Consider the following 124757-nt stretch of genomic DNA (forward strand, 5'->3'; position numbering starts at 1 on the left):
GATTGAACATGAGGTATGAGGTTTCATTGGTCACGGGATATGAGGTTTGATAATTGGTCTTGTGAAACTAGGTTTTATTGACCATGGGATATGAGGTTTGATTGGCAATGTGATATTAGGTTTATTTGACCATGGAATATAAGGACTCATTGGCCATCAGATACTGTAAAACCATTCAATTTCGTGTGGTATGAATTTTCGTGGATTTCGTTGTTCCGCTGAACCACGAATTCAAGTACCAACGATTATTTTTACATTTTAAATCCGAAATTGGTCCTTTCCGAATGTCATTGCCGACATTCTCTATTGTTTTCGGTTATCTGAGATATTTTATTGAGATATGCTAGGTAATACAATATGCTGTTTTCTTGATAAGTGTTTGGGTAATAATACTTTTTAAATCAAGCACGGAATTTAAACTGTACATCAACGATTATTCTCTTTTACGTGACGTCGTCAAATTAACAGTTTGCAGATTTATCACATATGTCAATTAGTGCCAATTAAAGTTAAAAGAGACATAACGGTTTTCACACTTGTATTTTGGGGACCTTAGTACTCAATTGTTACTACAAGGGGACCGATTGAGCAGAGAATTGCATATATTGTCAAAACAACATTGATGACAATTAGCGAGCGGGGACCCCAAGATCGCCGCTTATTCGCTCTTATCGACAATTATCGGCAACACTATCATGCTTCAGTGCACATTAATCACATGCCTTGCTGTCAACACACATAAGCAGATTATTCTTCGTTATTACTCTGGTTGTTTTAAGAAAAGTTTACTTATTATGACTGTCAATGTTGCCCGAAAATTTGAAATCCAAGAAATTACGTGTCAACGAATTCGTTGTTTTTTTATTAAACCACGAAATTTCATACCGACCAATTTCTATACGTTTACAGATTTCATTGGCCATAGAATATTATGTTTGATTGACAAAGAGATATATGGTTTGATTGGCTATTTGATATAAGGTTTGATTTGCATATGATATTAGGTTTGGTTGACCATGGGGTATTAGGTTTCATTAGCCATGGGATATAAGGTTTGATTGACCATGGGATATGAGGTTTGATTGACCAATGGCTATTATGTTTCATTGGCCATAGGATATAGGGTTTGATTGGCCATGGTATATAGGGTTAGACTGGCTATGGGATATAGGGTTCGATTGACCATGGGATATTAGGTTTCATTGGCCATTATATATTAGGTTTGAATGATCATGTGAAATAGGGTTTGATTGATCGTGAGATATAAGGTTTGATTGACCATGGGATATAGGGATTTATTGACCATGGGATATAGGCTTTGAATCGCCATGGGATATAAGGTTTGATTGACCATGGTGTAAAGGGTTTGATTGGCCATGGGATACAAGGTTTTATTGACCATGGGATATAAGGTTTGATTAGCCATATGATATAGTGTTTGATTGGCCATTGGATATAGGGTTTGAAAGGCCATGTGATATTAGGTTAGATTGACCATTGTTTATTAGGTTTCATTGGCCATGGGATATAAGGTTCAATTGACCATGGGATTTAGGGTTTGATTGGCCGTGGTATATAGAGTTTGATTGGCTCTGGGATAAAATGTTTGATTGACCATGGGATATAAGGTTTGATTGACTATGGGATGATTAAGGGTTGGATTGGCCATGGGATATAAGGTTTTATTGACCATGGGATATAGGGTTTTATTAGCCATGTGATACAGTGTTGATTGGCCATTGGATAGTGTTTGATTAGCCGTGTGATATAGGGTTTGACAGGCTTTGTGACATTAGTTTGATGGACCATGGAAATTTAGGTTTACTAGTAATTGGCCATGGGATATAAGGTTTGATTTGCCATGGGTGACTTACTTCAGATTATGATAGACTTGGAAAAATATAAAAATCCAAGGTTACAAACAAAGATGACACATTTAAAATCCTTTAAAAATCACATAGCACATCCACCATTTCTATTTGAAAGGATAAATCTTTGATGGTATCATGGTTGATACAATGAAAAGAAGTTATTTGTGCTGGGAGATTTTTTTAAATGATGAACATCTGGACTTCAACCAATAATGTGCCATCTCATTGGTTTTGTATCTAATTTTGCAAGGCCATACAACACGTAATGTTGTCAGCTTATTCTCCTGTGGTTTATTATGTTGTGATAAAGTCATGCATACTGTGGGACTCAAGATGAACCAAACTACATGTTCTCTATGAGTCATGCTTTGGGAAAAGGGGGCCCTTGTCCCAGATTAGCCTATGCAGACTGCACAGGCTGATTAGGGATGACACTCTCTGCACAGACATGAAGTCCCCTTTCCAGAGCAACACTCATGTTCACATAAATATGCTCACATGTATAATCCTTATACCTTATTTTCACAAAAGCTTTGTCACAGAGGTGATGTATACCCCCACGTGCCGCATTTACACAGACTATTTTGCATGCTGTCTTAAAAAAACAAGAGAATCTAATTTATGGCGATTTTTTAGAATTATTATGCCATTATCATTTATGGCCATTTTTGACCTTTGAACTCAAAGTATGACCTAGACCTTGGAGATATCGACATTATTCTTTTGTGCGATACACTGTCCAATGATGGTGAACAAATGATTTTAAAATCTCACAATGAACAACATAGTTTTGGCCCGGACAAGCTCATTTATGGCAATTTTTTACCTTTAAACTCAGTGTGACCTTGACCTTGAATATAGCGACAAAATTCTTTCGCGCGACACACCGTCAAATGATGATGAACAAATGTGCCAAATGATTTTGAAATCTCACTATGAACGACATAGTTATGGCCCAGAAAAGCTCATTTATGGCCATTTTTGACCTTTGAACTTAAAGTGTGACCTTGACCTTGGAGATATCAACGTAATTCTTTCGCTCAGCACACTGTCCAGTGATGGTGAAAAAATGTGCCAAACGATTTTAAAATCTCACAATGAGCGACATAGTTATGGCCTGGACAAGCTCATTTATGGCCTTTTTTGACCTTTGAACTCAAAGTGTGACTTTGACCTTGGAGATATCAACGTAATTCTTTCGCGCGACACACCGTCCAATTATGGTGAACAAATGTGCCAAATGATTTTAAAATCTCACAATAAATGACAAAGTTATGGCCCAGACAAGCTACTTTATGGCCATTATAGACCTTTGAACTCAAAGAGTGACCTTTGAGATATCGACGCAATTCTTTCGCGTGACACATCATCCAATAATGGTGAACAAAGGTGCCAAATGATTTTAAAATCCCACAATGAACGACATAGTTATTACCCGGACAAGATTTCGGGACAGACTGACAGACCGACTGACAAAGTGACTCCTTTAATACCCCCATTACCAATGGTAATGGGGGTATAAATATTCATAGCAAACTGTCAAGACACATATAATTAAGATCAGGAACAAATGTCTAAATATATTTTCATTCTCAATGTTAAAAGCCGTAAAATTAGCTACTAATTTTCCAATAAAAAAACACAATTTTATTATTTATTCATAACTATACAAAATACAACAAAATAGTTCTTAAAATTACATATTTTATAAAGAAAAGTAAAGGGTTTCATAATTGCATGAGATAAAACCTGATGATAATGATCAACTTAGCGATACTTTAGGCTACATTAACATGAACTGGTGACATAGCAGCAATACAAATTGTAATTATCATTATAACTGTAGCAATAAACCTAAAAATTGAATATTAAAATATACATAATATCAGATCACCATCAGATAATGATGAATATCCTTGTTAAGTCTGGCTTAATTGGTGAGCAAAGAACTTAACCCTTTTCCACTCAGAAGCAAAGTGATAATGTCTATATGCAACCACCATAAAACCAGAACAGCCTACGAGTAAATCAGTCTGATAAGGTTGAATGCTGTTTGCTTGTTATCACTATCTTGGAAATCAAGCCTAAAAAACTTGAATCTATAAAGAAAAGTTCTCAATTGCATTTATTCTTCTAAGGGACTGCAAACGTGTCAAAATGCACATAGAAGTAGGAAAGCAATAACTTCATTTAATGGCATTTACCATCAATTAACTAAAATTAGTAATAAGAATAGTTACAACGTTTATAATACTAAGAAGTAACAGTTGACCTTAGGACAGAACAACATACATTTTGTACATGTATTCACAGATAAACCTTAGAAATGCTATTCATGGTAAAAAAACATATGAAGCCCTTAATAACCTTCTGGTGTCCTGATGTAGTTTTTTAATAAATTTTTTGCTGTCTGAAAAACTTATAATGTCAATCAGGGCATTGCAAGTACAGTTCTTATATATCTGTGCGCTAATTAAATTTTCAGCACATTTTTCACATTGCTAAAGACTAGTAGAATCTAGATTTTCAGCGATGATATAAGAACACGTGAAATATTCATGATCAATCCAGTTTCAACTGGCATAACCTCACATTTGTCGCAGTTTGGCCAGTCTCTGTGAAAGTTCATCCTGAAACAAAGATTTATCAAACTTTATATTTTCGTTTTGAGGTCAACTTGGTTTAATGTATGAGTGTAAAGTGTTGCCTCAGATATGTCTTCGCAGTCGGGCAACAAACAAAAGGTGATCACAAAAGCTCACCATGAGCACATTGTGCGAAGGTAGGCTAAAAAGTCGAAAGTATCGCCACTGAATAGCCTGTGAGGACTGCACAGGCTAACATGGGATGAGACTACACAAATGCATTTAGCCCCATTTTCCTAGAACTTTGAAATATTTACTTGCAAAGTGTTTTCCCAAATCATCAATAGTATCGCAAGCAATAAGATAAATCCAGCCAAATAACCCTTTCCCCCAGAAGAAGCAAAGTGAAAATGGCTTTTTGCAAACAGCATAAAACCCGAACATCCTGCGAGTAACTCGCAGTCTGTTCAGGTTTAATGCTGTTTGCTGCTCATCAGTATCTAAGGATTGGAAATGAAGTCTTTAAAACTTGAATCTAGTAAATAAAAGTATTTTATTAAATGTAACTTTTTAAGGGACTACAAATGCGTCAAAATACATATCTAAGTGGTAAAGGGCTAGCCCCTGTCAGTGCACATTGTTACCTGTTCCCCGGACGCAGACGCCGTTGACTGCCCGACTGCTGAATGCTGAGCTGACGGTAGATCAAGGTTCAAATCCAGGCTTAAACAAAAACAAAATCAGCATTGAGACTGGTGCTCAAGTAAGAAAGTATGAAGAAAGTAATAAACACCAAACTGAATGTCCCTATTGCCCTACTAGTGCTAAAGTAAGAAACTGTGAAGAAAGTAATAAACACCAAACTGAATGTCCCTATTGCCCTACTAGTGCTCAAGTTAGAAACTGTGAAGAAAGTAATAAACACAAAACTGAATGTCCCTAATGCCCTACTAGTGCTGAAGTAAGAAACTGTGAAGAAAGTAATAAACACCAAAGTGAATGTTCCTATTGCCCTACTAACACTAAAGTTAGAAACTGTGAAGAAAGTAATAAACACCAAACTGAATGTTCCTATTGCCCTACTAGTGCTCAAGTTAGAAACTGTGAAGAAAGTAATAAACACCAAAGTGAATGTTCCTATTGCCCTACTAGTGCTCAAGTAAGAAACTGTGAAGAAAGTAATAAACACAAAACTGAATGTTCCTATTGCCCTACTAGTGCTCAAGTTAGAAACAGTGAAGAAAGTTTTAAACACCTAAGTGAATGTTCCTGTTGCCCTACTAGTGCTCAAGTAAGAAAATGTAAAGAAAGTAATAAACACCAAAGTGAATGATCCTATTGGCCTACTAGCACTGAAATTAGAAACTGTGAAGAACGTAATAAACACCAACATGAATGTCCCTATTTCCCTACTAGCACTCAAGTAAGAAACTTTGAAGAAAAAAATAAACACTAATCTGAATGTTCCTATTGCCCTACACCATATATAGTTGCCCCTAGACATTTTTCATGGTTATCTTTTTTGTGATAACTTGAGGAGTGTTCAGCAAATTGAAAATATATTTTTGCTTCTTAACCACAGCTGCTGTAACAGAAACCTTTCTACATATGGCAGAGATTTTTCAATGTTTATAGCAGTTTAATCACTTCAACTATATATGAGTGTTGAACCATGTGACTTTCGGAAGAAACCAAGCAGGGCTAAGAAGGAAATAATGTTGTTTTTTTTTACATTGTAAGCCAGTAGGGCCCATGATTCAAACAGTCGGACACCACAGCAGCCCACTGCCGAGAGATCTCGTTCTGAGAAAACAGCGCTTAATGCACGTGCACAGTGTTGTCCCCCATTAGCCTGTGCATTCCACTTTTACAGAATGTTTCGTTTAAAGAAAGTCTTTTTCTCAACAAAAATTCAATTCAGGCGAAAAGTGTCATCCCTGATTAGCCTGTTAGGACTGCACAGGCTAATCTGTCAGGAAACTTTATGCACATGCATTATGCCTTCTTTTCCTAGAACGAGGCCCAAATGTAGTGTCTACTCACCCAGCCTCGTCTGCCACCTCCTGCATGAGGCTGTCCACCTGACTCTGTGGGGTGGTCAGTGTAGAGGAGTTGCACATGGTGTTCTCCATCACCTGGGACTGAACATCCAGATTCTCAAACTGCGTCTCAAACCGGTCCATCAGCTGTGAGACCTGCAATAGAGAAAGGAAATTCCATCAGGTGATACTTGAAATACACAGGAAAAAGTCTATCTACAGTGATGACTGCAATTTATAGATTAGAGACCATCAGCTGTTATACATTCATACTTGTAAGACACAGATTAAAATCAATAAGCTGTTATACATTTGAACTGGCAATTCACAGCAATAATTAAGCAATCCAATTCCAAAAGTATATGCATCAGCAGTTGAAAATGGAAACACATAACTGATTTGGGTATGTGAGATTCACAACAACCCTATCCTGTAAAATTTAACTTAAAAAAATATTTTTTTGGGGGGTAGGGGGGGTAGGGGTGTCAACATAATTACAATTTCATTGAATTGGTATGCTTTCTTTAAAAAGAAATTTTCATTGTAGGCCTAGTATTGACTTCAACAATAAACTGTATTGTACACAGTAAGGTCAGAAATGTGAAGGTTTTCTTTTAAAACAACAAGGGTAAAAACTAAAAGATCCACTTACCAGACAAGCACAAACATGGCTTATTTCCTTGTTCAGGAAAAAATAATTAACAACTTTCCATTTATTAATAACCTTTTCAACAGTGAAGGCCAGAGATAAATATGGTGCACTTCCTTGTTAGTGCAACAAGACAAAGAACTTTGAATTTGAGCCTGACTCTGTAAAAATAGGGCTTAATGCATGTGTGTGTGAAATGCCGTCCCAGATTAGCCTGTACAGTCAGCACAGGCTAATCACCGACAACACTTTTTGCCTTGACTGGATTTCATTTAAAAGAGACTTCCTTTAAACAAAAAGAATTATGTCTGATAAGCCTGTGCTGACTGCACAGGCTTATCAGGGATGACACTATATGCACATGAATTAAACCCCCTTTTCCCCAGATTGCTGCTCATTTATTAATTACCTTTTCCAGATTCATGGATTTCATTGCAGACTCCATTGACTTCACTACACCCGCCATAGAACCTGTCACCTGGAAACCAGATAATGATAATCAAATTGTGCTCACAACAGCAGTTGATGCTTTCATAATTTATCTATTTAAATAAATTGTTCATACACTTACATTTTCAGCTCCATGTTAAAGTGATCATCATTTGTGGACATCACATTATAGATAGAAAATCATTGCAGCATCGCGAGATATGCAAATTATATCTATATTTAGCTTTCGCTAAACATTATTAGCATATGGAAGATAAATACATTGATAAGGCAAAAACGTAGCGTTGTAACTCAGTTTCCATCTGTAACAGATGTTTTTGCATTTATTCTTACCTTCTCTCCGCTAAATTCACCAGTATCCGCAATTTTGTTTGTTAAGGTTTGAATTAACATGTTGAATCATGAATATTAATTAGGTCATTTTTGTACATTACCGTACTCGACCCCAAAATAAAAATTGCTATATTGTTTGTTTTCAACCGATTTCAACCAGATTTTCAGTGATATCCTCAATAAAAACACGTTTTCTTACGATTCTGCCCATATAAATCTCTGCAAACCGGGACTTTAAGCAGTTGATTCATTTTTAATGGTGTGGTAAAAGTCATTTTTTACCACTTTGATCCATGATTTATGTTTTCCTAAGATTTGAATGGTGAGCTAGTTTTTTGAGGCATCGACACAGATTTGGACTCAGCCGAGATATTTTCAATATAAACATGAGGAGCAAGTTTCATCGACTATGGATTAAAATGTTTTATTTCATGCTTTCCGGTGGTTTATAGAGAAATATTAGTGAATTTAAACTGATAATTTCACTGTTTCAAACAATGAAAATTATCAGTGAAAATTATCGATAATTTTCACTGTTTATGTTAAATGACGTCATTTTTTGACGAAATGACGTCATTTTCCCAGCGAAATTCTTTAGTTAAAGTCTTTAACAATGTATATAAATTGTAAAAAAAAAGCATAAAATAAAAAGAAAATTTGTTGGGTTTGGTGGATTATCGATTTTAATTCATTCGTGATCATATAAAATATAGATATTCACTCGTGGCTGCGCCACTCGTGAAAATATTATTTTCTATGATCACTCGTGAATTAAAATCGATAATCCACCGAATCCAACAAATATCCTCTATGACTTAACCCTTTGCATGCTTGGAAATTTGTTGTCTGCTAAAACGTTGTCTGATGAATTTCTAAAATTAGCATTTTCTTCGAGTTTTTTCAAAGAATACTATCAGAATAGCAAACGCTTTGGATCCTGATGAGACGCCACGTTCTGTGGTGTCTCATCTGAATCCAAACTGTTTGCAAAAGCCTTCAAAATTCGGTTCCAGCACTGAAAGAGTTCAGTGTGATAACAAGCTTAAAGCTGGCCTGACTCTAAAGCTCACTCTTACTCACAACAGCTCAATATGAAGTGCTCAGGTGAGCTAAACACAAACAGAAAAAAACTTGTTTATGCAACACTTTTTACTCACATACCATGTGAAGAGGCACACACTTACATAAAGGAAAAATCTATTTCATGAATCAAGAATTAACAACTTGAAACAAACTGCTAGACAATGCACAGCTGGACCGGTTTTAACTGAAATATTTGATAATAACAGGCTTTTCACTTAAGTAACACATGGAAGAGAACATGCACACTTATATAAAGTAAAAGTTTATGACTCAAGTATTAAGAGCTTTAAAAAAAGCTGCTAGACATGCACTAGCCATGGCCGTTTTTAATTGAAATGTTTAATATCATACACTTTCATCTCACAGTGCATTTGGAAGTGCAAACAGTTCAAAGTACATAAAAGTAATCAGCAAAACATAACAAACATCTGCTAACCGGTAATAAAAAATACAATAAGTGCTGTCATTGTAAGTGATAAAAAAACCTAATTATTGCTTTGAGACAAAAGTGTGATATTCGAAAAAGCAGACTTGTTTCGATTATTTATTGAAAAACAGAAATCTTAATGTCTTAATAGTTATGGTTTGCACAGAAAGTAAACAAACTGCAATTACATCATAAATACATGAATCAAAGAAAGAGTCATGGTTCTTACATGTCCCACTTCCTCTCAAAGTAATTGATCATTATTTGAAGTTTTACATAAATCCCTTTATTACTTTTTGAGTTATGATCTGCACAATAAAACAAGAACCCCAATATGGCCCTAGATTGCTCACCTGTGTAGAACGTGTTTTTAAGTTATTTTATTAAATTATTTACTAGTCTGTATAATTAATCAGGTTATGCCTCAGTCACAAATAATCCGGTCGCCGGCCAATGTGTCCGATCTCCAGGCATCGGGAAGACTGGACACATCGGATCCGTCCGCCGTCCGATGAGTGACACAGTTTAAAACCTAAGTCACAAATAGACACCGATCAACGTCCAATCAGCGGCCGACGTTTTTTCCGCTCATTGGGCTGGCGCTGGCCGATGATAGCGCACACATGGGGTCATTTTGTAGCATCGGTCGGCGTCCAGATTAATTTTTTATATCACAGTTTGTTTTACCCGACATCGGGCCCGGAAAGGAATTGAGTTGAGATCGAAAAAAGATCGGACGATCAACAAACGGTTATCGCCTGGCGTGCGCCCGACATTGGATTCATTGTACGTGTATCATAATGAGCATCATACGGCAATCAGACGGTCGCCGGCTGATTTATATGCCTCTGGGAAATACCTTTATTTTTGCCGATACACCTTCAATGAATCCGATGTCGGGCGATACCCGTGCGTTGATCGTCCGATCTTGTTTCGATCTCAACTTGATTCCTTCCCGGGCCCGACGTCGGGTAAAATTTTAAGTGAGACTTAAAATTAATCCGGACGCCGCCCGATGCTACAAATTGGCCCGGTTTCCGTGCGATCATCGGGCGGTCGCCAGTCGGATGAGCGGAAAAAATACGTCGCCGCTGATCGGACGGTGATCGCTGTCTACTTGTGACTGAGGTATTACCCATCGGGAGTAGCCAGTTTTAAATCCAAGGCCATGATTTTAATATTATCAACTGTGTAGAAGACCTTTATACGTGAAGGATGTTACAAGCAACATATTTCATCCCTTACCCATGCGGTCTTGGAGATTTGTTAAGTTATTTTCTATAAATCATGTAACAACATCGACAGGGTCAGTTTTGACCCCTGGGGAATGATTTGATACTTCTTTAATTTAAAGCAGTCCATTTAAGAACAGATTGAACTTATCTCAATTTGGGCAGATAAACATTAGCTAAATTAGCTTCTATATTATGTTCAATTTCATTGCCTTGAAAAAATGTTTTATAGAATGAAAAAGCTTCGTTTAAAATACCATTTTGCCCTTGCAAATCAGCCCCATTTTCAAATCAATAAAAGACAACAACTTGTTTAAATAATGCTTATATAAAAGAAAGCAAACGTTCTTCCCCATATTCCATCCGTCTAGCTCTATATCGAAAAAACCTCTTTCAAGTTTGGTCCCACATTTTCCTTATCATTTTGTGTAAGGAATTGATCTGAATGAATTTCATTTAATGATTTATGAAGTCTTTCAATTTTCTTAATTAAATTAGATTCATGGTTTTTGTTATGTTCAGCTTTAAATGATGGGAATGAAATAATTTTTTCTCTGATTTCCATGAGAATTGTTTCTACAGATAACTAGACATTGATAAAAAAACTGAATGCTGTTGCTGTAAATGTTTTCTAAGTTTTCTATGTTGTAGATGGGAATGAAATACATGTATTGTTGTTTAACATTCTCTATCAAAGAATTCATGATATTTTAATAGGCAATATCTTTAAATAATGAATTGTTGAATTTCCAGAGCCCTATTCGACGTGCTTTATCTTAAAAACTAATTTCTGCGGAAATACAAGAATGATCTGATTAACAACATGAGTCAATAGTATATTTTCTCATATTAGATGACCAACTATTAGAATTATGGAAACAATTAAGTCTAGCCTGCTGAAATGGTGTCAACCATCTCCACATTGTTGGAAAGTGCCATTTCCATATCTAAAAGTATCTGTAATATGGTTTCTCTTATAAAAGATTGGATTGCTTTACTTGCATTTCATTACAATTAATTGATGTATAATTCAGATAGGCCAATAAAAAACATCTAATTACAATTTTAAGTCTCAGCATTTAATATATTCATCGGTTTGAAAATCTGTAACCAGTTGAAAGAGGGCTGTAAAAAAGATGCGTGTAAATTTATTAGGCCTGTATAATATGCATAACGTGAACCTGTTTGTCATTCATGTCAAATTCAACAACAGGTAACAAGAGAGTCATTTACAATTTTATTTTAAGTGATTGGTAAGTTATTTTTCTAAAGAAAACCACAGAACATCTTGACTTTGATTGGAATGCCCAAAACAAAATGTATTTCATCCCATTCTGAGAGTATATTATTTTACCTATTATAAATTAAGTGCTGATCTTGGAGACACTAAATATAAACTTGTTTTGTTTACAACATATCAAAGAAATCTCTATGTTTTTTTACTGTAATTTAAACACCTACAGTTGTATGAAATAAATTTAAGACCATCCATTTATATACTGGTATTATGAAAAATGTGCCTTATCATATATATAAATAAACAGGTAACTTTGTAGACAGTGTACAACATTTCTATATTGCAATTTCTGCTTATTATGCTTCAAGAAATTCAGCAAATCAAACACAAACAGAAAATGTATCGAGAAAGCAATTTATGAAAGGAGAAATAGGTTTAAATCAAACAAAGAGTTGTATTTCCATCAAAATACATGACTTTACAACATTTATGGTTTTCTTCATACTATTGTATTAGTGGTGTATAACCTTATTATATCTGATGGTCAACATACCACAAAATAATAATAAAACAAGACTATTGCCAAGCAATATATATGTCCCCTACCGGCTCCACCATTGTCATAATTTTTTATTTATTTGTTGCCATAGCAACCAGAATTCTTGACCTTGAAACAAAATGAAAAGACGTGCATTATCTCCATATTGCCATGTTATCGCAGGATCCAGAAAAATGTGACAGACAGACTCGCAGACAGACGCACAGGTCACAAACCGTAAGTCCCCTCCAGTGAAACCCGTAGGGGACAGTTAAACTACAATAATTTTTTATTATTATCCTCTACATTTTACGAAAAAGAATTCTTACAATATGGATCAATGTTTTTTTATTTGCCATGCGCTTATATTTTTAAGTATTCATTCAGGATTAAGCACAACCTGAAGTACCTGTTTTGTTGTGATTGCAGTCTGTACACTGAAAACCTGCACATTTTCAATACCTGTTTTGTTGTGAGTGCAGTCTGTACTCTAGCGCTGACAGCATCTATTCTGGCACTCATACGGCGATAGTTCAATGCCTGGTTTTTCTGTCGGATTGCGTTCTCTGCATGGATTTTTGCACCTTCCATGTTGCCTTTTTGAATGGCCTTTGAAAATGAGGACAAAAATGAAGCAAGAATAAGAATTAGTTATAACAATATGAAAATTAATGGTATATGAACAAACATACTTACTATTAATGGTAATATTTGCAACAAATCTTACTAGGCAACTAGCAATTTGAACACAAGACTGAAGAGTATAACAAGACATGTGTCCATAGGCCACAAATGCCCCCATATTCGACGTTTGTCTCAAAACTCCACTTATGTAAAAAAAACACTGTTTGGAGGTCAAATTTGACTTTGTCAGACCTTAAAATGTTACATGCGACACATTATAATGTTATGATAATTTATATTTGTGCTAAGTTATTTCAAAATCCGTCAATATGTGGCAAAGTAATAGGTAAGACAGAAATTTATTAAGCTTTTTCATGTCCAAATTTGGCTCTTGTACTATTAGTGTGAGCTTGTCTTTTAAGTTATTTTAAAATTGAAGGTTGAATGATAAAGGACCTTAGGTGAAATCCAAAGAAGCTGTTTTATGACAAACTTTGAGCTATGACCTCTATGACAATGTGTGACCTTAGCCTATGATGTAAGGAGAAGTGTCTTCCTTACAACACATCGTCTTATGATGGTTAAAATTTGTGCCAATTTATTTAAAATCCGTCAATATATTGCAAACTAGGTCTGGAACAATATTTACTCAGACAGACAGACAGACACACAGTATGCCAGCTTCTTCAAAGATGGGCAAAACAAAACACCTAGAGGGAGAAAGCTCACATGATGCATACCTTTTTTAGTTTCACCTTCTCCTCCCTCTCAGATTTTTCACTCTTCTTCGCATTTCTCTCCAAGTCTTTTGCTGCAAATTTCAGGTTGAACAGGTGCTCTGGAGTACGATTAAGGAAAGTGTGGATGAAACCGACATTTGTATTGAAACCTGAAAATTGCATTTGTTTGTCATGGCAAATACACCTATTATTTGTACTGCATATAATGCTCTGAAGAATACTCAATAATTATAAATGAGCCATGTTCTTGGAAATTCCATCATAATGAATGTTGGTAAAGTGTCGACCCAGTCTGCACAGGCTTATCACTGATAAAACTATCCACCTAAACTGGATTTTTGCTAAGATGTCGCCACAACCACTCTATGTCCTAATTGTTGCTGTCAAGAGCAACGCAGGAGCTAGTGCTTCTGGAACTGAAAGTGCCATGGGAAGATCGAATGGAGAAAGAAGGTCAAATACCAGCCGCTACTTGATGAGTGCGGATGACAAGGATAGAAGACCCTGTCATACTCCCTGTCAAGGTTGGCAGTAAGGGATTTGCCGGGCAGTCACTCCGGAAGGCCTATGGAGACAGGCAATAGCATATGTTTGCAGGCAAGCAGAATCAGCCTCAAAATGGTAATGGCAGATGAGACAGCAGCAGTGGACAGCTTATCAGTCTCTGGTCGAGGTTTGATCACCCTCGGCCAGCGCATCTCCGGAAGATGTTGTTGACAGCGCCGAAACATCTAATGAAGGAGAACTGCAACTGACGAAGAGACTAATTCATAGACATTATCCATTGTGTATATGTATAAAAAAGACACCCAGGTGTACTCTCTGTGCCAAAAGCAGTTGTTTGTGATCACTGCAAGGAATGTGACTACTGCTGAAGCCTTAAACAAGTCCTTCATGCTAATTATGTCTTGTCTAATGGAGAGGAGGGGCCAGGAAGCCATGGAGTTCTCCCAAGTTTTTTATTATATTATGTTATCATTTGTATGTGCCAAACAACTTTCTGCATCATTAGGCGGCATGATCTGTATGTAGCACCTGGGAAACTGGGGACCTCTGGCGAATGAGTCACCGTGCAACCTGTGGAACCAATCTGTTTCTGTTTTTCATGTAAACATGGCATTTGGTGGGTTTGTCAGAGGATGAGTGCAGAGAGGCGCCTTCTCCAGGGACAGGGACTCAGCTGCTGGAGGTGGACCTTAACCAAGTCCTTGGCAAAACAAATTAACTAGGCAGCACTGATTACGTTGGCTGTACATATCGACCACGAGATGGCTGCACAGAGGAAGCAGCAGAAAACTGGTGAGCAATCGACAGCACAGGTACTTGATAAAATATCATTATAAAATATTATTTCCTTCAGCAGTAAGGTTTCTCAACAGGCTTTGGAAAACCAGGATGAGTCTCTTGCCGGTTCAGGACCTGCACAACCAGTGGAAGGCAACCACCGGACCATCGACCTGAATCTTCTGGATTTTGTTATTGAGAGCAGGTCTAGCAAAGGTCATGTGCTAAGGGGAAAACGGTCAATTTAAAAAATAATCATGAAAAAAACCCTCAGCAATCCAGAAATACAACGAGAGGATACCTGATGTGTCCGAACAGAATATTACATCGTGTTATATCAATATCAATTGTTTACCTATTCTGAAAGATCTATAAGACTATGAAGAAATTTGATCATTAGCAGCAAGGCATTTTATCGGAAAATGTTTAAACTCTCGCAAGAAATCTTAGATAACATGAAAATAAAACTCATACTTCATACATGTCATAGTCATATTTATAAGTTTTAATCAAGCATACTCCTATAAATATGAGGTCGATTTACATCGTGTGTTGTGTATGTTTATTTTTAAAAATGTACATAAGTGGTTTAAAAGCACAATTTTTACACATTTAAGAGGTAATCGCACACATTTATGTCTAATTAATGATAATTTTATGCATTAGCAAAGATTTAACGAGAAAAACTGAAGTTTAAAGTGAACTCAATTTGCTATAGGAAAACGACGGTAGCCGTTTAGACGTAAGCGGGGTAGCTTACGTCTAATTATTCGGACTAAATCAAGCACTGAAGTTGAATTTCTGAGCAAGACATCAAAAAATGATCATATACACCAAAATGAATTTGTAAAAGGATACTTTCCATATTCGATCCACCGGAAAACATTTCAATTAAACTATTAATTAATCTAACAAACTTTCAGTAATGTTTTTACTTTTTATATAAAGAATGATGACTCTTCCTCAAATGATTTTGACATATGCTTATTACGTCATTCTTTTTTGTGTATTTACCTTTTTCCATTGGTCATGACTGATATATTCGAATTATCAAGTCAGAAAAACCGCTGTATATAAACCAACATATTTGCAAAAAATATGCATGTTTTAACTAAACGAATAATCATTTAAACATTTTGATGGGATATTGTTTTGGTCACTAGCAAACAGGTGAGCCGCGGACGGATAAACAAGATGGCGGAAAATTTAAGTATTCCTTCGGAGTTTGAAAAGCCAAAACCTAAAGGTTGTCTTACATTCCAAACTGCGGGTGATTGCTAAAAACAATAAATGCGTTTATATTGAATTCTTCTGGTCAGCTGTCGGAACGCTGCCAAATAACTTAACATATTTGATAAGCATATAAAACATAAAAAATAACTTGATGTGACATGACTTCAGGTTGATTTACCTTGATTTACCTTGATTTACCTTGATCTTCGGGCCGTAATATTAGACAAAGTCTATCGTGGCCCCTCTTCTTTAAAATGTTATACGCGACATAGTGCGCTACACAGTTGATTTAAATTTTTTCTTATTCCAGTTCTCTTTGTTCAAATTCGATTTGAACACATTCAGGGATGTTGAAGAGACAGTTTGTTCTGAAAGGGCATTCCACATGTTCACTGTCCTAGCTCCAAATGAATTTAGCTTTACATTATGATGACACTTTTTTTTAATGAATTTTAGGTGATGACCTCTCAAATCCCCTTGAGCCAAGTTAAATATATTGCTCCATTTTAGGTCGTCCAATCCGTAAATAGACTTATACAGAGTAATCATATCACTCCTATCTCTTCGGTACTCCAGAGTTGGTAGACCAAGGAATTTTAATCTTTCTTCATATGGGAGGGTAGAACATGCAGGAACCAGTCGTGTAGCTCTCCTCTGAACATCCTCAATCTTTTTAATGTCCTTTTTAAGATATAGCGACCAAACATTTGATCCATATTCAAGAATAGGCCTAACTAATGATTTATAGAGAGGAAGCAACATTTCCGTTTCCATGTATTCGAAAGATCTGTGAATAAGTCCTAGTACTCTCTGTGCCTTAGAAGTAATGTTTGATATGTGCTCTCCAAAATGTAAGTTTTCATTGAAAGTCACTCCAAGGTCCTTCTCAGATTGTGCCGAGTCCAGGTGTATGAAATTTCCATCTTTATCGAGCATTGAATACCTATGCCTTTCATTAGTAGATCCTATATGCATGACTTTGCATTTTTTGGCATTGAAAGAAAGCTTCCATTTCGAACTCCAGTCACACAGGTTGTCCAGATCTTGCTGCAATTCATCACATTGAGTAGTGGTATTAACATTTGAGTAAATCTTGGTATCATCCGCAAAAATTTTGACTATTCCATTGACAACATCTGGCAGGTCATTTATAAAGCAAAGAAAAAGTACAGGACCCAGAACGCTTCCTTGTGGAACTCCGCTTATGACTTTAGACCAATTGGACATTGCTGGGCCTATCCTTACACATTGAGATCGTGCTGTTAGAAAATTCTCAATCCAATTTAGGGTAGCACCATGCACACCCAGACAATTTAGTTTAAATAAAAGCCTATCATGTGCCACGCTGTCAAAGGCTTTGCTGAAATCTAGATAAATAACATCTATAGGGGATCCTTCATCAACACTTTCAGCCCATCTGTCTAGAATTTCCAGTAATTGAATATTACATGAACGTTTAGGACGAAAACCATACTGATTGTCTGAAAGTAGGTTCATATTTAACAAGTATGACATTAATTTATCCCGGATGATTTTTTCACAAAGTTTACACACAACAGATGTCAAACTCACAGGTCTATAATTCGATGGTTCTTTCTTATTACCAGATTTAAATATTGGTGCTACAGTAGCCTTCTTCTAATCATCTGGTAATTTTCCTTTTATTAGTGATTCCCTAAATATCATATGCAGAGGTTTTAAAATGTGTCCTTGTGTTTCAAATAAAACCTTTGGATGAAGACCATCTGGACCAGGTGATTTATCAGGTTTTAAGGTTTTCAACACTTTTTGAACATCACTAATGGATATCTCAAAATCACTCATAGAAAACGGTATGTCATTTGGCACTTCCTCATTAAATGCTTCACTTCTTACAAACACACTACTAAAAAAAGAATTAATGACTTCTGCTTTCTCAAAATTTGACTTTGCTTCTGAACCGTCTGCTTTTTTTATGATACTTATACTGTCTCTCGTTTTTCTATTAGAATTCACATACTTCCAGAACGATTTGTTGTTTAATTTTATTTCCTTGGCGATTTTCCTTTCATAGTCTCTTTTAGCGTCCTTAACAGTGGATGAACACTCATTTCTGGTTAAGGCGTAGACAGCATAGTACTCCCTGTTTCTCGAATATTTGTACCGCTTCCACGCTTTATTTTTCTTTAAAAATGCTTCCTTGCACTTTTTGTTAAACCAAAGGGTTTTTTTCTTGTGTTTATCATTCCGTTTTCTCTTAGGTACATATTTATTGACAAGATCATTAAGCGAGCTCTTAAAAAAATACCACATTTCATCAATATCCTTATCTTTCATATTTTCCCAGTCTATTTGAGCTAATTCTCTGTTGATAGCGTCATAATCCCCTTTATAGAACTGATAACTTTCCGAAACTTCCTCTCCTGTGTAGTAAAGGGCTAATTGAAAGTTCAAAACAGAATGGTCACTTAAACCAATGGGTGGTTGAATGCTTAAAGAATCCTGGTCAATCATGGTCTCTTCGTTTGTGAAAACCAGATCCAAACAACTTGGAGTTTGACCCTCTCGATTTCTAGTGAAAGTCTTGATATGTTGATGTAAATAATTATCCAAAGAGCAATCCAAGAATCTCGTTCCAGAGGCATTGACTGCGTAATTACTGTTGCAGTTTTCCCAATCTATATCCTTGTAATTGAAATCACCCAATAACATGTAATGACTGTAGTTAAGTGCACAGGACTGGGTTATAAGCTTTAAAAGTCTCTCATTATTGGCCTCAGTAGATGATGGGTTACGATAAATCACTCCAATAAGTATTTTATCATCGTCTTTCAGGATTATTTCACACCACACATTTTCATCAAAATTTATGTCTTCGAACAAGTCAATCTTTGTAGCCTTAAGGTTTTTTCTCACTAACAATATGACACCACGCTTACCATTATGATTAGGCATGAAAATATTATAATTTAAAAATGACAAGTTATTAATATTATATTTGTCATAACTGACCTTCGGAAATACTTCACATAGTCCAACAATATCCGGATTTTCAGTTGCAAGATACGCCTCAAATTCTGCGAGTTTATTACTCAAAGTGTCAACATTAGAAAAACAAACCTTCAATCCATGATGAAAGTTCATGAAATTGTTTGTTTGTGGATTCAATATATCTGACTGAACAGACTTTAAACTTTTAACAGGGTAACATTTGGAACTGTTAACAATAACATTTAACTTATTTACAGGAACTTGACTATTTAATCATTTTTGATGGTTCCCCGCATCAGGTACTGCATCCGGAGGGACAACTCTTGTCTGCTCCACAATTTTATCCCGACGGATAACCCACATTTGTCCCGGGTACTCTGTTCTTTTTTCCTCCAAAAGTTTCCTTAAATTTGCGTTGTGTTCCCTCTGTTTCTGATTAAGGTCTCTCCCGATACCAACCTTCGATAGTTTACCCAACCCTTTTAGTTTAAAAGCATTCCTAAGGATCTCACCTCTCTTTCCTCTGTTTTCAATTCTCACCCTTATTGGACGTATTTTGGAGCCATTTTCTGTAACTCGGCCCAATCTGGTTATGTTAGCCAATTGTGAACGTTCCAACTCAATGTTCAAACTATCCAACACTTCACCAATCAAAATGGCATCACTCTCCTTTGAGTTACCTCCCTTAACCTCTTCCACATTAAAGAAAATCATATTGCTTACCCTTGATTCCTCTTCCTGCTTGTCCATTATCATTTCACTAACCTTCTCACTAATCATAGCTGGCATGCCATTTTTTATCTCCGAAACATCCTTCATAAGATCATGAAACTCTGATGACTGGGTGTCCATTTTGTTATTAAACTCCTTCATACCATTGTTCAACTTCTTTACCTCCTCCTCAAGTTGGTCTTGTCTTTTAGAGACTAAGGTGAGCATTGTAATCAACTTAAGTGAAGCACCCCTACAACCCTTGCAGTACCACTGTATGCTGTCGTCAGACTTGACCAGAAATTTGTAATCCTCTAATGTGACACGCTGGCAGTTAATATGAAACCATTTTTCACAGACACAACACACTAAAGCTTTATCCTCAGATCCCACGTCTTTCTTACACTCATCACAAATGTTGAGGTTTGATTTCCGCGGGGGCATTTTTGTGATCTCACGAGGCTCCACAAAAAAAGTCAAAGTACGCCTAGCACACAAAAAATATATTCCTTAAAACAATCAAAAATGATAATCCACTTATTTAAGCACAACACTGACACATTTTAGTTATGATTGCACCGCGATGTTAATGGATAATTTTGAAAAACATTTTAAATTATTTCACTCTCATAAAAAGTTCTACTTTCACCGCGCATGCGCACCGGATTACATCAGTTGTTTTCGTGACATATTGGTGAAATCATTACTAGTAGAAACAACAATATTGTTTCACAAGCTCTTCGGGCTAAGAATCAAATCAATAGTCAGGGATTATATTCCATTAAACAATGCCTCCCAGGCCTTGAAGAATTTTTCCAGAGCCACTCGCCCTGCAGGGCGAGTAGGCCTGACAATCCACTCGCCCTCCACTTTAATCTTCTCGCCCTGCATTTAAAAAATATATATATATATCTATATTTATAGTTATGATCAATCAGAACTTTTTTGTAAACTTAAACTATCATGTGACTTTGTCTCATTGTAATAAACAAACATCTATAAGTCAATCCTATAGTTGTATTTATTTTGCAAAAAAATACAATTAATACGAACTTTTACTGACAGACACGCTTGATTGACAAATGGTTACAATATGGTTAATTATGGCTAATAAGGGCTCTGATCACGAATTATTCTGTTTATAAATAATAATTTTTTCTGTTTATTTTTTGTATTGATATTTACATTAAAATGAAATTTTATTCCTTACGGAATTACCAATATATTTAACTGTTTATTTTTTATTTTTAATCAATTAGCTAAGAGCACTGTCAACTACAAAAAGAGAGCAGCAGATTTTGATAATTATTTTTACTCTGCCTGTGAGGTCATTTTTCATTGTCAAAACGAAAGTGCAGTTTCTTTGTGTACTAAACCCCTGTTTGTTCGTTCGAAAAATTGCTCGCAATTTGTGTCGATGCGGCAGGAGTTCTGGAACTGAATTTATATTTCTCAACTTGAAACACAGCACTCGCCCGGTCGGTCGAGTATTTAACAAACTTTACTCGCCCGACCGTCAACTTCACTCGCATATGCGAGCGGTCGAGTGGATTCTTTAAGGCCTGCCTCCCTACACAAATATCTATGGCACAAACTGGTTGTGCCTAGTGGCATGAAACGTCCATCACCCAACTTATGCTATCCCAAAGCAAAGGACCACTTCAAAAAAAGACAAAAGTAGTTATGATAGCAACATTGTCACAATTTCTTTGCTATCATGACAATATGCAGTCAGACAACAGTATTTATTCTAAAAAGATAAAAACAAGCAGAGCTACAGATAAGCTGCGTATTTGCGTAAATACGCAATAAAAAATATGTGGATACGCAATTTTTTCAAAATCTTAGCGTACCAGTACGCAAAACAAATCGCTGATACGCTATTCGAGCCGCCTTCTATGCGTAATGAAAAATCCCGTTTTGGTTTGGTCGTTTTGACTCGAGTCTTTATCAGCAAGCGCTTGTTTTATATTGTAACGTATTTCCCCAAGCATTTAGATGATAACACATGCCAGTTAAACAAAATGGCGTCTCGAGGCAGACATAAAGTTCCGCAAAAAATACAAAAAACCCTTATAGATTCCTTTGTCGTGGTAAATAAATTTGATGGCGAAAAAATTGCAAAGGGTATTGTTTATGACCTTATTAAACAGGTCATCTGTGTAAGTATAGTAGATGAACTAGTTGATGCGGCTTCCAAAATGAAAGTAGTGGCCCATACCGGTACCAAAACAAGTAAAAAAACATTCGATGAGTGTGTAGAAAAATTCGCGTGGCTTCAGATTGTTGAATCTGGTAGCACTAGCAGTTATAAACTTGTTTGTAAACTTTGCAAAGAGAAAAAAGACTCCAAGAAATTGTCAAGTGTTTGGGCATATGACGGATCGCCTAGCATTCAGATATCCAGTGTAGTAAGGCATAATGATAGCATTGAGCACAGAAATGTTGTCAAGTCTGAAGTGAAGAAGGCAGCAATAGACTGCTCAAGTGAGGCCGAAGAGCCTGAAATCAAGATTTCACCTGAAGACACGAAATTGTTCAACACTGTCTATTTTGCAGCCAAATCAGAAATTCCATCGGACAAAATTAATGGACTGCTTCAGTTACAGGAAACAAATGGTGTTGACATTAAATATAAGAATCTCAGTTGGGATACCATTACTGAAATTCAAAAATCTCTTGCACATGTTTTGAAGTCGGATGTTGTGAAAAACATTAAAAGCTCTGGTTTTTATGGATTAATGCTTGATGAAAGCACAGACATAACAGTTGAAAAGAGATTGTCAGTATGAATCCGATATTTGAAGAATGGCACACCAGTTACTCATTTTCTGTGCAATTTACCTATTGAAGATGGATGTGCTCACGCAATTGTGAATTGTGTTGTTCATTGTCTTGAAGAATTGGATATTCCACCTTCATCATGCTCATCCCTGTCTACAGATGGAGCAGCAATGATGATGGAAAAAAAACACGTGTTGGAGTTCAACTGAAAGCAAAGTACGCTCCTTTTTGCATTCAAACACATTGTGCTGCTCACAGACTGAAATTAGCGTGTTCTGATGCCATAAAAGAAGATGATAACATGAATAAGTTCGAAGCAAAATTCAGCGCACTGTACATTTTCATTAGTGGTTCCAGTTCTAGAACACAAACACTTAAAAATGCCCAAAAACTTTTAGATGAAGCTGAGTATACAATTAAGGAGGTATACTCTGTTCGATGGCTAGACCTAAAAAATGCTGTGGAGGCTGTGTACGAGTCCTATGCTTCAGTTCTTGCTACACTGAGTCAGTTCACGGAAGACAAAAATGCTGTGGCTGAATGCCTCTTAAAATATTTTAACTCGTACAAGGTAGCCCTCATTACAGCACACGTTTTGGATGTACAAACTGAACTTGCAATCCTATGCTGTAAACTGCAGGAGAAGAATTTTCTGTTGAGTCAACTTAGGCCATTAGTTAATGGCACCATTGCCAAACTAAAAGACATGAAAACTAATGATGGACACTTTTTGAAAGAAATGAAAACAAGAATACTTGTTCAAAATGGTGATGCAATGCTATGTGGGGAAAAGTTGTCATATTCGGCCAATATGAACTCTGAAATAGAGAATGTCAGATTGAGATACATCGATAGGCTCTTGAAAAATGTGAAAACTAGATTTAGAAAGTCTGAAACCGATGTATTTGATGACTTGACAAAAGTTTTTGAACTTATGACTGTGTTGAGCTTTAATGACTCTGATGTAGCACTTGAGCGCCTAGGAGCCTTCTATGGCACTGAGAAAACTGTCACCATTGAACATGGAAACCTGATTGAAGGGTTGAACCGAGAAGAAAAGCAAATACAACCATTAATAGATTTTGAGGAATTGAAACAAGAATGGCCCAGACTTAGAGGCATGATTTGTGGTGCATACTCAAAATATACAACTCAACATCTGGGCAAATGTATTATTCTGCTCCACAATGACATTCTGCCAAACTTTGCCAAACATGCATCTGTGACTCTCTGCATTTAACTTACAAGTGTTGAATTTGAAAGGAGTTTTAGTACACAGAACAGGCTAAAAACCAAAAACAGGTCCTCTCTGAGTGCAGAAAAGCTCAACGCTTTGATCACTATCTGCATGATGGGACCAGACCCAGCCCTCATGGACATGACACCTTGTACTAAGCACTGGCAGCAGAAAAAGCGCCGAAAAAAAAGGATCTTTGCCGAATACTAGCTAAAGAAACTTCAGGGTACAGTTTATATAGTATTGACATACAAATGTACCTGCGCCAGTCAAAAATCATATAAAGCGACATTTAAAGTTATGGTAGCCAGAACTAGCCGAATACAAACCCAGAGCCACTGCTAAGAAAGTGTAAAAGTAACTATGATTTACTGACTACAACTTGTTTATAATGTTAAATATAAGTTTTATTGAGTTAAGAACAGTACTGTCACTGTTGAAACAATACAACGAATGTGATTTAACATTGCACAAGGAATGTGCTATTGTTTGTTAAATTGTTATAATGAGCAAATGACTGTTTTGTCACAGAAAGATGGAACTACCTGTTCTTCAATTGAAATTCAGAATACATAACTATATGGAGGTAAGTTTTTGAGAAGCTAAATGAATGTTTTATTGCAATTACCCTATTCAATTGTTTGTTTTGGTACAAATACCCAAATATTTTTAATATGAGCGGGTATCATACCTTTGGATACCCAATCACTTTATTCATTACCCAATTCATTCTTACATGTATTTTGAAGGGTATTACCCAATTACCCAAAAAAGCTTATCTGTAGCTCTGAAAAAGTGTGATTTCCTAGTTTCAAAATAATTGAGTTCATGCCAAAACAAAGAGGAGGTAACAATATCACTTATATTCATTTGTACTGAAAGTGATTCTGAGCTGAAAAGTGCTCATAAGGTAGAGCTGTGTGAGATGTTCAAAAACAAGAAAAATCTTTTGTAAATTGATCCTTGGTGATTATGAACTGATAAATTTGGTATTTATGCCATTCCAAACATATAAAAGAGTCATAATGAAAAGTAATAACAATGCTTAGGTGTGCATTTAATGAATTTTACAGCGAAGATTTGATAAAATTGCAGATAATTAGTTTTATGTGTCAATATTTGTTGGTACAAAATCACAATTAATGCCATTTTTATTGAAAACTCTAAATCCTTATTTGACCAGAACTTGTCCAAGAACTGATGGTGGAACATTTTTTGTCATCACACATCACTGAAGATTTTGAGTGTTGCAGCTTTCAAGCAATGAAAAAAGCCTGTTTAGCTTAGATATTTGTTTTTCTTTAAAAATGTATACCTGTATAACACTCAGCTTCTACATATGTTCATTTTTTATAACACTTCTTTTTTAGATGCATTAACAACTTCAACCATAATATATATTCATTTTACACTTATTCTCAATAGTCTCCCTGTGCGTTTTTCCCTTAATTCTACATCAATTAAAGGCGGCAATCGCGCAGTCTTGTCAGCTGTTCACTTTGAAGTCACACAAGGTTTCGTGGTCTGTTGAGTGGACAGGGAAGTGTCTGACCTGACTGCACAGATGTGCAGGCTAGGCTGGAGCTAGGCTGGCTGAAAATGGCATAAGGCCAATTTTTGCACGTTGTGGCTTATCTACAAAACTAAACCATGCGCGTTGGCAGATGATTATTATTTGACTATTATCAAGGTGTATGTGTCTGTAATGTGCATCTGTAAGAACCAATCATAAGTAATTTCGGATTGTAGATTGCCCAACTAGTGTTCTATTGCAATCCTACTCACAGCTTACTTTTACTAACAGGTTTACATTATTGTTTCTGATTTCAGTCATGAATATGAACTTACTGCCGCCCTCAGCATTTGAACGTAAAACAAGTTCTGCTGATCCATGGAAGGAAATAGCAAAAGCCACAGAGGAAATGGCCAAACTCAAGATTGAAAATTCCAAACTGAAGTAAATTTTATTAAGGTCATTTCACAGTTACAAGCTCGCTGTACATGTAACAACTGTTAAAAAAAGCATTCCAAAAATTGATTTGATTATTGGCCCTTTAACTCATTTTCCAGTTAATTTTCCCCCTTTCCGGTGGGTCTGAATGAAGGCCCCATTCCCATTCTGAGAAAAACAATTCCTAAACCATTCAAGACGAACTAAAAAATGTTTTTTTCAATTTCCATTTAAAATGAGAAAAATCAAATAATTCATGGAATAAAGATATTCTTTTGTTTATTTTCATCTTTACATTTTTATATAATAATTATAGATAATTTAAATGCATAATTTTATTTTCATTTCTTTATGTGCCCGGTATATGATTTATGTCAATTGTGACTGTATAACCAATTAAAAGGTTTATTCAATGGTTATCATTTATTAATGTATTGTTTAAATTAATTCATTTGTGCAATTGATTTTTTTCCAGAAATGGAGAATTTCAAGTTGCACTATTCCAGATTTTCCTAAATTCCCAAAATGCTGGGAAAAAAACCTTTTGTCTATAATTTGTTGGAAAACTTAAGATAAAGGGCTTGTTATACACTGTATAACCAGAAAACTGTCACAAATGAGATATCGCACATAAACAAACATGTTTAAATTTTTTGAATTTTGTTGGGTAAGAAGCTGAAATGTCAAAATGTTGCACTTATTACCCAGTTAGATTCTAAACTTTATTAGAGTTTTTAAAGTGCTTCTCATGACTTGTTTCTCTTGTTGCTGTTGACTTATTTGTGGTATTGAATATTGCAGAGAGGCCCAAGTTATCAAAGAGACTCCTGCCACTCCAACTCCGCATGCCCAGGTATGCGTCTGTTTAGTTTTGAACCGTTGACTTTTTATGTTGCATATTTCTGACGCTTTGGGAAGTGTAGATATGTTGATATGGGTGTCATTTGCTGCAAAGATATCTCTTCTATTTTTGCAAATACAACATGTATTTTGTTTTTATCATTGGCTGTAAAAGGGCAGTTCTTGTATAAGTAATTTTGTTTGGCCCCTGCCCCCAGAATTTTAAGGTAGGTCAGTTGTCATTTACTAGTATTTAAATGCCAATTATTTTCCCCAAAATTACAGGTTTTTACAGGCTAATTCCCAATGGCAAAAAGTAACTTTTTTTCCCAATAATCTTACCAAAAAGATGCCAAACTTGTCCAAAAAACTAAAGATTTGGTTTATTGAGTTTATTACACAATGGTATAATTCTGTAGCGCTTTATAATTTACATTTAAAAATGCAATAAACATGCACTTATAACTTTTCATTTTTCCCGATTTCATGATTGATACTGCTCTTTTTCCCAATCCAAAAGGGACAGGCTGTAAAATATAAAGCAAAAAAAATCACTTTAGTGCTTGATTGAGGTCAACTTTTAAAATTGCCCCAAAAAAGTGTGAGTAGGTTATCTGACTGCAGTAATAAAGCTAAAATTGTGATAACCTCTGAAAGCATATGAGCCTCATTCTGGGAAAACTGGGCTTAATGCATGTGTGGAAAGTATCGTCCTAGATAAGCTTATCAGGAAAACACTTTGCTTTTATGGAATTGTTCGTTTAAACCTTTACTACTTAGATACGTATTTTGACGCATGTGTAGTAGCATAGAAAGTAAAATTTAATTAAACACATTTATTACTAAATTCAAGATTTAAAGCTTCATTTCCAACCCTTAGATACTGATGAGCAGCAAACAGCATAAAACCTGAAAAGACTGCGAGTTGCTCGCAAGCTATTCTGGTTTTAGGCTGTTTGCACATAGCCATTTTCGTTTTGCCCCTAAGTGGGAAAGGGTTAAAGGAATTTAAAAAAAAAAAAGGAAAACCAGTATAGGCAGACAGTGTCGTCCATGATTAGCCTGTGCAGAATGCGCAGTCTTATTTGGGAAAACACTACACACATGGATAAGCCCAGTTTTCCGAGAGCGAAGCTTGTATATTATCAAAACTCTTGCTATTCAAGCAGGAAACAGTTCAGCGTCCACCTCCAGACGTGTGTAAATACCAGTCCAAGATGAAGGATGATTATAAATATGTGGATGAGCTGATCAACAAACAAGCCTGTGAAATAGCCGAACTGAAGAATGAACTGCGCAGCCTACGCTGCCAACATAGAGAGGAGATCCCTGACTTGGAGCGACAGATGACTGTTAAGGTGAAACTCATTATTTTGTAGAAAATAACCCTTCTTGAATGCAGAGCTAAATTCCCATTGGTAATCTTAAACTGTTGTTTGCAAATATGGGATGTAAAACCACTAGGATGTAAAACCACTGAACCCATCAGATGTTCAACATAGCTTTATATTTGTCAATCAACAACTATGAATTAAAATTATTTCTTAAATAACTTTTGTATATAGATCCGATTCAAAATGTTTCTTTCTCTGTGAAAAAATCTAGTTTAATGCAAGTGCAGTCTGCACATGCTAATGAGTGACAACACTTAGATATTTATGGAAGTTTTTAGTTAAAAGAAGCATTTTGTAAACATAAATCTAGGCGGAAAGTGTCAACCCTGATTAGCTTTTGCAGACTGCACAGGCCCATCTGGGACAACACTTTATACACATGCATTAAGTCCCATTTTCCACAGCAAGGCTCAAACGTGAATCATGAATTCAGCTCTGTGATTTTTTATGTAGGACCGGGAGAGTGCCCACAGACTCGCCAGCCTAGAGGTGGAGCTAAAATCAGCGGAGGACAGATATCAATGTCAGGTAACCAGTCTATCTTATATTGGGACCTGTTAGAATGAGAAGTTACCAGTCTTGCTACGTTGAATGTAAGGTAACCAGTTTAAGCTGAGGTCTCAAATGAATGTTGATGGAAGCTTATGACTTGTAGGAATATAAGGTCTCTCGTCTTACACAAAGGTATTGGGCACGTGGTAAATTCACTAAAACACTATCTATGTGTCATGAAACAACATTTTGCATCACTTTGACAAAAAAAAATCTGATATTATATATATTATCAGAAATTTATTTTTAGCTCCACTGGCCAGAGGCCAGCGTATGTCATGGTCCTGTGTCCGTTGTGCGTGCCTGTGTCCGTGCGTGCGTTAACTTTTTCTTTAAACATCTTCTCCTAAACTACAAGTCCAATTCTGATAAAACTTCTCACAAATGTTCCTGGGATGAACCTCTTTCAAATTTGTTCAAATTGTGCCCCTGGGGTCAAATTTGACCCCTCCCGGGGGTCAATAAATTGAACATATGCTTATATAAAGCCTATTTTGTGCAAACTTTAAAAATCTTTTTGTCCATAACCATTGGGCCTAGTGCTACCACATTTGGTATGTAGTGACATTTAATAGTTCTCTACTTAGTTTGTTCAAATTATGCCCCTGGGGTCAAATTTGACCCTGCCCCGGGGTCACAAAAATGAACATACGCTTAAATAAGGTCTATTTTGTGCAAACTTTAAAAATCTTTTTGTTCATAATCTTATGGCATAGGGCTACCAAATTTGGTATGTAGTGACATCTAATAGTCCTCTACCAAGTTTGTTCAAATTAAGCTTATGGGATCAAATTTGACCGTTCTCCAGGGGTCACAAAATTGAACTTATGCTTATATTGCCAATTTTGTGCAAACTTAAAAATCTCATTGTCCATAACCATTGGGCCTATTTCTACCAAATTTGGTATGTATTAAAATCTTAAAGTTCTCTACCAAGTTTTTTCAACTTATGCCACTGGGGTCAAATTTGACCCTGCCCCGGGGGTCACAAAAATGAACATATGCTTAAATAAGGCCTATTTTGTGCAAACTTTAAAAATCTTCTTGTTCATAATTATAGAGCCTAGGGCTACTAAATTTGGTATGTAGTGACATCTAATAGTCCTCTACTAAATTTGTTCAAATTATTCCTCTGGGCTCATATTTGACCCTGCCGCGGGGGTCACAAAATTGAACATATGCTTATATAAAGCCTCTTTTGTGTCAACTTTAAAAATCTTCCTGTCCATAACCATTGGTCTTAGGGCTACCAAATTTGGTATGTAGTGACATCTTATAGTTCTCTACCAAGTTTGTTTAAATTATGCCCCTGGGGCAAAATTTATCCCTTGAAGGCTCCCATTAAAAAGTTGTTCAAGAAAATTTGATTCGTCAAAAAACATGGCCATAGGAAGTCGTTGAACTTTGCATGTTTATGCGTTTTTGCTTTTATTCATTATGGGATGAATAAACTATTTATTCTCAAACTAAAAGTTTATCAACATACTCTTGGAATAACTTTTTAATTATAAGAGATAAATGCATACATGTTGAGCGTGCAAGGTAGACCAACATGTTAACTATCCATAAATGTTAACCCTTTACCAAATGACACATTTTGGACTGCCCCAAATTGAAAGAGATTGCAGACGAGAAATAATATTGTAAAGGACAAATTGGCTGGGTGGGGTAGAAACCATTGTGATAAAAGGAGAAATTGCTCATTATAAGCAATTTCTCCTTTTTGAAACTGGAAGTCCTGTTTTCAAAACGAAAAAAAACTCTTCAGAAGGAGTTATGGTCTATTGGAAGGTCAAGAATGGCATTTGGTACTTAATTAACTCATATCTACAAAGAAATTAAATTTATAAGCTTTTTTTGCCATTAATATGATAACCCATCAGTTCAAAAGCTGATCCAAAACATTTCTGCATATGGGTGGACCAGTCTAAGACGTTGTTTACATAATTAGTTCCAAGGTCACAACAACAGCAACAAACCTACATGCATGCATGGGAATCAAGTCTTTTTGCGTCCGTTTGTAGACATTATCTTTACTTTTTGAAGAATGGGAGATGTTAATCAATAAAAAATCTATCAATACATGTAAGCAAATGCACAACTATTTATTTTATTTTTTGAAAATCAATGTTTATACAGACCATCGGAAATTGGGTCACGAAGCTGTGGGAAAAAATGTTGATTTTGTTGTTTTCTTCTGATTTTTCTTGTAAACATGAGATAAAACCCTGTCATTTAGTGCCATTTTAGATCAGATGGTGACTGCTTACAAAGGAATTGAAGTAAGAACATGTTTTATGCATGTTTTTCTTATAAACTGAAAAAAGTCGGGTTTTATTTAAATATGTCAAAAGTGACCATATATCCGGATAAAAATATTTCGGATGACATGTTAATTTCATTTTTTTTTTGTAGTGTTTAAACCAGTTTAATAATATCTTATTAGTTTTAAAAACACAACTTCCATGAACATAATTATTTCAAGAAAAGTCAATATGTGATACTTTGTGTGCCATGTGTCCCCACCCCACACCCACTACATATCTGAAGGGGGTTCTTAAGATTTGAAAAGATAAAATGGTTAAAATTCAAACAACATAATTTTTTTTTTAATGACATCATTTTATGATTTATAAACAGATTGCAAACAATATTTGTTCAAGATAAACTTAACAACATTGAAATAAGTAATTTTAATATTCAGTAGCAAAAAAGTAAGGAGAATCCAACTTAAAAAAAGATGTATCTATTAAAAGTATATTCTACCAATGCAGTGAACAATCCCCTTGTTTATAACATGACTGGGGCTCAGTCTATTACTAGCAACCTATCAGAGAATAGATCAGATACCTTATTTCAATATATGGCAATCCTAGTATTTTTCAAAAACAAACATGACAGGTCACAAACGTCAGATGGAAAAAGTAAAGGAAAGTTAGGTCAAGCTAATTTTTTTTTTGGTCATATCTCTTTAAACCTCACGCCATATGCAAGTAGTGTTGCCATAATGGCAACATCTTGATGAATTATAATTCAATTTTTTGTCAGTTAAACATTTACTTTGTTTAACAAACAACCTCTACAAAGTTATCATTCCTACTGCCTTTCGGCACTTCATGAACCTGAAAAACTCGTAACTTTATGTTTCCTCAGGCAAATATCTTCTTCGTACAATAAACAATTTCTTCACAACGTTAAATATCCTGCTACACTCAATAATGCCTCAAGAATTAAGTTGAGTTCAGGTGATCTACGTCATTAGGTATTTTTTCATATGTCATGAACTATATAAGTAACAGAAACTTTGAAACCTACAAACTCTTATGGGAATTTTGGAAAAAGATTCATGATTGAATGAAGGAACTTCCATTTATCTTGTAGAACATGCGCAGATTTGATCTTCAGCATCTAAAAATATGTGAAATAGAAAGAACGACAATATCTTTTGGAGAGATAAATGTACCTACGTTATAAGCAAAGGACATGTGCGACAATACCCGGGCTTCTTAGTCTGTTTAGTTAACACCGTAGTAATGTTTTCCATAAATAAAAATGCTCACCCTTCCAACATTAAGGGCCCAGTGGGACGAGGGATAGAAAGAGAAAGTCACATGCTTGAGTACATTTCAACCCATGCGCAATGCACGCTTTTTTTGCATAAAAAAACGTGGAGCGATACAAGGCCATCATGGCCCTCTTGTTTGTCAACGTGATGAAAAATGTTGTTTTATGACATATTGATAGTGTTTCAGTGAATTTACAACGCGCCCAATACCTGTGGTCTTACAATGTTGAGGTCTGGTAAACAATCTTATTTAGCTGAATTTTAGATAACCAGTCAATTAGCTGAGGCATCTATGAGTGCTCAAAAGTTATAATAGCAACACAAAGGTTAACCATTTTCCACTTAGATACGTATTTTTACGCATTTGTAGTCCCTATGAAAGTTAAATTTCATTACAAATTTTTCTTACTAGATTCAAGTTTTAAAGGCTTCATTTCCAACACTAAGATGATGAGCAGCAAACAGCATAAAACCTGAACAGACTGTGAGTTACTCACAGGCTGTTCTGGTTTTATGCTGTTTACACATAGCCATTTTCACTTTGCTTCTGACAGGGAAAGGGTTTAAGTTTTTTTACTTTTACACAAATTCTGTGTCCGCTTCAGGTTGAGAAACTGAGTCGAGAGCACGAGCGAGAGGAGGACGAACTACAGGGCATTGTCTCGAGACTAAGGGATGAGCTAGAAACATCGAGCTTGAAGTCTCGAGACCGAGTCTCTGAGCTTGGGACTCGGTATGAGCAGCTAAAGGAGAGCAGTGAGCAACAAATAGGAGAGCTGACTGAGGATCTCAAGTGAGCTTTCATGTCTTTGGAAATGATAAAGTGGCAGCCCAGATTGGTCTGTGCAGTCTGTACAGGTTTACCAGGGACAGCACTTTGGTTTAATGGAAGTTTTTGTTAAAGGGAGTTGTTTTCTAAAGAAAATCAAGTCAACAGTGAATGTGTGGTGCCTGATTAGCCTGTGTAGATTGAATTAAGCTGGGTTTTCCAGAGCAAGGCTTCATTGTTATTTTCAAGTTGACTGTTGCATATTATATATTCATGTGTGTTATTACAGCTAACTCTTAGGAATTCCTGCTTTTCATCAGATATTTAGAAAAACAATATAGCTATGCATCATTTGCAGTTGATATGGTGGTAAAAACCATTCAAAACTAATACTAGCTTCTTAATTTTATGTCTGTAATGGAAAAAGCAGCAATTCAAATTTTGATAAAGTTAGGAAGTCGGGTATTTCCGTTCTCACGATTTTAACTACTGTTAAAACACAGAATTGTGTGGCTGTTTTGAAAATGCAGTAGTAGTACTTGTTTGTTTCTCCAGATTTAAGCTGGGCCTGATTGAAGAGCTGCAGGCCCAGCTGTTGAAGTTGAAGAAATACATCGGGGATACAGAGAACTTGCCAAAACCATCAGAAATTGTCAGGAAAGAAAAGGAATCATTGGCCTCAAAAGTTAAGGTAAGCAATTTTAGTGCGACGAACCATTAATGCTATTTTTCCAGAGTTACACAGCATATATATAATATTGTATACTTATAGTTATAATAAAATTTAATACAAAATTCCATAAAAATATGGGCCTTTTGGCCTTCAATTCATCAGGCAAGGAATAGCCAACCTCCCCTGAAATCTGAAAAATGCTGCAGACAATATAATTATATTTCAAGCTGAAATGCATTCGAAGAAAATACATTATTGTAAAGGTTTGTTGTAGGTTTATTAAATGCAATGATTTCCATTTTGTTACTATGACTGATGAAAATTGTTTGTGTCGCATGTTGTAGCATTTGAGTCTCCTGAATGCATGTGCGTAAAGTGTATTCGCAGCAACTGCACAGGTTCATTAGGAATTACACTTTCCGTGTTTATTAAACTTTTGATTTGAAATAACATTCTTCTAAATAAAAATCTAGTTAAGGTGGAAAGTTTCATCCCTGATTAGCATGTGCAGACTGCACTGGGTAATCTGAGACAACATGTAATGCACATGCATTAAACCCTGTTTTCCCACAATGGAGCTCATTTGTGAAGTTGCTGCGGGTTCTCTGTACAGAGTTATGAAGAGGAAGTAGATCACCTAAAGTCCACGGCGAGCTTGCTCAACATCCGCTTGAACTCCCTCAACGAGATACTCAGGCTACAAGAGCAGGACATAGCCAAGGTAGGAGCAGGACATAGCCAAGGTAGGAGCAGGACATAGCCAAGGTAGGAGCAGGACATAGTCAAAGTAGGAGCAGGACATAGCCACGGTAGGAGCAGAACATAGCCAAAGTAGGAGCAGGACATGGCCAAAGTAGGAGCAGGACATAGCCAAGGTAGGAGCAGAACATGGCCAATTTAGGAGGAGGACATGGCCAAGGTAGGAGGAGGACATAGGGAAGGTAGGGGTAGGACATGGCCAAGATAGTAGCAGGACATGACCAAGGTAGGAGCAGGACATGCCCAAGGTAGGAGCAGGATATAGCCAAGGTAGGAGCAGGACATGGCCAAGGTAGAGCCAGGACATAGCCAAGGTAGGAGCTGGACATAGCCAAGGTATGAGCAGGACATTGTCAAGGTATGAGCAGGACATGGCCAAGGTAGGAAGAGGCCATAGCCAAGGTAGGAGCAGGACATGGCCAAGGTAGGAGCAGGACATGGCCAAGGAAGAAGCTGGAAATAGACAAGGTAGGAGCAGGACATAGGCAAGGTAGGAGTAAGACCAAGCCGAGGTAAGAGCAGGATATAGCCAAGGAATGAGCAAGACAAAGCCGAGGTAAGAGCAGGACATAGCCAAGGTAGGAGCAAGACAAAGCCGAGGTAAGAGCAGGACATAGCCAAGGTAGGAGCAAGACAAAGAAGAGGTAAGAGCAGGACATAGTCAAGGTAGGAGCAAGACAAAGTCGAGGTAAGAGCAGGACATAGCCAAGGTAGGAGCAAGACAAAGCCGACATAAGAGCAGGACATAGCCAAGGTAGGAGCAAAACAAAGCCAAGGTAGGAGCAAGACATAGCCAAGGTACTATAGTCACACAGGAGCCTGCGTAATCACTTGACAAATCATTTTTGTGAAAATTGCTTGTTTGAATTGTTTATTGCAACCCTGCATTTGCTATAGGGGTTTTCAACTCATGGGAACAACTCAAAACATTTGACTTTCAAAATCCTGTTTGTAAGAAAGAGTATTTGCATGTTTTCATGTTGTTCGTCAACAGTCATCCGTAAACTTCTCCTCCATATGGCAATTTCTCTTAAATTACTGGGCAGATTTGAACCAAACTTCTAAGAAATGGTCCTTGGATGACAATCTTTCTCAGTTGGTTATATTGTTATGGTCTGCTGCCTATTTAGGTCACTTTGAGCTAAAAATATATGTTTAAAATTAAAACTTAAAAAATCTCTGCATCTAAAAGGGTCAGGGGTTTAATATTTGTTGTCTACCATTGTATAGCGATCCACTACTAAGATTGTTCATATCAGCTTGCATGCTTTATAAAAAACATATATACTAAATAACTTTTTAAAAGTTGTTGAAACTGCAATGAAAGCTGTTTAAATATTTGGTGTGTAGCAGCCTAATGTGGTCCTCTCTTTCATTTATACAAACTATGAAACTGGGGTAAAAACTGGTCACGCCAAAAGGGTCACATGATTTTTATAGACTTTAGTAGTACAATTTTGTTTTAATCTTCTCTGAAGCACAAGGCAAAGAGGTATAATTTTTGGGAATATATTTGTTATATCATATATCGGGCCTCTTCTATGTTTGTTTAGATTATTCTAATCATTTCCCAGGGTTTGAAATTGGCCACTCATAAATACACTGGTGAACTATCTAGGGCCATCTTGGCGCTCTTGTTGTATTTCAATATAGTAAGGTTCTGATGAATTGAAATGCACAGATTGTGAAGGAGGTAATGCCTTCAATCTTGTTGCTATGGAAACACAGTACAAAGCAATCACAGCTTCAGCCAGTTTTGACAATTTTTACGTCTGGCCCAGTATTCACCAACCTATTTTTAGACTTCAACTTAATAAATAAAGATTATTCTTAAAGCTGAAATGGTTAACTCCTATATAGAGAATAATAGGTTAGTGATGATTATAGATCAGGTTTATCATGTGAGGCTTAGAAAACAAAAAGCACGAGCCTTGGCGAGTGCTTTTTCGTTTTCGTGCCGAGCATGATAAACCTGATCTATAATCAACACTAACCTATTATTCTATTTATCCCACTTTTTATTCAGTAAACTATTTTTATTTAAACAAAATAAGTTTTCATGAGTGTTTGTCGTACTTTGATAATGACTGTAGTGTAACCAAGGTCAGTGTATTACTCCGCGTTCCAAAAATAACCGCTGATCAAATAATCATTTTTTTTTAAATCAGAATATCGTTCTGTAACAAAGTGTCGAGCGTTATTTATTACACTTTTAATCATATTGAATTGCAAATCTTTAAGTTTTATGATATCAATATGGCATTAAGTTGTTATATACAAGGAACTACATTTGTTTACAACGTAGCCTAACACCACACACAATTCACTTTCGATATCAAACTATCGAGTCGATCACGAGGTGCACAATATTTCCTTCTTTGTTATAATATGTGGTTATTTCGTGACAAAATAACAAAGATTACTTGGATTTAAGCTAATTATATACATTAACATTTTGAATGTTGAAAGTGGCACCAAAGAATTGTGAGGCAAAGTTGTTCGAACTAGAGAAAGACATTTGCAAGTGAAGTGACTGGGTGGGGCGAACATCAAGATCAACTTGTTCGACGGTAGACATCGGTTGTCTAGGCTGCATTTCGGCCATAGTTTCAGTGCGTGAAGGTGAACAAGAGGAATCTGTTGGATTGTTACATTTACTGGACTGAGCAAGAATGAACACTTTTGCTGCTGTTCAACAGATATGTTGGAATAATTGGTTATGGACTGGACATTTTTGTGCCCTGTTATGGCCATGGTTTCAGTGGGTGGAATGTTTGCATTTCGAAGTTTTTGGACCAGGAATTAGTATAAACGGGCAGTACCCGGCTCAAAATAACCACCCGAATATATGTTGTATTCGTCTTTATTATTATACGAATTCCATGTCACTGAAACATATATAAACATGGTATCAGACACTATATTATTATATGCAAAGTAACAAATATATAAAACATATCATGTGTGGCCTTTAACAAGTTACAATGAAATATATATAAAAGATCTGGTAACATGATAAATGGTACATATACAGCATAAACATACAATTACATGAGATCTCAACTCTTTCTCGTTCTCACTTACCATTTGTGGAATGTGTACGGAACTCTCTCTCAATCTTATACAATTCTCTGCGGGTGCTGTGCTACTGCTGCAAATAAGATTATACATGTGAAGAGTATGGGAAACTGTGAATTATAGGAATCGTTAGCACGTTTAGGATGGCAATGCTGCTTTTCTGAATTTAACCTAATTACTTATCAAATATGAGTTATATCAACTCACAACATAAATACAACTCAATGCAAATACAAGAAAGAGTAAATGCAAACAGGTAGAAATAGAACTAACCTTATATTGAAGTAATGGCAACTCTGTACTATAAATGTACATCTTAAAAGTAGATGTGTACAGCTCTGTGTTCAAGTTAGAAGTGACCAGAAGACAAAGGAAAGGGCGGGAAAATAACTGGTCAAGCCTGACTGAACAATTATATAAACTGGACATGTGTAACTCACATGCTTGACTGACTTTAACTCTAAGACTGGCCACAGGAGCACAGCTTAATAAGTAACCCAGGTAAACACAATGCGTTATATGGAAATAATAACATTTAAAACAGAACACATGAACAGAATCCGTGAAATGAATATTTCAACCCTGTTACATTAGCGAACTGAGTGGTTCGTTATTCTCTTGTGCTTGAGAAAGCCGGCGTCTTTTGCCATGGCCTTCAGCATCTGACCTAACTTGTTGACACCCAATTGTTGACGCAAGAATCACCGGGATGCAGTGTCATTTGTGCGTATTGCCAGGTAGAAAAGATGCTTTAAAGAAAAATCAGATGGACGCATATCCGAGTACATCTTGTAAATGAACACAGGATTTCTTGGTCCAGACGATTGTTTTCTACGGTCAAAGGGGAGCAACTCGAACTGACTTCTTCAAAGGGGAGCAACAACAACAGAACCTATTTGCATAGTGTTAAATTTACCTAATACTAGGTTTTAATGACAATAAATGACAAAAAACTCGTTTTTTTGCTACTTTCCTTTGTTTTAAGGTCATTAAGATTGACAAACATTTGAGATTGTTTTTATTATTGATGCACTTGGCAAACACAGGTGACGAGGTGCGTGGGAAAAAGTAGTCCCGGTTCGGCAGTTGATGACGTCATTTCGTGCCATTGATTATAGCCTTGCCGTTGATTATAGATGAAATTTAATCAACGGGGCTTTAATCAACCGATTTCGCTGTAAAAGTGGGATAAAAATTCATCATTCTACGTTTAGAACACAATGTAAATGATGTAAGCACCATTTTTAGCCTGTATAATGTATATTATGCAAACTTTGAGGTATATTTATTAATGCTAAGACTATTATTTATTCTTTAACCTGGTCTGTAAGATGGCCGAAAGGCTATAGAAATCATGCAGTTTTCACAATAGTGTTTAAAAGCGCTCCATTTAAAAATGGGTGGAAGTAAGAGCTGTGATCATCATACAAAATATTGAGACAGTGTGAACATTCAACACTTTTTTATGTCATAATGGTTCGGAAATTTATATTTTCTTTAAACCTGAATTTACAGATTCTGTTGAATTTTTATCCTATAATCTAATTTTAACCTTCATCCTAAGTAAACAATTGAGCATAAAAACACTTTAAGCCTAAAGTGGATTTGTGTTTAGAGAGGCTCACTTTAAACCAAAAATGTCAGGTTTAAAGGTAAAGTGTTTCGCCTTATTAGCCAGTGCTGAATGTACAGACTAACCTGGGACGACACTGTATGCACATGCAATTGCATTAAGTCCTGGTTTCCCAAAACGATGCTAATGTGAAAAATTATTGTGTTTTTAATGGTTACATTCCTGACCAGTCATATCTGTCTTTCTCTTGTACAGGTTATTGTTTAATTTAATATTCATATCATTTTTGTTATCTGTTTTCAGTGTCCTTCTGAAATTGAGAAATCAAAAATGGAAGGCCTCTTATTAACAAGGTATAACCAATTCATCCAGTCCCTAGAGCCCAACCTGGAACAACAGCTTTTGTACAATGACAGAACATATCTTACACTTTGTTCTTCTGTCAACATAAACACAGTTGTTTACAACAACACAATTTCCCAATAATTTTCTATAATTTTCGCAAATATCTCATGAACTTTACAACTTTACTTCCTCAAAAGCATTACAGTAAAATGTATCGAGTATCAAAAATTGTAAAAAAGCTCTTTTCGAAGAAACAAGGGAAAAATCCAATAACTTTTATTTTCAAATATAAAATTAATTACTAATAATTTCATGTAGCATGTATATTTACTAACGATTTCATCATTATTTAGCTCACCTGAGCAAAAGTTGCTCATGGTGATCTTTTGTTATCGTCTTTTGTACGACCTGCGGTGTGCATCGTCACCATTTGCCTTGTTAACACTTTAGAGGCCACATTTATTGTCCGATCTTCGTCAAACTTGGTCAAAAGATTTGTCCCAATGGCCGCTAGGGGCCATTCCTGTTCCTGTACTCATATTTGTACATATGAGACTTATTTGTGCAAAAGCAGGCCACATGCTTGTGCATAAAGTGAAGTTTGCACAGGCTAATCCTTATCAGGGCAAACTCTTAACTGTTTTTTTTATCAGAGGAGACTTCCTTTAAAGAAAAACAGAATAGTGGACTGCACAGGCTAATCTGAGATGACACTTCATGCACAAGCATAAAGCTCAGCTTTCCCAGAACGAGGCATAAATAACCCATTGGTCAAGTTGTCCACACCAAAGTATGAACTTGCCTAAGCCCACACCCTGTGAATTACTGTGTGTTAACCTTGTGAATTACTGTGTATTAAGCCTGTGAATTACTGTGTGTTAACCTTGTGAATTACTGTGTGTTAACCCTGTGAATTACTGTGTGTTAACCCTGTGAATTACTGTGTGTTAACCCTGTGAATTACTGTGTGTTAACCCTGTGAATTACTATGTGTTAACCCTGTGAATAACTCTGTGTTAACCCTGTGAATTACTGTGTGTTAACCCCGTGAATTACTCTGTGTTAACCCTGTGAATTACTAAACGTTTACCCTGTGAATTACTGTGTGTTAACCCTTCCCCCATAAGAATCAAAGTGAAAATGACTTTTGCAACCAGCATAAAAATAGAACAGCCTGTGAGTAACTTGAAATCTGTTCAGGTTTTATGCTGTTTACTTCTCATCTGTATCTAAGGTTTGGAAAGGAAGCCTTTTAAACTTGACTTTAGTAAGAAAGGTTTTTAAGTAAATTTTACTTTCTAAGGGAATACACATGGGTCAAAATACAAAAAAGTGTTCAATGGTTAAAGTGTTCCTCCTGAGCAAAAAGCAGAATACTCCTTGTTAGCCCACCTGTGTAGAACAAGTTCATGGTTAACTTATTGCCTTGTTAGCCCACCTGTGTAGAACAAGTTCATGGTTAACTTATTGCCTTGTTAGCCCACCTGTGTAGAACAAGTTCATGGTTAACTTATTGCCTTGTTAGCCCACCTGTGTAGAACAAGTTCATGGTTAACTTATTGCCTTGTTAGCCCACCTGTGTAGAACAAGTTCATGGTAAACTTATTGCCTTGTTAGCCCACCTGTGTAGAACAAGTTCATGGTTAACTTATTGCCTTGTTAGCCCACCTGTGTAGAACAAGTTCATGGTTAACTTATTGCCTTGTTAGCCCACCTGTGTAGAACAAGTTCATGGTTAACTTATTGCCTTGTTAGCCCACCTGTGTAGAACAAGTTCATGGTTAACTTATTGCCTTGTTAGCCCACCTGTGTAGAACAAGTTCATGGTTAACTTATTGCCTTGTTAGCCCACCTGTGTAGAACAAGTTCATGGTTAACTTATTGCCTTGTTAGCCCACCTGTGTAGAACAAGTTCATGGTTAACTTATTGCCTTGTTAGCCCACCTGTGTAGAACAAGTTCATGGTTAACTTATTGCCTTGTTAGCCCACCTGTGTAGAACAAGTTCATGGTTAACTTATTGCCTTGTTAGCCCACCTGTGTAGAACAAGTTCATGGTTAACTTATTGCCTTGTTAGCCCACCTGTGTAGAACAAGTTCATGGTTAACTTATTGCCTTGTTAGCCCACCTGTGTAGAACAAGTTCATGGTTAACTTATTGCCTTGTTAGCCCACCTGTGTAGAACAAGTTCATGGTTAACTTATTGCCTTGTTAGCCCACCTGTGTAGAACAAGTTCATGGTTAACTTATTGCCTTGTTAGCCCACCTGTGTAGAACAAGTTCATGGTTAACTTATTGCCTTGTCAATTGTCTGTTGTTTGCCTTCAGTAAACTTAATTTAATTAAAACAACATCTCCCCCCAAACAGCTAGGCAGATTTTAACGATTTTTCACAGGAACAATCATTGGGTGACACTCTTAAAAACTTGTTTAAATGGTTCCGGCCCACTGCATTTTTCAGTCAGCATTATATTTTGTCTGTTTGTCTCTTACAGATGGAGAGAGAAGGTGTTTGCACTGATGGTCCAGCAGAAATCAGCGGACATCTGCACCAAGAAAGACACCAGTAACTGGATGGCAAAGGTAGGTTAATCCCAATATTAGGTGAGTTGCATTGGCACAAAACTGTTGCCCATAGAATGTCAGGCTAAACAATGTGGTCAAGAGTTTTGTTTAGTATATAGGAGTAGGGTTTGGTTATGGGGTTGACCCCAAAAGAATCATGAGAATTACCATATTTTACCATGCATAGCGCGCAGTTTTTTTCCTTCAAATTTCAAAATAAAAATTCAGTGCGCGTAAAACATTGACACAACGCTTTCCTGGTTGCTAAATTGCAAAAAATCCATTTTGTAATGGTAAATCTTCACAATTGACGCGATATTTTTATTGCAGAAAGCTACACCCTATAATGTTATAGACTGAAGGGGCCGTTGTCGAAACAACAAAAAGCGGGAAAGGGTCGGAATGAACGGGGTAGTAACAGTTTTGACAAAAATTAAAAGATGAAAAAATGTCTTTGTTGAGGTTTTCACACTTCTTTATTGATTGTTTATTTAAAAAAATCGAGGTATATCGATCCCCGCGTTGTCGCGGTATTGTTTGTTAAAGTTTTTGTTGTCATGAAAACTCGTTGATTTACAACGCAAAAGTCTTATTTAAACTGACACTCATTATTTCAATCATATTTCTCAACTTCGCTTTTGCTTTATTTTGATAATTTAATCCAAAGTTTAATGTTAGCAATTCCAAAAATTTGCACTCTATGTGAATTGAAAGTTTGACGTCATCAAAGGAAAGCCGCTTCCTGTCTGAAGCAATAAAGCGACAAGTTTCTCGCCGACAAAATTGGCTTCCTTTGTCTAGCAATCAACATGCCGAACCAATCCTGTGTTTGTTTCTCAATGTCAATCATCCAATTAAATAATAGCACGTGCAAAGCTCCGCCTTCGAACCTTTTGCAGAGAACGGAGGTGGAGTTTAACGGTTCATTGAGCAAGTGTTATACGTAAGTTGAGTTCCGATTTGCCGAAATTACTCGGCCCTAAGCATTGAAACTACGAATACATTTATCAATGATTTTCCGATCTCTGCATTAATATGCTACCGTGCGAGTATACTACGTAGGTTACAGACCAACAATAGAGATATAGACTTGTTTTATTTTCTTTCAATAGAGACAAACTCATGTTATTTGTCTAATGGCTTTACGCCGATAACGCCAACTGTATGGAATTGAGAGTTCGGGTGTATTGTTTGTCTCACTATAAATACTGATCAACTAGACGCAGTGAAGGCGCGAAATACTGGGTCAAACTGGATTTAATGGGGAGCATCTCTTAATGGGGAAATATTTAAGTCGATGAAAAATAAGATGGGATCCACGGACGATTTGCGTAAAATTGGACATTGCGATGTTGCGGGTCTGCAGAAGACTAAGTCATATGATTTTGTGAGTGGCAGGTAATGAAAATGTTACACTGTTCAAATGTGAGGAATAGGTAATAGTGGTTCGAATTTAACGCGCAGGGGTCTTGAAAAAACACGGGCAGTGCGCGGCAGTAAGACATATACGGTGCTCTTGAGAGAATAATCTTAAAAATTGTCGAAAATATAGTGCTATGCAACCCATGCTCCTGATTGTATAAACGCTCCCTACTTTAAAACAAAAAATTAAGCGCCTGAAAAACTCTGGTTAAATGATTTCGCAATATAAGAATGGCGGCCATTTTTGGCCCAATTGTCAGGTTTTTGGTCTTGAAATTTTTTTTTTCTCCATTTTGGCTTTAAAAATCGCATGCGCGTTATACATGGGAGAGCGCTATACACGGTAAAATACAGTAACCTGTTCTAGAGATTAATCTTTTCTCACCGTTTTTTGCCCTATTAGATTTATTTCGATTAGTTTTAACCCATTTATTGCATTATTCATTCTAACGATAGAGTAACCTCTTTGCATGACCATTAGCAATATGGTTCAGTTTTCGGTGAAGCATAAAAGGCTTAATATAAAGGCGGGGCTTATGTAAGAAGCCAATTACAAACAATATTTTAACAGCAGCTTTAATAATTTAATTTATTTATTTATTGTACATTATTTATATATTTTTTGAAAGTTTTTTCATTTATTTGTTTATTTTATAAGGAATTTTAACCTGTTTTGTACGCAAGTGATTTAAACCGTTTATTTATTATGTTAGTTATTAAAAGCTTTTATTATTTAAATAAATAAATAGCAGTCAGCTGTTCATTAAATAATTTAACCTGTTTCTTTGTTATTCATAATGTATATGCTTCAGGAGACTTAATTGGACTCATCCAAGTGTTGTGGTTACAAAGATTACGAAAAGCACAACAATATTGTTATTTTTATAGCCGAATTGCACAATTACCAGATAAAAAATGTATGGTCAGTTTGGAATTTGTACAGCCCTTGCCTAGTGTGGTTTATTTTTGTTGCAGACTGCCAAACACAGCTTTTGTTGTTGACATTCAGCATGGTATTTCTGTAGGTGTTAAATTTATACTACTGTGACTTAAAAAATGTGTGAAACTAGTCTAAGCATAAGTAACAAATCAATAACCATCCACAAGGCCTCTTACTATTACTGGTCAAGACTTGATTTAACTGGCCAGTGAATACAAGTAAGGTTCTATAACAGAAGTTTTCCGATCATAAGAGTCAGTATTCTGGTGATATTTACTGGCCCACATACATTGCCAGTTTTATCTTGAAATTTTTGGAACGTTACATCATTTCAAACAAAGTCTTTCCAGGAATGGGTCTGTTTTCTGTCCTGCAGTTAAAGAAGGGCAATTGGCCCCGGTCTTGTGTTGAGTTGCACTGTGCTTATAAAAAACATAAGATATGAGCCTGGCTCTGTGAAAAGGGGGGTTTAATGCATAAGTGTAAAGTGTTGTCCCAGATTAGCCTGCACAGTCTGCACAGGCTAATCACTGATCAGGGACAACACTTTCCACCTATACTGGATTTTTGTCAAGAAGAGTATTCCTTTGAACACTAATTAGCATGTGCAGTTTACACAGGCTTATCTGGAACCACACTTTACTTGCATGCATTAAACCTCCTTTTTACACATCCCGGCTCATACAGAGTTTTAATGCCTCTTTGCAGGTACAAGGCTTGGAAGAGAAGTTGGCATCAGCCCACAACCAGGTAGACCAGCTCACACACACACTGTCAGACAGGGAGGCCCAGCTGGGGATGGAAAGGAAGAACTCACAGGTGAAATACTTTAATAGAGAAATGCACAATAGTATTGAATATAGAAAAGATATCTCACAGGTGTATGATTTTAAAGTCGGTATGCATGATTTTGTCAAATATTTATAAATTTATATAAAATGTGTAAAAAAAAATATTATACATATATTTCAATTAAAAGTAAAGCTAAGAAGAACATGTGTCGAAAAATGCGAAATAAGCCAGATATTTAATTATGAAATCGAAAATGTCTGTACAGTTGAATTCGCCAGTATGTATATTATGCATGTACGATGTGAATCTAAATTTAGTTTTACGGATCATTTTAATTTCCTGCAACAATATCTATTCATATGACACACAAACACTAACTCCGATTCTAATAAAAAGACGAATGCTTTTGTTATTGTAGGAAAATATGTACGAAATATCTTCGTCACAAGTGGCTCGGGGCGCTTATTAATCTTTGCTGCATTTTATGAAATTCGTCTTCAATGTATAATTTTTCTTGCCTATTTTGTGTTATTGTAACATATTTTTGACAAAATTTATCAATATTTAACGCTTTAACACATATCAAAATCATGCATGCCCGCTTTAATAGAAAATTACAGAATAGTATTTAATATAGAGTAGTTATTTCACAGGGGAATAACTTTAATAAAAAACTACAGAATAGCATTAAATATATAGAGAAGTTACTGTAAAACCATTAAATTTCGTGTGGTACGAATTTTCGTGGATTTCGTTGGTCTGCTGAACCACGAATTCAAGTACCAACGATTATTTATACATTTTAAATCCGAAATCGGTCATTTCCGAATGTCATTTTCGACATTTTCTTTTGTTGTCGGTTATCCGAGATACTTGTTTTTTGTAACCGTTACTTCACTTCAGTAGGTCACATTACACTATATCTTGACTAATTAAAATATTTCCGAATTGAAAATGTTAATGTAATTTTTTTTTAATCAAGCACGGTATTTAAACTGTTTATCAACTATTGTTCTCATTTACGTGAGGTCGTCAAATTAACAGTTTACAGATTTATCACATATGTCAATTAGTGCCAATTAAAGTTAAAAGAGACATAACGGTTTTCACACGTGTATTGTGGGGACTTAATTACTCAATTGTTACTACTAGGGGACTAATTGCGCTGAGAAATGCAAATATTGTCAAAACAACATTGATGGCAATTAGCGAGCGGGGACCCACAAGTGCGCCGCTATATCGCTCTTATCGACAATAATCGGCAACACTTTCATGCTTCAGTGCACATTAACCTCAAGTCTTGCTGTCAACGCAGATAATGCTTTGTTATGACTCTAATTGTTTAAATAAAAGTTTAATTATCATGACGGTCAGTCTTCCCCGAAAATATGAAATCCAGGAAATTACGTGTCAACGAATTAGTTGATTTTTATTAAACAACGAAATTTCATACCGACGATTTTCTATACGTTTACAGTACCTGACAGGATAATGACTTTAATAGAAAATTACAAAACAGCATTGAATATACAGAAGTTATCTAAAAGTCGAATGACTTTAAAGCCACACACTTTGAAATGAAGAACATGTTAATCAATACATATAGGTGCAATTTGAAAGTGTGCAAAATTGTCATTAAATCTATAGCCTAGTAAGCAAGTAATTTATTATTTTTTTAAATTTTAAAACCAAAAGTAGGATTTCTATACTTAAACGTCCATTTCCACAAACGCGATTATTTTCATTTTTTAAAGTGCAAAAAAGACGGATTTTAACTTGTAACCACCAGATATATCAGTGTTTTTTTTTCAGTTTTGGGGGAAGGGGGTCGAGTCCCCTGAGAGGGGGAAAATTCGCGCGTAAAAGAGGAAAAAGGGGAAATTTCTATGCTTAGCTAGTAACTGTACAAAATCAAGTTTTAACACTATAATTCACCATACAGAGGGAGAAAACATAATTCAAACTCTTTTATTCATTAACATGTTATGTTCATGTTCAAAGTTCAACATTTCTGGGCTTTTCAGCGAATTTATCAATTATTCTGGTGACCTCCTCTTCACCAAGTCTCTCTGTGTGCAGACAAAGTCTGATCAGGGACTACAGTGTAGCTTCCCCAAGCCTGTTTGTCTGTGGCGTGCAAAGCAGGTTGAGCAAACTAAACAGTCTGTTAACACTCTCTTGACCGGACGTTTCTGGCGTTTCACTGCCGGCATTTGAAGGAGACTGACTTATAAGTTGTACTTGTTTGAAAAGAATATCAATTTATTTTTAAGTTAAAACAGATTTGTCAATTTTTTTACGATAGCTTTTGTTGTTGTGCAACATGTTGGAATACGTATGGTTTGCGGTAGATGTCGTAAAGCGAAAGTCGTGATAGTGAACTACGTACAGTTTGCGGTAAAGGCTAAAATAAAGTAAACATGCGGATGCAGTTCAGGAAAATTGTAGTAAATTCGTAACAAAAGACGTATTTAAATGAGGTATTGATTAAAATTGAATAACACTTCCGAGAGGGGAATTTTAAAAATATTTTGGGGAAAAATATATACTCTAAAGATGGGGGAATGGGGCCGAATATTGCCGAATATTTCATCCAAAAAAACCACTGTATATTCTAATTGGCATAGATAAAATATGTTTCTTATTAATACTTAAATTTACTATGCCATGTACTTCATTTCAAGGTGTGTGGCTTAAATAGAGTATTACAGAATAGCATTGAATATAGAGAAGTTGTCTCACAGGTTAATGACTTTAATAGAGAAGTAATAAGAAATTGGTTTCTGTTACCATAAATCTAATGTTTTTTCTATGATAATCAAAAGTCTGTAACTGTAGTTCTGTAAGGTTAATCAATGCTTGCTTTGTAATAGCATGCTTGTTGAGGGAGCTCTATTTTGTTGATGTGCAGTCGTCGAAATTCGCACTAGCCCGACAGCAAAAAACTAGTATTTTTTCTTTCGGGCTTGTAGGAAATCCAATATTACAAGCCCGACGTGCTTGTACAATTCATTAAACAGAAAACGAGTTCCGCTTTCATTTTCAATATTTGTAAACAAAGTTTTGAGCAGCTTAAATCAACAACCGCTTATGTTTTAACACACTGCACACACGTGCTGGGCAATCACTGCGCATACAGCGCATGGTTTTGTGGTTCCCGGATTGCTATTATGTACAATAAATGTTTTGAGTTGCATTTGGGACACAGAGAGTAATGGCCGAACCATTTTGTACACACCGGTCTTACTGACCTGTGTACTTACGCGAAAGGAATTGTGGGTAGCACTTCTTTTACAAGTGAAAAGCGAAAGAAGGTCAGGTAATCATACTTCTAATAATCGCTATCAGTCTGGATAGAGATTAAAAATCACATTTTAACATAATTAAATAACATTTCTTTAAAGAGCATTACGTTTTAAACACACAATAAAGAACGGTTTTTCTTTCATTATTAACTTTTTCATTCCTACGCAGAACCATTTTGGCGGAAGCATAATTCCCCAAACCAGGGGAATGTGATGCGTCTAAGAATAGAGGTGACAATAACGTAGTGACGTCACCATCTATGTATAGAATGATGGCCGAACAGTTGTCATTCAAGTACGTCGTTGAGGAATGCTTATCTGAGGTAACTGTGATTGACGCATTTGTCAACTGGCTTTTTGTAGAATAACCTGGCACTTAATTGCTTATATATTTTCTGGTGGTTCACTAGGTTTGCTCTCTCTTTCACATGGATAGATGGGATAAATTTCTGCTAATTTTTTACCTAAACTTTATGTATATATTTATAATTGTGATTAGATTGAAATCCGTTTGTGAAATTAATTTCTTCTTATTTCAGGGTCCGAAAGAGGCTGGCTCAGATGACGAGGAAGCTAACTTGGATGGTGATGAAATTAATAAGAGATTTGTATTGTATTCTAAAGATTGAATAAATGAATGCTTCTTTGGATGTTTTATGTTATGTTTATCTGCATTTTTAACAAAAATGTTTGGGCTAGTAAAATCTGACTCGGGCTTGTTCAAATTCCCATAGTACTAGCCCGACTTGCTTGTAGATTTAAATCTGAATTTCAATGACTGGATGTGGTAAATAATGTTTGATGCCATAGTTCAATTAGAATTTTATATTGAAATCAAAGTCTTTAGTCTTAAGTATATTTTATTTGGATGGAAATGTTGCCATGGATATTTTGTTATTATCCCCCCCCCTTTGGCGGAGGGATATTGTTTTGGCGTTGTCAGTCCGTCTTTCCGTCCGTCGGTCCGGAGCCTTACCTTGGAAGTGATTTGGCGTATTTCATTGAAACTTGGTATGAGTATATATATAGATAAGAGGATGATGCACGCCAAATGGCACTGTACACCATTCGTTAATAACGGAGTTATGGCCCTTTGTATCTTAAAAAGATGCATTTTTTGTGTGTCTGGAGCCATATCTTGGAAGTGCTTTGGCGGATTTCATTGAAACTTGGTATGAGTATATATATATGGATAAGAGGATGATGCACGCCAAATGGCATTGTACACCATCTGTTAATAATGGAGTTATGGCCCTTTGTATCTTGAAAAAATGCTTTTTTTAGTGTCAAATATAACACTTTTGTGTCCAGAAGCATATTGGCAGGGGATATCAATTCAACGAATTTGCTTGTTGCCATGTAAATTAACCCTTTCTCACTCAAAATCAAAGTGAAAATGCCTATGTGCAAACAGAATACAACCAGAGAAGTCTGCAAGTAGCTCGCATTCTGGTAGGTTTTATGCTGTTTGCTGCTCATCAGTGTCTAAGGTTTGGAAAAGAAGCCTTTCAAACTTTCAAACTTTAATCTAGTAAGAAAGGCCTTTAGTTAAAATTAACTTTCTTAAGGACTACAAATGCATCAAAATACTTAGTTAAGTGGTAAAGGGTTAATAGACAATAATAGAGAAGCTATAAGTCGATGGCTTCAGCCCACAACCATCATTATATTTTGTTGCTACGGAAATGTTGCAATTGGAATTATATAATTTCTATGTTTATTAATGCTTTCCCATTCAAAAGCAAAGCAAGTAACTTTCAGTCTGTTCAGATTTTATGCTGTTTGCTACTCATCAGTATCTTAGGGTTGAAAATGAAGCCTTTTAAACTTAAATATATTAAAAAAGGCAGGGCTCCCTCTGGGTTAAAATCTTTTTTCGTCACCCGATTTCTCACTTAAAAAAAATTACAATTTTTAAAAAATATGAGCCAATTTTTTAACCATTCTTTAATCAAAGTCTTCATTGCAATACAATGCATAATTTCTTTGTTTTATAATTAAAAAGATAGCGATATTACACTAGTCCTTACTTATATGTCCTGTTTTCATTTGTGGTAAGAATACAATAAACATACACTGTAACTCAATGTAAGCCATGGGCCTGTGTTATTATAATAGACCACATTATACATAAGTTTAATGTTCATATATTGAAATGTTGTGTTGTCATTGTGTAATTTGCCCAAACCCTTTGTTACACCTTGACCGTTTCACTAATCTTAAACAATTCAATTGTGGCAGTGGGGGGGGGGGGCATAATCAAATATAAACAAACACACTTAAGTGGTTAACTTGCGTTATTGATGTATTTAACTGAGTTTAATTACAATACTAAGTGTTAAACAGTTTATGTATGTTATAACTGATAAGCCTCATTACTTCTGAAAGAATTCCTTTAATAATAGCAGCTGTAATGGATGGTTGATTTCAACAGGCTTCATTTCCATTATTATCAGACACAAGTAATTAAAGCTTCATTGGTCATTGTCGGCTCGGGTACTACTTACGTGTACCCCGGGTACTCTTAAGTATACTTACATGTACCCCGGGTACCGTAAATATACTTAATCGTACCCGGTTTTTTTTTAAAACTGCGTCAACATGCTTTGTGAGTAGGAGTTTCGATAATGTAGAGGCCATTTTACAGAAAATTGACATAAATGTGAATATATTTAATTTAAAAAAATAGCCGACAACGACCGATTAAGCTTTAAATTTCCGGGGTACGTTTTAGTATATTTACCGTACCCGGGGTACATGTAAGTATACTACTTAAGAGTACCCGGGGTACATGTAAGTAGTACCCGAGCCGACAATGACCAATCGAGCGTAATTAAAATCAATATAAACATTCTTATTTGTAATTACATAATGTAGATTTTGATGGTACTTTTAAAATTTTGATTATATTTTAACTGCACAGGTGTATTAACGTATGAAAATTAGGATAAAACCAGAAATGTTCAGTATTTTAAATTTTGTGGAAAATTTAAGCAATTTCGCACAAATCAAATATATATTTTGTTACAAATATTTTTTTATTGAAAAACATTTTTTTAAAGCTCATTTAACAGCAGTGATTCCAAATCTGACATGTAAAACGAGTTATTTATTGCCAGTTCCAGGAAAACCTTTATTTCAGCAGAGTTTACCACTTCCCATTTTCTCATTTTTGAGTGTTCTTTGAATGCATCGATTAAAATTGAAGAAGCATAGCTTAAAGCATATGGCAATAAATCAAGGCACCATCTATGAACAATTTCAATAAGTCTAATGCCTTCAGACTGTCCATTTCAATGTTCAACTTTGCATGACCTGTAAATGAGGCAACTAATGACAGAGAATATTCTCTATTGACCAGTAATTATCTGATTCTTATTGATTTAATCACCACTTCTTTTGCAAATTGAAGAGTTCATTGCCACTTTTCTAAAACTTTTGCATTTGGCGACAATTGCAAATGGCAGTGGGAGCCCTGAAAGGTCTTCAATTTATATAAATTTTCAAAGGACTCCATACGCATCAAAATGCATATTTAAGCGTTAAGAGTATATTTGGTTGTTTTCATGAAAAAAAAGGCTAGAGAATTAGGTATTTAAGGCCCTACAGCTATGTTGCCATGGATATTTATGCCCCCCTTCGAAGAACAGGTGGTATATTGCTTTGCTCATGTCGGTCTGTCTGTCTGTCGGTCCGTGCTGCTGCTGCTGCCGCCGCCGCCGCTGCCACCACCACCACCACCACAAAAAATGGCTGCTACTACAACTTATAGCCCATATAGGGGGGCATGCATGTTTTTCAAACAGCCCTTGTTTGTTTTGGCCATGGTAATGTACTTGTTTCCATGGTAACAGAGGCTAGAGACTGAAGTATCAGAGGCCCAGCAGCTGGCGCTGTCCCTGGATGATAGGATACAAGAGAATGTTTGCAGTGCAGAGAGACTCAAGCAGTTTACAGCAAGGTTGGATTATTTTTTCCCCTTTTAGAGGGATTAGGGACCATATTATTGCCGTCTGGGAAAACAGGGTTTGATGCATGTGCGTAAAGTGTCGTGCCAGATTAGCCAGTGCAGACTGCTTTTTATGGTGTTTCAAATTTAATGTTAAAAAAATTCTGGTCGTATCGAAAATCAAGTAAAGACAGAAAGTGTCGTCCCTGGTTAGTTTGTGATGATTGTGCAAGGTAATTTGGCACAACACTTTAGGCACATACATTAAGCCCAAGTTTCCCAGAATAATGGTCTAATAGCTTTTCCCTTGTCTGTCTTTAAGTCTGTTGGTTGGTTTTTTGTGTTGCGAGTAACTTGGAAAGTATTGCTACTGGAGTGATGAAACTTTACAACATATTAAACTGCATGTAATATCTTGCACCTGAGCAGTGTTGTTTTTTTCACCATTTCGGTAATGGGGCAGGGTCTCTTTAATTGGGAAAAATCGCTGCGTTTTGACTTAAAATTGTGAAATTAGTCAGGTTGTGTTTTTTTGCTGTCACATGCTTCAAAATTGATAATATAAGTGTTTTCAATATTATATTTATTAAGGTTTAACTTGTGATGCTGAATGTAAGATGAACTTAATAAATTGAATAAAAAATAAAAAAAAATTTTTTTTTTTAAAACCTTTAAATGGGAACTTTAAGGTCCCAGTTTGGAAAAATAGATACTTTGTTTCTTTGGGAATTGGGCCAAATACCTGCCGGAAATTTGAACGAAAAAAACAATGCTGAGGTTTCAGGTTAGGTTTCCTCCAACATACCTAGAGTTATGGTCCTTTTTCACAATTTGGTGAAACTTAGGCACTATTAACACAGTTAAAAGTGTTTCACTAGAGGATAAGAGAAGACACTTGATCAAACTTCTAATCAAAGCAGTCACTTCCTCGTTTAAAAGCATTAAATGTAATTACTTACCTGGCTTTATGGACAGTCAAAACTGACCTAACGTTCATTGTTAATAACGGTCAACTGCAGACAACAGTCAGTTTGGATTCCCTCGACGAAAATCACTCTATATTACACTTGAGAATAATGTTCAATCCTCCATAACGGCCAATGGCCAGTATATTCCACTCCGAAAGTCATGTTTGAACTGAAAACAATGGTCACGCGTCAGTCCTTTCGAGGTGCGAAAAGTGAAAACACAGCACATCATTTGTCCGTCTTTTTGCAGGTAAAGCATCTGATAGCGGTAATTGCCTTTGATATAATAAAAGCGGCCTGCTGGGAGTAAACAAATAATAGGGTGTTGAGAAGGTTTGTTTTCTGAAAATAATTATGGGGGTATCTTCAAAATCAAATATGTCCGAGTGTGTCTCACCATTATTATTGCATCCACATTTTGATTACATGAAACAGGTAAAATTAACAATAACAATGTGTATAAGTATTAATTATTGTTTGAAGGCATAACGCATGAGCGCGTGACAAAGTCAATTGATTTTTATCGCTGATAAAGTGTTAATAACAACATTAAGCCAGCGAGTGTTTTTATAAGAAGGCGATAAAAGGATTAGTAATTGTCTATAAAGGCAAAACATACACTGATTTGCAACATTTTTAACAAACTTTATACATTTATGAAAATGGATTTGTTCATGTTTGTATTTTGTATGAGGTTGTTTGAATGAAATTGCTGTTTGTGTGATGTTTGCATACGCAACGGTCACTTCTGTCATTTCCCTTGACTGACCACTGTTCTCAGTTTTGACTGTATACATGTGCCTCCTCTCAGACTCTTAAGTTTGAAATTTAAAGAAAGATCATCTATCCTTGTTCTGTAGTAAGAAAATGTAAGCAAGTCACATTTAGTCCTGGGTATGCACCAAAGTCACCATTTTCCTATTTTCAAAGGCTGTTTAACACTGCTATGATAACTTTAAATTGCAATTCTCTATGAGACAGCAGATTACTTACTATAGTTAGCATTTGAAACTTGATTGTACTTGAAATACTTTGAGATTAACAATTCACTGTTTTTTTCTTTGAAACTTGATTGTACTTGAAATACTTTGAGATTAACAACTCACTGTTTTTTCTTTGAAACTTAATTGTACTGGAAATACTTTGAGATTAACAACTCACTGTTTTTTTCTTTGTATACCTATGGAATAAGGCATTACTTTGAGATTATCAATTCACTGTTTTTTATTTGAAACTTGATTTGTACTTGAAATACTTTGAGATTACCGACTCACTGTTTTTTCTTTGTATACCTATGGAATAAGGCATTTGATAATACTTGCCTGCACCTTCATCTTTTGGCTGCATCTTCATCTTTCTATTTGAACCCGGCTCTGGCAAAACCAGGCTAAATGCATGTGCATAGGTCATCCCAGATTTGCCTGTGTAGGACTGCACAGACTTATATGGGACGACACTTTATACACATGCATTAAGCCCGTTTTCCTATAACTATGTTCAAATAAACAGCCTATGTTACAATTAGATTTGAGGAATACTTTTTAGCCTCACATGTAGTGAATGGTACAGGAATCATGTTAAATACATATGAGCCGTGCTCTGTGAAAAGAGGGTTTAATGCATATGCGCAGTGTCGTCCCAGATTAGCCTGTGCAGTCAACACAGGCTTATCAGGGACGACACTTCCGTCTAAACTGGATTTTTGCTAAGAAGAGACTTTCATGAAATGAAAAATATCATAAAAGTGGAAAGTGTAGTCCCTGATTAGCCTGTGCTGACTGCACAGGCTTATCTGGAACAATCCTTTATGCACATGAATTAAACCCCCTTTTCACAGAGCACTGCTCATATATCAACTAAGAACATGCTAGTAATTATGGTATTGTTTAAAGTTTCTGTGTACACTAAAGTCTATGTATACATAGTTATACAAATAGTCTGGCTATGGGAAAATGGGGTTTCAGGCATGTGCGTTAAGTGTCATTCCAGATAAACCTGTGCAGTTGGTACAGGCTTATCAGGGATGGCACTTTCCACCTAGACTGAATTTGTTAATGTAAGAAACATCCTTTCAAACTGAGATTTCCCTAAAATGTATGTGGGGACTGCACAGGCTAATCTAGGATGACACTTTACATGGCTCTAATGAATGGTCAGTTGATTGTGTTCTGTGCTTGTAGTGTAGGGCAGAAGGTGCAAGAGAACCTTGAGGCCCTGACTGCTGCCCTGGCCTGTTTGAAGGGATATGGTCAGAGAATCAGCTTTGCTAGCGGCCGAGTGGAGATGCTGCAAGGTAGGTTGGCTTCTCAGGAAATGGGCTTTCAAAGGGTTAGCTCTTTCTCACTCAGAAGCAACGTGAAAATGGCTGTATGCAACCACCATAAAACCTGAACAGCCTGCGAGTAACTCGCAAGCTGTTAAGGTTTTATGCTTTTTGCTGCAAATCATTTATCATAGGGTTGGAAATGAAGGCTTCAAAACTTAAATCTGAAAAGAAATGACTGAAGTTTAATTTAATGTTGGGCCAAAAACACGCGTCAAAGGGGGTATCTGAGTGGTAAGGGGTTTAGTCCTTAATAGTTGATTGTTGCAGTAATTGCATAAGTGTAAGCATTGGTGGTCACTCAATTTGTTTGCCCCCATATCGAATGATCAGGGGGAATAACGTTTTTGGCCTGTCTGTCTGTTATTGTATGTATGTGTCTGTCCCAAAACTTTAACCTTGCTCATAAAATGAAAACTCTTGGATCTATGTTCTTTAAACTTCACAAGTGCATGCATCTAATTGAGATCTACAATCAAACATGGTTTGAGGTCACTTGGTCAAAGGTCAAAGTCACTGTGACCTTTATTTGGTGTGAGTCTACCTACATGACTTACAGATAAAGTTTGATACTCGTTCCAGTCCATTGATATTTGGCTAAGATATCATGGGCCTCATTTTCTCTAAAATAGCTGCTGTGGGACTTCAAAACGTAGTAGGGGGCATTGTGTTTCACACACACAGCTCTTGTTTTGTTTTGTTGTAAAACTCATTTGGGAGACCAAGGACCATTTTAGCTCTTTCTATTACATATTGCTATTTCCCAATTCATAGTATGGCAGTTGTGTTCAACAGTTTAACCATTTATTCCACTCCTTAAAACAATAACATTTGACAATTCTTTCAGGAATCCTAGCAAATATTGTGTCCAGAATAGTCAATAAAATAAGAAAATATAGAGGAAATAAACTTTGTTTAAACATATTCTGGCATAAACTGGATAAGTATAGCCTAAAAGTGGATTGAAACCAGTCTTCTTGCTAACCATTGACAGAGATAAGAAGTAATTTAGTGATACATTAAGTTTGGATAGTGCGTATTTTCATTCAATATTCATGCTTAAAGGACTCGTTTAACCCTATACCCCTTTAAACACACTTTGATGGGTTTGTAGTCTATTAGAAAATCAAATTAAATTTAAAATCTTCTGAACTAGAATGATTTCCAACATTAAGATATTGAGGAGCTAGTTACTTGCAGGCTGTTCTGGTTTTATGCTGGCTGCAAAAGCCATTTTTAACTCGACTATTATATATGAAATATATATAGTGGAGCTATCCTACTCACCCCAGCATCGGCGTTGCCGTTCCCGTGTCCGTTTGCGTGCAAATGTTAAAGTTTGCGTACTACCCCAAATATTTTCAATGTCCTTTCACATATTGTTTTCATATTTTGCATACTTGTTTACCATCATGACACCAACCTATAAACAAGAGCAGACAACTGTATCAAGCATTTTGACAGAATTATGGCCCCTTTTACACTTAAAATATGCATATTATTGATAAATCTATGTTAAAGTTTGGGTACTACCCAAATATTTCCTGTGTCCCTTGACATATTGCTTTCATATTTTGCATTTTTGTTAACAATCATGACCCCAACCTATAAACAAGAGCAGACAACTGTATCAAGCATTTTGACAGAATTATTGCCCCTTTTATACTTAGAATATGCATATTATTGATAAATCTATGTTAAAGTTTGCGTACTACCCCAAATATTTCCTGTGTCCCTTGACGAATAGCTTTCATATTTTGCATACTTGTTTACCAACATGACCCCAACCTATAAACAAGAGCAGACAACTGTATCAAGCATTTTGACAGAATTATGGCCCCTTTTATATTTAGAATATGCATATTATTGATAAATCTATGTTAAAGTTTGACAAAACAACACTTACCTTACATACCACAATGCACTCCACCCAAACCATCCCCCACGCCCCCCCCACGCCCCCCCAGAACCCCCCCCCCCCCCCAATTTTTTTCTTATTTTTGAAAGATCATCTATTAAATGATTACACACCCACATTATACCCCCCTCTCCCCCCCCCCCCAAAAAAAATAAAATTTTTGAAAGATCATCTATTTAATGATCACACACCCACATTATACTCCCCCCCCCCCCCCCCCCCCCTCTCCATGATGGCTTACGTTATACTGTCAAGCACTCGAATAGTCGAGCTCGCTGTCCTCTGACAGCTCTTGTTACTTTACTTTTGATGGGGTAATGTTTAAGGAATGTCTGTTAACTATAATTGCATATGATGATAAAGCTGGTGAATTAAAACAATATGCAAAGACTGATTTATATAAATATTGTTTCCTGAATCAGAAAAATTATTATCAGATATTCTCAAGATCATGTACTTGTTAAAAAGTATGTTTAAAAAAGACATCAAAATCTTCTGATGGCTTTTTTTGAAAAGGTCAATATCAAAAGCTGTTTTAATGAAACTGCCGAACAAAGAATATGAACAAATAAGGCAACTAACCTTTTCATGCTCCTTGTGGACAAAAGGACAATAAATTATACTATGTCTCAAGCAAAGAATAATTATTTCCAGCATTGCAGGGCTTAACATTAACCTAAAAACCAACTTGCCCTGCTGGGCAAGTACTTAGAAAATCTGCTTGCCCTGAACCTAAAGCCATTTGCCTAAACATGAAATATCACATTAAATGTAAACCTCATATTTTTAATGAAGATCAAAAGATCAAAAATTATACACCACAAAACCTATTTTATGTTTGCACATTTAACAAAATGATTACAGCGATTGAAGTCTTAATTAAATGCTCTTAATTGTTCTTTTTTGCACTTGCCCGGATGGACAACTAGATTATAAAATAACTTGCCCGGACCCAACTTTTAATTGCCAGGGGCAATAGGACAACCGTTAATGTTGAGCCCTGCATTGATAGATTTTAGGAATGACAAACCCTGTGGTCATGTACAGAACAAGATAGCTTTGTGAATGGTCACCATCACCATTGTAGGTCAAAGGTCAACACCTTGTTTGCAGCATGACTTGCATGTCTAGCATGGATTTATTATGCTCCCATAAAGCATTAAGCAGTGCTTTTGTCCGTCTTTCCATGCTTACGTGTATACTTATGCCAGAAACCTGTGTTGAGAACTCCACTGTAACTTCTGGGTGGGTCTTGCTCAAACTTTCACAATCAAATGATCTTTATGTTTAGATGAGGGTATAGAAAGGAATCTATGCTGCAACAAATGTTTGCAGAATAATAGCCCTTTATCTATTTTTCCTCTAGATTATATAGTCCTCTGAAGTTTGGGATTTCAACTCCACCATAATTACAGGGTGGATCTCTCTCAAGCAGTTGAATGACCTTAGTGTGTAGATTATTATTAATACTATTAATAATAATTATTATTACCCATTTGTCATTTTTCACAGAGCACTGCTCATTTTTAGTTTCAAATAACTTGATAGAAACATTCCAAGATCATTGGAGTCCACATTTGTTGCATAACAACCAGGATCCAGGGCCCGAATTCACCAACCCATTCTTAGACTTTTGAATAAAGAATATACTTTAAAGTATGAAAAATATGTCCTGCATTTGAATATATACAGGCTACCACTGGTGATTATGCCATCAACAAAATGTTCTAAATGCATAATGATGTAGATAGAGGTTGTTTACACCAAGTTTTACTCAAATTAAAGCCATCCTTACACACTCCAATTTAAAGAATTTTCAGTATTCTTTGACTAAGTCTAAGAACTGTTTGGTGAATAAGGGCCCTGGTCAAAGCTGGGTCACATTATAACTGTTTGGTGAATAAGGGCCCTGGTCAAAGCTAGGTCACATTTTAACTGTTTGGTAAATAAGGGCCCTGGTCAAAGCTAGGTCACATTTTAACTGTTTGGTGAATAAGGGCCCTGGTCAAAGCTAGGTCACATTTTGACTGTTTGGTGAATAAGGGCCCTGGTCAAAGCTAGGTCACATTTTAACTGTTTGGTGAATAAGGGCCCTGGTCAAAGCTGGGTCACATTATAACTGTTTGGTGAATAAGGGCCCTGGTCAAAGCTAGGTCACATTTTAACTGTTTGGTAAATAAGGGCCCTGGTCAAAGCTAGGTCACATTTTAACTGTTTGGTGAATAAGGGCCCTGGTCAAAGCTAGGTCACATTTTGACTGTTTGGTGAATAAGGGCCCTGGTCAAAGCTAGGTCACATTTTAACTGTTTGGTGAATAAGGGCCCTGGTCAAAGCTAGGTCACATTTTAACTGTTTGGTAAATAAGGGCCCTGGTCAAAGCTAGGTCACATTTTAACTGTTTGGTAAATAAGGGCCCTGGTCAAAGCTAGGTCACATTTTAACTGTTTGGGGAATAAGGGCCCTGGTCAAAGCTAGGTCACATTTTAAGGTCTTTTGAAAGAAAATAATTGCTTTGTCCAATAACTATTTAAAACAAAGTTTGTATAGAATCTCCTTGTAACAATGGTCTACTTGCAGTTTTTATCTGATTATTTATTTAACCCTTTCCCACTCAGAAGAAACGTGAAAATGGCTATGTGCAAACAGCATACAACCAGAACAGCCAGTGAGTAATCAGTATCAGTTTTTTCCTTCTTTGTAAAGTACCGGAAAACAGCACATTTCCAAAGAGGAAAAAAATACAAAATGCCAATGACTGTCAAAAAGTTCCCAATTGAAGGATATTGACCCATTACGATGGTTTGACTGACATACTATTGACATTATGTCTCGCAGTATGTATGTCTTCATTATAGATCTTTTTATGTGCAAGTCGATATCTGATTCTCACAGGTCCCTGCTTGATAATTGATCACGCAGTGAAATAAGATATTAACCTGTCACTAAGTCTTTCACCCATGTTATTTTATGATTATGAAAGTTTGCTTTTTTTGGCCAAAATATGTGTTTTCTGTTATTTTTTTTAGCTCACCTGTCACGAAGTGACATGGTGAGCTTATGTGACCGTGTGATGTCCAGCGTCCGTTGTGTGTGCGTGCGTGCGTGCGTCCGTCCGTCCGTCAGTCAACAATTTGTTTGTGTAGACAGTAGAGGTCACAGTTTTCATCCAATCTTTATGAAATTTGGTCAGAATGTTTATATTGATCAAATCTGGTTTGGGATTGTATTTGGGTCAGCTGGGGTAAAAAACTAGGTCACTAGGTCAAAAACTAGGTTAAATAATAGAAAAACCTAGTGTAGACAATAGAGTTCGCATTTTTCATCCGATCTTTATGAAATTTTGTCAGATTGTTTATCTTGATGAAATCTGGGTTGGGATTGTATTTGGGTCATCTGGGGTCAAAAACTAGGTCACTAGGTAAAAAACTAGGTCAAATAAAAGAAAAACCTAGTGTATACAATAGAGGTCGCAGTTTTCATCCAATCTTTATGAAATTTGGTCAGAATGTTTATCTTGATGTAATCTTGGTTGGGATTGTATTTGGGTCATCTTGGGTCAAAAACTAGGTCACTAGGTCAAATAATAGAAAAACCTTGTGTAGACAATAGAGGTCACAGTTTTCATCCAATCTTCATGAAATTTGGTCAGAATGTTTGTCTTGATGAAATCTGGGTTGGGATTGTATTTGGGTCACCTGGGGTCAAAAACTAGGTCAATAGGTCAAATATTAGAAAAACCTTGTGTAGACAATAGAGGTCACAGTTTTCATCCAATCTTTATGAAATTTGGTCAGAATGTTTATCTTGATGACAATTGGGTTGGGATTGTATTTGGTTAGTCAGGTGAGCGAATCAGGGCCATCATGGCCCTCTTTTTTCTTAGATGATTTTGATATCAGTAGGAAGTTAAATGCAGAAAATCAGCACTATCAATATAAGTGCAAGCCCATGTTTTCATGTGTTTTTTTAACCCTTTCCCACTCTGAAGCAAAGTGAAAATGGCTTTGTGCAAACAGCATAAAACCAGAACAGCCTGCGAGTAACTCACAGTCTATTCAGGTTTTATGCTGTTTGCTGCTCATCAGAATCTAAGGGTTGGAAATGAAACCTTAAAACTTGATTATAGTAAGAAAGATATTTAATTAAATGTAACTTTCTATGGGACTACAAATCCATCAAAATATGTTTCTAAGTGGTAAAGGGTTATTAGCATTTTTGTGTTGCTCTTCAAGATATTGACCCAACACAATGGTTTTACTGTTAGACTATTGACGTTAAGTCTCGCAGTTTGTATGTCATCATTATAGATCTTTCTATGTTCAAGTCATTTCTTGTTAACTGATTCTCACAGGTCCCTTCTTGATAATTGATCATGCAGTAAAATAAGATATTAACCTTTCATCAAGTCTTGCACCCGTGTTATATTATGGTTATGAAAGTTGGCTATTTTTTGCCAAAACATATGTTTTCAGTTATTTTGTTTTTTCTTAGATGTTTTATATCAGTAGGAAGTTGAATGCAGAAAGGTTTTTAATTAAATTGAACTTTCTAACGGACAACAAATGTGTAAAAATAAGTATCTAAATGGTAAAGGCCTAAAAAACACACGAAAACGTGGGCTTAAATTTAAATTTAAGTTAAATTTAATTTAAGAATTGTCTTACTAAATTCAAGTTTTAAAGGCTTCAGTTGCAACCCTTACATACTAAAGAGCAGCGAACAGTAAAAAACCTAAACAGACTGCAAGTTACTCGCAGGCCGTTCTGGTTTTATGCTGTTTGCACATAGACATTTTCACTTTGCTTCTGAGTGGCATAGGGTTAAGGAAATGTTTGAAGATGTAGCAGATGTATTATCCACTTACAAGGCTTTATTTTCATATGATGATGTTCAACCTTTTTCATCACAGATAGTTAGAAAATTATAAACAATGCCATACAAACTTGTTTGCTGTTTAAAGAATGAATTAATAATCCAATGGAGTCAATAAAACATCACTAAATAGTGTTATAATGGTTCAAATAATATCGGACTAAACACTACTTGTAGGTTGTTTTGGGCCTTTTATGCAAATGTCCATTCATTTAACATGTATAGACAAAAGCTTTAATTTTTTTCTAATGAATGTTCTTTTATCGATTCTATGTAAGTATATATATTCAACTAGGTATATTTCATTTCAGGCCTGTTTGCCAGACGGGAGGCCTTGCTTAAAATGCAGGCAGATGGAGCAAATATTCCGGAGAAAGACGTACCCAGTGTGCGTACAGGCGCCACCCCTGAAGACAGGTAGAAAAGACTTATAGTTAGAGGCTCAAATTCAAAGGCAGGCATAGTGTGTAACCAGACGGATTATTTTAATAAAAGATTATTAAGAGCACTGTACGAAGCAATTAACCAATTATAATTTGCTATAAAAGAAAATGCAAAGTAGTTTTAAGACAATTGTATCTGTAAATTTTGGTTTAATACTTGTTGGGCATGATAAATTGTAAGAGGCCCATGCATGCCAGCTTACAAAGCACCCGGAGTAACCTGTTAATGTAAGGTAACATTCAACATGGTAACATAAGGTTACATTCAACTCCAAGTTTTGAGCTGTGTTTTGGGAAAACTAGACTTATATCATTTGCGGAAATTGTTGTCCAGATTGTCTTGTGAAATTGCACAGGCTTATCAGGGAAACACTTTCAGCCTTTTTGTAATTTTTTATATAAAGGAAGTCTCCTTTTAACAAAAATCCAGTGAAGGTGGAAAGTATAGTCCCTGATTAGCCTGTGCAGAGCTAATATGGGACAACGATTTATGCACATGCATTAGGGCCCAGTTATCCATATCATGTCTCATATATCTGTCAGCAGTCATGAGGTGGGGTTACTGCGGGAGGAACTAGGGCGGGTAACGAGGGAAAGGGACCGACTGGCGGCGCAGATCAAACAGGACTCAACCACCTGGGACAGCAAGGTCGCCGCCATCAGATCAGAGGGTGAGGACAGCAACCAGGCTATCAAGTAGTCTTAACTCTTTTCCTCTCAGATACACACTTTGATGTGTTTGTAGTCCCTTAGAAAATCAAATTTAATTGAAGACCTTTTGTACTAGATTCAAGTATTAAAAGCTTTATTTCCAACCCTAAGATACTGATGATAAGCAAACAGCATAAAACCTGAACAGATTGTGAGTTACTCAATTTCACTTGGCTTCTGAGTTGGAAAGGGTTAAGTTTTGATGATTTCTCCTTATTTTCAGTGTTCTGTCACTTAAAATAGGTCATTAAAAAACGGTTTAAGCTTTAGCTGAATTTTAATTTAATTTAATTAATTTTTTTTCCAAGGGCATACAGTAGTGTTGTAGTTGGCTGGATCTGTTGGTTGGTAGTGGGGTTTTTAATGGGTTATTTCACTTATAATTTCACTCTGTCCCTGTCATTCCTGGGAGGATTATTGTGGAGAATTCTTACCCATGACCAGACAATGTGTCACATATAACTCCCACTCTCCTGGAAAAATGTGCAGTTAACAATTCAAAGTCAAAGATGATCAAGTTAAGTTTCTGCTGTGTGACTTTCTATGTCCAGGGAGTAAAGCCCCCAGTTCAGCTCTCCTTGTTGAAGATTTTTACAGCTATTTCTCCTCAGGTTCAGTTTGAATTTGACAGAAACTGAACTCAAGAACCAACTAAAGACAAATCAATTAAGTTTCTATGTATATGACAACATTATTTGAATAAACATGTTTGTGCTCAGCAGGGTATGATTAAAGTGTGAATATGAGGGCTCAGGTATTTGAAGAAAATCACAGCTTTCTATTGCTGATAATAGATAATATTCTGCTGTCTATCATAACAAAACTACATTGGTAATTAGTACATTGAGACATGTTTACATATGAACAAATCACTTATAACAAAAACAAATGTAGAATAATGTAATACAAGTAAAAAAAAATCTTGTACTGGTAAGGAAGAATGATCAGCAGACTGTATGTATATCTGTCGGAAGACATTTATTTGTCCAAATAGGTTTTCCTTTTGTTTTTTATGTAGAACACTTAAAACATGCTTGGATTGTTCCTTATGAAATGAGGCAGTTCATTTGTGATTTTTAGCGTCATATGATATAAAAAAAGTTATGCACTTTTTTTCAATTTCTGTACTATTTTTATTGTTTCAATAGACATTATGTATTTAGTTACATTTGTATATATTTGTTTCATCAAATCAGGATGTTTTGTTAAAAAAAAGCCACCCCATTTTTGTGCCCCCGAAGGAGGGCATATAGTGATCTGACCTTCCGTCCGTCTGTCCGTCCTTCCGTCACACTTTGCATTATGGTTTAGCGTTTAGGTTTCGAAAAATGCTCATTACTTCTATGTCCCTTCACATAGCAACTTGATATTCGGCATGCATGTGTATCTTATGGAGCTGCACATTTTGAGTGGTGAAAGGTCAAGGTCATCCTTCAAGGTCAAAGTTAAAAAAAACATGTATCAAAGCGGCGCAGAAGGGGGCATTGTGTTTCTGACCAACACATCTCTTGTTTTAAATAGTTAATATACACATCTATTCGGCATGCATGTGTATCTTATGGAGCTGCACATTTTGAGTGGTGAAAGGTCAAGGTCATCCTTCAAGGTCAAAGTTAAAAAAAACATGTATCAAAGCGGCGCAGAAGGGGGCATTGTGTTTCTGACCAACACATCTCTTGTTTTAAATAGTTAATATACACATCTAAAGCAAAATGAATTGTTTTAAAATCTTTTCCTCTTAAACCACAGAGGAAACTACAAAATATGTTGTATGTAACCATGAATTTCATTTCTCTTCCAACTTTCTACCCAAATTCAAAACTGGCCATGCCCCAGTTCCAATTTTCATTCTTATGACTTATTGCATATTTTTACATGCGCTGTGAGAGGGCTGTTTGTGGCTTTATGTTTTGATATTTTGCACAGAGGCTCCCTTCAAATTTTGTTCAAATAATATCCCCGAGATAAAAACTGGCCCCGCCCTGGATCTAAATTTTGATTGTTACGACTTGCTACATATTGCTACATGCAGTGTTAGGGGAGGGTTCATCACTATGGTGACAAGCTTTAGTTGTCTTTTACTGTTGATGCATTATGGTTCTTGATATTCATTCTAGTTGCCGAGGAGCTCCAGACTGTATCTCTAGCCAATCAGGACCTGGAGTCACTGGTGAAAGAAAAATCAGAGGTGAGGGAGTATGGTGGATTGTTACTGTTATCAGGTGCGGTTTAACCTTGTCACTAATGAAAATGTTGGTGAAAGTCAAGTACACGTGTAAGTACTTTGCAGACTTAAAAAAAAGATATATGGAATTGAAAGTATGCAAATAAAAATCAAATTAAAATGGTGTGATGCTTTATTGTTTTGGGTAAATAGATACAACACATTTGTTAAATAGAAAAAGAACTGTGCAGCATGAAGGACATGTTTAAACAAAAATTAAATGTGTGATTTTAACAAGGAATTGTTATGGGATGATGCATTATGTTCACCTGTGACTATTAAAGGTTAAACAGCATAGAAGTTGCAAAGAGGCAAAGGGAGAGCATTATGTAATCTCTTGTCTGTGGATTTTGTCATATTTGTGAAATATAGTGTGTGATGTTTGTGTGATATTTTGCTATTTGTTTAAAAAACAACAGTGAGGAAATCATATAATGCACTATATTCTGGGAAAACTGGGCTTAATGCATGTTTCGTAAAGTGTATTTCTAGATAAGCCTGTGAAGACTGCACAGGCTTATCAGCAATGACATGTTCTGGGTTTATGGAATTATTTCTCTTTAAAGGAAGTTTCTTTTAAACTATTAGCAATTATCCATTTCCCAGTTGCTGGGAAATGCAACAGGATGCGGTATATTTCATGTCAAGTCTCCCGCCTGGAATCCAGGCGCCGCTTTAATCGGTAATATTAGCAATGCGCAAATTAAAAAACTTACGTGGTGTGGTGTGCTCGCATAATAATGGTATTAATTCAAAGTTTCAAACATGTCAATGGTTTGTGAAAATGTGTAAGTTTTCACAACGAAAAAAAGCCGAGTATTCTGAATTCGAAAATACGCTACCGATTATCTCCAGAATCCACCATGAAATAGATCTTGTGTCTTTTCAACCAATCGTAATACACCAACTTTCTGCAGAATATCCATGAGATAGATCAAATTGTTAATTCAAAACTTCGGCTTTCGTGTTGATAACGTTTTTTATGAGTTTTTGTTTTGAGCATTTATCCACAAACAACACGCAAAATTGATATCGATAGTAACAGGTATTGTGTTTTTTACGCTGTTTTAGGTTGATTGAATTAGATTTTATAGATATACTTGAGACTTATTCTTTTTACATTGAATTTGGTTTAATCAGGAAGAACTCTAAAAAATCCAGTCTAGGCGGAAAGTGTCATCCGTCACTGGCTTATTTGGGATGACACTTTACAAACATGCCGTAAGCCCAGTTTTCCCAGATAGTGGCTCATGTACTAATGCAAGTTAGTGTGTTTGTAGAAGCTATCAGAGCTGGTTGAGGAGCTGGAGTGTTGCCATGCCGACCTGGAGTTTGCCAACCAGAACATAGAGGAACTGAAGGAAACACTGGCCAGACAGGAGACCCACTTACAGCAAGGTACAAATATAATGTTGGGGTAGTATGGGCTCTTCAACAAATAGTTTTACACAAGGGTGTCAATTGTCCAGATTATTCCGCAAATCTAGATTTGAACCATCCAGAGTCCATTTTTAGATCAATATAAATCCGATTGGGTTTTTAACAGGGGCGGGGGGGGGGGGGGGGGGGGGGGGGGGGGGGGGGTATGGGGAAAATCTTGATAGTGGAGTCAACAAAACAAAGCAAATGTCCGCCATCTTGCAGTATTTTAAATACTCAATCCAGTATATCACTGCAATAACATATTGTAAAGCAATATGTTAACCAAATTATGTATTGATTACGCATTTGCTAGGTAACTGGTTTTCATTTTATGCAGTAAACAATAAGGATATTTTACTTCATTCGCAAAACAGTTATTTATTTTTTTGCCTGTTTTCAGATATGGTAGTTTTGGTCGATTAAAATTTATTTTTGATGTTCTTTATAAAAAAAAAAATGAGGAATACACATCCGGGGTTATGGATGGTCTTATATATAATAATCGGCATTGTTTTACCTCAAATTGCAACTAGAAAGACTATAAAAAAGTACAATAAGCTATGGCTTGGGGGAAGAGCTCTGCCCTTTATTTACGTTGGGGACCTGCGGCCCCAGACCTTGGCCTAATTTTACGGATTTTAAATTTTGGAAAATTGACGCTCCTGTAATGACATTCATCTTCAACAAATAGTTTGACATTCATCTTTAACAAATAGTTTGACATTCATCTTTAACAACTAGTTCCACATTCATCTTTAACAAATAGTTTTCCATTCATCTTTTACAAATAGTTTTCCATTCATTCTATAACAAATAGTTTTACATTCATTCTATAACAAATAGTTTTACATTCATTCTATAACAAATAGTTTGACATTTGTCTTTAACAAATAGTTTGACATTTGTCTTAAACAAATAGTTTGACATTCATCTTTAACAAATAGTTTGACATTCATCTTCAACAAATATTTTTCCATTCATCCTTTAACAAATAGTTTGACATTTGTCTTTAACAAATAGTTTGACATTTGTCTTTAACAAATAGTTTGACATTTGTCTTTAACAAATAGTTTGACATTTGTCTTTAACAAATAGTTTGACATTTGTCTTTAACAAATAGTTTGACATTTGTCTTTAACAAATAGTTTGACATTCATCTTTAACAAATAGTTTGGCATTCATCCTTTAACAAATAGTTTGACACTCCTCTTTAACAAATAGTTTGACATTCATTTTTAACAAATAGTTTGACACTCATCTTTAACAAATTGTTTTCCATTAATCTTTAACAAATAGTTTAACATTTATCTTTAACAAATAGCTTGGCTTTCATCTTTAAGAAATTGTTTGACATTTATCTTTAACAAATAGTCTTCCATTCATATTGAAGGAAGAAGTTTTGCATTTGCTATTACTATAGTGGGGGACATATTGTTTTTGCCCTGTCTGTTGGTTGGTTGGTTGGTTTGTGTGCTTGTTTGTCCCAACTTTAACATTTTGCCGTAACTTTTGCAATATTGAAGATAGCAACTTGATATTTGGCATGCATGTGTATCTCATGGAGCTGCACATTTTGAGTGGTAAAATTTCAAGGTTTACATCATCCTTCAAGGTCAAAGGTCAAATATATAGCTTCAAAGCGGCGCAGTAGGGGACATAGTGTTTCTGACAAACACATATCTTGTTCAATGTTTCAATTACTTTTTTTAAGTTCCTTAAAGTAGCCAAGATAGTCTTTTTGGAGGTTGCAGTAGCATTTCTCATGGTTTAGTTGATGTCAATGTGCCATCATTGACTATTAAATTATTAACCAGGTTTATAACAGCAAGCATGCATGAAGACCTCTGGGATTGTATTGAAGACTTTTCAGGTCACTATAACTTAAAAAGATAAGGTTTCTACTCATTTATTTTAGTCTGCTTGCTAAGCCAATATATCAGATCAGTCTGTGCAATCCACACAGGCTATCAAGGATGACACACTTTCATTTTTAACGTATTTTTCATTAAAAGGAAGCCTTTTGTTAGCAAAAATCCAGGTAATGCGAAGTGTTTCCCTGATTAGCCTGTGCACACTGCACATGCTTTAAGCCCTGTTTTCCCAGAGTGAGACTCACATGGTTTAGTCTGGTTCCCATGTATTTCCAGTGTTAGAGGCTCAGAGGGAGGAAGTGGAGAACCAGTCAGCAGACAGACTGGCAGACCTCGACAGACAGCTCAATGACGCAAAACGCGAGCACACTAAAGCAGGTAGGAGTGATCAGTTGTAGAGTTTATTACAGCAGATCATTTACATTCAATTTGTTGAACATTGAATTGCACACTAAAAGGTATGAGTGATTTGTTGTACAGTTTGGTTTACATATGGTTAACATGAATTAACATTGAATCGATCACTGTCATTGAAGGAACGTTGTTTTTAGCTCGACTATTATATATGAAATATATATAGTGGAGCTATCCTACTCACCCCGGCGTCGGCGTCTTTGTCAGCGTTAGGGTGCAAATGTTAAAGTTTTCATACTACCTCAAATATTTTCTTTGTCCCTTGACATATTGCTTTCATATTTTGCATACTTGTTTACGAACATGACCCCAACCTATAAACAAGAGCAGACAACTCTATCAAGCATTTTGTCATAATTATGGCCCCTTTTCCACTTAGAATATGCAGCAAATGTTTTTATATGTTGCATACTTGTTTACCAACATGACCCCAACTTATAAATAAGAGCAGACCACTGTATCAAGCATTTTGACATAATTATGGCCCCTTTTACACTTAGATAATGGAACATTTTGCTTAAATTGCCATAACTTCTTTATTTATGATCACATTTTATAATTACTTTGACAAAACAACACTTACCTGAATACCACAATGGATTCCACCCAAACAATACCCCAAGCTCCTACCAGAATGCCCCCCCCCAACCTCACTCCCCCCCCAATTTTTTTTTTTAACATCATCTTATAAATTACTACACCCCAAATTATACCCCCCTCTCACCCCTCTACCCCCCCCCACCCACCCCCCCCCCCCAATTTTTTTTTTTTTAAACATCATCAAATAAATAACTCCACCCCACATTATACCCCCTCTCATCCCCCACCCCCCCCCAAAAAAGTTTTTTTTTCTAAACATCATCTAATAAATTACCACACCCCACATTATACCCCCCTCTCACCCCACCCCCCCCCCCCCTACCCCCACCAAATTTTTTTTTTTTTGTAAACATCATCTAATAAATTACCACACCCCACATTATACCCCCCTCTCCCCCCACCCCTACACCCCCCTCCCCCCCCCCCACACACAATTATTTTTTTTTCCTTTTTTTATTTTTGAAAGATCGTCTAATAAATTATTGAATATGAACAATTTCCCCATGATGGTTTACGTTATACTGTCAAGCACTCGAATAGTCGAGCACGCTGTCCTCTGACAGCTCTTTTTTATTCCCTCAGCATCTTCAGAAGCATATAGCAATTTGCCCGTCCGCTTAGCAGTTTCTTTGTTTGTAAACGATGTGTAACGTTAATGATTCTACCTACAAATCTGTGGTATTTAAAGAAATATTGTTTTTGAACACTATCAACTGGACCACATTATCTGACCTCATTCTGACCTTTCTGACCAATTTTTGGACTAATTCAGAAGGTCCAAAGTCTGTTGACCTACTTTTAGACTAATTCAGAATGTCAAAAGTATGCTGAGCTACTTTTGGACTAATTAAGAATGTCCAAAGTCTGCTGCCCTACTTTTGGACTAATTCAGAAGGTCCAAAGTCTGTTGACCTACTTTTGGACTAATTCAGAAGGTCCAAAGTCTGTTGCCCTACTTTTGGACTAATTCAGAATGTCTAAAGTCTGTTGACCTTCTTATGGACTGATTCAGAAGGTCCAAAGTCTGTTGCCCTACTTTTGGACTAATTCAGAAGGTCCAAAGTTTGTTGACCTACTTTTGGACTAATTCAGAAAGTCTAAAGTCTTGGTTATTCGAAAATGATGTTTGTCGTCTAACATCAATACCGCTTGCTTCAAATCTTTGATACTAGTTTGGTTGATGTTTACACATCTTCATTACCTGACCTAGTTTTGTCTTTAACATCAACCTTTATGGACTTAGAGTAGCTCCAAAGGTTCAAATTTTTGGTGAAACCCTTATTATGTGTTTGGTAAAAAATCAATACGGCTTCAGCAAAGCTGGGTTACTTGTGTGGATGTACTCTCAACAAACCCACATCACCTGAACTTATTTAAAACATGAAATTTACCTTATTTTGCAAATAACTAATTTTAATGGTCAAATTAACTAATACTGACAAGGTTTCCATTGGGGGCATATCTGTTTATTGAATGCAGTATAATGTTTAAATTTTCAATGAGCTGAAATAAACCCAAAAAAACATTAATGTGACATAATTACTTGGAGGTTTAATAGCTTATTCCTTGTTTTTATGCCCCCAGTAGGGTGGCATATAGCAGTTGAACTGTCCGTCAGTCAGTATGTCAGTCTGTCCGTCCGTCCGAAAAAACTTTAACATTGGCCATTACTTTTTAAATATTGAAGATAGCACCTTGATATTTGGCATGCATGTGTATCTCATGGAGCTGCACATTTTGAGTGGTAAAATTTCAAGGTTTACATCATCCTTCAAGGTCTAGGGTCGAAAAAACAAAGTCAAGGGAAGTAATAAGCTTTAAATGGACATAGTTATCTGACCTGCCCACGTATATATTTTTGTTAAATAGATCAAAGCGGCGCAGTAGGCGGCATTGTGTTTCTGACAAACACATTGTGCTAAAAGGTCAAGGTCATCCTTTACGGTCTACGGTAAAAAATACAGATTTAAGGGAAGTAATAAGCTTTAAAAAGGGAGAAAATTATTCAATATTGAACATGTGTATCTCATGGAGCTGCACATTTTGAGTGGTGAATCTACAGTCACGGTAGTGGCTTTTAATTATTTGCTACTAAAAATAGACATTTGTTACAGCCAATTATTTTCAAGGGAAGTAATTTATATAATTATAAATCTCATATTATATATTTCCTTACCAAGAATTGAAGTTCTTTTCACAGTTACTGTACAGATTTATTATTTTGATTATTTAAAACCCAAATGATTGATTTTTCAATAATTTTTTTTTTAAATGATATAATTATAATTTCTTTGATGTTCATTATATACCTGTGGACTTATGTCCATAGATACATGATCAACTCTGGCTTTGAAAGAAAAAAAACTCTGGCTTTGATCTCTTTTAAACCACAGGCCTGATGTCTGACATGGTCAGACCCCCCCCCCCCCCCCACCCCCAACCTCCCCCCTCCCCCCAGTTGGATTGGACAAAATTCAAGGGAAGTAATAACCTTTAAAGGGAGATGATTTTTATACCTGCCAAATGATAAATAGAAATTTTATTTCAATGCGGCGCAGTAGGGGGCATTGTGTTTCTGACAAACACATCTCTTGTTATTTACTGTCCTTTGTATTCTTTTAACTAAAAATGGATAATAACAGCAAATAATGCATCGCAAATAATATTAGGTACAAAATGAATTAGGATACTGTGACTGAAAATGTGAATGACTCACCATGTGCTATTCTAGTGTTCTATACCTTGCTTAATTAGCATCATGTTAAAACACACACAATTACCAGTACAACACATGACAAAGTTTGGTTAAGACATTGCACCAGACAAAACATAAATATTGTTAAAACATTGTTTTTATTTGAAGAAAAAGTAATAATTTTTAGATTGACTGAACTAAACTTGTACTGTGCTAAAGGGGTATTATTCATAAGCACTACAACATGTCTCATGACAGCTGGTAAAACCTAAGAGGCTTGTTTGTAGGTTGCCTACTTATCGTTATCAATGAAACATTTATCCCATTCCATGTAAGCCCTTTATCAGAGCCAGATTTCAGGTGAGCATTATACAATCTTGAGCCATTATGGCCCTGTAGCTCTTGGTTTTTTTGTTCCCATGGTTTTATTACTTAATAAATAATTTATTTGTTATTGATCCCAAAACTGTCATTGATCTTTGACTGTCCAATATCTCTTGCTGTTATTGTTCCATGACTGATTGTTTCATGGCTGTCATTGTTTCTTGACTGACATTGATCATTGCTGTCATTGTTCCATGACTGATTGTTTCATGGCTGTCATTGTTTCTTGACTGACATTGATCATTGCTGTCATTGTTCTATGACTGATTGTTTCATGGCTGTCATTGTTTCTTGACTGACATTGATCATTGCTGTTATTGTTCCATGACTGATTGTTTCATGGCTGTCATTGTTTCTTGACTGACATTGATCATTGCTGTTATTGTTCCATGACTGATTGTTTCATGGCTGTCATTGTTTCTTGACTGACATTGATCATTGCTGTTATTGTTCCATGACTGATTGTTTCATGGCTGTCATTGTTTCTTGACTGACATTGATCATTGCTGTTATTGTTCCATGACTGATTGTTTCATGGCTGTCATTGTTTCTTGACTGACATTGATCATTGCTGTCATTGTTCTATGACTGATTGTTTCATGGCTGTCATTGTTTCTTGACTGACATTGATCATTGCTGTCATTGTTCCATGACTGATTGTTTCATGGCTGTCATTGTTTCTTGACTGACATTGATCATTGCTGTCATTGTTCTATGACTGACATTGATCATTGCTATCATTTTTCTATGTTATATATCTGTCACTCTCTGCCTTGCAGTGGTCTCCCTTCGTCAGTTGGAGCGTAACTCTGCCCGTGAGAAGTCACGCCTCACAGAACAGCTGACTACAACAGAGCAGCACTACACCCGACAGCTGGAAGGGCTACAGCAACAACTGAGGGCCGTTGAAGCAGAGAGGAACCTCATGATGGTAAAAATTACAAGAGCTGTGTTCTGGTAAAATTGGACTCAATGCATGTGCGTAAAATGTCGTCCCAGATGAGTGTATGCAGTCCGCACAGACTAATGAGGGACGACACTTTCAGGTATTTATGACGTTAATTTTGTTAAAAAGAAGTCTTTTCTACTCGAAAATCCACTTAAGGCGAAAAGTGTTGTCCCTGATTTACCTGTGTGGACTGTACAGGCTAGTCTAATAGGACACTTTAGGCACATGCATTAAGCCCTGTTTCCCCAGATTGAGGCTCATATCATTGTTCTCCTGCAGGAATTGGGTATATTGGCATCACTCTGTCCATCGATCAGTCTCTCTCTCAGTCCCTCTGTCTGCATATAAAAGTTACAAGTTTGTAGAGTTATTTGCCCTTGAATATAAAACAGAGCAGAACAGAATATTTTATTTTAACTTTAGCATATACAACTCATCGTCATCAACATATGCATACATTAACAGCATGCGTTTAAAGTACTTACAAAACATACATTGTTTCATAGAATGAAAAATGTACAACAAAAAAATACATGTTCTCGTGAGAATGTCACATGGTTGAGGTAAATGGTAAATACACAGTGACCACATAAAGTCAACTTTGGCTAATAATTGCAAAAAATAAAACGCTATTCAGATTTGATTCTGTTCCTTATTTGTTTTACTGGAAATATATTGTTAATGTAGACTACATACAAATCATATGCTCTCGTATTTTAAAGGATTTTTAAACTGAACATAGCTAGTGTTGTTGGAGCTATTGAGTAGTTAATTCAATACAGCTGACCAAACAGTTTGATGTGTATGAATCTTGTTTGTGATAAAGCTCCATTTATAATTTGATTGGTATCTTACGTGTTGTAGCACCAAAATAAAATAGTTTAAAAACAAGTTGTGTGGCATGGCTAGCTTAGTTGATCTCAATTTTGATTTGTTTGAATGGGATTGTTATGGCTTTTAAGATCAAAATTAAAAACAGTTAAATAAATGTCTAAGTCCTGGATTGTACAAGCAGGATTTTTCAGTTTAACTTCCTTTTGTCGCACATAATATTTTCTGGGATCAACCCCAACTCTGAGAAAGTTCTCCGTGTCTTTTCCAAAGACCCCAAATACTGGTTCTACCCAGGAAATAAACTTTAATAAAATACTTCACTTCTCTTGACTCTTTCTTGTGTCTTTTATACGCCTGAAGGCTATCATTTTTTATTTAGAAGGGTTTAACTTCTTTCTGAGGATATTGGTCAGAATAATTTTTAGGCTATTATCATTTTTTGATATTGATGGCATTTGGAAAGTTTACCTTTTACCACTTAGAAACGTATTTTGACACATTTGTCCTTAGAAAGTTAATTAAAGGCCTTTCTTACAAGATCCAAGTTTGAAAGGTTTCAGTTCCAACCCTTAGATACTGATGAGCAGCAAACAGCATAAACCCTGAACTGACTGCGAGTTACTTGCAAGCTGTTCTGGTCTTATGCTGTTTGCACATAGTCATTTTCACTTAGCTTCTAAGTGGGAAAGGGATATTTAAGTGCATTCACCACTTGTCATCTGCCATGATTCATTAAGCGTCCCCCGAAAAAGAGGGGGGTAATGTAAACTGATCATCTTTACAAACCTGAAACTGTTTAAATTCTACACAAATATCTAAATTAATAAAATGCGCTCTCCTTTTTATTATTTCTTAAAAACAGTTCTTTATGAGATATTTGAGCCTTGCTCTTTGAAAACAGGGCTAAATGCATGAATGTTAAGGTGTCCTCCTAGAGTCTCCATTTCCCCGATATGCACAGTCTAATCTGGGATAAAACTTTATGCACATACATTAAGCCTAGTTTTCTCAGAATATGGGCTCATATGGTAGCACCTTAAGACCTCTGTCTGTTCACAACCTTAGTGCTTTTGTTTCACAAATTGTTATTATGACGGACAAACAAAAAATGGCTGCTTTGTTTTTCACAAAGTCTAGGATCATGATAGCAGAGAAGTTTTTATAAATTCCCTTCCTTTGAAGAATATTTGTGTAGCTTTAAGGTCAAATATATACTTCTTTTTATAAAGTTTTATTGTATACCACCCCCCACCCATTTAAAGAAAAGTAGGGTATATTGGAATCAGTGTGGACATTAGTCTGTACATTAGTCTGTCTGTCTGTCTGTCTGTCTGTCTGTCTGTCTGTCTGTCTGTCTGTCTGTCTGTCTGTCTGTCTGTCTGTCTGTCTGTCTGTGTCGGTCATTCATTCCATAGACACAATCTTGTCTGAAGGTGTTCTCCTATACTTTTGTATGTACAACATTCATACTTGCAGTCATTGTTCCATATGATATTAAGTTGTGCCATTTTTAAATTTCTTTGTAAAAATTATAAATACTAAGCCCCTTTTTAAACTTTGACATTCTATAACCCCTATAACTTTAAACTTAGAAGTTCTGTAACATCATGATTGTTAATATACACTATTTGAACGGGTCTAGTAGCAACATTTTTATCAACTTGCTACATATTTTTACAAGAAATGTCTGTGTGTTACTAGTATTTGAAGTCTGTATAATAACAAACTCTGTTTGCATTGTTGTTAACAAACATCAGACTTACATGTCTATTAATGTCTTTCACATTTGCAGAAGCCATTTTAAATGTTATAGCTCTCATATTACACACATGCGAAATCCCTTTAAAATGTTATAGCCCTCATCTCTCAAATTTTGCATAAGCCCTTTAACCCTTTTTTACTTAGAAGAAAAGTGAAAAGGGCTTTGTGCAAACAGCATAAAACCACACCAGTCTGCGAGTTACTCGCAGACTGTTCAGGTTTTAAGCTGTTTGCTGCTCATCAGTGTCTAAGGGTTGAAAATGAAGCCTTAAAAACTTGAATCTAGGAAGAAAGATCTTAAATTCAATTTAACTTTCTAATAGACTACAAATGTGTGAAAATACATATCTAAGTGGTAAAGAGTTAAAATATCTAAGCACTATTCCCTCACTTTGGTATTCAACAAGTTTAACTAGTGTATAAATGTATCGTCTAAAATGTGACCTGTTTTTATGGGTTCATTCAACTAGTTTAACTACATGTAGTGTATGAATGTATCTTGTAAAATGTGGCCATGTTTTTATGCTGTTGGTTAAAGTTTTGTTACATAAATGCTTGGTATAAAATGAGTTCTTCATATACTTTGTTATGTAAAAAAATGCATATGGTACTTAAAACACGTGAACTGTCAATATATCAATAAGGTCATATCTATTTTTGGCCTGTTTGAATTGTGGATGCTAAGAAATGCTAAAAAAACACACCAAGTTTCTGCTTACCTAACTGAATACATACACTCTCACTGATTAAGTCCATCAAAGACATATTTATATAAGATATTAAACTAAATGACACCCTGAAATAAAGAGGAACAACACATAGAAATCAACCTCTGGCGACTGTTCATGAAACTAAGGCCTAACCAAATGTTTCCTGACACAAAACCAATCCTTTATTTTAACGGCAGACTCTGAAGTTTCCGAACATTAGGATGAGAATTGTCTCAATGTAGTGCTTTTTGTAATTCTTGAAATCAATATTTTTTACATAAAGAGGGAAATAACTTATAATTATTTTTAAATATCATATACTATTAGTGATTTTTAAGGCCGATTGGGGGCCAAAATTTGACCGAATTCATGAGCTCAAAAGGTATATATTGTTCCTCTATTATTTCCTTAAAATTCATTCAATGTTAGCCTTATTTTGAAATAAAGAGGACAAGCTTCTGACCGAAATTGACACAGTTATGGGTATTTTTGTAAATAATTCAAACTAGTTTTATAAAACCAAGCTTGATATTTATCACTTTTGTCACAAAATTCCCCAATATTGGCAAATGGCTTCTTGTCAATTTTACATCAAATGGAATGGTAGGACGTTGTCAAGGCTGAGACACACAATGTTAGCAAGTCAGGTTATTGTTTGTTAAACAATACAAGTGGGATTGTGATGAACAAAACTTGATTGAGTTATGATAGTCTAATAATAGAAAAAAATAGGTGTGTGAAAGAACAAAATTAACAGCAGATTACCAGTATATTAGACTGTCATTATTTGTGAAGTAATGGATCTGCAACTTAGCTGTGTTGTTTTATTATGTTTCCCAACAAAAAGAGACATACATTCTATACATTCTTTTATTACTAAGGTTAATTAATTATTTTTCTAAAAAAAGTAAACAAATAAAGAATAAAAACAATTTAGACCAACCCATATTTTTTTAAGCATGTAACTAGAAAAAAACATTTTTTGTTAAGACCTTATTGTATTGTATTATGTCACTTGCAAGTTTGTCTCTTTCTTCAAGTTTACCTTTTCTTTTCTTCAAGGCTACTCTGAGGCAAGAGGGCTTGGTAGGGAGATTGAAGAGTGAGAGGTCAGAACCAGTCTTACCGGACTGGGAGATAATTGAACCGGCCCACCTTCATTTGGAGACCAGTCAGGATGCTGACCAACCTGCATTTGGTGACAGTGGACTGGTCCAAGATCCTGCAGAGCCAGTATTTGTGGAGAGAGCCACAGATTTGAATCCAACCAATGATGGTACTGACTCACCAGAAGGTGTTTTACACTTTCTCTGCTCATAATGTCATACGAGCCATGTCATGCAAAAATGGGTCTTCTGCTTGTCGCTGCGATCGTAGCTCCAAACCAGCCTGCTCATTTGCGGGGTGTTGTGAAGAGCTTACCTGTCCACTAATTATGCCATGAAACTTGAATGACTTTATAGCCCTTTCCAACTCAGAGGCAAAGTAAAAATGGCTATGTGAAAACAGCATAAAACAAGTAACTTCCAGTCTGTTCAGGTTTAATGCTGTTTGCTGCTCATCAGTATCTATGGTTTGTAGATGAAAACCAAAAAACTTGAATGTAGTAAGAAAGGTCTTAAATGAAATATAACTTTCTGTGGGACTACATATGCATGAAAATACATATCTAAATGAGAAAAGAATAGAGTGCCAGACTTGGCCAATTAGCGGGTAGGAACGAATCTAAGCTTGCCCCATATGGCATACAACCCATTTTCCCATGACGCAGCTTATATCAAGTTGACCTATTTTCTGGGTTATTTTGAGTCTATAATAAGAGTTTCAGTCAATGTCGGATTAATATGGATTAGGGACAAGTTAATTGAATGTTGTACCACTCAGAAAGGTTTAACACTTTCCAAGGCGTGTCAATCAGGTTTTCCTTAACCTTCCTACACTTCGAAATCATTATTAATTGTGGGACGTAATTTTTGTATATTTTGTGGGTATACTAAGCCACATATTTAAGAACCCAACACAAACTCTATCACAATCTTTTATTTTAGCTCACCTGAGCACAACGTGCTCATGCTGAGTTTTTATGATCGCCTTTTGTCTGTCGTGGGTCGTGCACAGTCAACATTTGCCTTGTGAACACTCCAGAGGCCACATTTATTGTGTGATCTTCATGAAACTTGGTCAGAACATTTGTCCGATTGATACCTCGACTGAGTTCGAAACTTGGTCATGCTGGGTCAAAAACTAGGTCACTAGGTAAAAAAAAAGAAAAACCTTGTGAACACTGTAGAAGTCACATTTGATGCCCAATCTTCATGTAACTTTGTCAAAATGTTTGTCTAAATGATATGTTGGTTGAGTTCAAAAATGGTTCCGGTCGCTTGAAAAACATGGCCGCCAGGGGGCGGGCAGTATTCCTTATATGGCAATAGAGAAACCTTGTGAACACTCTAGAAGTCACAATTTTTGCCCAATCATCATAAAACTTGGTAAAAACATTGGTTTTATTGATATCTCGGACAAGTTCGAAAATGGTCCAGATCGGTGAAAAAACATGGCCGTCAGGGGGCGGGGCAGTTTTCTCTATATGTTTATAGTCACATTTTTGGTCCAATCTTCATGAAATTTGGTCAGAACATGTGTTTTCTTGATATGACGGTTGAGTTCAAAAATGGTTCCGATCGATAAAAGAACATGGCCGCCAGGGGGGGTCATTTTCCTTATATTTATATAGTAAAAATGCTTATGAACACTAGAAGTCACATTTTTTGCCTAATCATCATAAAAAATTCTAAACACAGATTTTGTTGATATCTCGGACAAGTTCAAAAATGGTCATGATGGGTGGAAAAACACCGCCAGGGGGTGGGGCAGTTTTCTCTATATGTATATAGTGAAAACATGTGAACAGTCTAGAAGACACATTTTTTGCCCAATCTTCATGAAATTTGGTCAGAACATTTGTTTCCTGGATATGACAGTTGAGTTCGAAAATGGTTTGGATCGGTAAAAACATGGCTGACGGGAGGGTCTTTTTCCTTATATTTATATAGTAAAAAAGCTTATGAACACTCTAGTTTCCTGATTTTCTGGCAGTTTTGTCTGAGCTTTCTTCTTCCTTCCTGCTGGTTTACCTCTACCAGACATTTTGTGATGTTTTTGTTATATAACTAAGAAATATGTCTGCAGATTAATGTAGATTTTTCAATTTCATTTTTTTCTGTAGGTTTAAGCCTTGGAATCCAATGCCAGAAAGGAAGTGATCTCAGGACTTTCTATAGAATGGGCAGTAACTCTCACTCAGGAATTTGAGAGAACTCTTTATTCATCAACATACTTGTATGCTCAAGATACTCTCCCTTGAAGGGTCCACATTTCTGCTAAAATAAACTGGGTTTTATTGTTTAATACAATAACCCACATTATCAAAGATTTGTGTTTTAAAACGGATTTATTGATTTTTTAATTGGAAATATAATAGAAAGTTGAGTCTGAGAATAGTTCATGTTTGTTTATAAACAAGGCTCTCAGGGGGGTGGTATTTTTTTTTAGCTCACCTTAGCACAACGTGCTCATGGTGAACTTTTGTGATCACCTTTTGTCCGTCGTGCGTTGTGCGTCGTGCAGCGTCAACATTTGCCCTGTGAACACTCCAGAGGCCACATTTATTGTCCGATCTTCATGAAACTTGGTCAGAACATTTGTCCCATTGATACCTCGAATGAGTTCGAAACTGGGTCATGCTGGGTCAAAAACTAGGTCACTAGGTCAAAAAAAGAAAAACCTTGTGAACACTGTAGAAGTCACCTTTGATGCCCAATCTTCATGTAACTTTGTCAAAATGTTTGTCTAAATGATATGTTGGTTGAGTTCAAAAATGGTTCCCGTCCCTTGAAAAACATGGCCACCAGGGGGCGGGGCAGTATTCCTTATAAGGCTATAGAGAAACCTTGTGAACACTCTAGAAGTCACAATTTTTGCCCAATCATCATGAAATTTGGTCAGAACATGTGTTTTCTGGTTATGACGGTTGAGTTCAAAAATGGTCCAGATCGGTGAAAAAACATGGCCGCCAGGGGCGGGGCAGTTTTCTCTTTATGTATATAGTGAAAACATATGAACGGTCTAGTTGTGATAAGCCATAATGTTAAAGAAAGATAACCTGTATATACTTTCTAATAGTTAACTCCCTTGTATAAACATGGGACTTCTTTCATAAAATGTGGTGTACATAAAGACAGTAGTTTGCATGCAATTTAATAAACCTATGTCATAAAAAAACTGTACATGTACTATTGCACTGTAGAGCCTTATCTTTGATCTTTACTGATAAGCCAAGTTAACCTACTGTGTTTTGGTGTTTTTAGCAGACTACTGTGCTATGAAACTGTTTCCATGGCAACCTTGTTATTTGGCATTTTCTAAATTAGAAAGACTCTTTTGATTGAAATAACTTTTGTAAATTCTTCTTATTTTTTACATTTGAGTCACTGGAGTTTTCCACTCTCCATAAATTGTGTTCTTTAGATTAAGTTAGACTTATTTTATAAACTAAATTTTTGAAGCAACTTCTAGACAAACAGCAACTAATATTTATATCAGTTTTTTTGACAGATTCTGAACTTCTTTTTAAATTCAATAAGGTATTTGCTGTATTTGTTTATTTTTAACGATACATAGATTCTTTAGACTAAAGTTAGTTATTTTCATTAAAGCTGCTTTGGTTATCACTTATAGATCAATTCTTTGAGTGTATGCAGGCATATCTGACTGGACGCCTTTAGTTAATTGAATTACAACTAGTTAGTGTGTTAGAAATAAGCCTTCTTTAATGAGACTCGATAAATATTTCCGTATTACATAAGTGCTCACAAAGTTACATAACTCATAACCGTCTTGTGACCGGTTCATTTGCTTAAGCGAACGAGACCGCACTACCACAGTTGTTTATAGTAAAACATTGTGAATACTTTAAGTCACATTTTTCGTTCAATCTAAATGACACTTGCTGATCTTCACACATGGTGACAATCTTTATGAGCATAATATTTTTTGCTCATGGGGAACTTTTGTGATCACCTTTTGTCAATTGTCTGTCTTCCGTTGTGTGTCATGAATATTTGCCTTGTTCACACTGTAAAGGCCACATTTATTGTTGGATCTTCATAAAACTTTGTCAGAAGATTTATCCCAATAATATCTTGTAATGTTTTGAGACCCAATTACCATAGACAAGAAAGACATTTTATCTAGATACACAAGTGTTTGTTGTTGTTTTTTTTGTTTCAAAGAAGTCTCTTCTTAACAGAAATCCAGTCTGGGTGTAAAGTGTCATCCCTGACTAGCCTGCACAGACTGCACAGTCTAATCTGGGACAACACTTAACGCATATGCATTTAGCCCTGTTTTCGCAGAGTGTGACTGCTATCATTGTGTTTTTCAGGCTTGACCAGGGAGAACCTGTCCTCTGTGCTGGAGGATCTCAAGTCACTCACTGACGCTGTTCTTGATGACGATGATGATGACACTGGGTCTGACATTGAGAGCTGAGCAATGCTTTCCTTTCTGTCTGTTGACTCTGACCATGATTCTGTGTAGCCTGACCAGTAGCGGGCTGGGGATGTTGTGATTTTGTGTGGCCTGACCTGTAGTGGGCGGGGGTAGTTGTAAAGGTACAATAGTAGGGTGTCTGATGCATGACATGTTGTGATACAACTGGTTGTATCGCTCACCACTGGACTTGTAAGTGAAACATAGCAAGAAATGTAAGGTCATTTAATTGTGTGTATCCAAATGATTAAAAAAGGCTTATGTATCTAATGTTACATTTGTGCATTTGCATTTTTCCATGTACGTGAATGTGGGAAGTAAAATTTGCACTCTGACAAATAAAAAAAGGCAGGTAAACATAGGGTGATTTTACTGCCATATTCTTGCAAATCTGTCTATGTCCAGAACAGGCCAGTAGATTGGATGTTAGTAATGATTAATTTTTATTATCACCTATAGATAGTGATGACTATATCAGATCCTATATTACAGCAGAATCAAACAGATAATAATTCATGGTAAACACTATAACTTTATATGATAGCTATTGATGTTTATTGGATCATCCGATGGACACTTTATATGATAGCTATTGATGTTTATTGGATCATCCGATGGACACTTTAATATGATAGGAATGTCAATCATAGTTATTTGTTCCTGCATTGTTATCATATTTTCAAGATTGTTTTTTTTTAAATATACGACCATACCATATTAGGATAAGTAGAATATTAGGTCTCCTTATGTATGTTGTTTTCAGTGTTTTACCACTATTATGGATGTCTCTTTTATACCTAATGATAAAATATGACATTTCTGCAGTGAAATAACAGCAGTGAAAATAACAAATTTTTGGAACAATCTTTTCTTTTTTTAGATTATCATATCAAGATTTACTTAAGATTTTTTGATTTTTTATGATTACCAGTGAATTAAAATCGGTATTCCACCAAATCCAACACATTTCTTTTTATTTAATGCTTTTTTTCACCGTTTATTTAAGAGGATGATGCAAACACTAGTGACTTCATTTTGTGTATTGCAATGTATTAAGGCACGCCACGGGAGAAAGGGTAATTTTGTAGCGAAAGGGAAACAGCTGTTAATTATTTTCTTGATAAAGGGGCATAAAAGAAACAGAAAATGCCCCACTCATGAAAATATATTTTCTATGATCACTAGTGAAATAACAAACGATCTTACACTGACATGAACAAATATCCTCTATATATTATTCTCATCACATTATGACATATGTAAGATACCATTTTTAGCATTGAATTGACACAATTATATGAGCCTGTCTCTGGGCAAATAGGGCTTAATGCATGTGCAAAATTTCGTCCCTTATCAGCCTGTGGCTAATCTGGGACAGTATTTAATGCACATACATTAAGCCTGTATTTTCCAGAGCATCGATCACATTTATTTATGAAGGGGTTTTGCATAGGTTGTAGAGGATGCAGGGCTAAAAATGGTACTTATTCAGTTAATTTTGTGGACTTTTTTATTCAGATGCCATTTAATTCGGATTAAGTCTTATGCAAGTAATTATTGTTGATAACTTTTGAAACATTGGTTGCTGGTTATCCCTTCTGTGCGTGTTTACAAGTCATACCTAGATCCTGGAGTTTGAAAAGAAAAAATGAATACTGATGTATACATGTATGTATTCTGTGTGAGGTATGATTTCTGCTGCTTTAAAAAAAGCTGTTATATTTTTGTATCATTATAATTTGTTAATATTATGATACAATTATTTTTGTATGATACTTATGCTATGTGCTTGCAAATTTATGCCAACTTGTCTAGAGATAAAGCTATAAATTCATTCATGCTTTGTTTTTCTTTGCATTGAACGTACATTCTCAAAGTCATCCATTATAAAAATTTCCCAGGAAATTGTTTGTATATTTAAAAATAATTAAGAAGCTTAGATTAGGATTTCCTTGAGTTATCAGCCTGTATGTGCCCTCAAGTGGTTTACGGTTATATCTGGAACCAACATCACTTGATATAAATCCGATACTTTTTGCCCCTTACCTTCAATTTTGACTTCAATTGAAAATGTTCTATTTTGGTTAACTTAATTGTTTTGTTTAAGCCATCAGCCACACTGCTTGCGACAACATTCATACATGCACAGGTAAGGCTTCAACCACCCAAATACATTATCATCAGAACTTAATTTGATCCTAACCTTTACGAAATGTTGACCTTAAATATTTCAAACTGTCTGTCCTTACACGTCTTACTAAACACATTATTTTTATGCCCCCCTTCGAAGAAGAGGGGGTATATTGCTTTGCACATGTCGGTCGGTCAGTAGGTCTGTCGGTCGGTCGGTTCGTCCACCAGGTGGTTTCCGGATGATAACTCAAGAACGCTTGGGGCTGGGATCATGAAACTTCATAGGTACATTGATCATGACTCGCAGATGACCCCTATTGATTTTGAGGTCACTAGGTCAAAGGTCAAGGTCACGGTGACCCAAAATAGTAAAATGGTTTCCGGATGATAACTCAAGAACGCTTATGCCTAGGATCATAAAACTTGATAGGTAGATTGATCATGACTCACAGATGACCCCTATTGATTTTCAGGTCAAAGGTCAAGATCACGGTGACCCGAAATAGTAAAATGGTTTCCGGATGATAACTCAAGAACGCTTATGCCTAGGATCATGAAACTTGATAGGTACATTGATCATGACTCGCAGTTGACCCCTATTGATTTTGAGGTCACTAGGTCAAAGGTCAAGGTCACGGTGACCCGAAATAGTAAAATGGTTTCCGGATGATAACTCAAGAACGCTTATGCCTAGAATCATGAAACTTGATAGGTAGATTGACCATGACTCGCAGATGACCCCTATTGATTTTCAGGTCACTAGGTCAAAGGTCAAGGTCACGGTGACCCGAAATAGTAAAATGGTTTCCGGATGATAACTCAAGAACGCTTATGCCTAGGATTATGAAACTTGATAGGTAGATTGATCATGACTTGCAGATGACCCCTAGAGATTTTCAGGTCAAAGGTCAAGGTCACGGTGACCCGAAATAGTAAAATAATTTCAGAATGATAACTCAAGAACGCTTATGCCGAGGATCATGAAACTTGATAGGTAGATTGATCATGACTCACAGATGACCCCTATTGATTTTCAGGTCAAAGGTCAAGGTCACGGTGACCCGAAATAGTAAAATTGTTTCCGGATGATAACTCAAGAACGCTTATGCCTAGGATCATGAAACTTCATAGGTACATTGATCATGACTCGCAGATGACCACTATTGATTTTCAGGTCACTAGGTCAAAGGTCAAGGTCGTGGTGACCGGAAATAGTAAAATGGTTCCCGGTTGATAACTCAAGAACGCTTATGCCAAGGATCATGAAACTTCATAGGTACATTGATCATGACTGGCAGATGACCCTTTTGATTTTCAGGTCACTAGGTCAAAGGTCAAGGTCAGTGACAAAAAACATATTCACACAATGGCTGTCACTACAACTGAGAGCCCATATGGGGGGCATGCATGTTTTACAAACAGCCCTTGTTCCCTATAATGTTATTGCTTGACTGTTCCCATTTCACCCGAAGTCAAATGGACTATCACAAAACAGTTGCATGTGTGTTTAACTCAAATTTGTTGTTGTTTAGTTTTCTGTCATAAGTTAAAAACATTTAAAGCAGAGCAGTACACAAGAACCATTACTCTGCACAAACACATTTTGGATTGATCTCCCTTGTTTATTTTTCGTACTTTGTGTTTGCTCCTTTTATTAGTTTAAAAATAAAAAACGTAACATGTTGATATAAACTTCATTGGCAAGAAATGCAGCACAAACAGTATTATATACTTCATAATTGTGTAGTTTTTGTCCTTTTTACTTTTTAATGTTCAAATTTGCCTTTCCACTCAAGAACAAATTTAGATATTCTTATTCTTGAAAGAAATATCTTGAGGCAAAGATGTAGTTTATCTTAATTCAATAATGAACATACAAGAAGTCTAATATTGTAGGTTTATTACAAAGCAGTGCTGGGACACACCCCGGGTCCTCACTTAATGTAACCTCTAATGCAAAAAGACCTAATTAACTAAAACAAATACACATGAATGATTCAAAGTACTTTTTAAAGACAACTAGTACATGTTTTCATTTTAATATAGAATTTGTGATATGTTAATGATGACAGTTTGTGAATTAGTGCAATAGGAATGTAATACTGCTGAAGCAACTGGAGTTTTACTTCTTTATACAGGAATACCATTGACAAAGTCACATACGGGTGGTATTTTAGGCACGATAATGACAGTTTGAGTGTTTACTTGCTTTTTGTTTTTGTAAAAGTGTTAATTTGATTTATTTTCTTTTTTTTTGGTTGCTGGATGATAATGGCAAACTGATTTATTCAAACAATATGTCCCAGTAAACTGATCTTAATGTAGAACTTCTGATTGTTCCAATGCAGTTATACCACATCTAAAATTTATGAATACCAGAATTGGTAAACTATGCAATTGAGCTGTGCTCTGTGAAAAAGGGGTTTAATGCTTGTGCGTAGTGTTGTCCCAGGGGCTTAATGCTTGTGCGTAGTGTTGTCCCAGGGGTTTAATGCTTGTGCGTAGTGTTGTCCCAGGGGTTTAATGCTTGTGCATAGTGTTGTCCCAGGGGTTTAATGCTTGTGCGTAGTGTTGTCCCAGGGGTTTAATGCTTGTGCGTAGTGTTGTCCCAGGGGTTTAATGCTTGTGCGTAGTGTTGTCCCAGGGGTTTAATGCTTGTGCGTAGTGTTGTCCCAGGGGTTTAATGCTTGTGCATAGTGTTGTCCCAGGGGTTTAATGCTTGTGCGTAGTGTTGTCCCAGGGGTTTAATGCTTGTGCGTAGTGTTGTCCCAGGGGTTTAATGCTTGTGCGTAGTGTTGTCCCAGATTAGCCTCAGCAGTCTGCTAATCAAATGAAAGAGTTAACCCTTTGCATGCTGGGAAATTTGTCGTCTGCTAAAATATTGTCTGCTGAATTTCTAAAATTAGCATTTTCTTCGATTTTTTTCAAAGAATACTATCAGAATAGCAAACAGTTTGGATCCTGATGAGACGCCACGTTTTGTGGCGTCTCATCTGGATCCAAACTGTTTGCAAAGGCCTTTAAAATTCGGTTCCAGCGCTGAAAGGGTTAAAACCATTCCTCTATGTACCAGTAAACATTTCATCAAAGGGAAACAACTTCCTTTTACAAGAGTACTTCACCAAACTTAGTTACAGCACATGCTGGTAAATAACAATGAAAAAAGTGAAGTTTAAATAATTTATTTAAACAAAAATTAATAACAACACATTAAGTTAACAGACTTAACAAAATAATTTCATAAAACATTAATAAATATCAAATTATTCTAGACTCTAGATAAATATTACTTCTGCATTTTTACTACGTTCATAACCTGACAATATGGATGCACAAAGTGTTGAAAGTTGACAACTTGAGGGTCTTCTTACAGTAATTTAAATTTCATCCATGTTTTGACAAGCCAAATACTAAAAATGCCTGAATGCACGCCAAATTGTCGCCAATACAACAAAACGTAGTATACACTTGAAATGTTTTGGGCTATTGACTATCCAACACTGGTACATGTATGGACTGAAAGACCATTAAAAGCTTGGGTCTTTTATAAAGCATGCCAATGCATAGTTGGTTATGAGAGATTCAACCCATAAAGGTATTGAACTTGTACCAATAGGTGTCAGTCTTAGATAAGCCTGAAGTCAGAAGCCAGCAGCTGAAAATGTATCCATAGAAAAGAACCAGCTTTTCCTATTCAAAGTCCAATCATACCAAATGATTGACTATTTACTTTTCGAGCATGCAATATTCCATGATGACATATTCCACTAGTCCCTATTCCAACATGCCATATTCCACTTCCCCCTATTTCAACATGCCATATTCCACTACTCCCTATTTCAACATGCCATATTCCACTACTCCCTATTTCAACATGCCATATTCCACTGCTTGGTAGTCCAACATGCCATATTCCACTACTCCCTTTTTCAACATGCCATATTCCACTGCTTGGTAGTCCAACATGCCATATTCCACTTCTCCCTATTCAAACATGCCATATTCAACTACTCCTTATTCTGACATGCCATATTCCACGACTCCCTTTTCCAACATGCCATATTCCAATACTCCCTATTTCAAAATGTCATATTCCACTCTCCCCCCCCATTACAACATGCCATATTCCACAACTCCCTATTCCGAATTGCCATATTCCACTACTCCATATTCCAACATGCAATATTCCTCTAATTTGTATTCCAACATGCCATATTCCACTACTACTTTTTCCGACAATCCATATTCCACAACGATTCCAACATGCCATATTCTAATACTCCCTACTCCAAAATGCCATATTGCACTACTCCTTATTTCGACATTCCATATTCCACTACTCCCTATTCCAACATGCCATGTTCAACACTGACAGTCTTGAGGGGCACCGCGTCCCCCGTGCTGCCCAGTTTGACAACCTCAGCAAGGCTCATGTACCTATCCTCCTTGTCATTCTTCACCCGGCACACCCTCATGTGCCGGTCACGGTGGTACTTGGTCTGAAACCCCTTGAAACATTTGTTACACATGTAGTTACGCTCCCCAGTGTGCACCTTCATGTGCTTCTGATAGTTCTGCAACTTGAAGAACTCCTTATCGCATCTGTTGCACCGATAGAGCACCTCCTTCGTGTGTCGGTACGTGTGCACTTTGAGGTCTGACTGGCGGCCAAACGCGGCGTCACAGTACGGACACTGGTACTGGCGTTCGTCCGTATGGACAATTTGATGGCTGTCAAGATGCGCCTTCTGACGAAACCGCTTACCGCACGAGTCACATGCAAACTTCTTCTCACCTGGAACATTGGATAAGGTCAGTCAACATATTAGCCCTGCTCTGAAAATACAGGGCTTAATGCACTCCACATGGGCTTATTCATTACCACACTTTCTGCCTAGACAGGATTTTAGTTAGTAAAAGAGACCAAAAACCAAAAATTCCATTAATTCAGAAAGTGTTATCACTGATTAACCTGTGCGGACTGTACAGGCTAATTTGGGACGACACTTTACGCATCCAGTTTTCAGAGAGCGACACTCACATAAATAATATAACAAAGTAAATGACTATGGGATATTCATAGGGCCTCACCCTGCTGATTTGGCTGGACCTGCATTAGTACTAAACAAGACACTGAATTCTTACAGACATGCCTGCTATACAGGAACACCCTTGCGATGAAAACACATTGGCAAAAAAACAGTGTGCATTTCTTTATAACAGCACTTCATTTGCAGATGTGTACATTTTCAATAAAACATCCATGTCTAACTATAACAGCAGTATAAAGGGGATTGTTGACGTTTTCCATCAAATATTTTTAGGTTTTGCAGAACAATGGATAGATGAACAGGAGGAATGATTGACACATTCATGGCTGTAAAAAGCCATCGCCCTACAAGGCTGCAAGCTGACTTATATGAAGTCCAAGAGACAGCTGTATCCCTGTTTAGTTGCATTTGACCTTGAAGTGGTGACTTAAAGTCAGTGATTGACTCCTGCCTTCTGAACATCAACTGAATGACATTAACTTTTCATGAAAATCTATCAATGGGTGAAGGAGATATGAAGCATATAACAAAATAATGAAAGTCAAACTACTAGTATTAACTTTAAAGCATGATGTTGAGAATAAGCTTGCTTATCTTTTTCTTTTGTACATCATCTCATTGTGCTTTATATTGGAGGGTTATTTCATTAAAATCCTGCAAAGAGTGTAGAACATATGGAGTGGGCACAAAAATAGTGGCTTTAACTTTTGACATTGAAGTATGACCTTGACCTTGGACAAGGATGACCTATTCAAACCTTCTACACATCTAATGGAACAAACATTTTGGAAAAGTAATATTAAATTCCTTTAGATAACACAGAAAATATTGAGTGGACACAACAATAAAGGCTCAAACCTTTGACCTTGAAATACAACCTTGAACTTTAGATGCCAAGTGTGACTCATACCTGTCACACCATACCTGTCACACATTCCCTTAACATTTGATGGAAATTTGATGAAAAATATGAGGTGATGCATAATCCTCATGTTATTGTCAACATGTTTAACTCTTTCATATAAAGTTTAATTTAATTAAAGACCTTTCTTACTAGATTCAAGTTTTCAAGGCTCCATTTCCAACCCTTAGATACTGATGAGCAGCAAAAAGCATAAAACCTGAACAGTTCTGGTTTTCAGCTGGTTGCATATAACCATTTTTTCCTTTGCTTCTGAGTGGGAAAGGGTTAATAAAAGGAGCTTCAGTACTGTTTGAGGTATCACTGGATCGAGTTTTGTGGAAGATATAGGTTAACCTATAATCCCTTAAAAGACTAAAGAAAGATGCACATAACATGCAAAACTTTGTAAACAATTTTTTACTAGGTTCAGTAAATTTAGTGTTACTATATAATCATATTACAAAACAAAAGGCTTTATTTTCACTAATAATCACATTTTTTCACTACTCAATTTACCACAACATTTTAACAAAAGAGCGGGCTAGATCTTGGAAACGCTTTCTAATCTTGAGGTGCAAACCAAGTAAAAAAAAAAGAAAAAATCCTTTTAAAATCACATATCATATCCACAATAATTATTGCAATGACAAAACAATTGATTCATAAAAATGGTACCAACAGGTTTAATAGGTTTTTCAAAAATAGGGATCCCAGTACCTGTGTGATATCAGGTTATACCTATCATGATTCCCAGTATCTGTGTGATATCAGGTTACACCTATCATGGGTCCCAGTACCTGTGTGGTATCAGGTTACACCTATAATGGGTCCCAGTACCTGTGTGATATCAGGTTACACCTATCAGGGGTCCCAGTACCTGTGTGATATCAGTTTACACCTATCAATGGTCCCAGTACCTGTGTGATGTCAGTTTACACCTATCATGGGTTCCAGTACCTGTGTGATATCAGGTTACACATATCATGGGTCCCAGAACCTGTGTGATATCAGTTTACACCTATCATGGGTCCCAGTACCTGTGTGATATCAGTTTACACCTATCATGGGTAGCAGTACCTGTGTGATATCAGATAACACATATCATGGGTCCCAGTACCTGTGTGATATCAGGTTACACATATCATGGGTCCCAGTACCTGTGTGATATCAGTTTACACCCATCATGGGTCCCAGTACCTGTGTGATATCAGGTTACACATATCATGGGTCCCAGTACCTGTGTGATATCAGTTTACACCTATCATGGGTCCCAGTACCTGTGTGATATCAGGTTACACCTATCAATGGTCCCAGTACCTGTGTGATATCAGGTTACACCTATCATGGGTCCCAGTACCTGTGTGATATCAGTTTACACATATCATGGGTCCCAGTACCTGTGTGATATCAGGTTACACATATCATGGGTCCCAGTACCTGTGTGATATCAGGTTACACATATCATGGGTCCCAGTACCTGTGTGATATCAGGTTACACATATCATGGGTCCCAGTACCTGTGTGATGTCAGTTTACACCTATCATGGGTCCCAGTACCTGTGTGATATCAGCTTACACATATCATGGGTGCCAGTACCTGTGTGATATCAGGTTACACCTATCATGGGTCCCAGTACCTGTGTGATGTAAGTTTACACCTATCATTGGTCCCAGTACCTGTGTGATGTCAGGTTAGGCATATCATGGGTGCCAGTACCTGTGTGATTTCAGGTTACACCTATCATGGGTGCCAGTACCTGTGTGATTTCAGGTTACACTTATCATGGGTCCCAGTACCTGTGTGATATCAGTTTACACCTATCATGGGTCCCAGTACCTGTGTGATATCAGTTTACACATATCATGGGTGCCAGTACCTGTGTGATATCAGGTTACACCTATCATGGGTCCCAGTACCTGTGTGATATCAGTTAACACATATCATGGGTCCCAGTACCTGTGTGATGTAAGTTTACACCTATCATTGGTCCCAGTACCTGTGTGATGTCAGGTTAGGCATATCATGGGTGCCAGTACCTGTGTGATATCAGTTTACACATATCATGGGTCCCAGTACCTGTGTGATTTCAGGTTACACCTATCATGGGTGCCAGTACATGTGTGATATCAGTTTACACATATCATGGGTCCCAGTACCTGTGTGATTTCAGGTTACACCTATCATGGGTCCCAGTACCTGTGTGATATCAGTTAACACATATCATGGGTCCCAGTACCTGTGTGATGTAAGTTTACACCTATCATTGGTCCCAGTACCTGTGTGATGTCAGGTTAGGCATATCATGGGTCCCAGTACCTGTGTGATTTCAGGTTACACCTATCATGGGTCGCAGTACCTGTGTGATATCAGTTTACACCTGTCTTGGGTCCCAGTACCTGTGTGATATCAGTTTACACATATCATGGGTCCAAGTACCTGTGTGATATCAGTTTACACCTAACATGGGTCCCAGTACCTGTGTGATATCAGTTTACACCTATCAATGGTTCCAGTACCTATGTGATATTAGGTTACACATATCATGGGTCCCAGTACCTGTGTGATATCAGGTTACACCTATCATGGGTCCCAGTACCTGTGTGATATCAGTTTACACCTATCAATGGTCCCAGTAGCTGTGTGATATCAGGTTACACCTATAATGAGTCCCAGTACCTGTGTGATATCAGGTTACACCTATCATGGGTCCCAGTACCTGTGTCATATCAGGTTACACCAATCATGGGTCCCAGTACCTCTGTGATATCAGATAACACATATAATGGGTCCCAGTACCTGTGTGATATCAGGTTACACATATCATGGGTCCCAGGTCCCTGTGTGATATCAGATAACACATATCATGGGTCCCAGTACCTGTGTGATATCAGGTTACACATATCATGGGCCCCAGTACCTGTGTGATATCAGTTCACACATATCATGGGTCCAAGTACCTGTGTGATATCAGGTTACACATATCATGGGTCCCAGTACCTGTGTGATATCAGTTTACAACTATCATGGGTCTTAGTACTTGTGTGATATCAATTTACACATACCATGGGTCCCAGTACCTGTGTTATATTAATGTACACATATCATGGGTCCCAGTACCTGTGTGATGTCAGTTGACACCTATCATGGGTCCCAGTTCCTGTGGGATATCAGTTTACACCTGTCTTGGGTCCCAGTACCTGTGTGATATCAGGTTACACATATCATGGGTCCCAGTACCTGTGTAATATCAGTTTACACATATCATGGGTCCCAGTACCTGTGTGATATCAGTTTACATCTATCATGGGTCCCAGTACCTGGTGCTTATCAGTTTGCATCTATCATTGGTCCCAGTACCTGTGTGATATCAGTTTACACCTGTCTTGGGTCCCAGTACCTGTGTGATATCAGTTTACACATATCATGGGTCCCAGTACCTGTGTGATATCAGTTTACACCTATCATGGGTCACAGTACCTGTGTGATATCAGTTTACACATATCATGGGTCCCAGTAACTGTGTGATGTCAGTTTACACCTATCATGGGTCCCAGTACCTGTGTGATGTCAGTTTACACCCATCATGGGTCCCAGTACCTGTGTGATGTCAGTTAACACATATCATGGGTCCCAGTACCTGTGTGATATCATTTTACACATAGCATGCGTCCCAGTACCTGTGTGATGTCAGGTTAGGCATATCATGGGTTCAAGTACCTGTGTGATATCAGTTTACACCTATCATGGGTCAAAGTACCTGTGTGATGTCAGTTAACACATATCATGGGTCCCAGTACCTGTGTGATGTCAGTTAACACATATCATGGGTCCCAGTACCTGTGTGTATATGAAGATGCTGTCGTAGGTTGCTGGCATCAGCAAACTGTTTGCTGCAGTACTGACAGCAGTGAGGCTTCTCATACATGTGGGTTGCCAGGTGCTTGCTGAGGTTCTTACGGTTCTTGAACTTCTTCTTACACATGTAACAGTCAGTTGTGTAACTGAAATTTGTGACATATAGCAGTCAGTAGTGTAACTGAAATATAGGATAAGAATGTAGCATTTAGTGGTGTAACTGAAATATAGCATACGTAGCAATCTTGAACTGTGGGATATGTAGCAGTCAGTCATGTAACTGAACTGTGGGATATGTAGCAGTCAGTCATCTTACTGAAATATGGGATCTGTAGCAGTCAGTCATGTAACTTACAATGTAACTATAGGATTTGTAGCAGTCAGTCATGTAACATAACTATGCGATATGTAGCAGTCAGTCATGTAACTGAACTATGGGATATGTAGCAGTCAGTCATGTAACTGAACTAAGGGATATGTAGCCGTCAGTCATGTAACTGAACTAAGGGATATGTAGCCGTCAGTTATGTAACTGGACTAAGGGATATGTAGCCGTCAGTTATGTAACTGAACTAAGGGATATGTAGCCGTCAGTCATGTAACTGAACTAAGGGATATGTAGCAGTAAATCACATAACTGAACTATGGGATATGTAGCTGTCAGTCATGTAACTGAACTATGGGATATGTAGCAATCTGTCATGTAAATGAACTATGGTATATGTAGCAGTCAGTCATGTAACTGAACAATGGGATATGTAGCAATTAGTCATGTAACTGAACTTTGGGATATGTAGCAGTCAGTCATGTTACAAAACTATGGAATATGTAGCAGTCAGTCATTTAAGTTAACTATGCGATATGTAGCAGTCAGTCATGTAACTGAACTATGGGATATGTAGCTGTCAGTCATGTAACTGAACCATGGGATATGTAGCTGTCAGTCATGTAACTCAACTATGTGATATGTAGTAGTCAGTCATGTAACATAACTATGGGATATGTAGCAGTCAGTCATGTAACTGAACTATGGGATATGTTACAGTCAGTCATGCAACTTAACTATGAGATATTATACGTAGCAGTCAGTCGTGTAACTGATCTAAGGGATATTTAGCAGTCATGTAACTGAACTTGGGGATATGTAGCAGTCAGTCATGTAACTGAACTTGGGGATATGTAGCAGTCAGTCATGTAACTGAACTTGGGGATATGTAGCAGTCAGTCATGTAACTGAACTTGGGGATGTGTAGCAGTCAGTAATGTAACTGAACTAAGGGATATTTAGCTGTCAGTTATGTAACTAAACTTGGGGATATGTAGCCGTCAGTTATGCAACTGAACTAAGGGATATGTAGCCGTCAGTTATGTAACTGAACTAAGGGATATGTAGCCGTCAGTCATGTAACTGAACTAAGGGATATGTAGCCGTCAGTCATGTAACTGAACTATGGGATATGTAGCCGTCAGTTATGTAACTGAACTAAGGGATATCATATGTAGCCGTCAGTCATGTAACTGAACTAAGGGATATGTAGCCGTCAGTTATGTAACTGAACTAAGGGATATGTAGCAGTAAATCACATAACTGAACTATGGGATATAAAATTATCATCAAGAAAAATCAGTGCTTCTGGTAGATACCAAAATTAATAAGATACCATCAAAACTACATAATATGTCTAGAAACAGTTACTACGATTTGCACCAACTAGCTCAGCTGGTGGATCTTTGTTCAGATCACGTCCCAGCCACACAAAATATGTCACAACACATAGATTCATACTTACCCACAGAGAAGGTCAAACTGTACTTAAAATACCCCTCCGCCCACCACCACCACCACTACTGATATTGGAGGCATAGAAAGAGTGTCAATGCTGGAGAGGATTATGCATATTGGCAAATACCCATTATGTTATGGAACTGAATACACATGTAAAGGTTCAACTTAATATCTGTGGCCATATGTATAAATCTAGATAACTCTTATCCAGCGAATGAATTTTGGTTATCTTCAATTTTAGGATATCTTTTTTGGTTAGTGATTGCATAAACAAGTAGATATCTGAGCAGGTGCACATTTTGGTCAAGTAATGGATAAGATTTAGCCAAGGTATTGGACTTCAGTTATATTTATCCGAATAAAGGATATCTTTGGGATTGGCTAAAGTTATCCATATTCATAAAATTGGCTGCAGAGAATTCACTTCATGACTTGGGTAAACAAGGTAAAAGATCTTAGTTAGAGACCTTACATAACAACCTTGAATACCCATACAAACATGTTCTTCTTGCACAGGGACCCTTACGCTGACAAACAGGTAGGCAGTACAGGTAGTACAGCATGAATCGGACAGTAAATAAACCAATTTTATGTTGTTTTAAGTACAGATGCCCAAATATCCCCTGCAAACTTGTGTTCTATGTTACCTGTATTTCTCTGGATGTTTTGTCTTTTGATGGGCATTGAGGAAGCGTTTCACCAGGAAGTTGAGGCTGCATTCAGGGCACTGATAGAACGGATGGTTGCCTGGGTTCTGTGTTATACCTGTAAACAAAAAATCAGATTGAAATCAGACTAGACTTAAAACAATGTTAAAGGCGGCAATAGTAAAGCTATAGTGATATTAATGAAATATTTAGGGATGGAAATGAATCTTGAAATCATATTATAATATTTGTACTTCCTTATTTGAATGTATTACAATGTTCAATTTATTAACCGCTAGATCCTAATTTTTGAACTTTTTAATGTCCCAAAAATACCTTTATTCTTTGTCAAAACAAAATTACAATTGAATGTGCTTCTTTGCAGAACAATGATTAAGCAATCATTAAAAAACAAAACACTATTATACATTTAATAATATTTTTTTTGTCCAGTAATCATATAATATTATTGGCAATAGTGCATACATTCCATATTTTAAGCAAAAAACAGACATTGTACATGTTAAGACTAAGCAATCAAGTTCTGATTTTAAATTGATCTGCATAAACACTTTCTTTAAATTGTTTGTTTTGCAAAACAGCCGGCGAAAATATGCAAACATGTTCAGCATCACGACTTCCTTGGCACAAAGCATGGAAAGCCTTGTCATATTGATGACTGAATAAAAACTTTGTAGTGCATAAAACTAGAATATCTTTACTACTGTATAAAAGCTTAGTAGCGCTTAACAGCACAATTTTGTATCCATAGTGCGCATTAAGTAAAATTAATATTTCTTATTTACAAAAGGAACTGTTACACACAAATGATTACATTAAAGTTCAGATTGTTTAGTATTAAATTGCCCCAACTGCCTAGGCCTTCAATGTAAACAGTGTGTAATTCAGCTGCTTATTCACGTGGAACACTCAATCTAGTTGATGCTTAGATATCAGTTAGCCACTGCAGATGTATGGCTCGCGTATGTTGTCATAGAAATCAACTTATTAACACATTCGAGTCAATTGTTACATCATATGTTCTATCTTCTTGACATTTAAATTACAGATACATCAGTTTTGCCTACACAATTACTTATACAATATTCCACCTCAAGCACGCACCCAGCTCAAGACACAACTCGGCAGAGAACCAGAGCAGGAGCTCCTCGTCTTTGATCTCCGTCTTGGTAACGATGAAGAAGTTCCCGTTGTCCCGGTACACCGTGCAGTTTTGCTCCAGCAGGGTAGGGGCAAACTGTATGAACATGGTCCAGTTACACACAGCCTCATCCACTAGATGCAGGACAAGTTTGCTGGACTCGCTCTGACGTATCTGCAGATGTAGATAGCATCCAACATTTCCGTGAATTTATAAAGCATAGTGTCTGTTCTGATTAGCCTGTGCTGACTTCTCAGGCTAATCTGGGATGACACTCTCAGTACATGCAAGGTGGTTTATATTTTTGTGCAGGATTCTAGTGCTAAACAGGAGGATCCAAGGCCAGAACTCGTAAAGTTCTTACACACATTTTTTAAACATTACAAATATTTAGGCCACTATTTGTCCTGTGTCTCAAAAAATATTTTGAAATATGGCACAAATGATGATGTGTCTCAGTTGATGTGCACAGGCATTAGCATTTCATGCCAGTTCAAGGTCTAGGTTACACTATGAGGCACAATTTCAAGGTCTAGGTTACACTATGAGGCACAATTTCAAGGTCTAGGTTACACTATGAGGCACAATTTCAAGGTCTAGGTTACACTATGAGGCACAATTTCAAGGTCTAGGTTACACTATGAGGCACAATTTCAAGGTCTAGGTTACACTATGAGGCACAATTTTGACACTTATTTGTTTTTGTCCATTCAAGGTAAAGGTCACATTTGAGGGTTGAATGTTTGAGCCTGTATTTCCATTTTCTTCAATAATTCATGTACCCTCCTTAAGATTTGCATGTAACATGCATACAATTTTATCACATTGAGGCAATTTGCAAAAGGCACAAGGCAGTCACATCATCACAAGGTCAAGGTTACACTTTAACCCTTTTCCCCTTTGATAAGTATTCAACCACTAAGATATGTATTTAAACTTTTACCACTTAGATACGTATTTAACCCTTTACCACTTAGATACATATTTTTACACAGTTGTAGTCCCTTAGAAATATTTATTTAATTACCTTTCTCACTATATTCAAGTTTTAAAGGCTTCATTTCCAACCCTAAGATACTGATGAGCTGCAAACAACATAAAACCTAATCAGACTGCGAGTTACTTGCAGGCTGTTCTGGTTTTATGCTGTTTACACACAGCCATTTTCACTTTGCTTCTGAGTGGGAAAGGGTTAAAGTCAAAATGATCATTTGTAATCAAAATAGTATTTCTAACAAAATTCTTGTAAATGAGCCTCCCTCAAGGAAAATGGAGCTTAATGCATGTGTGTTAAGTGTTGTCAAAGATTAGCATGTGCAGTTCACACAGGCTAATATGGAATGACACTATTCAGGTTTATAGAATTTTTCATTTGAAGGAAGTCTCTTCTTTACAAAAATCCAGTCTATGCCAAACATGTTGCCGCTGATTAGCCTGTGTAGACTGCAAAGACTTATCTGAAACAACACTTTATGCACAAGCATTAAGCTTGTGAAGTCAAAATCAAACCAGAAATGGATGGAAGCCGAGCTCTTGGTCAGCAAAGTTCTTATTGGTCAGTTCCACTTTCTCTCCAACCATTGGTCCAAATATTGTCCTCTCTGACAAGCACCCCTTGCACCAAACACCTTGACCAGAAAGTGGGATAGCATGGTAATAATTGTAGTAATACCTGTGTCACCATCCATTACTTTAATTCTCTTACATTGTTTTGGAACTTAATTTTGATTAAAAAAATCTGATGAAATAAAAAAAATAATTGAAAAACACAGTTTAAAAAAAATCAATGTAAAATAACATTTTAATCACTGACTGTAAAAAGAGGAAATGTCTTAAATTTATGTCTTAGAAAGAAGGACTAAAAAAACTTAGTAATATTATGGAAAAAATAACTGGTAAACTGGTATTACATTGAATCTAAAGCTGTAAAAAAGGAAGAGAAACAATTGATTACTCCGTAATTTCATTTGAAAATGTTATTAATATGATCGGGTCTCTTTCCCCAAGCACCTACCCAGTAAATCTACAACCTGTGTGGTTCCTGTTTTCTGCAGCATGAAGCATTGAGGCAGTGATGCCCTTGCTCTGCTGAGAACCGGAGTGTCAGACTGGTACACATAGTCCGTCCTGTGCACACGGCAACCAGACGCAAACACCTTGTTACAGTCTACACAAACTGAAAAATGCAAGAATTACAGAAATGTACATAGAGAACACATTACTGCCATATCGATTTATCAGGTGAGGCTTAGAATAAAATTACAGCAAGGCTTGCTGAGTGTGTGAGTTCATAAGCTGATATATTAAAAAAAGATATGGTTGTAACCTGTTTTTCTGTTTATAGCTGTTTATCCTTTTATAACAGCTACAACGCTGCATTTTTAGCACAAATGAATATGATACATGACATATCTATGGCTTGTAAATTATAATGTCAGGATTAAAAAGAGTTTTGCTGTTTGTGATTTTATTACTTAAGTATACAAATTGTAGACTTAGTAATTGAGACTTATCTAATTGAATCTGAGTCTGAAATTTCCATTTCATTCTTTTAGAGTAATGTTTTTTTAAGTCTGAGTCTGTGTTCACAGTGTGTTTCTTTCTGCCCCATTCTCAATGGAAAAAGTGTATATTTTTTCCCACATGGGACTTATAAATTCCCAAGTGAAGGTCTTAATGTGTTTATTTTTTATCTCAACATTTTGTTAATCACCCATCCAGCTATGAAAGTTCAAGCTTAGTAAATATAATACTGAAAACACTTTCATTCTCCATTTTTTAGCAAAACAACAACACTTATATCCCAATTTTAATTAAAACGCCACAAATGTTCACAATCCAAAGGGACCCAGCCCCATTCCTAAAATGGTGATAAAAACACTGGTTCATAACTTGAGCTAAGTCTCAAAAAACAGACTTGGGAACATTGATGAATACCGCCCAACGTCCAAGATGTGATACATATTGGTGTCAAATACTAGTAGTTTGTTTAGTTGAATCTGATTAGTTGTTACAGAAAATGATGACTTTATAGTTGGTAATGAGCCAAACATTGACAAATATACCCGGTATCACCTTCTGACCTGATATGAATAAAATCAGGCACCTTTGTTTAGTTCAATATTTATAAAGTTCAACATAAACTTTAAAACTGACGAGGATGAACTGAATATGAGCCATTCTCTTTGAAAAGAGGGTTTAATGGCAATAATGCATATGCTTCAAGAGTCGTCCCAGATTATCTGCGACATGTAACACATATGAATTAAGCCCAGTTTTCCCAGAACCATGCACAATAAAACTTGATGTTCTGCCTAGACTGGATTTTGTTATGAAGAGACTTTCTTCAAATGTAACAGCCTTTACATGCCCCTTTTTTAATTCATACACTTAGTTACACTTACAGACACAGTTCTGGTTATCAAAAAAGGTGGGAAGTGGTAGCGGCTCGACATCAGTAGACTGCGGATAGCTCGGGGAGTGCCCTGTCACTTCTGCCTGCTCTGTGTTCCGCTGCTCTGTGTTTGAAGGATCTACGCTTGCCTGCTCCGTGTTATTATCATCCGTATGATTTGATACAGACTGTAATGAAGAAATAACGTATGTTTAAAAATACATTCTCAACGTTTTTTACGAAACTCCATAAATGTTATAATGGTGCACTTATGTATCATGACAGAAAAAAGATTCAAATGCCGAAAATATACAATAGAAATGGTAACTAAAGGTTGAGCTTGCAACACAATTCAAAATATATTACAAGGTGATACTTAACAGAAATGTAAGTCCAATTTTTAACACATGGGCTTGGTTAAAAAATACTTTGTATGAGTGTTTGTCTCAAAACTTAGTAGACTTTTGTAATGGTAAGAATAGCTTTGAACTAAAACAATAATGATGTGCATAACACGTTTATATATTTAACTCCAAAACTAAAATGAACATTTCTTAGTGATGGTTGAAAATTCAAAATTGTAAATTGGCTCTGAAAAGAGAAAACGCCCTGATCCCTGCACGCCCTGATCCCTGCACGCCCTGATCCCTGCACGCCCTGATCCCTGCACCCTAAATTAAAATCATTCACTCCGAGTCAGTCAAAGTATTTAAACTGTACCGCCTACCATTAATGGTTGAGAACTGTGAAGGGAAGTGACAAGATGATTGGATGACCCTGTTGAAGCCATGGTGACAGGCCCTGAATGAAACAAACACCATTTTTCACAAACAGTCTTCACAACAACAGTTAAAATAACAACAGTCTTCACAACAACAGTCTTCACAACAACAGTCTTCACAACAACAGTCTTCACAACAACAGTTAAAATAACATAAATACTCAAAATCAACGAATATTTTCCAAAATACTTTGTAATATTTCAGTTAAACCAGACAAGCATAGACTCCAGCCTGATAGCAAAGTAACAAGATTGTTATTGCTTGTTGGTAACCAAAAGGAAGAGCCCACAAATAAATTATTAATAATATGAGCCTTGTTCTGAGAAAACTGGGTTTAATGCATGTGCATAAAGTGTCATCCCAGATTAGCCTGTGCAGTCCACATAGGCTAATTAGGGACGACACTTTCCGCCTAAACTTGATTTTCGGTAAGGAGGGACTTCCTTGAAACTTAAAATACCATTAAAGCGGAAAGTGTCATCCCTGATTAGCCTGTGCAGACTGCACTCATAACTCATATTATAACATCATGAGAGAAATAATGTCCTGGTCCAAATTAAGTCAAGAGTAAGTGAATGTTTTTAATAGTCGGCTCAAAAAGAGCAAACATCTGATTAATTTGAAATACATGTATTTTAGAAAGTAGCAAAGCATTTTTGGAATTTAAGAATCCAATTAGAGATTTTAGTAGCTACATGTAATTTGAGATTTGAGTAGCTTATTTAAGATTTAAGTACCAATTAGGTATTTAAGAGGCCAATTAAAATCTATCTACCTAGATATTTTGAATACCAATCACAACATTTACTTAGTACAAATTGTATGATAATGTAATGCTTCACCTGACTGTTTAAACCCCTTGGATTGGGTCCCAGAGACGCCACTTGTATCTCTGCCATGCTGTTGCTGTTGCTGACACCACACAGAAATACTGTTTGAAGTACTTGCATCTGCTTCCTGCTGACAATTTGGAAAGATTGATTGTTGTTGCTGCTGTTCTTGGTGAAGATGCTGATGAATATTAATGTTATTGCCACCAACTGGCTGGCATTCATGCTCATGCTGTTGCTCTTTCAAGACTTGTAACTCCTGACTGTTTTCACAAGACTGCTGATGATGCTTTTGTTGTTGTTGATGATGATGATGGTGATGGAGGTATAATCCCTCAGACACCGGACTACCACTCTGCATGCCGTCCATGTTGGTCTTTGGTTGATAGAACATCTGGGATTCATTTTGTTCCTGTAAATTGAGCGAACTATCTTCTTGATGGGTTTCGTTTACATGTTCCTGATGTTGATGCTGATCCATTTGCAGCTGTTGTTGAGCTTGATGCTGTTGTTGCTGAATCATTTGCTGATAATGAACATGTTGCATTTGCTGCTGTTGCTGCTGATGAATATAGGTGTTGGGCCCAGTCGCTGACTGCTGCTGCTTGAGAGTGCTGGTGTACATGTGGGAGGCCTGTAGAGAAACATTCACCAAAAAGTAATTTAGAGGCGATTTAAAAATGGCATGACTTTTTAACTGGTTAAAATATTTTAAAAATTCAAACTGTTCAAAAAATCTAATTATGCTCATTTAGCAAAGAAACCTGTTTTAATATTGGGGTAGATACCTGTAGAAGGCTCTCCATGGCACTGTAGGTATGTGTGGTGGTTGTGATGCTGGCACCACTGCACTGGGCAACTATAGGACCTGCAAATAACAGACAATGAAATTCTCCAGCTGGGCATATATGGAGGGGCACAGCACCGTGTTGCCCCAAGGTCTTCCACCCTCCATTCCCTTTCTTGATCTGATCACATTATAATAATGTGATATGTATCATATTATACAGAAAATGTTATTGAAATATTCAATAAATCAAATGTTTACAGTGAAATCAGTTAAAACAAGAGATGTGTTTGTCATAAACACAATGCCCCCTATTGCGCCGCTTTGAAGCCATATATTTGACATTTGACGTCGATGGATGACCTTGACCTTAACCTTTCATCACTCAAAATGTGAAGCTCGATAAGATACACGTGCATGCCAAATATCAAGTTGGTATCTTCAATAATGCAAAAGTTATTGCAAAACTTTAACCAAGGTTAAAGTTTTGGGACACACACAATGAATGACTAGAAATGGCGCGGCAGAGGCCGACGCGTATCCCCACGCCGAATGTTTGACCTAGGTGTGCCCCGGGGTTGGTAATGGGGCCATGCATAGCTGAGATTGACCGTATTGTCATAAGAGAAGTTCATCATCAATAAGAAGTGAATTGGTGTAGAAATGAAGAAGTTATAGTAAAAGGCAATTTTGGGTGGGTGTGACATATGTGGGCAGGGCGCCCCAGGGTTGGTAATTGTGCCATGCATAGTTGAGATTGACCGTATTGTCATAAGAGAAGTTCAGTATCAATTTGAAGTGAATCGATGTAGAAAAGAAGAAATTAAAGTAAAAGGCAATTTTGGGTGGGTGTGGTCTATGTGGGCGGGGCCCCAGGGTTGGTAATGGGGCCATGCATAGTTGAGATTGACCGTATTGTCATAAGAGAGGTTCAGTATCAATTTGAAGTGAATCGGTGTAGAAATGAAGAAATTATAGTAAAAGGCAATTTTGGGTGGGTGTGGTCTATGTGGGAGGGGCGCCCCAGGGTTGGTAATGGGGCCATGCATAGTTGAGATTGACTGTATTGTCATAAGAGAAGTTCAATATCAATTTGAAGTGAATCGGTGTAGAAATGAAGAAATTATAGTAAAGGCAATTTTGGGTGGGTGTGGTCTATGTGGGCGGGGCCCCAGGGTTGGTTATGGGGCCATGCATAGTTGAGATTGACCCTTATGTCATAAGAGAAGTTCAGTATCAATTTGAAGTGAATCCGTGTAGAAATGAAAAAATTATAGTAAATGGAATTTTTTGGTGGGTGTGGCCTATGTGGGCGGGCGCCCCAGGGTTGGGATTGGGGCCATGCATAGTTGAGATTGACCCTAATGTCATAACAAAAGTTCAGTATCAATTTGAAGTGAATCCGTGTAGAAATGAAAAAATTATAGTAAATGGAAATTTTTGGTGGGTGTGGCCTATGTGGGAGGGGCGCCCCAGGGTTGGGAATGGGGCCATGCATGGTTGAGATTGACCGTATTGTCATAAGAGAGGTCCAGTATCAATTTGAAGTGAATCGGTGTAGAAATAAAGAAGTAAATGTAAAATAACCTAAAAAAATGAGTGATAATTTCTGACGCGGCCCCACCCCAACCGCTATAACTTTTGACCCAGGGGTCAGATCAAAATTCCAAATAGTGCAGGGTCGCACATATGCTCATAGCTACCATGTGTGTAAGTTTCAAGGTTCTAGTGCTTTTAGTGTAGGAGGAGATAGTGGCCAGGACGGACGGACAGACAGACGGACGGACGGACGGCGGAGATAACCACAATATCCCCACCTTTTTTTCAAAAAGCGTGGGGATAACAAACAGGCCAAAAACAATATGCCCCTGATCTTTCGATCCGGGGGCATACAAATTATAGGAACAATGTTGTATATAATACATGTAAAATGAAATATATACAAATATAACTAATGCTATATTGAACATATGCACAAGGGATAATATGACTGTGCGGGAAAGTGTCCTTTTGACAAATAAGCACCCTGTCCTTTCCAAATTGTAAATGGAGCACTGTTATTTATTCTGTTCAGGTTTGATGCTGTTTGCTGCTCAACAGTATCTAAGGGTTGGAAATAAAGCCTTTAAAACTTGAATCTAGTAAGAAAGGTCTTAAATTTAATTTAATTTTCTAAAGTACTACAAATGCATCAAAATACGTATCTAAGTGTTAATGGGTTAATCCACTCACAAACACTGTTCCTCTCAATGATCTCCCTCAGTTTGTTCGGCTCAATTCCTCCATCCAGGGCTATAAGCTGCACTGGCTCTCCGGGCGCAGCGGGCTTCAACAGGAGTCTGGTCACCTGGTGACTTGAGCCCTGATCTGACCCTGGGGGGAGTGCACCATTCACCTTTGTGGACAGGGCTGGCTGAACGGCCACATGGGATATGGGTGTCAAGGTGGCTGGAGGTTTAGTGGTTGCTAAACCAAGTGCTGTTGCATTTGTAATTACTGGTATACTTGATGAAAAATGTTTAACAGGTATAGATGGATGCAAAGACACAGCAGGTAAAATTTGAGTGTTTTGGTTCAACATGGACTGAAGACTGGCGATTGGTGACTGGTTAAAAGTTGGCTGAGCAACAGATGGGCAAGATCCTGAACTGACAGTGACTGGCATCAACTGAGAACTAGTTAATGAACTATTGAATGTTTCATGACCGTTAACAGTGTTTAAGGAGTGAGGCATGTTCTGTAGTGGAAACATGTGCTGTATCAAGGCCTGAACAGGCTGTGAAGTAAACTGCTGTATGGAGGGCAGGGAGGTGTCAGTGGAGGTCAGGTGCCGGGCGCTGCCCAGAAGGTTGGGTCCAAACCCCTGGAGCCAGTTCTGCATGAAGGAGGCGCTGATCTGGAACTGACCAGGCGTGTCTGTGGCCTCCAGATGCTCCTGCAGCTGTGTAATGGGGCTGGGGGAAATCATGACAGTTCGGCAGCCAGACAAGGAAGGCTCGTTCTGAGACATGGGGCCACGATTCTCCATAGAAAATTTCAACCCAGTTCCGTGGTTGTCAGCATTCTGAAGAAGATCATTAGAAACTGCAGCTAAGTTAGTGCCAGATAATATCTGCCTGAGACTTAAAGGAGTCACTTGAGACAGGAATTCAGAGAGCTGTCGCTCGATGTTCATTGGTTGAGATTCACACCCACTGGTTGCCTGACTGTCCTGTATGACAGTACAGCCTGTCTCTGCATGATCCATTCCTTGATTCGGTACCACATCCTGGTGACCTCCAGGCAGTCCCGCTGCCAAATCTGGGATGGAGATTACAGCATTGGTCAGTTCATGTTCAACAGCAGAGGAAGAGGTGTTGGAGACTTTGTTGTTTTTCTTTCGCGTCTTCCTTTTAGCCCTGCGTCTTGAGGTGGGGTACTTATCTGAAACATGAGGATTGTACAATGATTGTGTATCTATTTTAAGCACCCTATTTGCAAATTTAAATCAATAATTGTGCATCAAAAGTGTGAAAGTTCAGTATACCTGAACTATTAAAATATAATCCAGTTATTTCTTTGGCAAATAGGAAAAGTTCTAGTATTGTCCCTACTGGGGGAAAAAGGTTGCAAAATCCTAAAATTGATAAAATGTGCAAAGTAATGTCCTTAAATTGCAAAATTTGTATTATGAGGTCTTTGAATTTGGAATTGTATAATGTTTAACAGTGTCCGACAAATTTCTTATTTTTCAGGTAGCCCAATGGGCTACCAATAAAAATATTTGGTAGCTAGCCCATAAAAAATTTCCTACAAAATGATAAGAGGCAGGTTTTCATCTTTATTTTTTTTCTTCATTTACATATACATAATATGTATACATACATATACATAATACAGCAAGTAGTCTGATGTACACAGTCAATATCGTTAATTAATGTTACAGTACAGGCACCGTGTACTTAAATGTAAATGTACCAAAGAAAATCATATACTACATGTAGATATTACATGTATGTGCACATGTATGTGTACTTAAATTCGGACAGCACGTTAAGTTGGAAACGTAAATAAAGCGTTTAGATGATCAATACAATTGACTCGTATGGTGTTAATTAATGCAATTGCCCTTTTTAACAACAAATACCGAGTTTCAAGAAATCAAGAGTATTAAATCATTTATTTACTTGTGTCCGACTTTAAGTACTGTCCGAATTTACGTATTGCATCCGTATGTTACGACACTTGTGTGCAGTCAGTATACAATACAATAATTGTTCCAATAATGAAGGAACTGATACAGTGTAACGGTAACGATACAGCGTGTTTACATTATATTTTATTAAGAGGAAATGTCAATGCCAAATAATTCACGAGATACCCCGGTACTTTAGTTGAAATTCACAACAAAACTTTTAATGGAAATTAAATAATCTCAATGTTGTACTCACTACGAAATTTTTATTTTCAAATAAATACACTCATGCCAATTTTTGCGCGCTTTTTATCTGGACAATGAAATTCATTTATTAAATGTAGAATTTTGTAACCTAAAATAGCTGTACACAACGGGTGCAAACCGTGGCAGGTGATTTACGCATGTTGCAATTGAACGGTCCTGATTGGGAGCTTATTTCATCATATCTTTAAATAGAACCATATGCCGAAATTCATTTGACACTTTAGAAAATTTCAAACGTTTGTGTTTATGACTCTTATTGTCTATATTACCCACCCATAATTTGGTTTAAAAAATATAAATTGGGCATATATGGGATTATTGATTAACAGTCGATTAATCCAATTATTAATTGACAATGCAAAATAATTAGCAGGTGTTAACCGCGTTCACACCGTTGTTATTAATATTCATTTTCGATTTCGTTACCATTTTGAAGAATCCGCTATTGTTTTGATTTATTTAATCTTCGGCGTCCTTGGATATTTAAAGACATCAAAAACGTTGTCGCTATTACTCATTGTTGCGGTTAACAAAGAATTCCAAACTGCGAAATGATGTTGCATCATGTGCGCCAACTATCCAACCGGCTCTCATTATATTATTAGCAGACGACAAATGTTGATTCTGATTAGATTATTAAAATACACTGATACTGTTTACGACATTATCGCAAGTGATCGGTGACTGATTAGATAATTGATTGCACTTTGTTATCGGATTATAAGCAATACACCGTGTAGAAACACATGGTCAGCGTGTTTATTCTACGTATGTCTGTCAATTAAACGGGCTACCGCTCTTATAGATTTATAGTAGCCCGGCGGGCGTCAGCTGGAAAATTTCAGTAGCCCGATGAAAAATTTCGGTAGCCCCCGGGCCCCGGGCAATGGATTTGTCGGACACTGGTTTTATCTCTTGGTACTTAATTGCAAATACGGACACAAATAGTATTACACTGGCATTTCAACATTACCATTTTGTTCTTGAGTTAGTATAAACTTATTCATCGAAAGTCCATTGCTAATAGAAACACACTCAAGTCTGTTCCCTAAGAAGGACTTGTGCATTTGGAAGATCTTAAGACAGCAATTTTTTTCCTTCTGTAGAAAGTACTGGAAAACGGCACTTTCCCACTGGAGAAAAAACTAAGATTTCCAAACTGCTGTCCAAAAAAAAATCCCAATTAAAGGTAATCACCCCCCCACAAAAAGTTTTTAATGCAACATTTAGCTTATTTCCCTATGCAGAAAGTATATTATTGACTACACTAAATGATCAATTTTATTTATTTATGTTTGCAACAAATAAAATACAAATTTCCCAAACTGAAGACTTCACAATGCAAATTTTCCCAATTTCAGTTTTTTTTCATGCTAATTTTTCCCAATTTGGCTGGTGCCGGTACTTTACCCAATAGGGCAAAAAAATCCTAGTGAGATCTCTCAGTGAGTGGGGATCAAGCCTGGAAATCATGGTTGTTAGTAGGAACATTTTATAGTTATGCCCCAAAGGTAACATAAAATATTGCAAAATATATGTCTGTTTCTTGTTCTACGTGTCAGTACCTGCATGCAAGCTGCCAGTACTGGTGTAGAGGCAAGACTCCCCTTCATCACTGTCATTGAGGGGCTCATGAAGCACATTGACAGACTGGGTCAGGTTGGCAGTGTCTATGATTGTCAGCTCCTCTGTCATAGTCCCACAGTCTGGTGAAACAAAATAGCAATGAACATTTCTGAAAATAATTAAGCCTAGTTTGTGAAAATGGAGCTTAAAAACTGTGTGTTTAATGTCACCCCAGATTAGTTTTTGAAGTTTGCACAGGCTTATCATGGATGACACTTTCCACTTCTATAGAATTTTGTGTGAACAGGGTAAGATCAAGCTCGGGGCTTTTTTTAACCTGATTTTATAGCCAAAATTCCGCCATTTTCCCAATCGCAAAAAGTATACTTTTTTCCTTAAATTTGCTAAAAAATTCCCAATTGGGAAAAAAAGGATGATGACATCGGCTCTTTCGCTTTTTAACAAGGCGTAGTCTGATCCGGTCTTGTTGGGGTGTTCGATTATACCTAGATTTGGATAACGTGGGCATGATTATACTTCCGAATGAAATTCAAGCGTATTGTGATTTGAATGAATGAAAAACAAAGATGTGGCGCATTTCATAATATTACATGAAAAAGATTCCTAAGCAAAACCCTGGCGGCAAAACGAAAACTGTTGATTTTTAGGGGTTTTTTTGGCTTGATTTTATAGCCGAAATTCGGCTATGTTCCTAATCCCAAAAAGTATACTTTTTTCCCAAAATGTGGCAAAAAATTCCCAATTTCCAAAAAAAAAAAAAAAATATTTTTTTTTTTTTAAAGAAGTGTCTTATGCATATTTTATCTCAATTTTAATTCAATCACATCTAACAAATTATTTTATGATTTTGTTCTTTTAATTTTTATGATTATTAAGTGTTATATCAAATTTAGTATTTCCCTAATTAGTGGACTTTTCGTGTGGAAAAAAAGGCTAATGAATTAATTATCCCAATTTCATGAAAATGCCGATAAAATTCCCAATTCCAAAGCCATGGGCTATCTTCCCAAAATGTGGAAAAAAAAACCTGATTTTTTTTACGCAAACGTCATTAAATAAACAAACATCATCAAGAAGTACAAGTCTTCCCATTGAAACTCCTTCCATTGTTAATTATAGTAATTTAATAACAAGTGACTTTTTTGCATTGTCATCGTTGATTTCCGCAATCAAAGTGCTGACCGATATTCAACATGTTGAAAGCAGTAGTTCTTCAGAAGAAGATGAAGCGCCTCCTAATAAAAAGGTGCCTGATGTGACTGAAGACTTTGTGTGAGCTTATTATGTGGAAAACTGTTTATCATGGTGGTGTTTGTGATTTAAGAGGCTGAACTCATTTATGTAGTTTTAAATCCCAATTTATTTTCCCAATTTTTTTAATATGCAGATAAAATTCCCAATTTCCAAAACACGGGCTATCTTCCCAATAAGCTGAGGAAGAAAATTTCGTCCCTGATTAGCCTGTGCGCTGCAGGACATATATTACTACTGTGATGAACCAACTACCTGTTTATACAGAAAATAAAGTGTGACAAAACCACCGTCTTGAGGCTTTTCTTAGTACAAAATTCAATCTCAGTTTACAAGGTAGCAAGTCAAAACATTTCCTTGTGTTTCCAACAAAACAGAAACATGTATTACAGTCTTTACTAATAACGTTAGTTTTTCACAGTTTAAATATGCAACTTAAACAAGTTTACATTTAATTAATTAAGAAAAATCAAGTGTGTCACGAAAACATGTAACATTGTCATGTTTTTATTGTAATTTGTATTCTAGTAATTTCTACTAAGCAAAATCCTACTTAACCAAAGGTTAAGTTATTGTCTGCGATAATTTTTCAATTTTATTTATTCTGATTGTTACTCGAACGTTTAAAAAAAAGCTGAAACCAATAATATGTGTTTATTTACTTTTGCTGGACTGTCACGGTAAATTAATTAAGCAAAATGAAAACGAAACGGTGCAAGGTCAAAACGGTCATGAGAGCACGAAAGAATGTTCACGCTGATTTTCACTCGCCCGCATCTAAAAGTTCAATACATTATTGTAAGTTAATTTTTTTACTGATATTTAAAATATTGTTACATTACAATGGTGTTGTGTTTCGGTAAAATATTGTTATGTTGATGAGTTTAAAGGGGCCTTTTCACAGATTTTGGCATTTTTTTTAACTTATTCATTAAATGCTTTATATTGATAAATGTAAACATTGGATCATAAAAGCTCTAGTTAGAATTCAAGAAAAAAAATATAAAAAGGAAAAGAACATTGCCCGGAGCAGGTATCGAACCAGTGACCCCTAGAGTCCTGCCAGAGTCCTGAAGTAAAAACGCTTTAGCCTACTGAGCTATTCCGCCGAGTACACATTCTTGATGTATTTTATACCTTATATAAGCAATCTTCGTAGTTTCACAAAATTTAACGACAAAAACAGAACTCTCCAAATTATTCAATCGTTTCGCGTTGCAACGCTTTATAATTTTTAGGTTTTAAAATCGTCAAAAGATGCATATAATGGCTATATTAGAGCATGGTTAATGTTCATTGTTACTGTTTCCTCACAAATATCATAACTAAAACGAAAACTTACGAATCTGAAACAACTTTTTTCAATTTTGTCAATTTACCAAAGCGTGAAAAGATCCCTTTAAGCTTCAGTATCGAGTGTGCTTCAACATAAATTTTGTCCAAAAACATAAATTATGCAATGTATTTCCTAGAAAGACAAATATTATCAAGGATGTTATAATATTCTTCCGAAAATTGACAGGGTGTCACGTTCTATAAATTCTATAGTTGTCAGCAACACATTGTTGTCAAAAAAAGACAAACATTTGAAGGGACAGAAGAGCCACGATGAAATAGTAAACTTCAAAAGGTACGTAAACTGGCAGTATCTTTCCTGTTGTGTATCATATAAATGAATGCATCTTTACACCTTACTTGAATGATACTGAAGAATTTGAATGAATTAAGGCTATACATTTACTGATCGATTTCCTTTTCTAACAGCAAATACTATTTGAAGAACTGCAATACTGGCATGTAGCATACTTCAAGGGGAAGGTGGAGATACAGTAACGGGAGATATAAATGTAAAATCAATCGAACATTATTTTTCAAATATCATATTCAAAAAATCAATTCATCAATAATAATAACAACAGTTATTTGCAGAGAAACATGCATTTATTAATGGCAATGTTTATTAAATCCAAATAAAATGAACATCAAATAAAAATTTATTGCAGATGATGACTAATGAATTAACCGCTTGGATTAGTAATAGATAATGTACGAAAACATAAATTACTAATATTTATTACAAACATGAAAAAACGTTTGGATTTTTTAAATAGTCTACAATAATAACACAATACTACGTTTTTATAATGTTTTAATAAACATATTGTTTTCATATTATTATTAAGAAATATTTTTCATATTATTATTAAGTAATACTTAAAGTATTCAGCGAAAACAAAAGTCCTAGAAATATGTTATAGAAAATTAGGATGCATTAATGTGGTATTTGTATGCATACCGGTAAATATATTCTGATTACAATATGCAAATATACCTCTACAAATTTCACAAATACTGACTTTTTCGTATTGTATATCATGTACTCATCAAAATGTACTATAAGAATCAAAATTATATATTAAGTTTCAGTTTCAGTTTTAATCATCCATTAAGAACCAGTAATTGATTATGCAAAATAATGTTTCAGAAGCAACTACTTGATATAAAGATAAGAATGCTACTGGCAGAGGACAAAAAGATGCGACCAAAAAAGTGTCGAAGATTTCATCAACGGGACATATTTCGAGACCTTATTTTAATGGTGACGTTAGAGACAGTTATCTTAGTGGAACAGATTGTAATTACATGTAACTCAATAACTGATAATAGTTTAAAAATAGTTGAATTATTAACTATGCTATTTTGCTTTATTGAATAAAAATGATTAACATTTATTATTTTATATGTTGTTCAGCAATACTTGTTATAGATTATCCCATTTATAATAAGAAAATTAATTTGTCAATGTCCTATATATTTACAAAAATTTGTGAAACATGTGTTTTAATAACGCGGAATATCTGTTCAAAATGTTTTCGCATATGTGAGTCTCGATTTCATTGCAATTCACTGCATGATTGAATACTGCATATTATTGTCTTTGTCTTCATCTTAATCCACAATGTCAGGTTCGTTGAGTTTGATGCTGCAATTGCAGTTTTGTAGTGCTTGCGGGAAGGTAAACGACTGGAATGTTGTCGCTTCCCCATTTCTGCTGCTGGGTATGGCAGACCGATTTCTTCGGACGTGTTCATGATAAACTGAACCAGCAACACCAAGGGGAAGCGACAACATTCCATTCGTTTACCTTTCCACAAGCACTACAAAACTGCAATTGCGTGCGCAATATATTGCTGCTTGCGAAGAGCGAAGTGTACGGCGCCTTAAAATCTCATTTTTCAAAAGCATCTTCCGCACATTCAAATTGCCAAACCGAGAGAGGACGTTTGTGTCACGTGTGAGTGACTTCGCAAGTACATTGTCGGCGCTGTAACAGAAGAAGAGAAGTTACACGCACTGAGCGCAATTGAGAACCACATCACTGACGCGCGCAAGGTTGTTTAATTATTTCTAATTAATTGATTGTTAGCCTATAAATTTAAGTAATAATGTAAACAAATATTCCCATATTTTGCTCTTTTTTTAAATGCCAGTGAAAACACGAAAACCAATGCGGTAATTGGTATTGCTAATTAATTCATGTTCATATTTTAATAGGAAAGAAATGTTTAGACTGCGTGGAGCTGGCGTAACTGGAAGTCTTTCATAGATGAACACTTCAATGCGCTACCTGGCATACAATATGTAGCATCTATTAAATAAAAAAGAAGTAAAATTGTACGCAAATATTTATTTACACTTATTTCATTTGGACAAATTGCCACAAATAGAATGAGTACTTCCGCTACAGGAAATGTCTGTACTTCCGAATGTCGTCTGTAACCCGTCATGGTGAAGACATGTAGCGACGGTGAAGAAACCTCCTTTTATTTGCGGAAGAACGAATGTTTTCGCTTTTCACGAACACCGACCGCCCAGTGCCGATACTTGCAGATGGATTATCTGCAGCACGGCGCGACTTCTTGCGAGACAACGTGCGATCTATATTGTCAGCTCGGGGTCGCGAAGGCTTTCCGTGTTAGACAGCATGTGGCATTTGTATTGTTGCGTAAGTGTTTCATTTAACCAGTAATGGTAAACATATGATGTATTCTGCACGTTTGACTGTATCACACAAAGATTGAATGAGTAGGCGATTATTTAAATTGATTTTTTTTATAGTTAACGGTATTCAATTTTGTGAAGAAAATCATAAATTAATATTAACACAATATATGGCATAACCAAACAGTAACACATTAACGTCATAGGCATCAAAAAGAAAAACATTGAAATTATCAATCAATGATTACGGACATTACAAATATAAAAGATATCCGTAGTGAATTAGAAAAAACAAACTCCGTACGACATGACGTCAAAATTACGTCGTAATGACGTTCGTCTCAGCGTTACATAAGTTCACGGAAATTGAAATAATTATAGGCTTTAGGAAGAAAAGTATGACGTTAAATTTACATATTTCAAACCGGAAAAGAACGTACATACCGAAAATGCAAAAAAGTAAAAATAAAAAAAATTGTCAATAAGGCTGGTTTTCCGTTGGCGCGATTCAATTCAATTAGGAGAAGTGTCATGCACATGAACCATAACCCTACTCTTTCTTTAATAAGAGTTACTGTCCTTTGTTTTTAATATGATATTCTTTTTAGGGCTATATCTCAGATACAATGCAATACTTCAGCATAAAACTTCATGGGTTTATTGTTATTAATAAGGAGCAGTGCCATGATAAAGAACCATAACCATTCTATTTCTTCAAAATGAGTTATTGTTCTTTTTTGTATGATGAAACTTTTCAGGGCTTTATTTCAACTACGATACACATGGGTTTCTAGAAACTAGTGGGAAGAAGTGCCATGCACAAGAATCACAACTCTTCACTTTCTTAACTAAGAGTTATGGCCCTTTGTTGTTTTTGTACTTTTTAAGGCTATATCTCAGACACGCTACAATATTTCTACATGAAACTGCATGTGTGTAAAGATATCAATGAGGAGATTTGCAATGCATACAAACAATAACCTTACACTAAAATATTTTTATGATAATATCGGATATCAAAGGACTTGATCCCATCCATAATCAAAATTAATTTGGCGGGGGATATCAATTCAACGAATTTGCTTGTTAATGCCAGAAATAATTTTGTCATTTTGGTTTATGACAAAGATGCCAATATTAATTATGTACTTGTTACATACGGATAATTGTGATATTATTGTATTTGATATTCTTACTGGTTTCTTTAGTTTCATTGCACGTTACACGTTTTAATAAGAAAATAAATCACTGAGTTTATGACACAGAGACCTTTTTCTTGTGTCAACCATACCCTTTTGAATTCTTAAATGATAAAAATCCTTTTCTTAACAGGTACTTTACTTTATCATACTTTGTACCGTTGTAATTGTGGAACATAAACAAACCATACTTGTATTTGTCAGTGCTGAAATGATTGTTTTCAACAAAAAGCAAAGTACCGGTTTTATTAAATAGTTGATTTATTTTAGTGGTTTCATCACTACATTATAACTTAATCTGTGACTAGTTGTAATTTAAATATTGACCAACAGCAATTAACTTTCATTTTTATTGGCTCAATATTTTGATATTTAATGGAACATAAGAGGAGAATGTCCCAAACCAAGTGTTGAGTCGTCAGATTCCATCAATTCATGAACACTTTTGTGGCATGATGCGATTAGAGTTGTAACTTGAAAAGACTGCTTTATTATATTAAACTAAAACCCATAATCAGTTTTGCCGATAACTTATCCCTTATGCATGGTGTAGGATGTGTGGTTAATATTTTTGCAAAGGTTTCATAGCAGGTCATTGTATTGCAGTAATCATTCTTTAAAATAATTGAAATTTGATTCTATTATATTTTTAAAAATCGCATACGTGTTCCGATTTTGTCATGTACCGTTATTTATTTTCATTGAACCATACTACTACAACAACAACAACTACTACTACTACTAATAATAATAATAATGCGATCTGTGGTTGGAATTTAAGAATACTTTGAAATCGGTTATTTTATAAGACGGGCAAGTTATTTTGTGAACCCGCTTGAAAAACAATATAACACTTAATTTGTATACAATTTTAAGGTATCGAAAACGATAATCATTTTAATATATTTATCCCCTTTGAATTTCGTAAAAAACAAAAACATATACTAATTATTATACACTATACAATGAAGCGATGCATGAACACGTTTACCTAAGAAAATCATTAACTTTTATTTTAAATTTGTAAAGTTGTCATACAACAGCGCTCAGTAAATAAATATTTTTATATAGCATGTGCTTTTAAGTAAGTTATTTTTTTATTTTTGTTAATATAATTAATTCAAGCCATAGATAGCTCAACCTAAACTGTGGACTGTTATCAGACATTAACGAAACAATGGCACACACCAGCGCAGGCACAAATACGATTGCGAGAACAAACTTGAACGAGTGAGGGTCCTTATTTATTAATACGCTTGTTTCGCGCTCTCGTAAAAATTGAAAAAATAAATTGTGTTTAGGTAGTTAACGAGCGTTTTCAAGAACATATTTTCGTTCAAATCATTGGAGTAATATATAGTTATGTAATATATAATGTCAAAAAACAGGCGAGTAAGAAATAACAAAGAGGCTCGTCTGTTGATCTGGATCTGGACACATCACTTAGTGGTCTTAGTGGTCTGCTGAGCCAAGTTAACTCTGTTTTATATGAAAGTGGTTCAGACCCTAGACAAACGGTGGATACGCGTGATTTGTTTGTGGATCTTTTCAGGCTCTATCTTTCATATATCTAAAAAAAATCTTCACTTCGCTCACACTTCAATGTTTAAACGCTTCATCAATTGCCTTAACTGGATACATGTCCTAATCTCTTAAACACTCTAAGAACCTGTATGGAGAAGAATTCATATGAGTTTTCAGTAACTTGTTTTCTTATCCATTATTGTACGAATGTAAATCACATGTCATGCTTAAATTTTCATTATAATAAATATTGTTTAAACCAAGATTTTCTTGAAGACTCCGAAGAATCGCCAAGCGGAATGGTAATTGTCCGTAGGTGGATAGTGGTTTCACTACATCACATGAGGAGGGTCGGATATGAGAACTTTTGCGGGAGGCTCTGTTAGTCAAGCGAGTACCGTCATCCTTCGAACCGGACGTCCTTTCCTGCTGGCTGACTCCCTGAACGTGGAAGGATCGCCAAGCGGAAAGGTTAACATGCGTAGGTGGATAGTGGTTTCACTACATCGCCGGAATAGGGAAGGGAGCAGCGGATGTGGCAGCGAAGAGGACGAGCGGGACGGACTTTGGGCACAGATACAGGCCAGGATTTCGAGGGAGTGGCACTATGAATAAAATGGAAGTTTTGCAGGACGGCAATACCCAGTACGCTCAACGTGCTGGGGAAACCGTTGTGGGGTTCGGGTCTACGGCTTGTGGCGTCTAGAGAGGCCAGACAAGCGGCGCAGCGCGCAAGGGGCAGGTAGTTTTTTTAGTATATTTGCGTTTACGCAAATATACTTTAGTAATACCGTATTTCAAAAACACTGCGCAAATCGGTTGGCTTTTTTAATTTCTTTCCTTAAGTTTTAAGTGTTGATAAATTATATATATAGTAATAAATACAATAAATAACAATTCCAATGATAGTCAAATTTTATTTGGCCTTGTAACACAGCGAAATTAATTCAAATAATATCATAATTGAATTACCAAATCGAACAAGAAGTAATGTAAATCAAATAGATAATTTGGATCATACATACAATTTCATTTAAGACAATTATAATTCACATGTAATAATTCATAGAATATTCATGCAAACACATTCAAAGCATATTCAAGCATTCCTTGCATTAAACATTATACAATATGTTAATAACAATTCAAGCTGAAAACAAATATTAAATATGTAAATAAACAGACATTTTCATAAATGCAAAGCACTACACAAACAAATATACAAAGCAAATTAGTAAGCAATAACAAATTATCATTTCTCTTATCTCACAATGACCTATTCTATAAAATGATTTACGCAAAACTACTTTTACTTGGGAGGGTGGGACTGGGAAATTCAAATTTTGTAACGCTGTGTGTTCAACGCTTACATAAAACAAGTATGAAACAATCTTAAAAAACCCGTGCGCTCGAGTTTACAAATCAACCAATCATAAAAAAGGTTAACTTCGCTCAGAAATCTATTATTAGAAAAGTCACGTGACAACTATAAACCGGAGTTAACTTGCGTCAAACATTAAAGCGGGTATATACGATTTTGTCAAATATTTATGAATTTATATAAACAATGTAAAAAACTTATTATATATATATTTGAATATAAATTAAAATAAAAGTTAAGAAGAACATGTGTCGAAAAATGCGAAATAAGCCAGATATTTAATTCGGTATCGGGTCCGTTCGCCCTAGTTACACGTTCGCCCTGGGTCCGTTCGCCCTGGGTTCGTTCGCCCTATATTATCATGTGCATATCGGGGTATGAACAGTTGATTGTTCACACATATAAGCAAGTTTAAACCTTAAGTTTTCATTAATTAATATAGTAAGCAATTAGTGAAAATAACTGGCCTTTGTTACAAACACGCTTACAAGTTAAAGAGCGCCGTTTTGATTTTTCACACATGCAAGCAAGTTTGTACCTTAGATTTCATCATAAATTAATATAATAAGCAATTAAGGAATATTACTGGCCTTTGTTACAAATACGCTTACAAGTTAAAGAGCGCCGTCTTTTATATTTCGGTAACACTTTTTTGTTTGATATGTTCGGAATAACCTAACTGTGAATTATCACAGTGTATAAAATGGAGCTCAAATGTCTGGTTCTATTATTTCAAAAATGGATAATCTGTTGTGCATTTCGTGCAATTTGGAGGTACGACATGCGATTACACGCGACGTTTGTGAACGGTGGCAGCATCGGCTATGTGGAACTGGTTAGTTTAATTTAATTTGTCAATTGCATATAATAAAAACATATCGTTCGTACTTTTTCTATATATTTTAATGTTCCTTAAGGATTTCATTATTTCCATCTAATGTAACTGGTAACGGGATCTTCATTTACGTACGATAAATTATTTAGTTCTTAATAATTTATCATTCTGTCCATTACGGTCTTAGTGAATGTTGTCTCTATCGTATTTCATTTTCAATTAGCATTAAATGCTACCATTCTTCGACTTATGCGAAGTAGCGTTAAGCGCTAATATCCTTTGATCCATTATAGATGTAATTAATTAAAGAAGCTTGCGTTTGCGTTCTTGATTTGGTAAACAATTTAGATTGGAATTTGCTACTCGCTCTCTTAGCTTACTAAACTGTTTTATTATAGAACATCAATGTATTTTTCCATATGTTAGAGTTTGTAGCTCACCTAGCACAAAAAGTATACCGATGTGGTTTTGTGAAAAATGGGCTTAATGCGTGATACGGACTGCGCAATTCCTTAAGTATTTCTAACAATATACAATAGTTATTCTGAACAATATGCAATAGTTATTTTATACAATATGTACTAGTCATTTTAAACAATATGCAATAGTTACTTTAAAAAATATGCAATAGTAATTATAAAATTTTGTTAATTGAAATTAAGTAAAACTTTATTAATTATGATTAATTAAAATTATTAAATAAGTTAAAATGGAAATTTTAATATTACAAATATGTACAGAAGATAAAGTGCATCATTTATTATTCTATATATAAGCTGTATATATTAAATTTATAAATTATTTGTACATTTATATGTGTAATATAGTCATTAAGATTATGAGATTTTGAGTGTAACTTCTTGCGTTGTTTATGGTTCTTTCATTCAGCAATATATAACCACCGTCTGTCGGATTATCTAAATTCTTGTATTCTTGTCGATCCCTGCATAGGCAAATACATTTAAAATTCATATGAACATCATTATATCCAAAAAAAACATCATCAATATTCAATTTACTAAACTGATCAACTTCCAATAATTCTCGCGTGTATTGCGCGGTGTGAAGTAGCAACCGGCCTTTATTGATCGGTGTCGATTAATTAAGAGATTATAGAGATAACGATCTGTGTTAATTGATTGATTGAGTGTCGTATTTACCTAATATAGTTAACATTGAGAACAATTACTAAATCATATAGAAATTAGTTATGTATAATATGATTATTAAGTTGAAACTATTATCCTAAAGAGTATACTTAATATTGATGCATGCATAAATCATGTTTATAAAACAGAACTGTTATTATCATTTTTTTTAGAAATTATCTTTAATATGATTATTAGCGTATGATTAAGAAAATAAACATAAATTATGTAAATGAAACAGAGCGGTATATTTTAAATTGTGTAGAAATTGGTCTCAAAGAAAATGCTCAATTATAATAAATACATTAAGTAATAAGATTATTATTAATTAATTATAAAAGAACTATATTTTAAGCAATTAAAGCCGTATTGTCAGTGAAATTTGCCGATGTCATTGTAAGTTCATGAAATTTGTATATATCGTCCGCAGAAAGCAGGCTCCATATGTATATACAAAGAGAACTGATGTATTTATGGAACGTGAATGATATATAAATCATTTACGTTTTTAAATAACTAAACAATAAGAGAAAATTACTGGCATTCGACGGCCTTGTTACAAACACGCTTACACGTTAAAGAGCACCTTCTTGTTTTTTCACACATATAGGCAAGTTTGTAGCTTAAATTGTCATTTATATATTAAAATGTTATAAAAGATAACAAATTTCGTTTTATTTATTGCTTCCCTGCTTTGATAATAAAATTTAGGGCGAACGGACCCAGGGCGAACAGGTTTTAGGGCGAACAGGATTTAGGGCGAACAAAAATTAGGGCGAACGGACCCGGATTCATTTAATTCTGAAATTGAAAACGGCTGTACAGCCGAATTCGCCAGACCATACATGTACGATGTGCATCTAAACTTAGTTTAACGGTTTATTTGAATTCCTGCAACGATATCTCTTCATACGACACACGAACACTATCTCCGATCCTAATACAAAGACGAATGCTTCGGTTATTGTAGGAAAATATGTACGTCACTATCGGCTCGGGCGCTAATTTGTCTTTGCTGCATTTTATGAAATTTGGCTTTAATGTATAATTTTTCTTGCCTATTTTGTGTTATTGTAACATATTTAATCAATATATTACAATTAAACACATTTAAAAAATCGTATATACCCGCTTTAAACATTTTAATTCGAGATTAAAATTAGCCGATGCCTTACCAGATTTTGGGCAGACGGAATAGACATTTAACATGGCATTTTGGTATTCTTACAATTTTTCACTTAAAAACGTTTTTCTAACATTTTTCTCCAAAGATATTGCGTACACCATTTTTAGTGAATTTTTCTAAGACCGTTTTACGTGAAAAAAACGTTATAAGAAACTGAAACAAATTTCGTTCGTAAAACAATTTAGAACTACGGGATGGAAGTTACCCGCCCACTCCAATGAGAGAATTCATAAATCGGCTTGTTTGGCTATTTAGGTTACAATACACTAAATGATCGCTTCATGTAGGGCTGTACTCTCTAAAAAAATATCATAGTTGACAGGAAGGCATGTTTTACACTTTTTACCATTATTCGGGTGTTATCTTGCGGAGATAATGGTAGGGCATGAATAGGTGTTCACTACCGAATCCCTGAAATATGATACACTTGAAGACTATAGTAAACCATTGCACTAGAAAAGGTTACATTCCACTAAGAAACGGCCGAAAAAAAAAGTTGCAAAAACAGTCGATTTTGATTTGTGTCAAGTTCTTTCTTGCATTGTACATGACATATCTTTTTTATTGCATAAATCGATTCCGCTTAGAATGGCCTTTAAGAAAAGGTATGGTTATGGGGGTCTCTATGTGCAAAATGTTGCATTTATTTTCGCTCAAAGTTGTCGCTTTTACATTGAATTATATAGGAAAACTATTTGGTGTATTATGACCTTTAGAAACTGTTATTTTGGATATTGACCTTATCGCAACATCCGGGCACTTGCGTCAGTTAGAGTTACATGCCCCTTGACGACGGTGAAAACAAAAGCGCTGTCGCCATTTTATTTGCATTGAAATATTTTACACTGCTCGCAATTTTCTTAAGTTAAGGCACATCTTCGCGACCAATTTTTAGAATAAAAATACCCAGACATAGAAATTCTTTCATAATAAATTTAATTTAATGAACGAACACAAATAAGGATGAAAACAAACAACCAATAAATTTTCAATATATTGATTTGAACCTCTATATTTGTTACCTTATTACCTTGTTACGTATTAAATAAATTCTCATGATAAATGTTATTGTTTTTATTTAATTCACACCAATTTCGACACTTTTTGTTTCCGCATGTTAGGTATTTGAATGCCCCTTTCTTCATCACAAACCGATTATCTCGTTATGATCGGATACTGTCCAGACAAAGAAAACACGGTGTCATAAAGCCAGCTGGGGCTCTGCATAAACCACATGCGGTCATTAAACACAATTTATGATACCTCTATGTCATCTCTTGTCATACTGAGCAGTCATTTAAGCCAAATTTTTAATGCCAAAATAATTGAATATACAGTTGCTTTATAAAACACGTTGACACATTAAATAAACATTTAATTAAATTAAATGCAATATTTTTCATTTGATTGTTTGCATCAGTCTTAAAATCGTGTAAGCTTTTGTATTCTGGTGTTTAATTGCCCCTTTGTTTTGCATAATCCGATTATCTCGTTTTGATCAAATATTGTCCAAACTTAACTGACAAAAAGGTGTCATAAACCACACTGGGTGGTCCAGACAGTGTCATTTAACACGATAGATGCCACCATGTCTCCTCTTCTGGTAGTATTAAGCAGTCATTTGGATGAATAATTAACGCCGATGTACTTAACAGTTGCTTAAATTAGATATGTGACATATGGTCAAATATAAAGTCATGTCCAATTTAGATTATCAGAAATT

General features: G+C 36.1%; 3 protein-coding genes across 7 annotated transcripts; 1 reads left to right on the plus strand and 2 right to left on the minus strand.

Annotated features, from left to right (window-relative positions):
* Positions 1–3511: 3511 nt before the first annotated feature.
* On the minus strand, positions 3512–16116 carry LOC127850316 (charged multivesicular body protein 1b-like). The gene is made up of 7 exons (XM_052383277.1): positions 15951–16116; positions 13809–13906; positions 12907–13053; positions 7554–7622; positions 6500–6651; positions 5101–5179; positions 3512–4501 (listed from the first exon to the last, which is right to left on the minus strand). The coding sequence occupies exons 1-7, from the start codon at positions 15976–15978 to the stop codon at positions 4460–4462; spliced, it is 615 nt and encodes a 204-aa protein (XP_052239237.1). The 5' UTR covers positions 15979–16116; the 3' UTR covers positions 3512–4459.
* A 125-nt stretch (positions 16117–16241) lies between these two features.
* LOC127850315 (coiled-coil alpha-helical rod protein 1-like) lies at positions 16242–84982 on the plus strand. Of its 4 annotated transcripts, none has more exons than XM_052383272.1 (21): positions 16242–16338; positions 25858–25984; positions 26780–26831; positions 27985–28176; positions 28666–28740; positions 32935–33122; positions 33654–33789; positions 34385–34492; positions 39485–39534; positions 42022–42109; positions 45162–45272; positions 52405–52511; positions 55648–55760; positions 62892–62997; positions 63567–63694; positions 65852–65922; positions 67239–67356; positions 69528–69629; positions 74124–74275; positions 78661–78892; positions 83042–84982. In XM_052383272.1, the coding sequence occupies exons 1-21, from the start codon at positions 16287–16289 to the stop codon at positions 83146–83148; spliced, it is 2415 nt and encodes an 804-aa protein (XP_052239232.1). In that variant the 5' UTR covers positions 16242–16286; the 3' UTR covers positions 83149–84982. The 4 variants fall into 4 exon arrangements, with proteins under 4 accessions (XP_052239232.1, XP_052239236.1, XP_052239234.1 ...); XM_052383276.1 differs by having other exon boundaries at positions 78661–78874; XM_052383274.1 differs by having other exon boundaries at positions 63570–63694.
* A 3465-nt stretch (positions 84983–88447) lies between these two features.
* LOC127850658 (uncharacterized) lies at positions 88448–112465 on the minus strand. 2 transcript variants are annotated; one of them, XM_052383827.1, is made up of 13 exons: positions 112422–112465; positions 110487–110627; positions 106713–107903; positions 104482–104561; positions 103706–104327; positions 102809–102882; positions 102092–102269; positions 100702–100863; positions 100197–100315; positions 98651–98861; positions 97526–97643; positions 95075–95238; positions 88448–90076 (listed from the first exon to the last, which is right to left on the minus strand). In XM_052383827.1, the coding sequence occupies exons 2-13, from the start codon at positions 110614–110616 to the stop codon at positions 89625–89627; spliced, it is 3501 nt and encodes a 1166-aa protein (XP_052239787.1). In that variant the 5' UTR covers positions 110617–110627; positions 112422–112465; the 3' UTR covers positions 88448–89624. The 2 variants fall into 2 exon arrangements, with proteins under 2 accessions (XP_052239787.1, XP_052239789.1); XM_052383829.1 differs by having other exon boundaries at positions 89691–90076; positions 95075–95273.
* Positions 112466–124757: the final 12292 nt, after the last annotated feature.

This window comes from Dreissena polymorpha, chromosome 11 (genome assembly GCF_020536995.1).
Source record: "Dreissena polymorpha isolate Duluth1 chromosome 11, UMN_Dpol_1.0, whole genome shotgun sequence".
In the NCBI taxonomy this organism is placed as follows: Eukaryota; Metazoa; Mollusca; class Bivalvia; order Myida; family Dreissenidae; genus Dreissena; species Dreissena polymorpha.

Excerpts from the sequence above, each read along its gene's own strand:
- LOC127850316 (XM_052383277.1), bottom strand. The coding sequence starts at position 15,978 with ATGTTTTCCGGTGGATCGAATATGGAAA. Across the intron at positions 7,623-12,906 it reads CTGCACTCACAACAAAACAG|GTGACAGGTTCTATGGCGGG; the intron begins GTATTGAAAATG and ends TCTGGTTTCCAG. Across the intron at positions 6,652-7,553 it reads AATCCATGAATCTGGAAAAG|GTCTCACAGCTGATGGACCG; the intron begins GTAATTAATAAA and ends TCTCTATTGCAG.
- LOC127850315 (XM_052383272.1), top strand. The coding sequence starts at position 16,287 with ATGGCGGAAAATTTAAGTATTCCTTCGGAGTTTGAAAAGCCAAAACCT. Across the intron at positions 69,630-74,123 it reads ACGCGAGCACACTAAAGCAG|TGGTCTCCCTTCGTCAGTTG; the intron begins GTAGGAGTGATC and ends TCTGCCTTGCAG. Across the intron at positions 78,893-83,041 it reads TGGTACTGACTCACCAGAAG|GCTTGACCAGGGAGAACCTG; the intron begins GTGTTTTACACT and ends TGTGTTTTTCAG.
- LOC127850658 (XM_052383827.1), bottom strand. The coding sequence starts at position 110,616 with ATGACAGAGGAGCTGACAATCATAGACACTGCCAACCTGACCCAGTCT. Across the intron at positions 104,562-106,712 it reads CATTGAGAGGAACAGTGTTT|GTCCTATAGTTGCCCAGTGC; the intron begins GTGAGTGGATTA and ends TGTTATTTGCAG. Across the intron at positions 104,328-104,481 it reads CCATGGAGAGCCTTCTACAG|GCCTCCCACATGTACACCAG; the intron begins GTATCTACCCCA and ends GTTTCTCTACAG.